Source organism: Paramormyrops kingsleyae, chromosome 7, assembly GCF_048594095.1.
Source record: "Paramormyrops kingsleyae isolate MSU_618 chromosome 7, PKINGS_0.4, whole genome shotgun sequence".
Classification (NCBI taxonomy): Eukaryota; Metazoa; Chordata; class Actinopteri; order Osteoglossiformes; family Mormyridae; genus Paramormyrops; species Paramormyrops kingsleyae.
Window position 1 is genome coordinate 11229990 of NC_132803.1, and position 111285 is coordinate 11341274.

Consider the following 111285-nt stretch of genomic DNA (forward strand, 5'->3'; position numbering starts at 1 on the left):
CAGGCACTGATGTTAGATGTGAAGGCCTGGCTCTCAATCTCCGTTCAAGTTTACCCCAAAGGTGTTTGATGGTGGTTCCACCAAGGTTAGGGCTCTTTGTCAGCCAGGGAAATTCCTCCACACCAAACTCACCCAGCCATGTCTCTATGGACCTTGCTTTGTGCACTGGGGTACAGTCATGCTGGAACAGAGAAGGGCCTTCCCCAAACTGTTCCGCCAAAATTGGAAGTGTCTTGAAAAATAACCCCATACCATTATCCCTCCTCCACCAAACTTTACAGCTGCAACAATGCAGTCACGCAGGTAACATTCTCCTGGCATCTCCCAAACCCAGGCTTGTCCTTCAGACTGCCAGATAGAGAAATGTGTTTTGTCCCTCCACAGGACATGTTTCCACTGCCCCAGAGTCCAGTGGCGGTGTGCTTTACACCACTGCATCTGATACTTGGCATTGTGCTTGGTGATGTGAGGCTTGCATGCAGCTGCTTGGCAATGGATGCTCATTCCATGAAGCTTCCAGCGCACAGTTTTTGTACTGGGGTTAATGCCAGACAGAATTTGTAACTCTGCAGGTACTGAATCAGCAGAGTGTTGGTGATTTTTGTGCACTGTGTGCCTCTGCACTTGGTGACCCCGCTCTGTAACTTTACATGGTCTGCCACTTTGTAGCTGAATTTCTGTTGATCCTAAACACTTCCATTTTGCAATAATGCCACTTACAGTTGACCGTGGAATATCTAGCAGGGAAGAAATTTCACAAACTGACTCACTGCAATAGTGGAATCTTATGATAGTACCACACTTACATTCACTGAGCTTTGCAAAATCAATGAATGAATGAATGCCTTTTATTGTCACTATACATGTATAGTGAGATTAAGAGCAACACCTTCAGTGCAAACCACGACAAACAATACACAATAAACAAGTGATAAACAATAAACAAATAGTGCAAAGTTTTGTAGTGCTATATACATTACAAATAAATAACTGAATAGACTTTTTAAATATATGAATACCAATGTGATATGTAGTGTATTACATTGTAATAATAATCATGTGGAAGATTATGTTGGAACATATTGCACAGTGTATGATATTGCACAGTTCTCTATACCATTTAGCCACTGGATATTGCGCAGTTCTCGATACCATTTAGCCACTGGATATTGTGCAGTTCTCGATACCATTTAGCCACTGGATATTGCGCAGTTCTCGATACCATTTAGCCACTGGATATTGCACAGTTGCTACTGTCCAATCAGTGCATGTGTGCGTTTAGGGTGGCTATGGCTTTTGGGAAAAAACTGTTCTTGAGTCTGATGACCCATTCCTTCATAAATGTCTGTAAACCTGACTGCCTGCCTAGGTGCTTGATTTTATACACTTGTGGTAACCTGTGATCAGAATGAAACACCTGAATTCAGTGATTAAGAGGTGTGTCCTAATAATTTTGTCCAAATAGTGTACATATAATTCACATTACAATTTATGAAACAGATCCTGGAATTATGTTTTTTGATGCACTTATAAAGTTAAAACAAAAAATTAAAATCGTCTTTTACATTGAGTTGCATCTCGGAATGGCTTGCTTAAATTGTTTGTCTAATACTGGGTTATGCAAATTACTGGTTTCTGTACAGATTAACGTTCTGAATCGACTCGTTTAAAACAATTCAATTCTACCGAAGGTTTCTGCGGTAACTAGCAATAACTGGCCTCGCTAACTACTCCGCACAGCTGCTGCACTGCTGCACAGAAAACGGTGTAGGAATGACGTGTTACTGTGTCGAGATGATGGCGCCCTCTTCTGGCGGACATCTGTACATAACATTTAGGCCCTTCTGCTTCCCCGTCCTGTCTTCTGAGGACAGCCTAGGAAGGATCAGAGGGTGCAGGCTGGCCCGTCGGCGTCCGTATGTCACACCAGCTGCTCCAGCCTGCTGTTTATTTGTTTTTCCAAATAAGTTTTTCCAAGTCATTTATTCAATGACTTCTTCCCATTTTATGTAGCTCAGTGTTTTACTGGAGTAATTCAGTTGAATACCTTGTTCACAGATAAATAGTGGTAGTTTCCCCTCTTGAAACTTGATCCACAGACTTTTCAAAGTAAAACCAGAGCTTTAACAATTTTGCTCCTGCCCTCTCACTAAGGATGAAACAGTTACTGGTTTCATGGTAAACCACGGTAAAATTCCAGTCCACTAGTATCACTATTTCAAATTGAAATCATCATTAAAACCGTGGTTGATTGCCTTGCTTTCGAAAACTCGAGTTAGGTACTGTTTCAGCAACACAAATGCAAAGGCGCAGTGAAAGGACAGTGAAAACACAGCTGAAGGCAGTGACAGCACTCCAGAGATTTTTAATGTTAATGTACATTTGATATTCTTTTTTATATGTTCACATAAATTAGTGGCTACATTATTTAATACTTATACAAACAAAAAAAGTGCATAGTGCTGCTAATTTTATTTGTCGTTTTCAATATAATACTTGGTGAAATGATTTCAGTGTGTGTATCAGTACTTTTTGAACATTTTCTGCACACATTTTAACAATACTAGGATTTTTTCCCCTGGTATTACAGTGTGTGTGACACAGATGTATGACATCAGACAAGTAGCATAAAACATACATAAAATATACATGTAAGGTGTAGTTCCATAGAACGTGCAATAATGTTATGAGGAGAGTGGGAAAAAGGAAACGACACGAAGGTGCACTGTGGCAGTGGTGTTCCGGTGGTGCTAATGCTAATGCAGGAGGCTGTGCTAATTCCCAAGTCTGTCCTTGTCTTCTGGGCTCTAAGCCTTTTGCCAGAAGGCAGGGGGTGATGAACAGGGGGAGAGATGCCCAACATTTTCTTGTCGTCTCACTTTAGGACTCTGCTATTGTTGTTGTCCTGTAGGGAGCACAGATTGCAGCCAATGATTTTTTTTCTGCAGTGCTAATCACCTTTTGCAGTCTTGCTCTTTCAGGTGAGGTGGAAGAGCTGAACTACACTGTTAAGGAGGAGGTGAGGACATGTTCGATTATCGCAGTATAAAACTGAACCAGTAAAACCTGAGCTATGCTGAATCTATTCAGCAGTTGTATAGAAAGGTTATAGAGTCCAGATATCACAGATTTCTGGATTTGATGGTACCCTGAAACTTCAGTGACTCTTAAGTGGAGACTGTAGTGTGACTGATGCTGGAGGGGGGGGGGGGGATCCATGACCATCTCTTCAGTCTACCAGGTGTTGAGCACCAGATGATTTTGACTGCATGACACTAATTGCTTGACGTGGCTTGATTCATCACCGTTAATTATGAGACAGATCACAGTACTGTCATCGGCAACTTCAGGATTCTTTCTAAAGGGTCGTTGGAGGTGCAATTGTTGGTATACAGACTGAAGAGGAGGAGTGACAAAACACAGCCTTGGGGATCAATACTGAGGGTAAGGTGTCGCATGTAGGTGTCCCAGTCATACCTGCTTACCCAGTAAAGTGTCAGAATCATGCTTGATATGATGTTATATACATGTGTTAAATATGTAATATACACTGCTCAAAAAAATTAAAGGAACACTTTTTAATCAGAATATACCATTAATATTAATCTGGTCAGTTAAATAGCAGAGGGGTTTGTTAATCAGTTTCAGCTGCTTTGGTGTTAATGAAATAAACAACAAGTGCACTAGAGGGGCAACAATGAGACGACCCCCGATACAAGAATGATTTAACAGGTGGAGGCCACTGACATCTTTTCAGACTGTTTTTTTCACTAGTTTTGCATTTATCTATGGTCAGTGTCACTACTGGTAGCATGAGGTGATACCTGGACCCTACAGAGGTCGCACAGGCAGTCCGACTCCTCCAGGATGGCGCATATTGATGTGTCATTGCCAGAAGGTTTGCTGTGTCTCCCAGCACAGTCTCAAGGGCATGGAGCAGATTCCAGGAGACAGGCAGTTACTCTAGGAGAGCTGGACAGGGCCGAAGAAAGTCCTTAACCCATCAGCAGGACCAGTATCTGCTCCTTTGTGGAAGGAGGAACAGGATGAGCACTGTCAGAGCCCTACAGAATGACCTCCAGCAGGCCACTGGTGTGAATGTCTCTGAGCAAACAATCAGAAACAGACTTCATGAGGGTGGCCTGAGGGCCCGACGCCCTCTAGTGGGCCCTGTGCTCACTGCCTGACACCGTGGAGCTCGATGGGCATTTGCCATATAATATCAGAATTTTCAGGTCCGCCACTAGCGCCCTCTGCTTTTCACAGATGGGAGCAGGTTCACCCTGAGCACATGTGACAGACGTGAAAGGGTCTGGAGAGGCCATGGAGAACGTTATGCTGCCTGTAACGTTGTTCAGCATGACCGGTTTGGTGGTGGGTCAGTGATGATCTTTGGAGGCATATCCATGGAGGGACGCACAGACCTCTACAGGCTAGACAACAGCACCTTGACTGCCATTAGGTATCGAGATGAAATCCTTGGACCCATTGTCAGACCCTACGCTGGTGCAGTGGGTCCTGGGTTCCTCCTGGTGCACGACAATGCCCAGCCTCATGTGGAGAGAGTATGCAGGCAGTTCCTGGAGGATGAAGGAATTCATACCATTGACTGGCCCCCATGCTCGCCTGACCTAAATCCAACAGAACACCTATAGACATTATGTTTCGGTCCATCCGACGCCGCCAGATTGCACCTCAGACTGTCCAGGAGCTCAGGGATGCCCTGGTCCAGATCTGGGAGGAGATCCCCCTGGACACCATCCGTCGTCTCATTAGGAGCAGCCCCAACGTTGCAGGCATGCATACAAGCGTGTGGGGGCCACACACACTACTGAGTACGATTCTGAGTTGCTGCAATGACATTTTGGCAATATGGACCATGGACTAGCCTGCTGCATCATTTTTTTCACTTTGATCACTTTTGATTGTCTTTGAATTCAGCCCTCTGTGGGTTGATAGTTTTCATTTCCATCAAACGATGTGGCATCCTTTCAATCCTAACACATTACCCAGTCAATATCAGTATAGATATCCAGCATGATTTTGTTTCTCATTGAGATCTGATGCGTTTTCAAAGCGCTCCTTTAAATTGTCTGAGCAGTGTATATGGATCACGTATGATTAACTGTTCAAATTAGCAGTACTTTTGTCTTAACCCTTCACATGAAAATTTCAGTTATTCTTGAACCATTTTAGTAGATGAATATGCATCTTTTGTCCATACGGTGGCAGCAAAACCATACAGTTCTGGCATCTGCATGTCAAAGTTGCACCTGTGCCTTTGTAGGGACCTGTCCCGGAACCTCGATAAGGGACTGGTCTCTCTCTCATGTTTTATGGCCAGATGGCACTTCTGCTCACAAACTAGGAAGCTTATCTCAGGGGAGTATTTTGTATTAGAAGATCTTGAAGAAAAGAATTCAGTCATAGAAGGTATCTAATGGGCTGCATGTTCTGTCCATCAACAACCTTTTACACAGCTGACTTTTGAGGCAGCAGAGCGAATGCTAAGCTCTAAATGCAAAAGCAGCCACTGTGCCGAGCATGATGACCTGTGTGCTAACAGGATTACACCCCCCCCCCCTCCCCCATGCTGTGTGCTCCTCCATCACGCTGATTAGATTGTCTGGATGGAGAGGATCACAGACAGAAAAATGGTGAGAATAAGGGAGAAAATGCAGATGAGAAAGGAGAATTTAAAGGTTTCTGAGTTAGGACTTTCCTGGAGAAAAACAAGACTGTAAGATATCTGTGTAGTTAGGTGGGTCTGTCACCATCTGTGCACTTTCTGGCAGGGGTGGAGGCGAGACTGCCTCATGTGGCAAGTTAGGGGAATTACAGCTGGAGTGGGTAAAACACTGGGTCAGAGAGTAGGAGCTCTGATCTGGGCAGGGGCGGATTAACGCACAGGCTAGATATGGCTTAAGCCTAGGGGCCCCACGTGTGCCTGCCTGCAAGGGGGCCCCCATTGGCGCGGAGGGGGGCGGGGTTGGGGGGCCCACAGACTACTGTAGCCTAGGGGCCTCTGTGCACCTTAATCCGCCCCTGGATCTGGGCCCCAACTGTGGTTCTGCCTGACTCATGCACATCTTCTAGAGCAAGGCTCTTTAAATCTGGACCTCGATTCCAAATCCAGGTTTTGTTTTCAGTTCTCCCAGGTAGTCAGTTTAATAATTATTGATTCTGATTGGTCAGAGGCTTCACACCTGGCTCACAGGTAAAGGAAGGCTGGAAAACCAGCAGTGCTTGGACCTCGAGGACCGTGATTTGTTATTTGAATAGCCCTGTTCTAGAGAGACAATATTTCACTTGTGACTGGACAGGAGGACACTTGAGAGATAAAAAATGTGTATTGTGGTAAAATCATAGTGAAGACAATTCCCTCTGGGCAAGAGGGCCATGGGGGCAGATTCCTGCTCTCAAATGGTCTTGAAAGCTCTTCTCACTGAATGCATGTACAGTATAAGTAGATGCTGTCATATTTGACTTACAAGGCAGTCTGGCCTGCAGTACCCCTAGAACGCTGTTTCCCAGTCTGGTCCTCGGAGACCCATAGACAGTCCACATTTCTGCTCCCTCTCAGCTCTGGTAGCAAAAACATGGAGTGTCTGGGGGTCCCCAAGGACTGGATTGAGAGAAACTACTCTAGGAAACATAAGGGAACCCCTGGAAACACCCCCCCCCCCTTCATGGATCGGATGTGAGACTGAGGCCCTGGGGGATTGGCGGCTCCTGCTTTTGTTGGCCGTCAGAAAGGGCAGAATGAGCAAGCATCACAAAACAGGAGTGTGTTTTTCCAATCTTCATTTTATTGAAAACTATATTTACCAGAGACAAATCTACTTTGCTGTGTGTGTTTTCCACTTGTACATGAAAGCCAGCTGTTACCTCAAGTAAAGAGCCATCAGCGGGAAATGTGCAAGCAGCACCTGCCAAACTCAAGTAAACAAGAAACAAGGTCAAGTCTCGGTCTCTGATCCCGTTACTCTGTGTGCGGTCAGCAAGCCCCCTGCGGTTCGTCTATGTGGCCAGTTTGTCCAGCTTTCTGGATAAAGCACAGCAAACTTACAGTAGACTTCCTCAAGTAAACCTTTATATTCTACAGTTAATTTACACGAATACCTAAATATTCTCTATATAAAAAACTCTAAAAATATATTCCCATGCTCTACAACATCTGTTAGAAAACAATGAATCAAAAAAAAAAAACCATTACAACATTGTGTAGTCGCATTTGTTAGAAGGCTCAGTTTACCTACACAATACAATACAAAAGGAAATTTAAATAGACTATCAGTGAAGAAATCCAAAAAGAAGAGAATGCAGTTAGGAAATCTGATGTTCCTTTTAGCAGTATGTCCGTGTGAAACTTCTACTCTGCTCCTCCTGCTGTGTGCTCCTTCAGGCCTCCTTCAGTCACACACTGTGAAGGAGGCCTTTCATTCCACGACGATGCGTGATAACGTATTTTCAAAAAATCATAAATCTGGACCAGATCATAAAAAAAACACAAACATAGACAGTTTTTTTTTTTCCCTAACACCATAGACACAGAAATCGGACCCCTCAAAGCTAAGTACTATAATGCCATTTTGGGATCTACGGGTCTTCCAGGGACAAAAAGCAGGGGCAGAGCAGAGACCCCCCCCCCACCCACCCACCCCACAAATGCCAATATAATCGGGGAGGTGCAGCTCTGCCCCCCTGCATCACACCCGATTCTCCTTCCACATCAGCCATCCTCGGCTTTCCAAACGAGCTAAAACTGTGAGAAGATTTATTAGTACGCGGATCTACTTTACATTCACAGGATGGTGACACGTCAAAGTGTGCAGGACCACCCAGGGCCTCCAGCACGCCTCCTCGAGTACGACGCACGCTTATTCCCTGCCGTGCGAGCACGGTGCCCACAGCGCAACCCAGGAACACGTGGGTTTGTCCTTTAGCAGAACGGACCTGTTCGGTCCGAAGGAGGCTGTGTTAATCTCTGCCCAGTCCATAGTCTATGAAACTCTCAGGCTTAACTGCTGCCTGTTTTCTGTATTACACTGAATTCTCACCAATCACATGGCTTTCCAGGTCAGGCTGATGCTCCACTCAACTGTCCAGGATTGGTAAAGTCTATTCCCATTGCCAAAGTCCCGCCCTGCTCACTCTAACCCCCTCTAACCCCTCCTACTACGTCCAACTCCGGCATTGGTTCCTACCTCGGATGAGGCCACACCCTTGCGGCTGCTTCCAGCCAATCCAGCATTTACACACAGTCACAACATGCCTAATCAGCCCCTGAGTCCCCAACCCTAACCCTAAGACCTTTTCATATTCACAACGAGGGCAAAATGTTCAATATCTTTATATTCTTTGTTTTTTTTTTTTGTTTTTTGTTTTTTACCCCTTCAGCTTTTCAAGGACTTTTAGAATTGACCAGATCTTCCCTGGAAAATGTACAGAAAGGAGACATGTCTGACAGACATCTGATACTTATTCCACTTCCGGTAAAAACACTACGTGGTCCAGCAAGAGCTTGTACAAAAAAAATAATAAAAAATAAAAATAAAAAATGAGCAGTTCAATGTGGGAGAATCCATGTACAACCTTATTCCCACTAATACTCATTTGTTCAGTTATTCTAAAAAACATGACACTTAATGAAGCAAACTTATGTATAAGCAATTTGTTTTACAGCGGATATGTGACTGTCAAACCCTGTGTAATGAACCACTGTCAAGCTGAGATACGGTCACAGATCAAGATTGTGCCTGGGGGAGCTTATGGTGTTCAGAGAAATATGTCATTCATGTTAAGGGAACAAGAACAAACATTCAAATAGTCAGACAAACAGTACACATTGTAAATTCTGGGAACAAAAAAATGAAAAAGTAACAGACAGCTGACACCTGAAGCCTTTCTGAAATCGATGCCGATGGAAAAAAGAATCAACAAGAACACAGAGGAAATAAACAAAACTCCCCCAACAAAAACGGCGGCCATTCCATGGACAGGAAGGCCCGGGACAGATGTGGTGATGTCAGCAGAAGACCTGGAGGAGGACCTACATCTTGGTCTCGCTGTCCGATGGCTTCTCGTTCTCGTACTCGTTCTCCTGGGAGATGAGCTGGTAGGGCTTCTTCATCTCGTTCTCCTCCACCACGGAGTTCCCCATCTCCGCGTCCTTGGTCTGCAGCTCGTGCCGGGACAAATGCTCCACGATGCCCGCCCCGATTGAGTCTCCCAGCACATTGGTGGTGGTACGCAAGCGGTCCCTGTAGGGGGCAAAGGTCAAGGGAGAGTCGGGGGGGCAGAGGTGGCACGTTTAAGTGAAGCTGATGGCCAACCGACGGCATTTTTGCAGAACGGTTAATCACCTAATGTGTGACGGAACACATCAGGACATCCAGCCCTGATTGTTCCCGAAGAAGAAATGGCCACAAAGCTCAGCCTGAGGGCTTCCACCTGACTTGGAGCTCAGGGTCAATATTATACTCTTCAGAAACAGGTTTTTAACAGAAATCATTAATCCAAACCAGACAACTAGCATAATCAACCACAGTGAACTGCAGAACACGAGGGCATTATTGTTATACATGTAATTGTTACATGGCATATACATATACAGTGATGCACAAAAGTCTTAGGCAGTCAAAGAAAATATTTAAGGCTATTTATCTGGGTATTAACTATATATTTGCTGAGAAAAAAAACCACAATTTAGCATTAGAACATATGCTAATTAACAACACGATAAAAAATCTTTTTTCTTTGCTCCAAAAAGTTGCTATATTGGATAGACAAACATTACACTTTGGTTCCCAAGCTTCTCCTCAGTCATTCCACGTCTTAGTCATATTTTACCACCAGCTCTCTTAATTAATTAACATAATTGGTTAAATAACTCAATGAGGTATTGATTAGCCGTACGAGGTTTGCTAGTGGTCACACAGGTATGTTGGATGGTTGCTGCAAACACTGGTGTGATTTTAGGAGATGTTTTTAAATAGCTAAGCTGACACATTGACAGACATCATATCATAGTTTTACACCAACAACGAAGATCATTTAATCATTTTCTTAGACTTTAGAATTTTGCACAGTGTTGTATTTTTAAATGCATTTGTTATACTTACAAGAACCAATCCACTGCAATGATGAGCGTGATATCGTCGGTGGGCAGTCCCACTGAGGTCAGCACAATCACCATGGTGACCAGGCCGGCCTGGGGGATGCCGGCGGCACCGATGCTGGCGGCTGTGGCTGTGATGCTGTTTGGTAACACATGCGGTAGACATTCCATTAGTGCTGGATAACAGTGATTCACTGTGAATCTGACAGCCAAAGCTGACTGCCAGAGAAATTACACTTTGTTCTACCTGATGGTGATGATCTGCCCAAAGTTCATATCCATGTTGTTGACTTGGGCGATGAAAATGGCGGCCAGAGCCTCATAGAGCGCAGTGCCGTCCATGTTTATGGTGGCGCCCACTGGCAGCACGAAGCGCGTCACACGCTTGTCTACCTTGTTGATTTCCTCCAGACACTTAAAGGTGATGGGCAGGGTGGCTGAGCTGCATGAGAGTGGAGGACACTGCGATGACTCGGCCTGAACACCGTCTCTCCTGGCCTATACACACCCCCCTTAACACCATCTGCCCTGGTCCCTACACACCCCCCTTAACACCATCTGCCCTGGTCCCTACACACCCCCCTTAACACCATCTGCCCTGATCCCTACACACCCCCCTTAACACCATCTGCCCTGGTCCCTACACACCCCCCTTAACACCATCTGCCCTGGTCCCTACACACCCCCCTTAACACCATCTGCCCTGGTCCCTACACACCCCCCTTAACACCATCTGCCCTGGTCCCTACACACCCCCCTTAACACCATCCGCCCTGGTCCCTACACACCCACCGTAACACCATCTGCCCTGGTCCCTACACACCCCCCTTAACACCATCTGCCCTGGTCCCTACACACTCCCCTTAACACCATCTGCCCTGGTCCCTACACACCCCCCTTAACACCATCTAACCTGGTCCCTAACCAGCCATCTTAACGCCATCTCCCCTGGTCCCTATACAGCCCCCTTAACATCATCTCCTCTGGTTGCTATATAGTCCTCTTAACACCATCTCCCCAGGACCCTACACAGTCATCTTAACACTATCTCTCTTGACCCCTACACAGCCTCCTTAACGCCATCTCCCCTGGTCCCTAACCAGCCATCTTAACGCCATCTCCCCTGGTCCCTACACAACCCTTCAACATCATCTCTCTTGGTCCCTACACAACTACCTTAACGCCATCCCCCGGTCCCGACACAGCCACCTCAACACCATCTCTCTCGGTCCATACACTGCAACCTTAACGTTATCTCCCCTGGTCTCTACACAGCAATCTTAACACCCTGGTCTGTACACAGACACCTTAACAGGGAGCCCAACCTCATCTTCATATTAACATCTTAACACCATCTCTTCTTAACATCCAGGTCCTACATAGGATCAGCCCTCTTTCACACAAACATAAGCCATAAGATCTCGGTGATGGACATCTGATGGACACCTACCTGGAGGATGTACCTAAAGCTGTTATGAGGGCCTGCAGAAGGCCGGCAATGAAAACAAAGGGGTTTTTGCGTGTTATGACAAAGTAGAGGGTGGGCAGCACCAGGACGGCGTGAATGAGCAGCCCGATGATGACTGTGATCGTGTACATTCCCAGTTGGCCGCCCATCTGTGTGATGTCTTCCATCTCTACAATCTTGCCTGCGATCAGGAACATGATACCAAGGGGGGCATACCTGGTGGAGCAGGCAAGGGCAGACTGATAGTTGATAGCTTGTTCTCAAATCCATCCATCCATTAGTCATCTTTCGTAGCTACTTACCAGAGATGGAAAGTTCAGGTCCAGAAAATAAAAATCCAGACCAAGATTCAAGTTTCAACCAACGAGTTGAGTATAAAGAGTCACAGTCACAGAGTACTCAACTGGTTGGTTAAAACAAAACCTTGGTCTTGATTTGTACTTTCTGCACCAGAATTTTCCACCTCTGAAAGCAATAATAGCAACACATACCTATTTACAAACATTGCACACTTACTGAGCAAGTTCTGGTTTCAGTTTGACCATCTTGTGGATGCTCACTTACACATAGACTCACTCACCACATGATGATGGCGACCAGCCTCATGATGGCCTCGTTCAGGCAGTCAAAGAAGTCCCTGAGGGCCTTGCCTTGCTGCTTCATGTTCCCGATGATCAGGCCAAAACACATGGAGAAGACCACCAAGCCCAGGGCGTTGACACCGTTGACGGTGCCTGGAACGGGAATGATCTCCTCACGGGCAATCTCCTGGGTGTTGTTGGTCAGGTTAAAGATGGTGTCGTTCACTATCACCTTCACATGCACCACCCGCTTGCCATACTGGGTCTTAAACTGAAAGGAGGAGGTTAAAGATACAGGTTGGTATTTAGGGGTAAATCAAAAACAAAGAAGACAGAGAATAGGTGAAACAGAAAATAATGAATGTGACATTGTTTTAATGGTGCTTTCACACCTTTCAGTTAGATGGTGTTTTAATGGCATTATCAAACTATACAGTGACAGTGTTTTACTGGCATTATTACATTACTACATTGTACAGTGAGACTTGGTTTTACTGGCATTATCATACTGTACAGTAAGAATTGGTTTTACTGGTTTAATCGCGCAGTACAATGACATGGTGATGTGATAGCGTTATCACACTGTACCATGACAGGATGTTTTAATGACATTAATACATTTTCACAGTTACAGTATGTTTTAGTAGCATTATGACACTGTACCGTTACGGAATGTTTTAGTAGCATTATCACACTGTACAGACGTTGTCACATTGTATACTGACAGGATGTTTTAAATCCGTTATCAGTGAGATTGTGTTTTACTGGCATTATCACAGTGTACAGTGTAACTATGTTTTAATTTAATAATATTAATACACTGTTATTTCACAGGATGTTTTAATGGCACTGCACAGTGGGACTGTTTTACTGGCATTATCACACTGTATAGTGAAACTGTGTTTTACTGGCATTATCACAGTACACAGAGTGACTGTGTTTTAATGGAGATATCACTCTGAACATTGACAGGATATTTTAATGACATACATTTTTACAGTTACAGGATATTTAATAGCATTATGACACTATACAGTTACGGGATGTTTTAGTAGCATTTTCACACTGTACAGGTGTTATCACATTGTACACTGACAGGATGTTTTAATGGTGTTATCACATTGCGCAGTGAGATTGTGTTTTACTGGAATTATCACACTGTACAGTGTAACTGTTTTAATTTAATGGCGTTATCACACTGTACAGTGACAAGATGTTTTAATGGCATTAATACATTTTTGCAGTCACAGGATGTTTTAGTATTATTATGACACTGTACAGTGACAGGTTTTAAGGGCATTATCAGACTGTACAGCAAGATGGCACCCTAATGACATTACTATAACTGTCTTGTTTCGGTTCCAAGCTGCCATGTGCTCCTCTAGCCACCCTCCACGCGAACCCACACAGACTGTACTCCTTCTTTTCTGAATATCTGAATATCTGAAACTTCCTCCTCCGCATCCAGCTGGCTCCAGTAATCGGTCGGGAGCTCAAAGATCCCCCCCCGCTGCCCCCACTGACCGTGTCCTGCCTACCATAGCTCTGTGCTGAACGGCCCCAGCAGCCCTCCAGTGGACACGGGCCTCTTTCCTGCCCGCAATGTACACTGGACTGTCCCACACCCGCTGATTCACTCTGGGCCCACCATTTCTCCTTTATGTGGCTGCTTCCTCCCACAGATCCCTCCCTTGACGTTAATTGATGTCCTTTGTGGACCGGACTCAAAGCCTTTCCCGGCCCGGCGTACAGGCGCTGTCCCCTCCAACGTGGGCCAGACCCAGCCTTGTGTTGTATCTGCTGCCAGGCCCTGCCCCTCCCTAGCAGAAATGCTTTTCAAAACTGTCCCCCGGGCTGCAGCCTGAAAGGCTGAGTGAGTGAGAGAGGACCACAAAAGGCCTGTCTGCTTCTTGGCGAGGGAATGGGGGTTCTGCTACTATGTCCCGGCGCCGCTCATGGACAGCAGGGGGTTTACATGCTTAAAACACGGGCCAGGGAGGTCCAAAGCCCAACTCAGTCCCGGAAGCCCAAGTGCCCCACAGGACGCTGGCAGGAGGGGGGTCAGCCCTGCCGATCATCTGGAAGTAGAGATGGACCCTTGTCTTGGACAGTGTGTGGGGGGGGGGGGGCGAGGGGGATGTTTCTGAAATGACTTGGAAGGAGATGTGTTTACCTGCTGGGTGCAAGCCTGTACCAGGTTGGGAGGGAACATGTTTCTGGAATTAAAGGACAATGGTCACAGTCATTGTTGCAGTCACGAACAAAGACACAAATGGCATTTGATAATATTTCAGTATTCAGCTGAATAAACCCCACGCCCAGCAGTTTGCAATGCCCCCCAGGTGACCCCAGATTCCATTCCCACACCTCCTGCCCATTCCCCCTCCCCAGGCCACCAGGGGGTCAGGAAGGCCTTCTTAAGCTTGGTAGGGCTGCATTGTGATACACACCAATTAGCAATAATCCATTTGCACTGTGAACAGCGATGCGTCTGGATTTCATTACATCAGTTGACGCCCGCCTTGTGTCTCCATGGGTAATCCGTGATAGAGGTGTCTCTTTACAGGGGAGTGTTGTAACTCAACGCCCCCACTTGCCCAGAGCTGGCAGTCCCTTTGCAGGTAGGTACCTAATGAGGTCCAGGAAGGCATCAGCGGCGCTGACTTGCTCAATCTTCTGTTGCCTGGTGAACTCATCTTTGGAGCCTTTCCCCGGGTGGACGATGAGAACCATGATGATCCCAATGAAGACAGCTATGATGGTGGTGGTCATGTAGTACACCACGGCCCGCATGCCCATCTTGCCCGATGCCCTGCTGTCCAACGCTGCCATGCCTGTATGGATGGGGAAAGCCTGTGTCAGGCTCACTCTGTGATCACCCCAACCCTACCCCCACCCCCCCCCACCCCAAAACTTGGGATGGAAGACTGTCTCTGGTGCTGCTTTGATACTTCCTGCATGAAGCTACAGGTTATACATAATGGCCTTATATTGGATTGTAAATAAAAAGAAATGTTATCTAGATGAAAACTTGGATGACTGATTCCATAAAAAGCAGCTGTTGCGGTAGAGGGCGAGTGGGAGATGGGCCGTGCCGGCACAGGGCAGGCGGCTGGTGGGGAAAGTCCTTCCCTGTGGCTCACATGTGTGTGTTCTTTAATCCTGGAACTCCTCGCTGGGCAGAAGCTCCAGCTTTGTTTCTAATGGTATCCCCTTTCAAAACACATACCTCAGGTTCACACACGAACAATCCTGCCCTCCCACAGGCAAAAACAATACCCCCACAGTTCTCTCCCACCCCAGTCTACCCACCCTCTCTCTCTTCCTTTTACTCTCTTTTGGCCCCAAATTCGGGCTCAAGTGTCCCCCCCCCACCCCCCACTCTGTCTCAAGCCCAGCCTTCAGTCCTTATCTTTTCCCCTCTTTCCCTCCCTCTCTTAGGGACACTGTCACACTGTCTCACCCCCAAACTTGGGCCCCAGCTCACCCCTAAATCCCCCCCCCCCCCCCCCTCCTCTCTGACAAGCCTGGGAAAATTGTCCGCTTGCCACGGTCCCACAACGTCGTTGTCCCAGCAACAGCAAACACAGCCTCTACAATCACATCCCCACCACCAAAGAAATGGCACATTCTCGCCAAATGGAAACGTTGAGGGGGCAACTACATGGACAAAAGAATAAATAAAATGGCCCCTCGCTCTGGGCTACTTTGTCTGTCTCTCTTATATTCTTGATGAAGGAAAAGTGTAAAGCACCGAGGCTGAGCAATGTGTGTGAACGTGTTACCAGCATGTTAGCGACGATGCTAATGTCTCATCTTAGCAGGCAAACACACGACGCAACATCTGTATGAAAGATTAGAAAACATCACTGAAAAATATACACGCTAAAGTCCTCCACAAACTCATTAGTTTCCATATTTTTGGTAGACATTCATTTTTTAAATCAAATATTTAATCATCAGCTATTTCGTGATCCAATATGGACGCCAACTGCAAACCCATATGATCAATAAGAATTCCTGTACATGTAAACAGATGTACTGGTTGCTCTGTGATAAGCCTTAATGATGCAATGGGAACTGGACTGAGGTCAGTCGTATGCCAACAAGCCCGGTAAGCTGGCTCTGCCAACGGGCTTCTCTCCATCACCCCTCCCGCTCCGTCAATCGGCCATTGTGTGCCCCCCATGGAATTCCGGGAAACAATATGGCTTTGAAGGAGGAGACGGAGGTTAATTTCTGCCCTTTATGTGTGTGAAGCAGAGCAGGATGGAGTCTCATCACAAGTCCCACATTGCAGATTAGCAACAGCTGACAGTCCTAGACCAACATAGCAGTAGTCATCTTTTTTGCTCAAGCTCCCTCGCTTGCCTGTGCTCCCAGTATAGCACAAAGAGCTGACTGTCCCCCTGCCAGAACGGGCAAGCCAAGTTGTACTGAGGAATAGGTATAGAACTATTCAGGCGACAGAGTTCCGCTGAGCCTGAGTAACCTGTGCAGCCCGAGGTCAGTTATGGGCGATGACTTTTACCCCCTTTTCCTATTGGCTGGTTTATCTGCTCATCAAGCTGAGCTGAGACCTGTGATAGAGGAGAGTCACAGGAGTGGCTTAAAATGGAACCGCCCCCACACCTCATTCCAGGTCCTCACTTCCCCACAACTAAATGGCTGATCTGAGGTCAAAACTAAAAACTGATTTCTAAATAGTATGCACATCTGTGTTTTAGTTAGCGGGGAGTAAATGCGTCTTACAACAACCACAGACCTCTCCCCCACACTGCGTCTGAAGCAATCAGCTACATCAGTCCGCCGGTTATTTACCGATTGTCACTTGATAACAGCAAAAAACAAAACAAGCAAATGTGACGATAACCAGGTGGCAGTTGGTTGAGACACAAATGCACATTTCCAATCAACACCATTCATGCGGTTTGTTCATACTGAGAACTTAAATAAATTTACACAGACAAGGGGACCATTGTTGCAGCAGACAGAAGCAAGCAATGGGTGTGAGGAGCGCTGGTTCAGTGGGAGACAGCATGTGACAGGTCTCCATTGTGACCCTAACGAGGCCCTACCGATGACGTCATCCCCTCCCGCCGGATAGCACAAGACTTAAACAATGGGCTACTGGATATAGGGCCCCTTTTCATCACGCCAGCAGTACCTGGGAATCTCACAACGACATCACTCTTACCTGGTCACACCATATTCCTTACTCCCTTTACTTTTTTAATACAATACCAATGTGCTACCAGTGGTTACCTTATGATCCATTTTATGACATGATGATCTACAGCTGCTTCTGAAAGCATTAGCCAGCTTTTGCAGGACCTGTAGGAGCTACCTATACCACTCCTGGACCTCAGGTGGACACAACAGACACACCTCTGTAAAGGCCGAAGGGCAAAGGGCACGAGAACGCCAACAACGAGGCACAATCACATGGATTCCCTAAAAGTTCAAGATAGACTCATTGACAAATGGCTAATCACTGGCAGTCTTGTGAAGGTCTACTCCAAAGAACCTGGAATCTGTAATGTACTGCAGTCCACTTAGAAGAGGGAAATTCCTCAGTGCCCTAAAAGCAGCCAGCCTCTCCAATCAGTCCACGTGGAGTCAAAGACACAGAGAGCGGCAAACGTGGCGGCCTGAGCCAGATCAAACACTCAGTTATCCATACAGGTGCGTGTCACAAGCATGCCGCGCTTGTGCCAAAGCATACAAAGACATTCATGAGAGGTCATGACACGGCCCCGAAGCGCCCCCATCTGCGGCCCTAAAAGCAGCCCGCAGTGCTGCTCCCGGGATGTAACTGAGTACACTTGAGAAAACAGTGACTTTTTGTGACAGACTGCCTGAATGGGGGGCAAATCTCTGGGGTGCTTGTGGAAATTCAACCCAGTCAAACGGAATGAAACTCACTTGACAATTGCACATGAGAGCCAATTGCGTGAACTGATTTTTTTTTTTTTCATAAAAGGAAGAACTGGTGATGTGATTACGTTTTCATTGTATTCTATAATTTGATATTCCTGAGAGATTCAACGTCTTTTGTCTGAGGTGATTTTTATCTCCCGATGACTTTTCTTAAGCCGAGACTTTCACAGAGAGTTCAGTGAGCTCTCTCCCAGTTCATCCCGGCTATTGAGGTGTCAATGTTTCAGCAAGACCTTAAAACCATTACACAGCTACACTCGGTGGTCAGATGTTAAACCACTGCTTCATGAGCGATTCTCTCATCAAGTCACAGCACAGCACGACACAGTCTTTGAGTCTTTAAGGTGAGACCGACTGCAGCAATCCTGAAATCCAGGGTACAGGCAACATTACAGCTAGACCAGCAGAGGGAGAATTCAGCCAATGAACATACCTGTAATGAGGCTGGAGACCAGCAGGGGGAGCACAAGCATCTGCAGCATCCGCATAAGCAGCTCACCAGGGAAGGAGAAGTACTTCACTTCACGGTATGACATCTTGTATGGCCGCAGGGAAAAACCCAGCATTATGCCTGAAAAGCACACCAGTCCAGTATGGACACTTTAATACTTTGGTTTCCACCAGAAACATGACACATTAAACATTTTTCCGTTCGCTTAAATTAATCGTGAACTACAGAACTTCTGTGGACAGGATTTCAGATGTGAAACGAACAGTGTGTTTATGTGACTGGTAATACTTATAGACACCTTTCAAAAATCAGCAGCCTCTCCACCTATCCCTACACGGGCCCTCTGGCTACATCCTTTTTGCATGTCGGTAAGGAATGCGTCAGTGTGTTTCCAGTCAGCTCGACACGCCTGTGCAGACATGACCGCGTTGTGCTTCAGGTGACACCGCTCAAATCCAGAAGCATTTCACAGCAGCAGCAGCCAGCCTCTGAGGCTCCAGATGGCCTTTGCAGTAAAACACTGTTTGATGACACTTCTCAGTAAATGTCTCAGTGATTTTGTATTTATTAATGCACCTAAAAGTAATTTTGTTGTGTTACACAATGACAATAAAGTGCTTGAATTGAATTGCACTTACATCTCCTGTCCAGGAGTGCCGCTAGAGATTTTGGGCCCCATGAAAGCATATCATATTAGGCCCCCAACCCAGACCAATCAAATAATGTTCCAATTGTTTTTAGGGGCCCCTGTCACTCAGGGGCCCTTGGAGACGTCCTAACTTTTCCCTCCTTTACAGCACCCATGCTCTTGTCTTCTTGTAAGTTCAGTGCCATTTAAAATACAGTGTTTTTCTCATAGTTGTCAGGAGACACCTGACTGTTAGCCAATATTACAGCTGGACTTCATGCAAAAATAAGCTTTCAAAACATGCAGCTCTTGTCTACGTTCTGTGACCTTGCAGCTCCTTTAAGTAACTCCATATAAATACGATCGTAATTAATACTGTCACATACACTGCATATGCAGCTATTGCAAACAGAATCATTTTTGTTTGTTTGAGCAGTAAAGTGCTGGCGTCAGGCCATCTGTGTCCCTCTCATTGTTCCAGTTGATTGGCTGTGACCCTTCCCTCCAAACTTCTTCGATTCCCCCATTTTTGCAGCAGTTCACATTATGGATCCAACAGCAGCCCCCCAAATTTAAAGGAATACAGGCATGTCTTAAAAGTAATTACTACTCAAGTTTTCATTCATTTGTTATTTTGCAAGCGCTTCTTTAAACATTGTTGCCTCTTGCTTTGCACAGCAAATTGCATGGTGTCCCTTAAGTCATGCTGTACATCTTGGGGAAGAACCTCAGTAGTTTCTACAGGTTTCCACCTACCGATGATGACAGCGGCGACGGTGAAGATGACAAAAGCATTCCTTCTGAGGAAGCTCTTGACATCGTCCTTGGTGATGTCCTCCACCTTCTTCTTGGCCTTCAGAGAGCGCAGGTGAATGCCCTCCCGGATCTGCTGGACCCTGCTCCGAGAGCGCGGGTTCTCCCCGTTACTCTGGGTCATGGCTGCTGCTGGTGCTGCTCACTCCCGGCCGGCCTGGTTCACCCCTCCCAGTTTCGAACAAGGGGACCTCACTGGGGAGAGTATAAGCATGGACAGGAGTCACACATGCCACCCTAGAGGGACATCAAGAGTCAGGGCAGCTATAGGATGAGAGAAGCTTTGCACAAGCAACAGAGGTGGAAACTTCAGGTCCAGAAAGTAGAAATCTGGACCAAGGTTTTGTTTCAACCAACCAGTTGAGAATAAAGAGTCACAGTCACAGAGTACTCAACTGGTTGGTTGAAACAAAATCTTGGTCCGGATTTTTACTTTCTGGACCTGAACTTTACACCTCTGACACGGAAGACAGAATCCTGGTACAAACCCAGCCATCATTTCCTATTGGAATAACCCAAGAAATTGAGCCAAAAATAAATACAAATCTAGGATTCAGGTTGTGAAAACAGACCCAGGATGGATCTGAGGAAAGGCAGAATGCAGCTGAACATGCCACAGATGGCAGGCAGCAGGGTGATGACCTCCATCCACTTCTGCATCTACCGGAAACTCAGGTGTTTTGTTTATATGTTTCAGCTCCCAAGCAAAATAAATGCTGTAGATCTGAGTCAGAGATGTTTACTGACATGGTTCATACTGCTATTTGCATCACAATATTAATTAAGGAATTATTTAGGATGCTTTACCTGTCGGTCTGGTAATTCTGGCTGATTTGTGGCCAATCAAGGCAACCTTGTGAACTAAATCCTTTTACACTCTCCGCTCCCCCACCCTCAGGTGTGGATACCAAGCTGAGGTTTAACTCAGAAAACAAATTCAAGTCTTACACTAAAAATGACTATTAAACCCAAAGAAACCAGTAGAAGATCAGCACACCTAAGAAGTCCTTTCCCTCTCAAAAGTCAGACGGCAAACTGCCTTCAACAACTTTGAGGACACGCGTCCACACGCTGCAAAGGTCTGAGTATCGCAGCCAATCCAGAAAAACTCCTCAGCAGTGCACAAGTCAGAGACCTTGCTGTCAGGGGCTCCCCGTTACGAGGATGGGCACTCAGAAAGCCACACGCACACGAGGGGAAGAGACCACAGCAGTGCGACCGGAAATTGCCATACGAGCTGGAAAGTAAGAGAAGGTGCTGACAGACCTGTAGCGTTCAAAGCGGTGCTTCTCCCAAATGTCTCCCTTTCCTGTACCGAAGGCACTTCTCTCCACAGAGGAAAAGTCCTGATGCACAGTTACGGAGTTGACTAGCCCAGCAGATAACAGAAGGGAGCAAAGCAGCCAGAGACGGACCGGTAGGCGGGGAGAGCCTCGGGAAGACTGAGGGCGCCTCTCATGCTGCAGACCCTCAGAGAAGTGGGAGGAGACTGCCAGCTCAGCTCTGGGGAGGGAAGAAAGGAGAAGCCCGCCCCTTTGGACAGAGGGGCCCGGGAAATAATGAGGGAGCCCAGCTGGGGAAAATGCGGACTTGTTCTCTCCTCAGTTCGTCTCAACCTGCTTTCACAATGTCGATTTGGCTTTATCAGAAATGCAAATCCGGGCTTCCGTGATGTACAAGATCGGGGCTGGTTCACACTGGTGTACTGGGGTGCACTAAGATAGAGACACATACAGAACTACATTTAAACTGGGTAAGAAGTGCTGGAAATGCAGCATATAGGAGTCGATGAAGAATTAAAATGATTCTGGGCAGATACCTGCTGGCAGACTGACTTGATGGGAATTGTAAGCTGATCACCCGGCTAAAGGAAAAGTTGTGAAAATGAACAAACAGGAGAAAAAGTTTGCAGTTTTTTTTGTTTGTTTCTGCCTCTGTCTCCCTTTTTCCAGCACATTGTGATCAACACTCTTATAACACAAGTAAAGTGTCATTTGGGGTGGGGTGAGCTGAAGGGGGGGGGGGTCTAAAGCAGTAATGAAAGAGTCTTTGTTGGAAAAAGAAAAAAGAAATCCACCAGTGAGAAAAAGTTTATTAAGTGTACCTCAGCTCAGGAAACGTGGGGAAAAGGCTTCGACCAAACCGTGTAAAAGTGCACTTCTCAAACTACACACAGAGACTTCATCGTAAGGTGTCAGAAGGACTGTTTTGAAGAAGTAGCGACGCCTAATGTGCCAAATTTACTGACATCTTTCAGTTTGCACGCCTGTTTACATTTGAGGACCCGTGACCTGCACATGAATGAATGGAAAGTTGAAAGTACAACTACGACACTGGGTTTGCATACCGCAAAAATATGCAATGAGCCCCCATCGCTTGCTGTGATGTCCTGGAGGAAGCACCTAAGGAAAAAAATAAAATGCACCCAGCTAAAGTTCAGCTCTTCAAGCGCAACGGCGGGCTTGCTGTTACACTTTGAGAATGAATGACGCACAGCCGGCTGGTCGAGAAAAATCTCCATGAGTAAAACAGAACCAGTTGTGCAGATCTGCCTGCTTAACAGTTTCCGGGGTTATGCCATTGAAACATGGGTGTTAATAGGCACTGCTACCTTAGATCCTCCATTAGATGAACCCATCACGCCTGTACACTATGGGACAGCGAACGGGCTATGGGAAAGGGGAACATTAACTGAGGGTATGTTCCCTCAAAGCTTATTTGAAAAACTGCACCTGGATATCAGCCATCCAGCTCACTCACCTATATGTTTGTAAAAATGCACAAACCAGTAATACCCCACAGGGTGATGTCTAGCTCAGTGGGTTAGGAGATTCTGCCTGTAATCAGAAGATTGCAGAGTCAGCAGAGTAATTTCCCCATTGGGCCCTTGAGTAAGGCCCTTAATCCCGAATTGCTCCAAACACTACCTAAGCCTGCCGTCACAAAACATGTATATTATCTCAGATAAATGCATCCACTAAATATAACGTACCCTCCATGCCTTGTCTGGCTGGTCTCCATATGTTTTTGTAGTGCATAAAGGTAGTGGACTACTTAATACAAAAGAATGACTTTTAAATGGGTCCTTCTTTCAGCAGAACACTCGAGATGAACGGAATAACTGGGGACTGGCTGAGTGACACAGATGCTCGTTTTCTCCCCAGGCCTAATAGCTCTCCGTACCCATCAGTTTAGCCTGTTGTTGCCCGGTTCCCGGGAGAAGGATGCTGATGCTTCCGTAGGGTTGCAGACCTGGGGGGTTGTTTTGAGTTCTTCCCCGTCCTGGCTCCCTGGCTGCTATGCGCAGCTAGGACGTGCCATTCTTCGGCCCATGGAATGTGCCTGGATTTTCCCAACCAAGTAAAATCACAGACATTGCCAGGCTTGAATGACTAATTTGCGCTATAGAATTTTCTTCTAATTCCTCGCCCAGCATCCCAGGCCGCTCTTACTCTCTAGCAAACATGAGGAGGACCAGCACAAAGGAGCTTTTTAAGCTTTGCTCTCGTTACTTTACGTGTGAGCAGAAGATAGTTTGTGGCAGACAAACAGCTCCTGAGTACTAATTTGCTGTGAGAATAAGCTGAGTGCGGCAGCTCCCAGCTCCGGCCTGAGAAAGTGTGGATTACTTTCAACACCTATTCAGCCAGCTAGGCATAGAGCGTGAGGGCGAAGACACACAAAAGCAGGGCCATTTAAAGACCCCCGCTCCCTCGGAAAACATCTCGGCAAATACTGTCACAAGAGATTATTCCAAGTTATATCGGAAAAACAGCAACACTTAAAGCAATCATATAAATGCATTATAGATACCCTCATCATGCATTATAATGCATTTATAAAGTATTACAAACACAGCTATAAATATTTTTAAAAAGTCATAACACATTATAGCCATGTTTATTATACATTATGAATGATCTATGAAGCTCCCATGTATAATGAACTATAGATACCTCCATAATGCATTATAATGGCTGGTATAAGCCTTAAGGATGTCATTTATAGAGCAAAATAGATTAGAGCTTCACGGAGTATTCGTAATGCACAATACACCTGGCTATAATGTGTTATCTGCTTTTAATCATACGTGCAAAGATCGAATCTTCGTCACTGGATAATTCAAGCTAGGAGTTCAGTACCTAAGGATAGATGGTTTTATTTGTGCTTATCTGCACACACCCATGCTGGATTCTCTCATCTTTTATGCCTCAGGTGTCAGGTGTGGCTCAGAGGAGCATAAAAACACACGTTGCCCCTTTACAGTGGTGGAATGTAACAAAGTATTTATACTTCGTTACTGTACTTAAGTACATTTTTATGTATCTGTACTTTACTTAAGTAAAAATAATAATGCATACTTTTTATTTTACTCCATTACATTTTGCGGCAATTATCTGTACGTTCTACTCCACTACATTTCTACAATTTATGCCGTTAGTCGTTACATTTTCTGAACGCAATTTCCTCAAAATCTTGCATGAAAAAATAGTTAGCCTATTGCGTTCTGGCGTTGTTTGCCATTTCCTACCAATCAGGTGGCTTTATTAGCTCCAATGATGGCAGAGCGCGTCAATTAGCAGCAGGAGCTGGTAGACTGGCTGGATTTCAAGAAGACGAGACACTAGTTCAACATGACGCCACCCCACCACTAGTGTTTGGTTACTGGTGTGTTTCCCTTTTACTGCTCTTAACAGATGTGTTGAATAGTTTTGCAAGTACATAAATGATTTAAAGATGTATCATGTCCTGATTGGTTTATCTTAATGGTATATTAGTGGGTAATACCTAGTAGATAACTTGTCATCCACATAATTCTAAGTTAGGGTACACACAGTATTGTAGAGTATTGCAATAAGCACACCCAACTTTCCAATACACATATACTGCGTAGTTGCTAGTAATTATTACGAGCAATGACATCGGTAGAGGCGTAAGTTAGTATATCTACTATTCTTTTACAAAATGGCACACCCGAGACGTTGAGACAAACCATTGTGTGAGTACTTTTACTTAAAAAAATACTTTAAAGTAAATTTAAAAGTAATTACTTAGTACTTTCACTTAAGTAAGATTGTTGATGTAGCACTTCTACTTTTACTTGAGTACATATTTTGCAGGATATTTGTACTTTTACTTAAGTACTAAGCTTCAGTACTTCTTCCACCACTGCCCCTTTACCATCTGACACATGTATGCCATTCACCATTGTACAGTAACAAAAATGACACTGTGGGCTCTGTTAACCTGAGGAAGACTGCAGTCAGCTTCATTGATGAAGATGATCCTGAGAGTGTTCCTTCTCATCTTCCTGCCAGGATTTTGTAAATGGAGTTTTGATCCAGACAATCTTGGAACTTCCTCTTTGGACCAATCTTCAAATAATTTTCCAAACTTTCACTAATGAAAAAACAATTCTACCAAGTCTCCATGAAGAGCTGAGCAACAACTAACGTTTTAATGCTAATATATTTAGAATATTTGACACTCTTTAAAAAGCCTAGAGTTAATATAGCAATTTCTCCATTCAAGAGATAAGATTTGGCAGGAACTGGCACAATAATTATGAAGTGAACTTTCACATTTATTGGATGAAAAGTTGAAAACAGATGCCAGGGAAATGCTGCCTATGCTGACATATTTCTCATATGTGCTGTGATTTCCTGCTGTCAGTCTTATCTTGTTTGGAAGACTCTCCTCATTAAATCGAGGCTCGTTTGCCAGCCACAGCAAGCCGAACGAAGCAGGACCGAGCGAGTCTGACGTGAAATAACGGGTCACAACCGCTGTAAACGCAGAAGCCGAGTACGAAAGGCACGCCACGTTCTTTGAAGCCGTCGCGGGCATCGGCTGGGCTGTGAGCCCTTCGGAAAGACGGGGGAAGGGAGGATCCACTGGCATCCAGAGCAGGGGAATGAGGAGAACAGAGGGGGAGCAGACCTAAAGGGCTTTAATGACCAGATGTGATGGTTAGGGGAGCGTGTGTAATGTAAGACGTCTGCTATGAAAGAGGCGCTCCCTCCGCCCATCACAGGCAAAACTGCAAGACAAACAGTAGCATGCATCAATCTTCTTATGTGCACTTATTCTCGAGCATTTGTGGGGACTCTCCAGTCCACACCCTCAGCACACCAGAAAACAGGACTAACTCATTAACGCATCACGAAAGGCGACACGAAAAGATATCTTACTGTTTAATCTGGCCCTCAACTCAATCATTACTTACGTTTTCGCAGTAAAATTCCTGAAGGTTAATACTACCATTTAAATTTTTAGTTATCATTAAAACTGTGGTTGATTAACACGCTTTAACAGTAGCAGCAGATTCCCAAACGCAAGTGCGCAGGCGTAACATGCACCTTGGGTTTGTTTTTTGTCACTAAAAGCAGTGCAGAAGGCAGTGATACAGGTACAGTCGATTTTTGGTTTTTAATCTTCCTGACAACACCCACTATATTATAATGAATGCAAAGTAACTTTTAGCTGAATATGTGATGGTGGAATGGGGGGGAAATGTCATGGTTTTTTTGTCAACTTTGCTAAAAGTTTGTCAATAATGTAAACTGAGGCTTTCAGTGTTACTGCATCTTGACACGACACGCCGTCAGTGGTGCAGTGAAGACGGCCCTTTTTTTGCCTCAGAGTTAGCTGAATGCCCATTTGCTAAGAATGAATTCTGTGTATTTATATATTCTTGAAACTGAACAGTTTAGAGCAGTTTCCTTTTTCTTTATGGGTTTTCCAGCGTAACCGCGATGTGACGGCATTATTTGTGTTTGTTTGAAGCTCAGTAGATAGTTACACCGCCGAGGAAGTGGCTCCCCGGTAAACTTGAGTTTGAGACCCTGATTCAGTCCTTGCTGAAGTTCCTCCAGTCGAGTTTCAGGAGGCCACTCAGTTACCTTTCATCACAGAATGATGAAAACTTGGCTAACCAGTCCTGTGCTGGTCTCCTCTCTTCTGCCCATCCTGCTGTACTAGTCCCTTGTTCTGTTTATGCCCCTTGCTACTGCCCTGTTGTTAGTGTTTATCTTTGGACAGATTAGTGAAGAGACTTTGGGTCTGCACAAGAGAGCTGAGATTTGGGTCAATTAGCAGTGATGATGTCATGATATGAGTGAAGAGTGGGATGGAAGTGGAAGATTAGGAGACACAACCAGAATACCATCAATCACATTTCAAAAAAAGTCACCGCTTTTGATACGAGGATGTCAGCCTCTGATTGCTGTGCGCAGAGCACCAGGTCACAGGATGTGTAATTACCCTTGAACAGGAGGCCATCCCCTTGGGACAAGGTCAGGCTCCCGTTGGGGTCTGTCCACATTGCTCATGTCTTCAGGGATTTTGTCTTCCGTGATGTGCAGCTGTTTTGTGTGACCACAGTGTAAGAAGTACCGCTCTTCATTTCCTGGCCGAAGGGGTAGCTGGGGGTCCGAGTCCCCCCCCCCCTTCGCATGACAGGTCAAATTAAGGGGTCACATATCATGGACTGCTGTTTGTCCTCAGCAGAGACCAGCAGGAATCGCATTTTAGGAAGGAGCCATCTTGCATGCAGATGTCCGAAAATGGCAGTACGTTACTCTCAAAGGAAAGTGTGAAGCTGTGCAGCGCAATTTGCACAAGTAGTCACACATGAGGGGTGGCGCCACCCCGATGAGTCTGGCTCGGAGGACTTATGGCGGACTCTGAGCAAAGTTTGACACCGCGGTTTGTCGCAATACGAGCCAGGAACTGATGTTGAAATGATGAGGTCCTCATTGTTCTCCAGAGATAAGGAGGGCGTCGTAGGGTCAGTGTGAGGTCATCAGGCTCGCATTGGACGGTATGGCATTGTAGGTATTGTGCTTGCTATTGAAATATTCCTCTTCAAGCATGGATGACTCACAGCCGCCTCTTCTGGGCCTCTGGATTAGATTGCTTCCCTTCCTTTTGTGCCTATGTTGAATTAGTTAACTCTAATTTCTTATTGTAGCTGGTCAAGGTTTCCACCCAAAGAGCCGTTAAATCAGAATAGGCCATTGGGGGCTCAGTGATTCAAGAGACTCTTGGGGGCCCAGTAAAGGGAATCTGTGGATCTGGCTGCATCAATGGCACATCTCCCGGCAACCATTCAGCCCATTAGCCGCAATTCCGGACTTTAACCATCCATTCACCGGCCCCACAGCGGCATCCTGCTTTGCGTAATGAGGCCGGCCTTCTCGCAAAATAAACAAGTGGCCACCTGAAGACCTGGTCCACGTGCGCTGAGCCTGAGCACTACGGACATGGAGGGACACGAGAAGACAGGTGCGGCTTCTGAGAGAGCCCGGTGTCTTCGGGTTCAGAAAGCTCGACTAGTGCAATAAACGCTTCCCCTCAGTCTTCCGAGCCGTAAATGCGCTGTTCAGGCACAATGGCAACTAAGCACATAAACTTTCTTTGAAACATCCCTCTAGTGAAAGCTGTTCCTGAAGTAGGGGTGCAGATGGATGCTGTTGGATAGGAAGGAGCACCGTCCACTCTGGGATGCTAAAATTAGGTTTCAGATGTGAAGTAGGGAAACCTTACGAATTTCACTCATTCTATGTCCAATCAGAGACCTTCATTCCTCTTTATCGCTCTTTTTGCCCTCAAAGTGCTTTGACTGTGTATGGATGCTGATTGGTTGGGTGTTGGAATGATCATTGTTATCAGCCAATAACACAAAGGTCAAGGGCTTAAACTGGTAGCATTCCCCTGCCAGTCCCAATAGGTGTTTGGCTTGGCTTTGGATAAAAGCATTCAGCACAGAGAGAAGTAAATGAAACAATAATGTTAATGAGAGTTTCACAATGTCGTGGCAGGCGGCCGAGTGGCTAGATGAGCCCAGCCTGAGAAACTCTCTGGACCACATCCCTGAGGGTCCGTCTCCTGTGGATTCTCAATGTGGAAGAAGAACATGGGCCAAGTCATGAGCCCCTACACAGACCCTACCCCCACGCACCGCCCCCACCCACCCCACCCCCAGCAGCACGGACACGCCTTTCAGCGATACGACAGGAATTAATCACTCTGCCTTTTCTTTCCCTGCCACTAGGCCTGAATGAGTTGTAGCTTGTATCGGCCACTTTCTCTCACTGCAGCCTTGATGTGGGAGCTGGCATTGAAAAGCCATCAGACCATGACAGTGAGGGAGGGCCGATGGAGACAGGCAGCAGAGTATGTTGTCAGGGCATGCAGAACGGCAGGAACGGGGCTGAGCAGCAGAGAGCCTACCTTTCACCTCACGGGCGTGAACGCGTACGTCTCCGGAGGCAGAGCGCCATTCTGAAGCTGATTTCTGAAGCTGATCGTGACGCAGTTCATCCAGAGGAATTCGGACTGCTCCCTGCCCACTGAGATGACACTCGCTGTGTCGATGATACAAAAGGCTGCTGTCTCGTGCAGGGTACTCCTGCATAGTCGAGCCTCTGACACAGGGAAATATGAAGAATCACGAAAGAAATACTGTTAGCATCCCTACAATGTACAGACAACATCTTCAGTAGACTCAATATCAGTATGCGGGATCAAACTGGTCCTCCCTCCATTGGGTTTCATATAAACTACTCTTGGCCTTCAGTAATACCAGACTTGGACAATGAATATTGCACTTTATTCTCATTTGAAGCCTTTTCTAATTCACACAAACCTAATCTAATTCACTACCAGTTAATTACCGGACAAACAGACAATGAGCATCGAATGTGTATGGAAGTTCTTAAGCCCTAAGGTGCCTGATCCACATCCTGCGCTGCATTCTCTCATCTGCACCGTAAATTGGGGGGGGGGGTCTGGGGCGGAGGTCAGGGGGGGTGGCTCAGGTCTTGGGGCTGGGGGACGGCCTTGTGGAACATGAATGGAGAGCACTGTGCGCGCTGAGGATGCAGCAGAGGAGAGAGAAAAGGCCGGATTGCGTTGTTTCTTTGGGGCAGAGCCGCAAACGCCACCATGACTCACAAGCAGGCCGGAGAGGAGCTGAGACAAAGGGTAGAAGCCTGCGTCACCACACAGCCGGCGAGGGCTGCGAGGAAGAGAGTCTGTCTGACGGGCATGCGGCGTGTCAAAACATTTACACGTTTCAGCAATGTATGCAAATCAAAAAGAGAGCCAATGCGTGGGCTGATTCTTCACCTGCTTTTTCTATCCTTATGAGGTCAAAAGTCGTGCGGCGCTTTGTACACGGAGCGACAAAGAGAGAAATTAGTTATGCCTATAAAAATGACAGAGGGTCCCTTTAGTCCAGAAGGTCCAAAGTCGCATGACAGTACAGAAGCGAAGGACCCTGACGCTGAGCTCCTCTTTTCAGCCACAAAATGCCCGAGTCAATTCATGAGGCAGAAGTAGTCCGTGGAAAGAAGAGTTTACTTTGAAAGAACTATTGTGTTTTTTGTCAGAGTCACTTCTGTGAACCAATCTGAACAAGGAATATTTCCTGGGGGTCACACAGAATTCCCTCAGGGGGTGGGGGCGGGCATCCATATGCATGAGAGCGGAAAGAAGAAGAAGTGAAATAAAAAGGTCTTTAAAGTGATTATTTTGGACAAGAGGCCGCTGGGTTGAGGTCATCCGATGATCTGTTAGCCCTTTGCTTCCTTGGCCAACTTTGGCTTCATCTTCAAAAATGATGTCGCTTTGTGAGGTTGTTGCTGTTTTTTTTTGTAATTTACATATGAACAAGTCCAGCTTCAGATTTATCACAGTGACCATTGCCATCAAGCTCGTCTTGTACATAGTCTTTCCTACATTATAAGTATTTATGGGAAAGACCTAAATCCAGACAACGACATATGAAAACTGCTTGGCCATCAGAGCACTGTGAATTTCATCCAGCGGTTACAATGTGATCTGTTCCCGAGCTCATTTTGAGCAACCTATGAGTTCATTTCAGGTCCCAGTAAGTTCTGCTCAAGTTCCCTCACACTTCCAATGAAACACTGAGTGAGTACTCTTCAAGTTCTAACGCTTGTGTACTGGCCTCACCTGGTCTAGCAAGTACAGAGTCACCATCAGTGCTTGTGATTTTACAGATGCCAAGTTTCCAGGCAGACAGATACGCCACTGTTGCTGGATCTAGGCCCCCAAAACTCCAGAGAGTCCTCTTTCTAGAAAGATTTCTTCACGTTGGTAATATCTATCTCTGCATGTGGCCATTTTGCTCATTTGCACAAAAAAAAAAAATCCTGGTGACATCTATCACAGATCAATGCTGCACATGAGTGCCGGACTTGTGAAGGACCAGTAAGCAAAGATCCACCTAGATCACTTTAGCAAACACATAGTTCCTCACTGCTTGCCATAGCCAATATGCAATTTTGCAGCCTATGCTTTTTCCTTCATAGCCGTAGTGTCTTCGGTGTTCTGCTTTTGAAGACTAAGCTCCAGAGTTAGATGCAGAATAAACAATGTAAGGCTGGTAGGACAGTTGCTCATGTTCCCCGCAGGCTGACCCAGTGATTCAGATGAATGAGCATGTGTGTGGTCTGCTGCACAGATTCTCCTGCCCTCCTGCTGCTATGCAGCTCAGGTCATCCTCCGCCCGACTCTCTCCGTGATGCTTGTGCAGTTCCGTTGGCTCCACCGTGTCTCTTTCCTGGTGGTTCGATTTTCTTTTCAGCCTCTGTTTGACCTCTCCTTCTCATGAATAGTCCAAACCACGTACATTAGAAACCATGGAATTTATAGCATCTAGTCTTGGTTTCAGTGAATTTCTGAGTAGATCTGGCCAACTCGTATCAGTATTCAGGCTAAACTATTAAAATCTCAGAGCACTTTGGAACTTTGACCACACCGTTTTATTTGAGACCTTCTGCCATGTTGTCTTCGAAAGGGGACAGGTACTATCTCTTTAAAACAATGTCTGAATGGGGCCAGCCTACCCTGAAGTAATAGAGATCAGCGCAGCTACAACTGGAACATGGAACAGGAGTCCAGTAAGGTGTTAGCTCATTAGCTCATGGGTGACACAACAAGCCAGTAAAACACTGCAGTACATTTTTTTCTAATACATGCAGGGTGTAAGATAATATCCCCCATGGTCTCAGAGCATGTTCTCTTTCACACGAACTATAATTAACTTTTATCCAATTCAACTCATCTGAATTTCTGTGGCCGGCCACCACAGGTCCGCCCTTCAGTCCTTCGTTGACCCGGCTCAGCTGTTACGGCCTTTCACATTTGACACAGCGCATTTTTGGAGTGGTTCTGGTTTCGTAACTGAAAATAATAACTAAGCATTGCACTGGAATTTAACTAGATAACTTTGGCTTAATGAAACTGCATGAATAGAGCAGAAAGGCTGGTGGAAATATTGAATTTTGCCCAAGCTGAGCTCGACAAAGTCATGAATGTTTTTCAGCAAGAATTAATGTTTTGTAAGAAATATCGGTTTTCAAAGCAGTAAGGCCTGAATGCAGAAAACACTCGAGCCAAACTCAGGGCTTGAAGCCGCAGACATGAGTAGCAGCTCTTCGTCCCTTGGATTTCTAAGAGCTACAAAGAACTGCTTACTAAAAATGAAAGAGTGAAAACTATGAAAGACGCATATCCTCTGCCAGTAACGTTTCCTAGATACCAGGAAAGACAAATAAAAGAACAGATATCATACGAGGACACTTATGGGCTACGGGTTTGTGCCAGGCCTGGCGATTGGCTAAACAAACAGGCCATTTTCAGGGGCTCAGTTTGGGGTGTGCGACAGGGGGCATGCTAATGCCCTGGGCTCAGTACCAACCATCTCAAGGGCGTCCCAGCAGTGAAAATGGACCCTCTTTTCTTTGAGGGACTTTGCTTTTCTTCTGATTCTTCTTCTTTTCTTCATTCCTGCAGATAAATTCAAGTTTCCTTCTGAATGCCTGTGTCCTGTTTATATGCAAAGCAGAGCTGCGCCGAGGCTGAGCAGAGCGGCATTCGCATGCAGGGCACCCGCGACGCCCTGGCACAAACGCCAACATGAGCTGAGCGCCAATTGCCCCTCTGGGGCGGACCAGCCTGGTAATCCTTTCTGTGGCACTGTCTTGACCGAAGATCTGAAGGAAAGAAAACTCAAAGACTCTCACTCTCTCTTCCTCTCTCTCACTCTCTCTTCCTCAAACCCCATCTCAAATGCGCATTGAACTTGCACTAGCAGACGTCAGTATGGACTATACAGTATAGACAGTAAAGTGTGGGAGCTGAAAGTGGAAATCACCACTGAGATGGTGCCTGAAACCGTGGGAGGTGTCCTCAAAGACCAACATTTCAGGTGCAGACTTGACAGGGTGTTACCCTATGTCGACATAACTCACATAACTGAAACTTTGGTGAACGAAGGTCATGGGAGTGTGGCAGGTGACAATCAAGTTCAATGACTCAACTAAAAATACGCAGAACAGTCCTTTACACTATGTAATAATTTCACAATTCATTTACTACTCTGGAAGTGGATAGTGAGAACAGTTATGAGGGACAGCTCATTTAATATTAATAATAATAATAATAATAATAATGATTACTCAAGGATGCCTGACAAAGACAGTAAAATCAAACAACACACAATAGCAAACAATCAGCAACATATCAAGACACAATGAAAAGACAAGACACATAGTAGCAATCAATTATTAAATCAATCACGGAACAAATGTGAAACAATAAACTTGAAAAATAAATAATGAAATGAATAAATAAAGACGTTATAAAATACCGGACAGTTAGAGTGCAGCCAAGGGGAGTGACAGGGTCAGACAGAATCAGCAACTTTGAAAAGGTACGAATTAAGACGGGATTTCAAGGTAGGATTCTGTTGTTTGGATTCTGTAATGGGAGGGCTCTCTCTACAACATCCCTCGCCTTTCAACCTGGCTTAAAAATCCATTTCAATTTTCAATTTCAGCTGTTCTGCCTATTGACCTGAGCAAACTCCACCCACCAGGGCTGCAGATAGTTCCGGAGTGTCCGGAAGGGTTGACGAAGAGGCGACCGCTGGACTGGTCTGAGAGACAAGTCACCTTCCAGCTATTCACAGTTTCTGAAAAGGGACAGATTAATGAATTCATTTTGCAAACACAAAAGCGGAGCACAAGGGGCCTTGGGTATGACGTGGTGCTATCCCATTCTTCACAGAGTTCCAAAGGCGCCATGTCCTGGAAGAAAGGTCCACATCTACCCTCCCTGTATGAGGCTCCTCATCATTAACGGCCGGGTCTGAGGTGGTCCTTCTTCATTTGTGATTCCCAAGATGATTTCCTCTCGGGGGATCGTTTTCTTTAAAGGCCGGTTTTCGTGCTATGAATGATCCGACATCCATCTTGGCATGGATGATGCCACCCAGAGTCTCGCCAGGGAAGAGAACAGACCATTTACACACGGCTTTGGCACGGAAAACGGCCCGAACACGGCCTCCAGGCTCACAAGCCGGTGCCAGGAAGGTGCTGACATGCGAGGTCTCGCCTCTGAATCCCCTCACGACCGATAAAATGTGCAAGGTCACACCGAGAGCAGGAAGCTCACCTGTTCTCATGAAGGCCACCTCTGTCTCTGAAGTCCACCTTTCTATTCCTATTCGTCACCATATCAGACGCTGACTTCAAATACTGAAATGTTCATGGTCCAGGGTGGCTTTCGTATGCAATGATGTCACTCCCTGTCCATGGCCCACAGTGCCACCGGTATATATGAACATCTGGCTTCCAGCAGCACCCCCCACGCCACCCCACCATGCTCATGTAAACCAATCCAGCCTTCATTGTCCTGCCCTGATTCCTTGGTTGGTGTGTACGGCCAGACCAGGGGTGTGTTGGAGCGCTGGGATCCGCGATGCCACTCCGGGGACCCACAGCACTGAGACTCCATTGTCCCCCCGCATCATTGTTCCCTGGGTTTCCCATGGATCAGACTTCAAAGCAGATCAGGCACCAGGCTGGAGCCTTGGGCAGGGAGCAGGTGAGCTGCCTGTTCTCACACCAAAGTGAACTTTCCCTGCTCAGCCCAGCACCTGTGGACCTGAGTCAGGACACTAGCTGTCAGTCACTGCCGGATAACTGGTCCCCTAGTAAGCGCTGTTCTACCGCATCAGACATAAATGGCCACCAGTGACAGCAGAACTAGGGGTCCTGTATTTAAGCCTAAAAAACAGAAAGAATACGAGAGCTGGCATCTGGTGGCTTAGGGGAGGCTTGGTTATCAGGAAATGCTGACTTCCCGAATATCTTAGCTATTCTCCTGCCATTTCTGGACTCAGACTAAAAATTAATTAATAAAAAAAAATCCCGAAAATATGGCTTGTACATCACATGGAAAATCCAACCGCAGTATTAATTTTTTTAAATAAACGATTTCCCAAAAGAAATTCGTGTTAATATCTTAATTAATATTATTTTTCACTGCATGCTATAATTTCAACAGATTCAGATCTTACTCAGACAATCATGGTCAATTAAAATATTTCATTTGCTTTCCGTTCACATACACAGGTCCAAATGCCTGCACTCTTATTCATGTCTAACGAAAACCTTATTCGCCGCCGTAACATCAGTGCAACGCAAGTATAGCACACTCCTGTGGTGAGAATGGGAATGTGCGTATTTAAAGCCATTCATTCACTTGTTCTTGAACGTAGGTTAAATTTAATCGCGGCTTCTTACCGTTTGTGTGTTTGATTATTTATCTATGCATCATATATTGGCGATATAAAATTACAACTAGCAAAATTAAGGACAATTACTGAATGTCACAGATTTTATAAAATGCGCAAAAGCGATGTGGGCGGAGTGGTGGCTCTGAGTTTAGGAATCTGTGCCGGTATCCAGAAGGTAACAGGTGTTATGCCGAAAAACGCATCCCTGCCGAAAGAGGCATCCCTGCCTTAGAATGCATGCCGGTGTTCCGACGAGTTGAGCTTTTAATGTTTTTTTGGGGGTCAGGGGTTTTTTAGGGGTTAGGGTTAGAGTTTTAGGGGTGTTTTGGGGGTTAGGGTTAGGGTTTTAGGGGGGTTTTGGGGGTTAGAGTTTTAGAGGTTTTTTAGGTTTTTTGGGGGTTAGGGTTAGACTTTTATGGGTTTTTGGGGGCTATTGATTAGCACTACGGTAGCCTTACTCGACAAAGTCGCTCAACTCGTTTCAGATCAGCGACCAATCGGTCATTTAGAGACAGGCATGCATTCTACGGCAGGGATGCCTTTTTCGGCATAACACCTGTTTGAATCCCTTGAATGCCAAGAGCAATTCTACTACAGAGGGCTCGTGAGCAAGACCCATTCGTTCTGGGTATGATCTTAATCTGCAAGCAGGTCTCCCAACTGTCAGGAAGTTCTTGGGGGTTACTGACAGGGTTGGCACTCCAGCCACCGGAAAAAACTTAACAATTGTTTGCGAATTTTTTAAGTAGCAGAAAAACCTTATTTAAGGACTGATTTGAGCGACGAGTTGTTAGCAGTGGTTATACAGATTTGGCTGATCTACCTTTACTTAATTATATTTTACAGACAGGGGGGGGGGGGCGGGGCGGGGAGGGCGCACACTGCCCCCGTGACAACATGCATACCCCCCTCCCTAAATACATATGTTACTTGTGTCTGATATAAATGTATTATTAGTTATATTATCATTCACATTGATATACACTCACCTAAAGGATTATTAGGAACACCATACTAATATGGTGTTTGACCCCCTTTCGCCTTCAGAACTGCCTTAATTCTACGTGGCATTGATTCAACAAGGTGCTGAAAGCATTCTTTAGAAATGTTGGCCCATATTGATAGGATAGCATCTTGCAGTTGATGGAGATTTGTGGGATGCACATCCAGGGCACGAAGCTCCCGTTCCACCACATCCCAAAGATGCTCTATTGGGTTGAGATCTGGTGACTGTTGGGGCCATTGTAGTACAGTGAACTCATTGTCATGTTCAAGAAACCAATTTGAAATGATTCGAGCTTTGTGACATGGTGCATTATCCTGCTGGAAGTAGCCATCAGAGGATGGGTACATGGTGGTCATAAAGGGATGGACATGGTCAGAAACAATGCTCAGGTAGGCCGTGGCATTTAAACGATGCCCAATTGGCACTAAGGGGCCTAAAGTGTGCCAAGAAAACATCCCCCACACCATTACACCACCACCAGCAGCCTGCACAGTGGTAACAAGGCATGATGGATCCATGTTCTCATTCTGTTTACGCCAAATTCTGACTCTACCATTTGAATGTCTCAACAGAAATCGAGACTCATCAGACCAGGCAACATTTTTCCAGTCTTCAACTGTCCAATTTTGGTGAGCTCGTGCAAATTGTAGCCTCTTTTTCCTATTTGTAGTGGAGATGAGTGGTACCCGGTGGGGTCTTCTGCTGTTGTAGCCCATCCGCCTCAAGGTTGTGCATGTTGTGGCTTCACAAATGCTTTGCTGCATACCTCGGTTGTAACGAGTGGTTATTTCAGTCAAAGTCGCTCTTCTATCAGCTTGAATCAGTCGGACCATTCTCCTCTGACCTCTAGCATCAACAAGGCATTTTCGCCCACAGGACTGCCGCATACTGGATGTTTTTCCCTTTGCACACCATTCTTTGTAAACCCTAGAAATGGTTGTGCGTGAAAATCCCAGTAACTGAGCAGATTGTGAAATACTCAGACCGGCCCGTCTGGCACCAACAACCATGCCACGCTCAAAATTGCTTAAATCACCTTTCTTTCCCATTCTGACATTCAGTTTGGAGTTCAGGAGATTGTCTTGACCAGGACCACACCCCTAAATGCATTGAAGCAACTGCCATGTGATTGATTGATTAGATAATTGCATTATTGAGAAATTGAACAGGTGTTCCTAATAATCCTTTAGGTGAGTGTATACAGCCGCGGTTGTTTCAGTCATCTCCCAATTTATGGGTGTCTGTGTATGTATGTGCTTGCAAACTCCAGCCTCGCTCTTCCCTGTTTCTCATTAATGACGGGCTTCTTCCTTGCTTTATGGGAGCCCAGTTCGAACTGTCCCAGCAGTGCACTTCACACCTGCACTTAATATTTCCTGTTCCTTTTGAAGGTCACTGGGTGTCATCCTCCGATTCATGAGGCACTGCTGGATACCTTGTCGGTCAATTCTGGCATTAGAACGTTGCTTACACCCTTTCCCTGGTCGTTACTCTGAAGCAGTTCATCGTCCAGTCGGACTCGAACCTGTACCGGAAAAGGAGTGGGGTAGGGAGACCGGGGATGGTTGTCACACTTTTTACTTAAATTTAATTTCTTTCAAAACAGTGTATGGTAAGAATTCCCTTTCTGTACACAATTAATGCTTAATGTGTCAGGTACAAATGGATAGTCCTTGCAATGGTAGAATCCATTCTCTTTAAAAGATATGGGCTGTCAAATGCACCTTGTGCAGATGTGACAACCAACCCCATCGCGGGGTAGGTTGTCACACCCTATGGGGTTGGTTGTCCCTGTGTTATTCTAATGGGAAAAAACGAAAAATGGAGACATTTTGAAAAAAGTTAAAAAAAAATTATTTTTAATGAAATATCAAACCAAACATATCTAATGTGTATAAAAACATCAAATAAGTTTTGTTGGTTGCTTTTTAGACTCTTTTGATTGAAAAATGTAAATATGAAATGCATAAATGTAAAACACCGCAGGCTATCACGCGTGACAACCAAACCCCAACTGACATTTTTAGCTCTTTTGGAGGCTAGTCCCCACATGGGTTAGCCTAGCTAAGAAAAAACCTAACTAAATTGTAGCTCTCTCTTTATACTTTAAAATGTTAATAATTATTTTACTGTCAACCCATAGTGTAATGAGTTAGAAGAAAAATACGAGAGCCTCAAAATTTACTTTTGCATATGAAAAACAAAAAAAGTTGTCTCACCCCAAAGTTATTCTGCTTTCACCTCCACTGTCAACGTAGATGACCTCTGACACTAATTACAAACATTTCTGTGTCGACGGTTTTGATCAGCGCCCTATAGTGGGTGAGATATGATGACTGTGATAACCTACCCGTGAGACAACCAACCCCGCTCTCCCCCTACACTTTACACTGGAAGACATTTAAGAAGTGTCTCCTGCTTAACATTGTTCTTGCGTTCTGCTGTCTTACAAATGTTGAACCTGGAAGCAACCTGATGTTCAGCGTAGCTTTCTGCCAGCAGAACCACGTTTAAACCCCCATTTAAAATGCAGATTTGTTTAAAAATATAGGGTGGTCTCTTGGTCTCTTATTTTTCTCCGTGGATGTATATGTGGTAACAGACCTAAGCACATTTCCTTACGGACTCTCAACGCGGGTGCGCCGGGTGGTCGATTCGCTTCAGTTGGTGAAAAGCAACGTTAATGACACACAAAAAATAAAGCTTGTGGAAGGCAGACAGTCTACACTAGGAATCAGAGTGTTACATATTTGTAAAATCTGTCAATGTAACTGCAAAGCATTGCATAAACAACTTATCAAAATTGTCTTTTGCTTCTTAATGCTGCCAATCTAGTGTAATACTTGGAGGACATTAAGGTAGAATGTAGCTGGCCGCCCTAACAGAACAACTGTACCCTGTCTGGCCCCCTAATTGAAACGATCTAGAACCGGCACTGTCTACAGACAATGTATTAGTATGTCTGCTTCATACATAGGCCTAGACCTCAGTCGAAGCTGGGCATGATTGAGCTTTATCCCTGTGGATCTCCATAATGGACGAGCTACAGTCACAGCACCATTGTAAGACTGCTGAACAACCGGAAAACCACCTAAGGACAAAACCATACAAGACTCCGGTCTTTACAGAGCAGGAATGTCTTTCCAAGCTCAAGTTCCTTTCCTGGAGATCATTATAATACATTTAACTTCCTCCATTCTTTAACATGAAGGCGTCACATAAAATAGCAAAATGCTGTCGAAGTCATTAAGACTGTGAGCGTTGCGTGAGTGGCAACCTGTCATTGGAAACCCTGCATCCGCTTTTTTGTTTCTTTTATTTCTGGCTTTTTTATTTTGTTGGACTGAAGCCAAAAGAGTCACCGAGCTTCCAATTAAACTCACAACACTTCGGCGCTTCCTCAATTTAAACCCTTTTTCGCGGTAAAACACCGCACTTTTTTTGGCACACGGACAGATATTTCCCTTTGAATGGCTCTCTTCCATGTTACCAAATAAGTACGTTTCTGCATCCTTAGAACTCCTTTCAAAAACCCGGCTTCGCAAATCCCGGAAGCAATTAACAAAAGTTTTTTTTAAGGCGGTCTGACGTGCACCTCAAATGTCGGGCTCGGTTTTATTGCCCATGTTTACTGCATTTACGTGCCCCGGTAACTTTCCTTCTACCACTGGGCTGCCTGCTTACTTTCACCAGTAGGTGGCAGAATGTCACCGGATTGATTTGCTTCAGGTTTGTTGTGGCTACAAAATCCCAGCACCATTAAAGCACCGATAGACAAGAAATAATCTAAATTTAGTTGTACATTATCTCTAATTGGCAAGTGTTTTTTTGAAGCTTGTATTTCGTTTTTGGTACTACTAGGTGATTGTAGGACGGAATGCAACTTTGCTTTGTGAATAAGGTTATATCATAGACACTAATTTGTTCAGATATTGGGAGTGGACCAGATCCCACCCTGCAGCTGATGGGTGATTGCTCACCTTTCTGGAACCACCTCTCTGGACTTTACAGGTTGCGTGTCTTCTGGTAATATCCCAACCTGCAAGTGTTCTGATAATAACTGAACATGTAATGAATCCTTACAGTAATATGCGTCTGCTGTGCTTTTAAAGGAATCACAAGCAGAACGATCCCCATGAGAACCTGTTTGTAGCACATTAGAGTTAGATGCTGTATAATGTTAACTGGGACTGTTCCCACTCAGAAATAGCATCTTTAGTTATTTCAAGGTCCACACCGAAAAGGTGCAAGCGGCAAAACCCACATGGACCTCTGCCTGGGGATATTCCGAAGCTCAGGCATTTTAATCACCTGTTTCTGGATATTTTGGTACTTTTAACAGTGTTGTGTTCGAATCCACCTTACTCTAGTCTGAGCCAAAACCGCATCTTTAACAAAATGGGTCAGAGTCAAGACCAATTCTGGGGGGGGGGGGAGTCTGAGATGAGACCGAGTCCATTACTGGAACTAGGCAGCCGAGTCCAAGTTGAATCCCAGACCATAAATCTAAATTCAAATGCTAAAAACTGATGATTGTATCTTGCTGAATACATTAAAAATTGGTTATGGATCCCGACATGATGAGGAGGTGAGTTACCTTTGTGATTGGCTGCATAGTGTGGGGAAAAAAATGAAGTTGATAAGAAGCTTGCGGGGTGGTGGGGGGGGGGGGGGGTGTGGGGGTGCAGTTAAAGGTGTAGACTAAGAAAGGCTGAGTGTTTCAGTCCGAGTAAAGACTCGACTCACCCCGAGTGCGGACAAGACCAAGCCCATTCATACGTGGTCTCGAGATCAGACTTAAGTCAGCGTATGAAATGAACATAGCAGCACCAGATATTCAAGGGATTCAAGAATGTGCCAGAAGTATGTAAAAAAGGTAATACAATGTATCTGTATAGTAAATGATAGTTTAAAATCATTGATGTTTTAAATGAAAAATGTTGTTTTATGGAAATGTATTTGGGTCTGAAGGGCTCACACACAAAGATGCACTTTGCATGCTTGCATGTGTGCACACACACACACACACACACACGCATGCACACACCCAGGCCCATACATCCTGTATTTTTACTATAAGTAAGAAGGTTTTGCCCCTGTGTGGCCACAGTGGAAAATTCCACATTCCCTCACTGAGCATGCTCCGGACTCACCCCTACTGAGCATGCTCAAACTCTAGCTCAGGGCCTCAGGCCCCTTTCAGTCTTCCAGCTGTGTGATGTCACATGACCATGCCTTGGTAGGGCGCCACATGTGGAGCATGCAGACATATATCTATAAATGATGTACATGTGTGCAGCTTAGAGAGGCATTTTCCAGAAACTACACTGTTTCAGACATTAAACTTATGTATTGTACAATGTGTCATTAATACATAATAGTGCACAATATTTTTACATATTGATTTTGTATGGTTTTCTTGGCATGAAGAATTTTGTCTGGAAGCAGACTGAAATGCAGCATATCATCAGGCTTACCATGTGATCTGGACACCAGCATGAGAAACATTGCTGTCGGCAGCCATTGAGAGGAGGGCTGGTGTCTTGTGTAGTTCTGTGCATGGAGGAATAGAAGCAGGGAATCTGATTGGGGGGTTTCAGCAAACATACAGTGCTCACAGAAAGTCTTGGGACGCTTGCTTAATTCACTAAAAATGTTACAAATTCGTTAGTTTTTTTTTTATTTACAAAAATCATTAATTTACTCATTTGTTTACAAAAACTATATTACATTAAAACCAACCAGTAGTTTTAAGTAAAACATTAATTTCGAGTAGTAATAAATTGAAACCCAAAATTATGGTTCCAAAAGAACTGTTAGTTAAAATGTTTATTGACAAGCAGTTTCACTGGGTGTTTTTTAATTAGCTTAGTAACACCTTTGCAATAACATAAAACATTAAATATTGGTGTTTAGTGCCCCGTTGGGAGCCAGTGACTACAATTGCAGTTAATAGCAAAATGGCAAGAACAGAACAGAATGAGTCAGTCAGAAAATGACAATAAAAAGAAAATGCGTGGAAAATATGTGCAGATATATCAAATATTGCTCGTTAAAGGACTTTTGTTATGAATCCAATACATTTTGCAACATTTATACAGAATTAAGCAAGCATCCCAGTACGTTCTGTGAGTACTGTACTTGCCATGCTTAATTTAGTGTTGCCACCTCGCGGTACATCTCTCATCCCGTCCATTCAGGTATTCATCCAGACTTCCTGTCCACCCCAACAATGAATGGCCCACAGACTATTCTTCCACAGTGTAATTCATCATACTCACAGGTTTGCATTGCATTGGTAGGAAAGAGCGTATGGACTGAACAAGTTATCATTCGTGGTTTAACTTTAACTTTTCACTGCCCCCCCCCCCCCGCTCAGTGAAAGTATAAAACCTGGTTTAATTCGATTTACATATGATGTTCACATGTCAAGTTCTGTTTATTTAATTCTACTTGATTCGATTAGTAGAGAGTCATTCAAAGTTATGACGAAGTTACTCCTCAAAACGTGAAGCAGCTCTGAAACGGCAGACTGATGAAATACGGAAAACGCTTTTACACAACAAATCCTTCAACTTACTGTTGAGGAGGCACTGACTGGTGCCTCTAAGCATGTGTGAGGTGTCCGTGTGCACACCCACTTATCCAAGCTGCGCTTCCAAATCGGGAAAGCATGGCACACAGTCCAGTTTTTACCCATTCATTTCTACGTCTCCTGCCAACAGGATCGAACAGAAACATTACCGAATAATACTGGATTTACAGAATTCGTTTCAATTTATCACATTCTGGACTCAGCTTATGCTGTAGATGACGGACAGACATCGTCTACCACTAAGGATCATTCAGGATTTTCATTCACTTTCTACATTTACTTTTGACACAGTTTCTCTAATCGATCGCTCTTTTTTTGTGTGAATATGAGAGATAACGAACTTTATTCGGGCACCGACGGCGCGGTCTGCCCTAATATCGCGCTTTTAGGCTCCGCTCCGAAGCGCATAAACCCATCGGCTTCTCCTTCGATAAAGGAGTTTGTACCCAGGAGATCCTGCGGAGTCCCCGCCGCTGGGATGGATGCGGACAGGCACGTCGCCGTGTCCAGAGGTAGGGCTACAGAGCGACTTTTTCAGGTTTGCTGACCTGTCACTTGAGATCTATACAAACCGACTTGAATGGCGGTGGTGGAGTACATGACACCCAGGACAATTTAGACTAATTATACCAACCATTAGCTGTTGGATTTTTGTTCTGGACCCTGGGGTTACGGTAGAAATAAGCGCTTTTATTCTCATGGAGAATAGTTTCGTTGCATTGCTTGTAATCATAATGCGCTTTTATTTCACTGAAACTAAGGCGTTCATGCGGTTCTTGATGACGATCCTATCTGCACATGTGAACCTTTTCTTTTTTCAAAAGGTTTTTGCAACCACTGGAGTTTTATAAAATAAGTACAAGCTATAGCCGATCGCCAGGCTGGCTTTGGACAAGGGAAGCTGTTTGGTTGCAATGTGAAGATCGGAGATTTGAGTTACGTGTCCTGCTGTTTCTACGTCTATTAAGGCGAACTGCGAGGCAGCTTTTTGTTTCTGGGCGTTATGTGTCCTATGTGAGGCTCAGCAGTTTAATCAGTTATGTATATTTGGTGTAAATATGCTTTTCAATGCCTGCTTGAGAATCAGCTCTTTTAGCACCATTAAATGTGCAGAACAGAGACTGTAAGCCATCCAGACTGCTCATCTGCCTGGGCTTCTGGAGAGACGGCTTGGAGTGACTTCCCCTCCCAAATTCTCTGGAATGGAAACGCCACAATGCATTTTGATCAAGTGGACCACTGAAGTTTGATAGTAGTGTTCCCCACTATTCCTTAGCCAGAACCTGACCCACGCTTGTCAGCCCTTGTAGAGTCACATTCCACAGATTCCTCTGTCCTTACAGTGTCATCTGGCATCGAGCGGTGACAGTGACAGACAATCATGTGAGGCCTCACCAACTGTAACTGACCCACTTAGGAGAAGGGGAGGGGGGCCTCACTGACTATATTTGACCCACATCTGAGGAGGGGTCTCAGCTGGTCTGAACAGGAGACAGAGTGAGTGACAGACCCCAGTGGGGGGGGGGAGGGGGGCGACACAATGGTGGGGGGAGTAGACTGTAAGTCAGCGCTTCTTACAGACACCCCTGGGTGCCAGGTGTGTGGCCAGTAAACAGTAAACATCCCCCTTCCTGTAGATGTGTAAAGGTTTAGGCTCTGAGGTTTTCTGTAGGACTTCTGTATTGTTCAGTTAGGTGATTTTGCCTGTTTTACTGCCTTGTAGTTGTGTGGGATGTGGGGGAGGCCTTCTATGAAGAGCTCTTAGGGTGTGTGATCTCCCAAACAGGTATATTACTGGTCTGTCTGGGGAGGGGGCTCCCCTAAGGGGGAGTGAACGGATGCCCCGCCCCCTTCACTCCTCCAGCACTGCACACTCTACAGTGATTCGGTTGCATCCGGTGCAGCCCGGTCTCATCCTGCCTGGCCTGTCAGTCAGAAGCAGGAGGGTGAATGAAACCCGGCAGAGAAGTCCACACTCTCACCGGGCCTCTGGATCCTAAAGAGTCAGGTAGAAGAATCCATGCCAGATGGAAAATCAAACTTTAAATGGAAACTAGGCATGTTATAGAAGTCATTGTAGAAGCAGAAGTAAGCTGGATAGCACCAGTCTTGAGTAAAAGTGGCATACAACCCAGGCTCATTATGTGCGGACGCATTGCGCCACCTAGTGGTACCAGGCTGAGGGCTGCGCGCCAGGGCTGGAGTGGCCAGCTTGCTCCGGTTCCCAGGCCCCTGTGTGATGTCACCGTGCCACATGCAAAACACGGTTGTATTGCCCCGCCTCCTTGTCTGTGGGCCATAAAGAGCATTACATCATAAGCACACAATGTCAGCTGCCCCTCCGCTAGTACGGTCCGGTTCTGAGCAGTTCTGATCATAGCCCCCCCTTGCTCAGATGTTTATAGCAAACCACCAAATCTAAATGAAATTCTGCTAAATTTTCAAGCAACTAGAGCTCTTATGCAACCAGAAGTGTGACTGGAAACCAGCTTTCTGTCATGTGACACCATGCTGCTTCAGAAAACACACATTCATGATGCACATTTTCTGTCTGCCCTTTTCTCTGTTTGTGTGTCAGTGTGTCACCTTTGAAATACCGACCATCAGGTTTTGCCAGTTTATTTTGCGCTTCCTTCTTCCACCTTCCCTGTGCCTGTGACACGTTACTGGGAGATATAACTGTCCTTCGCTGGCACATGTGAGACCCCCGCAAAGGTCAGGGTCCCCCTTCGAAGGCATCATGGCATCCCGCCCGGCTGAGAGCCAACCCAACGCTACACCTCCTCCTATCTGGAGATGGGTGCCAGACTTTCATTGACAAGGTTTCTGGGACGAAGAGTTGATTTCTGTCATGTGGGGACTATATGCATAGATTATGGGGGAATGGGGAGGTTCGAACCCCCCAATAATGAAAACCAGCCAATATAACCCCCTGGACCCCCTTAAATGGGTGGTGAACCCCCCCAATGCTTAACCCAAAGTAATGCCCTTGATGGGGACTATGGTGTTGGCAGCCAGCAGAGGTTGGCATGACGCTGGGTCTAACTCTAAACTTGCCCCCTCCATCGTGAAGACACAGCCCCCTGAGTCCTGACTGCAGAGTCAGAGTGATCTCACTGAAATAGTGTTTTTCCACTCTCCAGACAAACCTGTGATTGCACCAGCTGTCTTCGTCTTTCAGAAGACCCCCCCCACCCAGAAGGTAATTCCCGTTAATGCTAATGGCTCTCGGCGTCTGCCAGAGCTTTGTTTTTTCAAGAACGTTTGAGATAAAAAGGTGTAACACCTAGTGCTGAAGATCTGAAGAAAATATTATAGGGTAGTTTGCCATAAAACCCCCAGACAGCGTAAAGCACATTAGATGTCACTGAGCATCGACCGAATGACTCGCCAGTCATGTGCTTATGTTCTCTTTCTGCCGATATAGAGGTGGGCTGAAGACGGTGAAGAAGGAGCAGGTAAGACCATCGACCACCACCATGTGAGTGGGCTGTGATGGTATTGCGGAGTGCATAGAGTGACATCCCATTTCATTTTGTTTTTCCAGATTTGGGGGCCGTTGCATCCAAGAGGAGGCGATCCTTAACGTTCCCGTCCGTGAGGCCCAGGTGCAGAAAAGGTGAGAAATGCAGCAGGCCACGCCCACCAAACACAGCCAGTCATGGGTTATGGGTCAGCCAGTCTCATCTGGTCAGATGAAAGAGTGTCCTTCTGTGCTGTTTTTCAGTGTTCTCTGGTCTTCTTCTGTAATGTTCCAAGATGTTCTGTAGTATTCAGGGTTGTTCTGTGCTGTTTTCAGGTGTTCCATAGCATTGTTCTGTGATCTTTTGGGATTTTCTGCACTGTTCTTGGGTGTTCCAGGATGTTCCATAGTGTTCTTTAATGTTCCTCTGCTATATTCTATAGAGTTATTCCATGGTGTGCTTTTCTCAAGTGTTCTAGGATGTTCTGCAGTGTTCTGTGATGTTCTGTAGAGTTAATGCATGGCATGATGTTCTCAGGTGTTCTTCTGGGGAGTTCTGAAATGATCCATGTTGTTCCCGGGTGTTCTGTGGTGTTTTGTAATGTTCTGTAGAGCTATCCTGTGATCTTCTGGGATGTTCTCGGCTGTTCTCCGGTGTTCTTCCATGGTTGTCTTGGATCCCCTGCCTGTAGAATTGAGTAACACACACACTGACAAGCCCAAGCCGCTCCATCATGCTGTTTTTACATGGAAGCTCATAAACCGCAGCATGTCCAGACATGCAGGCGTCTCTGCCCTAACTGCTTACAACTGCTGTCCTTGTGACCCAACACAACACACAGACACTTTTGTACAGAATTTCTTGCCTCTGCTCCTGTGAGGTAATGCCATAATTACAGAAAGATAGGGAAAAAGAAAACAGGAACCATGAAGCAGTGCTTCCATCAGTTGTGCACTTCATTCTCAGAGTATCTCATGCTCCCTGATTTTATTTTTCTGGCTTGTGTGGTTTGTATGGTTCTAGACACATCATTTTTCTGGCTTGTGTGTTTTGTATGGTTCTAGACACATCTTTGATAGATGCTTAGTGTTTTAGATGGAGGTGCAGCAGTGTTACATTGGGTAGGGGGTTAGGGTGTGGGAGGGGGTTGTTATGATTACATCCGATCAATCCTGCCTTCCCCACAAAGAGCTTCTTGGAAGCCATGTTGACTGATTATGCAACACCAACACACACTCAACACAGCTGCTTTCCTGTGTTTGCCTTTGGCAGGCTATGAAAGACGAACTCGGACCAGTTCCATTTCCTTTCCTACTCCTGCCTCAGGTGAGCTCTCCACCCTCCCTTCTCCTTCCCTGCTGCTAAGCGATCTCCTGGCTCAGCACTCACCTAAGCTCTGCCTCTAGGTTTCCCTCCAGTCCAGCAAAGGATGCTTTTGAGACCCACTACTCTCCCAGCACCACAGCCATGGAGCTCCCCTTACCAGCCGTCACTGCCTGAGGTGAGGCCCCCTCTGACCCAGATACAAGCCTGATCTACATATCGGCAAAAGTTCAGGGCTGAATGCAGAGATGCAGGGTCTGTGGAGAAACAATGGAAGGACTGAGGCCAAAGTCAGACCAATCAGGTTCTAGAACTGGTTTGAGTCAGTTCTGGCGGTGGTCAGTTCTCTTGCTGCGGCCAGGACTTTTCTCACTCGCGTGTCTTTATCCAGCTTCCATCATGTTTACACTGCAGAGAGGCTGGCCACGCCCACTCTGGCCCAGAGCCGCCTGCAGAACAAGCCTGTACGTTGTTCTCTGTTCCCACAGATGGGCCTGGGGCCCAGCGAACAGGCTGTGGTAGAAATGGGCTGGGACAGTTCTGCAAGGACTGTGCCGCTGATGCCGTGTGATCCACGGTGAGCATTACAGTGGTGGGGTAAGATGTGAGGGGTCGTCCATCCTGAACACTGACCTGCATGGCCTTCGGGAATCAAACACAGGGTGTATGTTGCTTCGTGTAGCTAACCTGCCCTGGCTTTCATCTTTGCAGAATTCTCCGTGACAAAATCCCGTTTGTGTTTGGGGAAAATATGAGTGAACGAGTCCTGGTGAGCATGTTCCACATCTTTCTACGACACAGGGCTAATTTACTGACAGATTGGATGGATTTAGCCTGGATTTAGGATTTAGTCTGAGCTGCACAGAGGAGTCAGTGTGTCTTCTGTCTTCCAGAGTCCATCCAAGTGCAGTGAGGACTCCTCTGTCTCCAGCTCGGACTGCTCTGACTCCGAACTATCTGATGAAAATCCCTCATACCCAAGTAAATTTAACAACCTGAAATTCTCCTCCTACTTAATTTTGGGAAGTGGGCTGCATATAGGGCGACCAGATAATTCATGTCAGAGGGGACACTATGAGCTACTTCAGGTTTAACAAACTTCTTTATAACTGAAAGGCTTAAACCCATGCTCAGCTAAATTGTTTGGTTTGTCTTGTACTTTCACTGCTTTGTTTCCTTAGTTAAGATTGATTCAGCTGTTTCACATTAACATTAGTGACACATGCATGATTGACCAATCAGCACGCAGACTGACCAATCAACACACAGCAAGACCTCAGTGCTTAAGTGAAATCTGGATCTTTTTAATTGAAATGGTTGAAATAGTAGTTTACAAATCCTTTCCTAGCAGCTCAAATTGTACCCCCCCCCCCCCCCCCCCGACATTAGGAGGTGACCCTAGCTGCATAATATAATAAACACAGCAAAACAGACACAGATAAAGATTAGTGTGTTTTTAAGACTCCAGCCCGAGGCAGAACCAAGTAGCCCATCATTAAGTGTTTGCCATGGTTTAATTATTATATATATTTTTTTAAATAAAGTAAAATATAAAAAAAATCACAGCACCACACTGCCACCTTATGGATATACGTAGCAAGCACATTATGGTCTATGGTGTGTGCACAGTGTCTGAGGGGAGAACACTTTTGGAATCTGCTGCAGCCTACACTGCGGCCCATAGGGGGCGATGTCTGCTCAAGCACATTCAGGTGGTCACTGGGGAAGAGCAGGAGAGCAACGTTGTACAGGTACAGAGCACCAGCAAACTGTCACATGCTGTTTCTACTGCAGTGTCATAAAAATTACATTTAACGGAAAAGGTTGATAATCTTGAGCCCAAGTGGAGCATTTCTGTTGAGCCATGAGGAGACCTGTGTAAATTTTTGTAGCAAAAGGCTGCCTGTAATACATTATACTAAAGCCTGTCTCTGGTGGAGTTAATCCAGTCATACCTGTGGAGTCAATGTACTGACTATGGCTTAACCACTATCCCAACCCAGCTGACCTGTAAGCTGTTTGTGCTGGAGAGGAGGACACAGTCATGGAGCGAGAGGGGGAGGGGGATCCTTCGGCTGAACGACATGGTGACAGGTTCCCAAGGCCGTCTGCAGTCGCGCTTAGGTAACAACACGTTCCAGACGCTCATGGGAAACATGTCTGCCCCCAGGAAAGGGATCCGTGTCTAGAGAGTTTTTTCATGACTCCATGGAAATTCATTTGTCTATTCTTTTATAATAGATGTTTGTTGTCTTTTATCCATGAGAATAATTTCAGAATAAGATCATGAAATATCTATTTGTGTGACTTAATGACCTGTAATGGCCCTGTTGACTACCAAACGTAGGACAGTAATTGCAGTAATTAGACTGGACACCTCCTACGATGCTGTGCCTGTTTTTGTGGAGACAGTTCGCCCGTGACAGTCTGTTGTGGCACCCGTAGGGCCTGGGAGCCGACTGGGGATTAGCCTGCTACATTACACTGGTTCTCATTGAGGTTTTGGTGGTTTCTCAGTAATTATACTGCTGTCGCTGTAGAAGCAGCCTTTGGGTTACTCTGCAGATCTCTGACTGGGCCCAGCTCAAGGCTCCCACTGCCTAGTTACCCCCCGTCAGTGATGCTGGTTTAATCATGTCTCATCCTGACAATTCCTGACTTTTTCTTACAGATGTTTCTTTGATGTGTCCCCCCCCCCCCCCCCTTACCCCCACCCCACTCCCGCAGTGATGAGACACCAGGGCACTCTCAAGCTTATCCTCAATTCCAGGCTGTGGCCGCACACTCAGGTCCGCCGCGCCGCCCGCCGCAGCCTGCAGGTGACGGCCAGCGACCTGGAAAGCCACACCCTCCGCGTCTTCCTGGTCCAGGCCAGCGCCAGGGACGCTGCACGGCTGTACGTGGCCATCCATCACCGACTTGTCGCCCTGCGCTCCCAGCACCGCGACGTGGAGGATGACGATGGAGAGGACGCCACGAAGCCAGGGCAGGCAGAGAAGCAGGAGGAGGACGTGACCCGAGTCCCACAGAGTGTTGGCCTTCATCTCCGCCCCACATTAACTGAGCTGCCATCCATTAATGAAGCAGTGGTTCAGTAGTTGAGGATCTGGAAGGTCGCCACTTTGAATCCCATGGCTGGCAGGGAAATCATATCACCATTGGGGCCATGAGTGAGACCCTTAACCCCAAGAACTTCCCCAAAAAGTTTCACTGTTGTGTCGTGTTATGGCAAATATGAAAACCATATGTACCTATACCTGTGCTTGTACAAATTCAGCATGGTTGTCATTCAGGATGAAGCAGTGTAACTGTACAGTGTGGCATCTGTTACCCAGAATCCTTGAAATGGCCATATGGATTCCACAGGTGGGTGTGACAGGAAGTGCAATGGTCCCTCTAAGTGATCCTGGTGTTGTCATCAGGGGTGTAATCTCAGTGATGTCATCACAGGCCTGGGGTGATCCCTGCGGGGACTGTGCTGCCCCCTTCTGCAGGCCTTCCAGAGTTAGCACCTGCTAACGGGACATTAGCTAACAGCTGATGCTTGTATTTAAGTACTTGTGTATACAGATTTTTTTAATTCTAATATCTCCTGCTACCTAGTATGATCCATTGTAGCATCGTGCCTGTATGCCATGTGCTTATAGGAAACTGTCCTGTACAATAATAATTTTGGGGAGTAGTGATTTGAACACATTTGTACTTTTTTATATAAATTAATGCCATTCATACCAACTGAAAGCATGTAAAAACATGCTAAAATAATATAAGCAAATTATTATCTGTACATATTTGAAGTGAATGAGTAATCTCAGTTGAATTTATTTGTATTCATTTTTCGCAAGTTATGAATGTGTGGCTTCAGGAACAACCAGCCTTTGTTCAGTGGCCTTCAGTGTTCAAAATCATTGTTACTGTCTGGATTCCGGATTCTTTTAGTACCTCCTATCTACATGATTTATATTCATAAGCAGCTTGTTTTCCAGTCCAGTCTGGGTCACTGATATTTATTTGTAACTTCCGTATTTTGAATTCTTCGTGTTCCTCTGTGTAAAATTTACTGTAACTCGAAATAGGTTTTTTGTTTCATTGTTAAGGGCTGTTATCGTCTTTCATCTGGCGTTTTTTAAGTCTCAGTTTTTATTTACGAGTTTGTTGCAATAAGAAGGAATTTAATTATATAAACTTTTCTCCATATTTGCAGTCGTTGTATTGTTGCATTCGATCTGGCTGTTTATTTTGTTAAAATGCGTTAAAATGCCGTCTTCCGTTCATTTGCTCCATTATTAAATGATTATATTTTATTTACTTCAGCGTGTTTTTGGTGTTATCCCATATATGTAACGTTGTACATGTCCACCCCTTAATAGGAAACTTGTTTTATTACCATCTATGGCTTGGACTGCTGTCATTTAAAATATATTTTATATCTGAAATTTTGTTCGAACTGCTATAATACACTATATTTCGATACTTCACCATCATTGGTGAAGTACCGAAAAGCACCAAAAAGCAGCGGTCACCAAAAAAGCCCACCAACGACTTCACTTCCTCAGACGCCTAAAGAAGGCTGGGGTTTCCACCTCTGTCCTCACCAGCTTTTACAGGTGCGCTGTGGAGTCCATCCTCACAGGGAGTGTTGCGTCTTGGTATGGCAGCTGCACTGCTCAGGACAAGAAAGCTCTGCAGAGGGTGGTGAAAACAGCTCAGAGGATCACAGGCACACCACTCCCTGCAATAACGGACATTTATAACACAGCGCTGTCTCAGGAAAACTAAGAGCATCCTGAAAGACCCCAGCCACCCTGCACTGGCACTTTTTACTTTCCTGCCATCAGGCAAGAGACTCAGGACAATTCACTCACGCACAACTCGATTCAGGAACAGTTTTTACCCCAGTGCCACCAGGCTATTCAACACACAGTAACTGTGGTACTGCATTGTCACTTTACACTATACTATGCAGCTTACTCCACACTATGCACTGACACTTTACATTATGCACATTCTCATTATGCAACTTAGCCTATTTATTATTTATTGCTGCTGCACTACTTTGTCTTCTATGTCTTCTGTGTATTATGTCCTGTGTTTTGTCTGTGAGGGAGGGGTTGTCAAGTAAGAATTTCATTGTGCTCTGTACGCTGTCCTTTGTACATATGACAATAAACTTCAAACTTCATTGCTACACACATAAAACAAAATTATGCACAGTTATGCACAATTATTCACAGCTTATGCAGTCATGAGACTGACACAAGATTTGGGTATGGACAGTAAGGACTCATCCCTACCAAATATTGTGAGAGTGCTGTGTGTTTTTAGGAGGAATTATTTTGTCCCTACCAATGTTGAAACCAAACCTATGCCGTTGGACTGAATCGTCGGTTCTGTAAATGATTTTAAATAAAACGTGGGAGTACCAGCAGCACAGCTTCAGCCGAATAATTGGTATTTCTATAGTGTGACACTTCTGTTTTTCTCCTTATAAAAAGTATCCACACCAAAACCACCCGAATGCCAGCTAACAATATCACGTGGTCATTGGCAATCTAGGAGGTCCGGAGCCCCGCCCCCGAGCCACACCGACTACGCATGCGTACGGGGCGCCTGGAAGATGGCGATAGGCAACTGCATGGTGATTCCCATTCCCGACGGCAATAATTAGCCGCCTGGCTGCTGCTGCTACCAGGGGCTGACGGTGACGGTTTTCGGGGGGGGAGCGAGGGAGGATGTGACGTGTTTGTGTTTTCATCTCGGCACACGGTTTCTCAGGTCTTTCCGGTTAAGATCTGCCGCGGACTAGAGGAAAGGACAGCTGAACTGCACCCAGGCATGTTCAAGCGGTCAAGGACTTCCAGCTGACAGGCAAACCCCGGTACAGCCTGGAATGAGAAATCGAGGTTTTAATAAACCCCCCGAGGAGATATAGTTCTGCAAATCCATTTTGATCCATCGCGTTCAGAATCAGAAATAGACTGCAGCTTTCATCTCTGCCCCCTCTCTGCAATCTGTTTCGTCTGATATGCGAGGCGATGCGCTTTTAGTTTTGTTTCTGCACAAGTGAACTGCACCTGTTCTCACAACATCCAGATATGGCCAGGTGGGGCGACGGCGATCGGCAGAGGTGTGACCCGTAGGAAGCAGAGCCGGAGGAGGGACGCCTCCCGGCAGCCTGTCCTGGAGATGGCATACCGCGCCTTGCTGAAGCCCCTGCGCCCCGGCACGCGGGTCGCTTCCCTCTGGGGGACCAGAGCGCTTTCGGAACACAGGTTTAAGCCCGAGAAGGTGGCCGTAGTCACCAAAACAACAAGATATGAGTTTGAGCTGCAGAGATACCGATATGCGGGACTTTCTGAGGATGATCTAAAGCAACTGGTAAGTAATATAAGTATGATAAATACGATTTTAGTATCTATTAATTAACTTTTTTTTTTTATTAGCTGGTTGCCATCTAAAACACCAATAGTCATATAATTAGTTTTTCATTCTACTTTTTTGGCCCTGTTGGAGAATTGTTGAGCTGTTCCTAGACTGTAGTGCCGATCCTCTGACAGCCTACTTCAAACGCAACTCAGAAAAGGTGCTGAGTTCCATGGTTTATTGTGGTTAAACCTTAAAACCTCCATATCCATATAGATCTTGTGGCAGCCTTTCTTTGGGAGGTTGCCACAAGGAAGTTGATCTTGGTTTCTGCCATGTCAGCCACCCCCTAAACTCGTGTCTTTACGGTCGGAACTTCTTTTGTGTGACTAAATGCCGGTGAGGTGTGTTCATGGATGTCGGTTGCCTGGCTCTTCTGATAATTAGTCGCGGTTTCCTTTCACTAAGCACCCTTCTGTGTTTTTCCCTCCTTGGTTCCTCCACCGTAGCTTGCCATGAAAGGCTCCAGCTACAGTGGGCTGTTGGAAAGGCATAACGTGCACACTGACCACGTGGAGCACATCGTGGACAGCCTACAGTAAGTCCTGGGCATGGCTGGGCTGGGTTGGCGTTTTGGTTACCCTCCTGTGGGCGGTCAGCACGGTGCTATTCTGAGAAACCCTGCAAGTAACTAATTAAAGCCACCAGAACAGGCAGCCACCTTCACTAAGGTGATTAAACAGTCATTGCCCCTCCAGCTCCAGCTACTAGCAAGCTGAAACAGACACAATGTACACAAACATGACTCTAAACAGCAAGTTTAATGCTTTTGGTTGTGGAAAAGAGAACAGGTTACATACCAAGGTAAGGAATTACATTTAATTAATCTTAATTTTTTGGTAGTTGATAGTGGTTATGATGGGGTGGCATGGTGGTGCAGTGGTTAGCACTGTTGCCTCACACCTCTGGGACCTGGGTTCGAGTCTCCGCTTGTGTGTGGAGTTTGCATGTTCTCCCCATGTCGTCGTGGGGTTTCCTCCGGATACTCCGGTTTCCCCCCACAGTCCAAAGACATGCTGAGGCTAATTGGCGTTGCTAAATTGCCCTTAGGTGTGCTTGTGTGAGTGAATGGTGTGTGAGTGTGCCCTACGATGGGCTGGCCCCCTGTCCAGGGTTGTTCCCTGCCTCATGCCCATTGCTTCTGGGATAGGCTCCAGACCCCCCGCGACCCAGTAGGATAAGCGGGTTGGACAATGAATGGATGGATGGATAGTGGTTATGGTGTATTCAGATAAGGATAAACACATGTAAAAGTGTGTTTATCTCACTGTGAAAGAGAGAGGGGTCATTTTGGTAGAAGGTTAAGGGGCTGGGTGGAGGAGGCCTGATTGAAGAGTTGGGTGGAGGACGTGGGTGGAGGAGGCCCGATGGAGGAGCTGGGTTTCCCGCAGCGGTGCCCACAGCTGTCTGTTTCTCCCCCCCAGGAGGGAAGGCATGCAGGTGCGAGTCCTGCGCAGGCGGGAGTATGACGAAGAGGCCGTGCGATGGGCAGACGCCATCGTGTCGGCTGGAGGTACAGCCACACCCTCATTAATGATCACCAGTAACAGCCACATTGTTTTTCATGCACGTAGTCTGGTGACGGATAATTCTGGTCCGTCAGCTTCCAAGATTGGAAACTTTTCATATGGGTTGGAAATTCCAGATGAGACCACTTAATGGGCAGGTAGACCTGGTTTTAGACATCAGGTGTGTGCAAGTCCTTAAGCTCTTGGGTTGCTCTGTGACTTTGATACTAATCTAGGTGTGTGTGAGAGAGGCCTGACTTAACCCCATAGTGATTGGCTTGGTGGGTACGTCCTGAATTATACACCCCCCACAGGCAGTGCGGCTGTGCATTCTGGGACCTACATTAAAATGTGAGAAGTTTCATCTACATAGCCGTTGGTGAACCTATCATGAAGGTCACAGTTTATCTTTTCACCAGATTATAGAAAATGATACTAAGCACTACTCTATCAGAATATTAAAATGTGATCCACTTGCCCTTGCTTTTGTTAATGGCGTATTAATAAAGTGACACCTTGCTTTCAGATTTAAATCTGTTTTGTAATTTATATTGTGTTATAAATATTTTCCGAATGAGCTCATTTTTTTTATCGGAGATGTGGGCCGTGATGCTGGTCAGATTCGCAGTTACGGGCTCCACCTGATCGTTTGCGGACTTCACGGGCTGCAGCGGGAGCTTGACTGACGGTTGCTCTGACGCCGCCCTATTGGCAGGTGATGGTACCATGCTGTTGGCGGCCAGTAAGGTTTTCGATAAGGACAAACCCGTCCTGGGCGTGAACACGGACCCGGAGAGGTAAGGAAGACTCCTGTACCTTCTTTTTAACACCTAATGGGATTCCGGCCCTGATTTAAAGTTCGCTCTTTTTCCTACTGCGGTGGTCTAAAGATCCGAGGGTCATCTCTGCCTGCCAGTTAGCTACACGCACGCCTTCCCCGAGGCGCTGAGGAAACTGCGGAAGGGTGAGTTCAGGTAGGTGTCTGCGCCTCAGGACCTGCATTGGGAGAATCTCTCAACCTAAGAGTCAAACTCCAATATTCTCTAGTATTCTGATGGAGTAGAACTTGCAAAGATTAGTTCTTTTCCTTCACTAAGATTTGTTCATTTTTACTCCCATTTCATTCAGGTGGCAATGGCGCCATAGACTCCGTCTGCACCTGGAAGGGACGGGGATCAACCCAACCCCAGTGGACCTGCATGAGCAACAGCTGAGCCTCGATGAGCACAACCTGGCCCATAGAATTTCCACTGAGGCCCAAAACCGTATGGCCCGTTTCTGCCCTGCCCATTCTGCCCCACTGTGCATACATCACAAAAACAGATGACACTCCTTCAGAAGCAGATGATGCCTTCAGGTGACTGTTTTTTTTGGGACAGGTAGAGAGGATGGTGCTGTCTCCTGTCCTCACCTTCTTCCCGTTCGAGGACTCAATGAAGTCTTTATTGGGGAGTCTCTCTCTTCCAGGTACCGGTGTAACCAGCACAGGTCGTCATGTTGTACAATCATTGTTGTGGAATCCTTACACATTGGTTTTTATGGTCGTGAATTTTTTTTGGGCATGTTGTCATGAATCCACCCCTCCCCTGCCCCTCCCACACTGTTTCTTCCCTCCCTGACTTCCAGATCTCTCCGTCACAGGGGAAAACCGTTGAAACCTCATCTCACCCTCTCGCTTCATAGGGCCTCGTACTATGAGATCTCCATAGATGACGGACCCTGGGAGAAGCAGAAGAGTTCTGGGCTCAGCATCTGCACCGGCACTGGATCCAAAGCCTGGTACGTAGCATGTCTCCAGCATCGGGTTTTGAGGGAGGGGGGGCTGACACTCAGATGTGGGCGGGACCTTCAGAGTGTCTGCCAGGGTCATGTTCAGCCCATCACTGTTTCCTGTACTCAGGTCCTACAATATAAACAAGCTCTTTGAGGAGACGGTGAAGGACGTGTTGGCCATTGGTATGTTAGTGCATTCTCACTGGGTGCGTTTCCACATTGCTGAAATGGCTGAAGGTCACACCTTTAATATCCTCTGCTGTTTACAGGCCAAACACAAGCAGGTCTGGATGTCCCACTAACGCAGGACTTTGTAGAAACGGGTGAGCGTTTTCATCTCAGGGTTTCTAAGTACTTGTGGAAGCTAGGGTATAAAATCAGGGTTTTGCTGAATTATTGATTTAAAAAAAATATTAATAATTTTTTTTATTGTGATAATTGTTCGTGTTAGTCACTAAGGAGTACAACGAATCCTTGATGTTCGGCCCAGAGGAGAACCGGCTGTTCTTCAGCATCCGAGAGCCCATCGTGAACAGGGTCTATTCTACTAGCCGGCAAAGGGGCTTTGCCAGCAGGTGGGTCGAATCCCCGAGTCTGGGCTCAGCCGGTGCCGCATGCATGTGTGAGTAACCCCGCCCTCTCCCCCGTGTCCTCGGCAGGGTGTGCGTGCGGTCGCGATGCTGGGATGCCTGCATGGTGGTCGACGGCGGAACGTCTTTCGAATTTAACGACGGAGCCATAGCGACCATCAGCCTGAATGAAGAAGACCAGCTCCGCACGATCCTGCTGAAAGACTGAGCCGCTGTTTGCTGCGAGGCCTCTGCGTGCTGTAGACAGGGTGGGTGGGGTCAGGGTGTCAACCTAAAAAGGTGCTCAGAGTGCATCAGGGTTGCCCATCTGTGTGTGTTGCCCATCTGTGTGTGTTGCCTTAGTTTTAGTTTTATTTAGTTGGGGGAAATCAGTTCTCTGCTTTTCCTTTTTTGATCAGCTCATTGTTTCGGTGGTTTATTTCCTGTTACTCTTGTTGGAGGTGGACCCCCCATGACCAGAACCATCATCTGGGGTTTAGGCTGCCAGGCTAAATGGCAATTAACCTTTTAACAGAGTCAGAATCCAGGTCTTGTGGCCAATCCAGGGAGGTTAAGTAAATGTATCCCATCTCCGTGTTGAAGTTCAACAGCCTAAAACAACCTACAAGTAGTTGGACACTCCTGACCAAGACGTCATTTCCGGCTGCTCAGGTGAATTTGGTCTTGGTCCCACCTTGTCCAACTCAGAGGTGCTGCCTCCAACCTGGGCCAAGCTGAACCCCAGCCAATAGCGAACACTCCTTTTGCTCCAGCTTGAGGTACAGATGACTGTTCTGTCTCAATGCCATATCAGGACTTTAGAGTGGATGTCTTCCGGGTCCCAGTCCCTTACCTCTCTGGTCTTGTACAGCATGTGACCATTTCTGTGCTCGCAAGCGAATTAGAGGTCTGCTGTAGATGATTCTGGAGAACATGTGGTGGAGTGAGGAGGATCTGCTGTGGCCGTGAAGCCATTTGTATTTCGGGGACGTCAAATTCTGTACCAGACATTGCAAAATCAGGGTGGAGGGCAGGTGGTGAAATACTCACTTGGTGGTGGGGGGGGGGGTATCATTCCTTTCCTGTCATTTTTATAATATTTATGAAGCTTTTGAAAGTTTGCAATGCCAAATCGCTGCTGCAAAGTGTCACAAAGCAGGTCAGCAGCACAAAGGGAGGACTATTCAAACACAAAGTATTTACTGGGTGACATGCATTTCAAATGCACTTTAACCTCTAACCGCCATCCTGGCAGTGTTACCTGCTCGCTGGGGAAAAGTGTGCTAGTTTCTGGAGCAGTGGAAAGATTGTGTGGGGTTTTTGTGTATGTGCATGCGCACGTGTGCGTGGGGGGCTCGTATAAAATGCGTTTGGGAAGATCGGAGCTGAGACCATTCAGTGTTTTTTCCCTGATGTGACAATGATGGCCCTGCTTGTGTGCAAATATTTTGTGATTGGTTAATAAACAGCATGAACACAGCCGTTTTTACTCAGGAGAACAACAGACCGAAAGCACGCAGGTTCACTTTTAAAAACCTAGTTTATTTACATGCTTGAATTCACGGAACATCATGTTAATGTCACAGACAAGTAAATGCAAAATTTCATAATCCAGTTTAAAAACTACATCTGAGGAAACGCAGCCCTGTCTGAGCAATAAGGCAGCAGAGACGACGAGAAGCCAGACTGGGTGGTGATGCCGCCCCATCATGGGTCGGCAGGACCAAGGCATCAGCTGCCCTATGACACCGTTCTCACTGGGAGGAGCCCGATCACAAGCCACGCCCACTCTGCACTGGAAAGCAGTTCAGAAGAGCCCTGGTAGTTCAGGGATCCGGTAAGGCCTTCACCACTCGTCCTGCGACAAACTTGCAGGAGTCTGGATTCGGGTAGTCAAAGATGGAGAGCTGCAGCTGTCGAGTTTATGAGGACGACTCCCTTCTTTCAGTCCTGTTAATCTTCCATTTTCTTTTAACCAGCTCACTCCATCTTTTCACACCCCCCTCACAACGTGAGCTTTTCGGGAGCGCCGTCAGGACCTGTAGGAGAGCCGGCAGCGCACCCCCCACATGGCACCGTCCCTGCAGTCGGCCGGCGTGGGCCGGGCCACGGCGGAGAACCAGCGCGTGTTAATAAGCAGCCGGGGCAGTGCCTTACTCAGGACCGGCAGGTAGCTCTCCTGCACCAGGCCAAACGCCTCCAGCGTCCGCAGTGCCGGAAGCTTTTCCAGCTCCCTACGAGGACACAAAGCAAAGCCACGTCGGCATGAGCGAGCTTTTAGACGGCTGCTTGCAGCAGGGTTTGGGCTGGTCGGCAACTCACGTCAAAGCCGCTGGGTGGATCTGGTAGCAGCGGCTGAGCCCAAGATGGCGCAGGGAGGCCAGGCTGTGGAGGAACTGGAAGCTTTCGGGTGTCACCAGCACGCTGTCACTGCGAAGATGCATTTGGCGGGGGTCAGAGGCCACACCAGTCAAACTCCCACCCACACCCACAGACATTTTAAACTCACCTTAAATCCAGGTGTGTGAGCTTGGGACATCGTTCCACCAGAACCTTCACATCTGACAGGGGAGGAGAATCAGAGGGGCGGGGTCAGTCAGGGATGGCACGTGAGATGGCCCCACCCCCTCCCAAGTCCAGTTGACACCCACCTTCCATGGTTAAGTTCTGCCGGTAGCCGCTGACATCGAGCTGTGTGACGTCCGAGGGAATGTTACCGATGACTGACTTCACGTGCTCACTACTGAAGTCACACCAGGACACATTCAGCTCCTCCAGCCTACAGACCGAGGCAGAGGAAGGGGTTTGTCACGGTCACTGAACCACACGCAGCTAGCAGAGGGTCTCGACGGGCTGGGATCCTAGTGAAGGATGATCCAGGCAGGTTCTACCTGGTGCAGGCCCGGAGCATGTCCCCCAGCGGCTGCGGGGAGACGCCAGAGCAGCCCGACAGGTTGAGACGGACCAGGTCCCGATTCTGAGCCAGGGACCTGCTTAGCAGACAGAAAGGAGGCTGAGCTTGGCTACCGGCCACACAGACCAGAGAAGCACCACATTAGTACCACAGAGACTCACAGCAGGATGCCGTCAGACAGCTCCAAGCCCTCCAGACTGAGATCCTGCAAATGGCAGCAGCGGGACATGATGTCCCCGAGGACAGATGGGGAGACGATGCAGCTGGATAGGTCCATGCGCTGCACACGCAAGCTCCTGAAGAGGGAGATGCGCACGGTGAAGGGCAGCTGCACGTACAGCGCTGATATTGCCATCGCCGATGAGACTCACGGTGCCCGAGCAAGGTGAGGCTCCCCGATGCAGGAGCGGGGGCAGCGCAGAGTAAGGACACCTGCTGGCAGAACCTGGGACAGCGCTGCGTCCAGGCGGACCACCCCCAACAGGTCCACGCTGCTCCACAGGGACTCGTCAAACCTGTCAGCACCCAGCCACACACACACATACAAAAAGGTGTCACTTCCTTTGGTGTGAATCTGTGCTGAATTATTTATTTGCAGCGACTCAAGCACGAGTGCCACCTGTCCGCCACAAACCCGGAAACGTAACAAAGCCCAGCCAACTGACATGCCGGGCAAACATCTCCGGACTGCCGGCCAGCAAGGAAGCAGCTGCGATGCTTACGCCAGACGGCACCATCGACGGCAGACCCGAGCCACGTCCAGGAGGTCACGCAGGGGCAGGCAGTAGAAGATTCCCAGAAGGAGCTCATCAGGAAGCTGGTCCCAGGATAGCCCTGGGAGGGACGAGATGTGAGCCCAGTGGGAAGGAGAAGCCTTAGTTACCCATGATGACGGTATTAAAACCTACAAGCATGACGGATGGAAAAGTTCTCCTCAAAACACTCCATTTCAGTTAATTTGCTCAAGAGTTTCCACACTGGGTTCACATTTTGTGTGACACAGCTAAATATAGACAATAATAATCTGGCACATGCATGCTCTCTCTCACGCACACACACCAGCAGGCTCTTTCCGCCGCCGAGGCCTCCTGCCCAGCACAAACTCGTTCTCCTTCCCCCGCGTTGAGATGCGGGGCAGTTTGTGGGGGGGTGACCAGCACTGGATGAGTTCCTGGGGGGTATTCTCTTTGTCCAGCATTTTCATTGGTTTGTGTTGAGAAAGCATGGATCCGTCCAACTGCTCATTCAGACAGGGGAGCTGCTGCAAGGGTCTGCCAACACAACACGGACACGCACACTGAAGGCCTTCAATTTGGATTCTCCCCACCCCCAATAAACTTCACAACTTTTTAAATGAACAATAGGGGACAACCCATCACATTAGTTAAAGGTTCATAAGCAGTTTCTGCTGACAGCGTTTGCTCAGTTATAAACTCATAACGGACCGGGTTGATTAAATGTCGGCCATAGAACGCGCCATAGAAATGACCAACCCCCAACCCGGCTGGCCGCCATATGCAGCTGCGCGGACGCGCCAAATAGATCACTTTGCAAAGAGAGTTAAAATTGCAAAGTGCAGAGTAAAGGCTGGTAGGTTCACGGTATTAGTGCGGCTGTGCGCAGATCCACAAATCATTTCAGATTATAGTACACTGCCTTATAAATGGCAATATAAGGCATTCATGCCCTGGAAATGGCCACGGTCACATAAAGCATTAATTCGTACCACATGCGTGCGGTACTATCCGCTATATGAAGAAATATGGCACAACGTCCATCGTTATTTCATATGCATTGCCATCACTGTCACCTCCTCCAAATGGTTCGAGTTGAATGCGATTGAACATAATCAGCTTTTTTTTTTTTTTTTAATAAGAGCTGCGGTTATTATCAGAAACCGAGTCATAAATCAGCCACACACTACATAACTTTATCAGTAACTAGTTAGCTACAGTCCTTACCGTTCCCGTGACATCTCCATTTGGTTTTACAAGGCGCGATGTATTGTAATAGTTATTTAAGCTTGGCCCAAGTGTGGTCGTTTAAACCTCCCGCTAGTTCGCCCGCCCGGGTTAATGCGAAATGCGCTTGAGCCCGCCCACTTCCGCGTGCTCCTGCGAAAGCCGGAAGTGGATTTCCTACACCGGTCCTGCCGGGTATTATGCAGTCATTTAACAGACGATTTACTACAATGTCCATGTTTCTGTATCAGACATACGTCAGACATTAGTCACGGGCTGACAGAACTTTCATTTATAGTAATTAATAACTTAAGCATTAATCATTAAAGGTATGTTGTATCACGCATGCACCACCTCTGATCCTATTCTGCACGTACATGGCTGGTTGTTTTCAAATGTATTTTATGGGAGCTCTTCGACCATGCGTAATGTCACGTTTTAATATTATTATTTTCATTTAGCAGATAAGCTAAATACCCACGCCGTGACTACATTTCCTGAAATGCTCACCGGAAGTAATCTTTCGTACGCGTAACAGGAAGTGATACGGATATGACGCGACCTCACTATGTTATACAAATTTCACGGGGATTCGGAGTAGCGATACCCTGATTCTCGGATTTTTCGGGAAGCTTAAGAAAAGAGCTCTGTTAGGGTCGGAATTATCTGTGTCACACCGTAGGTAAGACACGAGTGCCGCTGCTATTGAAGAGTTTCGATAACTGAATATCTTAGGCTGACGTATAAAGGAGGTGGAGCGATGATAATAATAATAATTATTGATAATAGTACCTAAACTTATTTGTGTTGTCGTTGATATGCTGTGTGCGCCGGTGCGACTCTTGCGATCGCGTTTTACGGATTGTAACATCTTTTAAAGCGCCCTTCCCCGATGGCGCTTGTCTACTTCCCACCTTTGGGGCTAATGACGGAGACCGGTGTAAGTGCTCTGTCTGGGTGGGGTGAACCAGAGAAGGTTGCCTTTAATTTTAAATGTCACCTCCATCCTTATCCCGGTAAACCTGCCTGCAACAAGACTAAAGGAAGCGCAGTCTCCTTTAAAACATGCGTAAAACCCACTCTGAGGAGGCGCTGGGTGGTTATACGGTGTTGGTTGGGTTGGGTTGGTGTATATTTTAAGTGGATATTTCAGAATGCCTCAGTACTGTCTTTCACCGTTTCTCAGTATGAGCAACAACTGGGCCGGGTACCACAATTGCCTGTTTGCTGAAAAGATTATACAGATCAGGAATGCACATCAATCATAAAGGCAGGACACACTTTGAGATATACATGAAAACACTAGCGTGCTCTTAGGGTCCTGAGAGGGTTTTCCCTTTTGGTAGACAAACCAGCTTCTTGCTAACTATGCTGGTAAACAGCCCATCATCCACTTTTTGCTGGAGTCTGAGTAGACTCATTCTGACCGGTATTTCCTGATCACTCTTCTGAATGTTTAATAATGTTCTCCCTGCATTTTCAGAAATAGACTGGGTTTGTAAATAGACTCAACTTTGAAAGCTGTATGAGCAGTTTTATATTTATGCACTGGTGCTGAATACAGACATTCAGAGGTAAAGCGTTGATGCCGGCACTGGGACTGAGAGGCGGCCCTGGTGCCGCCTTGGATTCTGTGTTCCTCAGTTTATCAGGGGATAAGGGGGTCCTTTTCAGAGATCCAAAGGTCAGTGTTGACTTTCTGTGGGGAGTTAACGTGACTTGGGCACCCGCCAAACTCAGTAGCCTCTAATGCAGCAGCCTTCGGGACCGCAAATGGCTCAAGGTTCAGCTACGTGGTCCATGCATCCCTATCTGCGTAAAACATGGCCGTCCTGGCAGGAAGACTTTCCTGATGCACATGTGGTTGCTGCTATGTGTTTGAGATCTTTACTCTCCATGATTTGTAGTAAAAAAGTCAGTAATGTAACTATATCAATGTCCTGCTTCTTAGTCACCATGAGTTACGTCATATTAATTTCACCTTTATTTTTCTGCTTTGGGTGCTTATCAGACTACCAGCTTATCAGGCCACCAGCTCACAGTCCTTGGCCTGTAAGTTTAAGTAGCTGAAGACTTGCTGTTCTTTAATCACTGTGCTCCATGCTGACTCTGCCCCCTGTGCTCACAGCTCAGTGTTCTCCTGCTGACTGCCATAACTACTTCCGGCCGAGGGCTCTGAGCGAGGCAAGATGAGCGGCGCGGCGCTGGCCATCGAGATCGTGGTGGTCTTCTTCCTCGCTCTCTTCCTCCTGCACCGCTATGGCGACTTTCGCAAGCAGCAGCGCATGGTTCTGTTCTGCACGCTGCTGGCCTGGTACCTCTGCTTCCTCATCGTCTTCATCCTCCCACTGGATGTCAGCACGGTGGGTACCCTCCCTTCCTCTTCCCATAATGCCTTGGATCTTTATCATGGGCTCCTGTCATCAGTAGTAACTCAAATTAAGTGTTTTGGGTGCCCAGCACTATTCTGCTAATAGCAGATATGCACGCTGTGAGTTGGCCGGCCTGCCTATCTGTTCTCGTGTTTCCTCACTTGTTAGTTTTCTCTGTGTGCGTTCACACATCCTTTCTCCCATCCAGACTATTTACAACCAGTGCCAGAAAGACAATAATGAACATGCAGCCATGGTGACAGTTACCGTGGCGTTTTCCAACCGGACGACCGCCAACTCCTCCGTGTCGCCCACCCGAAGGTCAGAATGCTCTTAAACTTAACCCTGAGTGGACCAGAAGCCTTGCTGTAAAGTCAGACTGAAATCCTCCATTTGTAGATGGTCTGTAGGGGTTTAACCCTTGAGTTTGAGGTTGAGGGTACTTGTAAACAATGTAGACTGCTAAGTTAGCCGTGTTTGGTGTGAGTGCAATTTGGGGGGAGTTTAAATGGCTTGGGACCTGCCAGTGGTGGCATAAGCAGCTGTTAGCAACGGCGAGTGCTAAAGACGGCGTTAAGTCAGAGGGGAGCTTCAGAGTCTTCAGGCGTGTGGGTCTTCAGGCGTGTGGGTCTTCAGGCGTGTGGGTCTTCCTTCACAGCCTCCCCAAGACGTGCTATAAACCCTGGAGCTACATCCCAATGAGAATCATGCCTGTGTTCTGGCGAGTGGTGTACTGGACCTCACAGTGTCTGACCTGGTAAGTGTGTGCGCGCCCTATGTGTGCTCAGTGCCTTGTCAACTTTGCCTGAGAGATGCTTGAGGGTGTCATGGTCTGCCTCTGCCCGTCTTCCAGGCTCCTGTTGCCCTTCATGCAGTCTTACGCCCGTTCGGGAGGATTCTCCATCACCGGGAAGATCAAAACGGCACTCATCGAAAACGCAATCTACTACGGCACCTACCTGCTCATCTTTGGCTCACTGCTCATATACGTGGCTATACACCCTCAATGGCGCCTATCATGGTAAGGCCTGCTTCCCACCCTGCCCCCGTTTCCCCAACGTATCTCCCACGCTGACCTCCCTTCCTCCCAGGTACGAGCTCCAGACAATTGGCATCACAGCTGCCAACACGTGGGGGCTGTTCCTGCTGGTGCTTCTGTTGGGTTACGGCCTGGTGGAGATCCCCCGCTCCTACTGGAATGCCTCCCGCCGCGGCCACCTGCTCCTGAAGACCTACTTCAAGGCGGCCAAGCTGATGAGCGAGAAGGCAGACGCTGAGGAGAGCTTGGAGGACATCATGGAGGTGGGGAGCAGTGACCAGGAGGCAAGAATTACCTCCAGGAGATCATTACATTTACCTGCGTATGTCCATGTTTCAAATAGGAGGTGAGGAAGGTCAGTGAATCTATTAAGTACAACCACCCCCTGAGGAAGTACATCGACACAATTCTGAGGAAGGTGAGATGTCTCTCTCTCTCTCTCTCTCTCTCTCTCTCTGAGTGTTGTGTGAACTTTGCGATGATCAAAGTCTAGTATTGAAGGTATGATGTGCATGGCGAATTTGTGGACTGATAATTTTTGTTTTTTTATGTTATTTGTTTTTCCTTCTATTACTCATCTATCTTTTTGAGCAAGGCTTAATTGTGCATTTGTGTTAATAAAGAGGTTTTTAAAAGTCAAAAGTCTCTCTCTGTCTATGTAGAGTAATCTAACCCTCACCCCTCTCTTCTAGTGTCCCGTGGAGTACCAGGAGAAGATGGGCAGGAACATGGATGACTATGAGGACTTTGATGACAAGCAGAACACTTACCCCTCTGAGAAGAGTCTGGTGAAGCTGCACAAGCAGGTGAGTGGTCCAGCGCAGTTCCGTCGGGTCACTCTTCCAGTCCGGCCAGCAGCTGGGGATCATGGAGCACTGTCGTGTCATCATGCTCATGTGATGTCTGCAGGTGATTTACGCAGTCCAACGGCACAATCGAACCCGGGTCCAGTGGCAGATCCTTTTAGAGCAAGCACTCCACCTAGAGGACGTGGCCAAGAATGAGACCAGCTCAACGCGGCAGTTTGTTCACAGCTTTGCCCCAACAGAAACAGAGGGTTGGGTCAACCGGTACCTGTACACCCCCACTGTCGGTGAGTCGGGTTCTGGGGTGGGGGGGCATATTTACACTGATCTCCCATTGTCTTTATGGTGGTTACTATCTGTTTAAGCAATGTTTTGTTCATTATGAATGAGGCTTGCATATCAGATGGGAAGATATTTTATCTACTGCTCGATGGACAGTTGTCCCGGAAACCAGCATCAATCCCTACAGCAGACCTGCTCTGTCCCCTTTTTATTACACCTACATGTATGGTGGGTTACAGCAACCAACAGAACCTTAAATGGTTACAAAATGGACTGAAGGAGCTGCATTGATATGAGTAATGGTGGCTGATGGGCCGTGGGCGGGTGTGGCCCTGTGGAGCAGCACCTGTCAGCAGCATACCTTACCTTAGGTTAACCATGGCTGAAAAAGGAGATCAGATTTCAGAGAGCAGGCTGATGGCCTTCGTTTGCTGTCCCCCCCCAGAGTGGTACTGGGAGTGTCTCCTGAAACACTGGTTCTACCGCCTGCTGGCCGTGGTGCTGTCCCTCTTCTCAGTGGCCGTGGTCTGGTCAGAGTGCACCTTCTTCAGCACCCAGCCCGTGCTCTCCCTCTTTGCGGTCTTCATCCAGCTGGCCGAGAGGGACTACAACTACCTGTACATAGAGGTGAGGGGCTGGGTGGATCCCATCCAGAGGTGGAGCTGGGCTGGGTGGAGGGAAGCTTCACTGAGCACCATTCCGCGAGAGAAGTGCTGGGATTTCCTTTAGCGCACGGTGTGCTCTCGTCCACTAGATGGCGTGCTTCATCACCATCTTCTTCTTGTGCACCTGCGTGTATTCCACCGTCTTCCGCATCCGTGTCTTCAACTACTACTACCTGGCTACACATCACCAGACTGATGCCTACAGTCTTCAGTTCAGCGGCATGTATGTTGATGATCGGGGGGGGGGACCGCTACCCATAACCTATTTTATCTCCTTAAAAAAACTCCTGAAGGGGCTAACAGATGCCTTCTGTCAGGTCGGGCTTGGAGAGTTTGCCTGGCAACACCTACAAGCTCCTGTGTGTCCAGAAAAGGGTGGCCTCCCATTCTCAGGTTGTTCTGTAAGCCATCATCTCCCCACAGGCTGTTCTGTCGTCTGACTCCTCCCCTTTGCCTCAACTTCCTGGGTTTGATCCACATGGACTCTGCCATCTCCCACCAGCAGAAGGAGCAGACTGCTTACACATCTGTGAGTCCGCGGACACTGTGAGAAATGTCAACGCTGGGAAGGGGGTTACAGCGAGACTGGCTGAACCATAACTCAGGGCTTGACGTCCTGTTCCTGTGTTTGGGTGCTGCTGCCGTGTGTGGGTAGTAGTTGATGATCCCTCCACCCCACATATTAGGCACATCGGGCCTGCTATTTGTGCTGTTTGTATCTGGGGATTGTGCCGATGGCATCTAGTGTAAGTAGTGATGGGGATCTTTCCTGATCAGATCATCTCCTCCCCCCAGATCATGGGATCTATGAGAGTTCTGTCTTTCATCGCCAATGGCTTCTACATCTACTACCCCATGCTAATTGTTATCCTCTGCATCGCCACTTATTTCAGGTCAGTCCACAGTCCATGCTGGTGTCTAAGTGAGGAGTAATGTTCCCTCCAGGCTGTTCCTGTCATGTGTACAGTAATGTAAGTCTGGCCTCTGCCCCACAACCCCTCTTTCTCCAGCCTTGGAACCCGGTGTCTCAACCTTCTGGGCTTCCAGCAGTTTATGGGCGAAAGCGACATGACCTCTGACCTCATCGACGAGGGCAAAGAACTCATTCGACGCGGTGACTGACCTGTCCGCTTCATTGTTTTGACACCCTTCATATTTAAAAAAAATAATAATAATTTGAAATTGATTGTTTTGGTTTGTCTGTTACCCAGAAAAGAGGAAACGGCAAAGAGTGGAAGATGGAGAGAACAGACGTAGAGTATGTGATCGCCATTTTGTGTGTCCCTGCTCTTCCTGCCCTTCTCTTTACAACATCCTTTCATATCTGCTCTCTCTCGCTTGCACATTTTTTCCAACTTTCACAGTGTTGTGGGTCCACACACTCGGTATGTAGGGATCACCGTTCAAAGGCAGATTTGGACTCTCGGATGTTGGCCTGCCTTTCAGGAATGGAAGGAGCGCTATGGAGGTCAGCGGGACGACTACACGGCCAGGAACAGGAGCAGCCACGCCGAGCTGAAGGAGACCAGCTACAGCGACGTTTCCAATGCCACCACCAGCAGCAGCGGCGGCGGTGGCAGCAGGCGTGAGGCTCCGGCGCCGATCCAACACGAGCTCCCATGAGAGGCCGTCCGTACCTCACAGATATCCTGTTCCTTTAACAGAGGCGAAGTACACGCGGCCCAGCGGCCGGCCTGAGAGGGACCGCATCGAGCTTCTGCAGGACGCCGAGCCGTTGGATTTCAATGCCGACATGCTGTCCGATGACCCGCTGGAGTCCGAGTCCGGGAGGTGCGGCCTGCACGTCGTTGTCCTCTTTGCCTTACGTCTCGGTCTGCAATGCTGCGGGCCAGTTTCTCTTTCCGGATGTATTTGCCATAATCCGTCTGTCCTTCCCCACAGGCACTCCGGGGGGCGCTATCTCTCCATGTCGTCGTCACGAAGCCGCATCTTTGACGACGTGTGAGGATGGAGCCGTGGGCTGGGGGGGACGGACCGAGGGGGAAGCCGAAGCCAGGGGGCAGGAAACCCTGAAGTTTGACCCCTGACCTCCAGCGAACATACCTCCCCAGTCCACAGGTGGCATGCTGTGTCTGGACCTCTCTCCGTTCGGCCATTCTATCACCCCTTCGCTTCTGCTCTCTCGAACACCTACATTCTCTCAACATAAACCCTGGGCTCCCCCGCAGCCCTCGAAGCACGGTAACTGTGACCTCGGCTAGGGAGCCACACCGGTGAAGCCTGTTAGTATAAATGGTGGGATTATTCCATGGAGACATAGTAACCGACGCCTTGAAAATGTTACTCCACCGTCCGGTTTGGCATCTGCTGCAAGCTGGCCCTCGGGAGCGGCGTGGGCCCAGGGTTCCTTTCCCCAATCGCCTTGTCCTCCTGGTCCTCCTGGTGAAGTTGCACATGTTCCTGTAGGCCCTCGCTGTGCTTCTCAATGAGGTGGCTTTCGTGCTGAGCCTGTTGATGAAGGATGCCTGCTGCCTCAGGTCTGCTTCCTCTGGCCCTGAATGTAAGCGAGTCCCTAGCATGGACATCAGTCAGTCAAACGACGAGTGTTGGCACCCGGTCCTGCGCCGTCTCGTCGTGCTTCACATCTGCCCCTGCCTGTCTGATCCATCTTGGTGTGGCTGCCCCTTTGCATGTTAGGAGTTCTCTCTCATCTGCAGTGAAGGTGTATATGAAGAGAACGGTGACTGAACAAGGCAGGGCCGCTATGGTACCAGGCAGTCAAGGTAGTACTGGGACATGGACTTGGCCGAGTCCGGCCTTGGGTCAGCCCCATGCTTTCTACCTGATATTTGTATTTCTCCTAAATGGGGTTATTAAATAAACTGATTGTAGCAATGTAACATGCCCTGATGGTCAGTTCCCAGGTTTTTGAAGAATTCTGAATGATCCATGTCTGAATAATGAGCGTTATTACCCATAATTACTCACAGCTGTTAAGTAATGGGAGTTCTTGGGGATTCTGCCTTGTCCTGAGTATCTGAATAGTTTGTGGTATGCTTGATCTTCCTCTGGGATTTCTTAACACTCGCACTGTAACTTCACTAAGTCATCTTCAACCCACGCCGCAGTAGTGAGTGACTGTTTTGGTAAACCTGAAGGATTTTTCTGGACGAATGCAGTATCGTAGTAAATTGAGCCAGTGAGAGCCACAGGAGAGGCATAGATGTGAATACTGATCCCAGAACAGGGTGATGAAGGTAAATGCTACAGCAGACACACTGTTCTGGTCTGCAAGCTGATTCCATGTGTCTCAGTGAACATGAGCTTCTTCTTAAAGCCACCGATTTGTTCTGCCGGTGGTCGTACAGGTTGGAAATGCCGCATTGAGTTTTACTGTAACGGCCTTGAGGACCACTCTAAGTATAGATGGCCAGTGAACATGGTTCTCATGTTGCCCGCCTGATTCTCTCAAGCTGCAGTGCATCACAAGGATTAAGGGCCTTAAGGAGGAAGAGGTTTCCTGAGTTAGGGTGCAGGACTAGGCTGTGGTCTGTACAGTTAAAGGCAGAAAATGCTCATGTGACATAAGTGTACAGATTCCTTTGTATGGGTATTATTTAACCAACTACAAACCTGTTAGTATAGTGGTAGAGAATGCTCTTAAAGTCATTGTGTTTTTGAAATGTTGCACTTTGTGGACTTTTAACACAGGATTTTTTTCCTCCACCTTCCTGTGGCACTTAAACACTGCAGGGCTGCAGAATTAAGATGCGGACTAACAGCTGACTTTTAACCTGTTAAGATGCACTTTTAGGTGTGGGAACAGCATTTGCTTTCACCGGTCTGGAACTGCTTGTGATGATGATTTGGGTGGAAATCACAGGTGCCGCTGAGATGGCGGGGGGGCGCCAGAGCTCCAGCTGCAGCCCGCGCCGTGCTGTCGCCATGGCGCCCGCTGTATGCACTACAGCTGCGGTATTTATACCAAGACAAACTTCTCTTACTCTTTACACAGCATGAACTTGTATGACCATAAAGAGATGGCAGGTTCCCACATGGGTGTGTGTGTATGCACGTGTGCATGCACGTGTGCACACTCACTATGATTCACTAATGGGGAGGGGGGCTTTAAGAAAGGCTGGAATATTTCTACTAGTCAGTCGCTGAAAAAACCACGATTACTGTTGGAAAATGTCTCGTGCAATGTCACAGTTATTGCCACCTTGACAATCCTTTTTCTTTTTATTTGATTAATTTATTAAATGTATATCTCAACTTCCATTTAACTATGACTGGTAGGTACTCATTCTAACACGAGTGACTGTTTGCCAGTGATTGTTAATATATAGATGATTTAAAAATGTGCATACTGTTATTTGATGTTTCTGTTTTGGTGCTGGAATCCTGTGATTAACTTATTGCCCTTGGTATGATATGTATCTGAAATATACATAAAAAAAATAAATGTGATGTACCAGAATAAAGTGCTGCATTACATCGAGTCCGTTTAGTGTGGATGTATACCTTTGAATTATACTGTGAAGTATTCGATTGAGCATTTATTGTCATATGTACAGTAGAAAAGTGCATTTCTCTGTGTAATGAAATTCTTACTTTGCTGTCCACACAAAAATGCCAAGATACATTATAATAGAAAAATAAATACTAATAAGTATAATGTGCAAAAGAGCTTAATGTGCAAAAAATTACAGTATGAGGTAGTGTGGTATGGTAGTATGGTATGGTAGTATGGTATGGCATGGTAGTATGATGTCCATTAATCATACTCCTGTCGGCCGTTAAGGAGTCTGATGGCACTGGGGAAGAAGGAGTTAAGTCAGGAGGTTCTAGATATCACACTTCTGTCCTCCGTCCTGAGAGCAGAAGTGTGAACAGTCCGTGTTGGGGGGTGTGTGGGGTCTTTGAGGATGGAGGCAGCTCTCTTCTGGACTCTGTGGTGATAGCTGCTCTGCAAAGAGGGCAGCGGAGTCCTGATGACGTTCTCCACAGTCTTCACCACTCTCTACGGGCGTTTGCAGTCCATAGCTGTAGTGCTGCCGTACCACGCTGTGATGCAGGTCAGCATGTTTTACAAACCCAGAGTGAACTCGATAGAGCGGGCTTAACCAACCCTGATTGGTCAGTCAGCATTAGCTGGTATCAGGATACTGAATGTAATACTTTGTAAGATCTTTTTAAACTCACTTTTAGGATTCTAATGCCATTCTGAGCTTTGACTTGTTACAAAATGGGGGTCTATCCTGGGGCGTTAGAAGGGCATAGATACCCCAGACAGGCACTTCAGAACCATTACACCAAGGTAGGACCCCTTGTATTTCATATTTCTTCAGATTGAAAATGGCAGCCCCAGAGGAGGGGCCCCACATGTCGTTTTGTCAAGGGCCCCTGAATTTGTAGCTACGTCCCCTGTACCCAGCTGTTGGCAGCTGTATCATTACTTTTGTCATCGTTGTCCACCATGATGTGAATGAGCATGAGGGGAACACTACAAAGTGAGTTTAATGATTAATGAGGTTTCTATCCACTAGCTTCCCCAGTAATATTCTTCATGAGTGATACTGATTTCTATCAGAGGGAATTCTCTATATTTGTCAGCTGCTGGAACTGCACTTCTTTAATGCTACTCGATGAAGTAGTGCCCCAACTGTGGGCATTTTATCAGTAACAAGAATTCAAGGATTATACTTGTGGTCTTGGCAAAACTAGTCTTTCTAACTTGCCTCCCAAGAATGAACTTGGGGCTCAATGAATCATGGGATTGGTCCAGTTTAGCGGGGATGCATGGGTGTCCTCAGTCAGCCCCCAGCCCCCAGCCCACTCCCAAGCCCCGATACGTCATTCCCAGAGACACGAAGACTTAACACCGGGATCCGTTTTTTTACGTTTTTCTACTTCGCCAGTCATTCTTTACCCGTGTGAGGTCTGACTTAATAATTTATAAATTAATGATTACACCCTAATGTACATGTGTCAAACAGCTCTCCTAACTACAGACAACACGTCTTTGCCTTAAAGTGTGTGTCAGTAGTTGTAGGTCATATTAATCAATTCTGTCCACCCTTTTATTCTGTCGATATGACCACACTTTTCTAAACTAACCAACTAAAAATAAATCTAAATTCTAAACTGACTAGTAAATAAGTGTTGCACGGGGTCTGGTGCAGCCTCCAGTAAGTCCAGTATCTTTTTTGTACAGAAACACGTAATTTCCTTTTCTAAAGGTATGATGTTAGCTTTTTTCACACTAACAAGCTCAAAATCAACAGGTTAACGTGCACATTTTTTACGTGTTAACACAAACAAAATGTTCATGTCAACATGTTAATTTTAAGCTTATTGTGGAAAAAAAACAATACGTTTTGACCCTTCTGGCATTCCATAAAATAGCCTCTTACGGAATGACGTTTTGGGGCTTGGGAGTGGGCTGGGGGCTGACAGAGGACACGCGCCCTCAGGCCCCTCCTGCAGCCAGATGCCTCTCAGCGCAACTGATGTATCCTTGCCAATTGGGGCGAGGCAAGAACTGGAACTTGTCTTCGGCAATGGAAGATGGTGTAAAATGGGTACACGATAACACAAGTACAGTCAAGTACACATATTGAGAAATTGTGTATTGCATTGCACTTTTTTCCCAGCGGAACTCACTTGCATTCAGTAGGTGATGCAGAAAAATGAATCTAGAGTACTGTGCCGTGTGCTTCACAAAGTGGTACTTGTGCTAATTCAATTACCGGATGTATTTGATTCCCAGGTCATTTTTCTATGCTAAGAATAAAAAGGCTTTTATGCCATTTCTGGAACCTTAGAGGCTATTGAAACTTCACTAAGCTATTCAATGTAATGACATATGCAGTTACATATGGTGGATAAATTCTTTCTATAGAATTCCCAAGGGTGATTGGTGCAATCACTGCAGCTTTGGGAGAACTGAAAGGGGATTTCACAAAGTTGTTCACAAAGAAGTTATGTAATGACTGCTCTGTGCATCATAACTTTGGAATCACCCACCTGTAACTAGTAATACGTAGCTACCACTAATAAATGTAAGTTGTTTTAATAATTCAGCAATGGCCAACAGTATCTCTGCAGATGATTTGTGACCATCAGCTAACAGGCTGACCATCAGCTAACAGGCCCACTCCCAAGCCCCATATGCAAAACGGCCTGGCTCCGTATCCAACACGCAATTTTTTGTGAGTCTACATCGCAGCAGCATTTCATCAAGGTAAAGAAACATAATACACATTCTGTGCATGAATTACTGTGACACTATTGATTATTCCTGTTCTTCATTCACAGGGCAATTTGATGGCCTTCTTGTGGGTGACTGAGGCTACCCTTGCCTGAATTTCCCAATGACACCCTATCCTGACCCACAGCCCAGGGCGAAATAGAAATTTAACACGACCCTCAGCAAAGCGAGGGACAGGACAGAGACGACCATTGGGGTCGTCAAATCGCGGTTTGCCTGACTCACATATACAGGATGAGAATGGCGTATGTGGTACTGCACAACACTGACACTATCAGAAAGGAGCGAACCCCCCCTGACCAGCCACTGCCCCCCAATGTTGTGGGCCCAATGACTGTAGACCACCCCACTGGCAGGGCAGCAAGTTCTATGACCTGCACCAACAAATCACAGACATCAGTCCTCATGAGTGGTTTATTTCTTCATTCTGTCCTTGGGGTAGAAATATAAAGGTTATAAAAATGACATTTTTCTAGGGGAAAAATAAAAAGGCTAAACTTGCCTTCTTCTCATGTTCCAGTTGTTCAATCTCAAGTTTTAGTTTTTTAATTTCAAGGGTTTTCTTTTCACAGTCCAGTTCCAGCATCCGTTTGTTCAGGGTCCTCACAGTGTCAGCTCCAGCCTGCAAGGGTCACCTCAATGATTATGGAAGACACCATTAGTGTTGTCATGTCATTGTAGTACAGCCAAGGGCACCCGCAGTATTCTCGTTCACGGTACCACGCACCAGTGATGCGCGGCTGGATGGGTCCGCTGTTACAAGTCAAACAAATATTTCAATGATATTTGAGTAATTTGTAGGCAGGTCAGTTTAAATAATTTAAGCATATAAAGTGGATGGGGCATCATTTTGTGTTTATTAATATTAACATTTGAGTTGCATTAAATTATAAATATGCTTTTTACATTTAGATGTATGACAGCATTTTAGGGCATTGATAAAAAGTAAATAATCTAATAAGCTAATTGATTTCAAGAATAAAGTCGTAATATTTTGGTTATAGGCTAATGTGGAAATATTTCAGGATTTTAACTCAAAATAATTTGAGAATAAATGGTTCATGGTTGTGGTTTTTGTGGGGTTTAAAATTTCACAGAAAAACAAGCTCAAAGTCATTTATAATCAGACTTGGCACGTTTTACGTACGTTATGCTGACGTCTTAATTTTACGTACCGTAATTATTTTTACTTTTTCAACGCAGCAGCGTTTATATACATGAATATATCCTTTGTCGATAGCTGTATTTAGCTTGCATGCATTACCTTTGAAATAATTAAATCAAAAATAAAATAAAAGCAAGCAATCGTGGTACATAGTCACAGTTTTGCAGCTAAGACATACGGACTCTTATAGCCACCTCTATAATTTGCGTATGTTGATTTTAAAACAACACGCAGAATAGTTATTTCCAATCATAGCTCCCGAGACAACACTAAGAAATACAAACGGTTGGACGGAACAGAAAGTGTACAAACTGCTGTCTTGAAAAAAAATCAAATAATTACGGTACGTAAAATGCGCAGAGGGCTCCTGCAGGTGCGTTCATTCTCAATGACATGTGAAACGGCGCCCCTGTACCAGTGTTGCCAACATATAACGACTTTGTCGCTATAATTAGCGAGTTTTTAGATCCTTTTAGCGACTCGTTTTCAAAAAAGCGACTAGCGACAAATCTAGAGACTTTATCTGGTATTATTGGAGACTTTTGGAGACTCTGACGTGAAAGAACATATCGTTCATACTCTTCTCACGGAGCAGCGGGTCACAGGCGGACAGTTCTCGCGCAGCAGCACCGCCCAGCTGCAGTCAGAGCAGAAGATGTTCACCCCTCCGCGTCCAGACTGCAAATGAATCGCGCATGCGCCAAGCTGCCGCTGGCTGATCCTGCCTTGATCCTGGAATGACAACTTTTGATCTGATTTGTGCTTTAGTATTTACTGAGTTACTACAAAGTATTTGCGCCCCCTCAAAGTGTCACTGATAACTTTTACGTTAGTAAAATGTTGGTGCGGTATTTGGACTTCTACTTAGGTATGAACATTAAGTAGGCCTACTTTTCCACCATTTATGGAAAAGAGAAAAAAAACAGCCTTGTGACAGTCTCATCGGTGTTATTATTTAGATGGGGGACTAGTTCCCTAATATTCACAGCACAAGGTTCTGCTTTTCTTGTCACCGTGACAGAATACATAGGGCGGAGTTTCCAACTTTGGTCAGCTGGCTGCAGTGAGACTTTCAATTTCAGACAAGTCTACACACATACCCACGCATTTACATGTATGTAACGGTTTTATTAACTTGTAAATAGTCGGTAGGGTTTGCAAACCACCCCAATGCTTCTGATATAGCTAATTTTAGATTTATAATGGAATAATAAAGATTTGCCATAAGATTTCTTGTGTGAGTGTGAGTCAGAAAGAGTGAGTGTCACGCCAGATGTGTGAGAGTTGGCAACCCTGACTTAGGTCGCACTCAATAATTATTTCCTGAAATATTAATGTCATCTATTCCCATGATAACAAAGCATACATAGAGCTCAGGTGTTCGTTGAGCTCAGCGGGCAGCAGGTCACACAGAGGTCACGTTATTCATCAAACTGCTTCTGTTAAAGTGCGCCTTTAGTAAGGATAGCCCCAGCGGCGCTTCAGCGATGATAAATCTGACCAATAGAAGTACAGAGCTGAGGGTTCCTATGGAAACGGACGCAGGCGTCGGTGCTGCGCCATATTGGCTAAAAAGTCACTAATCGCTTCTGACATCAGGTAAGAAAGTAAATGGTAAAAGTAGAAATTAGTCATATTAGTCGTCGGTAGTACAGGGCAACGTTTATTTACCGCTGGTGATAGCTCAATATGAAGACGGTTGGTGGATGTTTAACTAGAAGGACGCCAGATCAAGCAGTTCACATAGGTTCCGTCATCGTTACACATATTACGGTGCTTATTACCACATATTAGCGAAGCATTTTCTTAATAATAAATAGATATCAAACGACAAAATATATATACATATATGTATATATTTATATATGTGTACGTGTATATGCGTTGGGATACTCCCGTAAAATCAGTAAATGAAAAGCAGATACCGGTTTAAATGATGTCCACCCATCAAACTGGTTTTTCCCTTTACAACCTTTCAGGAAAGCATATTGAAACATGACTATTTTAACCAGCAGTCCACATTGCTTGCATTTCTTGGCTCAGAATTTTTCTAGAAGCAGTCTTGTGATTTTCGAAATGTACAGTTTCTCTTTCTTTTCCTGACTGTTTTATAGCTGATACATGACTGTATAGACCATGGCTGGAACTTCGCGGCACGATCGGGCGATGACCATGGATGCTAAACGACAGCTGCTTACCGTGTCAGACCCTCTGGAACGCCTGCGGCTGCAGTGTCTAGCACGCGGGTCTGCAGGCATCAAGGGACTGGGCAGGTACTGGGCGCGTGGCGGATACACAGGGCCAGTGAAGCTCTCTTCGTGTGGTACATGTGTCTAATGAGTGAGAATCCTCTTCCAAACACTGAGCCCCTGCTCACATGGTGGGTCTGGCCAGTGTGAGTCCTGTTACACTATGAATTTCAATGATGAAAATGTATTCATTTGGAAAGGATTTTACCCTCTTCAAGATAAATCCCGAATGTGGCATTTTTTAAACACCTGGTTTGACTGTCAAGCCATGCACTTCAGGTGCTGGAGATCTTTGCTTAGCTGTGTTCATGCTAATCCAGTTTGAGGAGAATTTATCATACTGGCAGTACATTTGGTATTGAAAACAGTGCTTAACATAGTTGCCCTGAGGACACTGCCCAAATGGTATTTATCAGTCATTTGGTAACTTGTTTTGGAGATCGTAAAACATAAATATTTATTTCCACAGGACCTTCAAGATAATGGATGATGACAACAGCCGTACCCTAGACACGAAAGAGTTCCTCAAGGGCTTAAATGACTATGGTGTGAACATCGAAAAAGATGAGGCCCTAAAGCTGTTCCAGCTCTTTGACAGGGATGGCAGTGGACTCATTGACTTTGATGAATTTCTCATCATGCTCAGGGTCAGCAAACTGATATCCAACTGCTGCAGTCAAAGCGCTTATTCATATGTCCACTAGGGGGAAGCATTGGGTGGATTTATTCTCATATATTTCCCAGATAGGGGGTTGAGATTGTTTTTATGGTTACAGCCGCCCATGTCTAATGCCAGGAAAGAAGTGATCATGGAGGCTTTCCGAAAGCTGGATAAGACCGGCGATGGGATCATCACCATTGAAGACTTAAAGGGAGTGTATAACGCGAAGAACCACCCGAAATATCAAAACGGAGAGTTAACCGAGGAGCAGGTCTTCCGTCAGTTCCTGGATAACTTTGACTCACCCTATGACAAGGACGGGAAGGTAGGTGACATCACACACTTCCTTTCAGTAATGGCAGTTGTCCATGCTGTGTTCTGCGTCTATGAAGAACCTACTAAAATCTGAAAGAAGATCAATAACTCTGGGACTCACTGAGCACAGCAAACTAATCATTTTACTGTGCATCTATGTGCTTGATGTACAGTACATGCTATACTGTATGTGCTAAGCGTTTAATCAGTCTCCCTCTGTCCCTAATCCATCACCCCTCCTCCCAAATACGCACGGCTTCTCTGGCTTGTAATAGTGAAACTACTGAAACTGTAATAACCTGCAGGCCAGAAAAGCTGACAATGCTTTGGAGTTTACCGAGGTGAAGAGGGAGAGCATCACAATGGTTCACACAGGAAGCCTGTCTTATCTTTAACCTCTGTAATGAAATCAACACAAACTGAGAGATGTGAGCTAAATGAAAAACGCTTGTTGGTTATTAAAGGCTGTGCTTTCTGGCAGTCAAACAGGGTACTGGGGACAGTACCATTGCTGAAAGGTAGAGGAAAAGGGCACGTCATTGTGGTACTCAAGATGATGGTGCCATCTTGGACCGGGTGCATGCAGCTGAAATAACACAAAGGGTGAAAGATGACTGAAATCCAGCAGTCTGTTGAAAATCTTGAGAAGCTCTTCCTTTATTTCCAGTGACCCTTGGGAGCCTGCACATCACCAGGAGACATTCAGTGTTTCACCAAACAACAACTATACCCATGCTCACACTCACGTGAGACTCCTTACATGGCTCACGGGAGTGTAGTTTGCGCTACATGCATGCAGTGCGTTTTATGTCAGTGTTGGTTATTCTCTTGTTCTGCTGTGATAGGTGACCCAGGAAGAGTTTATGAATTACTACGCAGGTGTGAGTGCTTCCATCGACACAGATGTCTACTTTATCGTTATGATGCGGAATGCCTGGAAATTAAACTAACAGCTCGATCTACAATCCCTAGGGTAACAAGCCTTGACCCCGACCTGTGGGATGTGGATTGCAGAGCAGGCTTTTCTGCGATGCCGCCTTTGTAGAGTCTTTCATTCCCCTATAGGGAGTCAGTCTGCTCTGCTTCCTGCCTTTTCTTTGGGGTAGCAACAAGCAAACATCTTTCTTACCTGTATCTCTCTCTATTTGTAGCTTGATTCCTGAGAATGAATCCTCAGACACACCCTAGGGGCTGTTCCACAAAGCAGGATTTCTTGCTTATCCGGATAACTTGTCGGATTTAAGGTAGTCTGGGCTAAATGAAAGGGAATGAAAATAAAGTCCATTTAGCCCAGACTACCTTAAATCCAATCTACCTTATCTGGCTAAGCAAGAAATCCTCCTTCATGGAATACCCCCCTGGAAATGATAACGTTTTACACTATGGTACAGTCCACTGATCTGTGCAGACTGAACCGTAAGGCTGTTCAGTGCCCCTGTGTGGTCACTCATTCTTAGAGTCTGTGGTCTGATCAAAACCACATTTAGCTGATAGCATAGTTGTTTCTGGGTTATCAGTCGCTTTGCATCAGAAGTGGCCGCTGTCCTCTGTAGGTGTTAGCGTGCTAATGCACTGTGCATAATGGATGTTCTTCTCTCCATACGGGCTGCCGCCTCTGTTTGAGCTTCCCCGTGTTTTCATCCTGTTTGTGTCAGAAGACCGATCCGAGTCTGAAGGCTGCTGAACACCGTGGGCTGAGGCGTAACTTTGGGTGCCTGACATCTGTCCTCTGCATCTCCTGCAGGTGACCAAGGAGGAGTTCTTAAACTATTACTCCGGAGTCAGTGCCTCCATCGACAGCGACGTATACTTTATTCTGATGATGAGGAGTGCATGGAGACTCTGATTTTCTATTACTGTTGTTATTATTTTGACTTTTTACTGGATCCTGGGACCTTTTCTGTGGATGTTTTTTGTATATGCACTTGTATGTATAAAACTAATATCATACACATAAATTAAATAAATATGTCATTCTATGCATCAAAATGCTTTCAGATTCTGTAATACAGTAGAAAAGAGAGCAATAATGGTGGATGATCAAATTGTGGCTGGTGATTGCTGTTAATCTTCAGAGTTGGATAATTCAGGTCAAAAGAGTAAACGTCCGGGATTTTGTTTCAACCAACCAGTTGAGCATAAGAGTCACAGTCACAGAGTACTCAACTGGTTGGTTGAAACAAAATCCCGGTCTGGACTTTTACTCTCTAGACCTGAATTACCAAACTCTGTTAACGTTTGACATAAATGCAGGTTTTGAAAGACACATTAACATTGTGAGTTGACGATGATTCAGGGTGTCCTCAGCTTTCATGTTTAATGGAACAGAATCCAGGCGCACTGTAAATCTATAGTGGATAAGCAGTTCTGAAGATGGAGAGATGGTGATTTTCAGTTGCTGTGTAAATGTAATTATGCCATATCAAAACACATGTGATTTTATCCTCTATTATATTGTTTCCCAACACAGGCCCTGGGGGCCCCAGATCATCCACGTTTTTGCTCCCTCTCAAATGGTCCACATTTTTGCTCCCACCCAGAGGAAGCAAAAATGTGGACTGTCTGGGGGGGGGGGGGGGTCCTCGAGGATCAGACTGGGAAACACTGATCTGAAAGCAGTCCATCCATCTTTTAAATGCTTAAGTTGTGGTCAGGGATATTATGAGGGCCTGGAATCTACCCCTGACAGCATGGACCACTTGAATGGGATGCTGGCCCATCACAGGACACACACATACATGCACTCAGGGGAGTTTACAGACACCAGTTATCACAACTGTGTGTCTTAGACTGTGCAAGAAACCCATTCGACACATGTGTCGATGCAGGGGTCTGTAGTGGCAGCTGCAGGGAAGGGGGTAAGACCAGGTGGGCCCCCACAAAGATTGTGGAGCCCCCTGCCAATATGATGTTTGTCAATCATCTCTTTTACTGTTTGCTGCCTCGGCTGAACATAACGGTGGCGTGACCATCTCCATTCAGTTTTTTTAAATACCCAGGTGTGAACTTTTGGTGAACTTAGGCGAATCCCTTCCTTCATTAGCAAACCTTGGCAGCTTCTGCTTGTTGCAGCTTGTCTGGCTAGGTGGTTAATAAGATATTTGTCCTTCTACATAGTGATAAGCTGCAGCACTAATAAATTACATATTCATACACTAAAGGCTAACAAAATGGCTAACAGATACGGAAACTTCTAAGCCAACACAAGGTGCTCATTCATACTTGTTTTTTGTCACATTGTGCACAGCAATAATTGGTCTGCATTCTCTAAAGGTTACAAAGTCACTCTCTACACGGTTTACATCAGCTTCTTATAGAGTCCTAATGATTACATTCTCTATGCGTTATGAAGTACTAAATAATATTTCATATATGCACTTGACACATTTTGTAGTATACGGGTAAAGAGTAACGTACAAGGAAGGTTAAATTGCATTTATGAATTTTCAAGACTGGCTCAAACAGGTTTAGTTGCACGTGCATTTCTCCTTAAGGAAGACGATGGAGTTCTGCTGAGAGCTCATCCCTGTAAGGGGACCTTCGACGCTTCTTCCCGGCATGACCATGTTGTCACTACCGAAAATGTTACACCTACCGAAAATGTAACTTCCGCTACTACGCATGCGCACGCTTGCGACTTCTGGAAGGAGGCGTGCTATTTTTACGGCATAATTTTTTACGATTTCATCGTCTGTTGTTTTTTGATGAGAATGTCGACAGCGAGAGGAAAGAGAAGATTTAACCGGATAATGATGGAGTCCTTCGACTTTAAAAGATTTTATTTCGCATAGGCCTTTAATGCCCAATGTGCTTCAGAAGGAGCGACGTAAAATACAGGGTATGGCCATCAATTTTAGTCAAAGGTGACATTAATTTAATGTTACCATTATGTACTACTCCCAGTTCGATGTGCTGTGAAGTTACTTAAATTAAGCCTGCTTTTTTCTCCTTAGTCATTTCTTTTCTTAATTGTATCAGTGTAATTACCACACACTCGTGTCAGTTAAGGCAGCTGTGTCTTGTGGTGTTAAATGAAGCAAATTATATTTGTTTCTGACAGACGACCGATTGTTTTATCTTGGGCCAAACCGCACAACATGAACATTGTTTATGTTGTGCAAATAAAAGTTCTTAACTATTATTTTTGTGTGATTTTTTTTTTTAGAAAATGCTGTACATATATCAAAGCCCCTTGATAAGCAATATGGGTACACACGATTGATATACACACCAATTTTATTATATTTTCTAAAGAAAAGGCATATATTCAGCAATACCATTGGGAAAAACCTTAAGTAAGATTACTGTCAGGCACTAAAAGCAACGCGCACACAGATGCAAATATTACAATCGGCAAAGCAATATGGTTTGTTTTTTTTGTTTTTTGAAGAAATCAGTGTAGATTTAGATGGAAAAAACCACACGTTTTATGCAAATTATGCCCACCTGGTTTGAAAAAACAAGTCAGTCACATCTGCATCGAATTTGAAACGACACATCGAGTTAAAGTATCAAAGCAGTTTTAGGGAATACCTTCATCTTAATGATGAGCACAAAAAAATCATTAACAAAGTATGACTATGAAAAAATAACCACAAAGTTCACTGTTAGCATAACATGACACGATTAGCGGTAAGATCGATTCTCAACCTCAGAATTGGTTTTTAATGTAACAATCTTTTTAATGAAACTCATGTCTGATTGTTCAGTGGTAAATGACAGATAGGAGAAAATCTAAGAAGGTTCAGATAGAAAGACGTTGTATTGAAAATATTAATAAAAAAAAAACGAACGAACATGAACTAGTTCATTTTTATTTGAATGAACTGAACTTTGAACTAGTTCTTTTTCAGTGTGAACTGGCACAACACTGAAAAGCAGTGTGAGAAATTTGATCACAAAAAATGAAGGACCAGTTTTAGGATTAGTGGGGGAAGTAGTTCTGGGCTGTGCAAGTCCCAGTCAGAGCAGTTCGTACATGTTGATGCCATGTGAGGGAGGTAGATTAACCTTTTCGTTATTGCCATAGAACCGGGGAAGAGAACCTGATCCATGGAGAGCCGGAGTGGGTGTGGATTTTTGGGATGACCACCCAATCAGCTGATTGGAGTCCAGAAGCACTGCTTGTTATTGGCTTGTTAGTGGAAGCTAACAGGTGGACCCTGTGACCAGAGCACGAGGAGATAAGCAATACTAGCACTTGCAGCTGAAGGTTCTCTTCAGGATAACTTGAGGGTCTGTGAATTAATTCTCCTTGTCATTGAGTATTACGGCAGATGCTAACTTGTTGAGGGATGGATTGTGTGAAAACACCAGCATTGCTTCTTCAAATGCAAAGTATAAAACTATTAGGAAAAAACGTCTGGGAAAAAGTATCAAGATTTGATCGTGGTTGTTACCTTGTTAGGCTTGTAGCCTTGAACCAAAGTGTGTTTGGGGTTTGGAATAATCGGCCAAATGATTAATTTTTATACTCTAAATAAAGAAACAGAGCACATATGCTTTTTAGACAGAAACAGGATGAGTTCCAATATCTTAAATTTCTTATCTTCCTGTCAGGACATTGCATAACATTACCCCAAATTGACAAAAACAATAAACAGTGTATGAGCCTTCCTTCTTTGACTATCTCATCTGTAGATTTAATCGTGTCTCTTTAACACAAGGGCTGATTTACACGCAGCACGAGTCATATGTGTTATCATGTTTCTATATAATCAGGTGTTCGGACAACACTGTCCCCCCCTGATCAGACAACCTTGCCGACTAAGGGAAGGAGTCATGGGCAGGATGCCTAAGAGGAAGCACTTTTCATAAGAATTTATGACAATACAGACTGATGCCTTTGTATGTGACTTTGCTGTATTAATGAGCTCGGGGAACAACCATCCAGCTGCCACCCTCGTAGTAATGTTCCAAAGATTTTCTGGTCAACATAACCTTTATAGGGGTACATTCACAGTTCGCGGCCCCTCCTCTGAACCAGATCAAACAGATTAGGGCAGGGGGTGCACTTTGTAACACACATATGCCTTATGCAGATTGCACCTTTCAAACATGTATACTTCACGTGATCAGCATGCTGCAGGCCTGGGGCACGTGAGGGGGCGTCTATGCTTCTGCATGGCCTCTGTCTTTGTGGTGTTCCTGCCATGTCTGCTGCATGCGCTCGATGCTCAGCCTTTGTCCCCCAGTCTGCATTTCTTGTCAATTCTAACAAGTACTATGCTCCAAAACATGAGTGCAACACTTAGGCTAAAAAAGTATTGAGGTTTAAGCGTGACTGTCAGCTGTCTGTCACCCAGGCATTCTTGCAATAATGTATAAAAAAAAAAGTTCCAAAAGCAGTTTATCTAAAAGCTGTTCATTTTTCTGTCACACTTACGCCTTGTACCAACACCAAACCATTACTGCAGCAATCATTAGCAAGAGGAGCAGTGCACCTATGACTATGTAGATTGTATGCAGCTGATCTGCCTGATGTTCTACACAAAGTGGGGAAAAAAGGGTTTGGAGTCACTGGGATGAGTAAATCAATGGGTTAGTTCATTAATGTCCATCATTGGTTATTTCTGCTTACCCTTTGGGGTCTGGAACTTGCTCCAGTGGCTCCAATCACTCCAGTAGCCATCAAAATAATGGCCGTTTGGTTTGCATCTGACCTTCACACAGTACTGTGTATTCTCTCTGAGGACATCTCTGGACTCAATGTGTAACTCATCTTGCTCTACAACATAAGTCTAGCGCAAAAAAAAGATTTCAATCAAACAGGCCTTTAGATATTTAAAAAGCACAGTCTCCCAATTACCCACAAAAAGCACCTTTAGCATCTCACCCTGTTGTGGCCTTTGATCTTGACTTCCCGCATTAGAACAGTCTCGAGGATATCACCCTTATAACCTGTTTCGATGGATACTACTGCTTTCCATTCCTTGGCCACAAAGGTTGTACTGACCATTGGTGCATTTGGTTTTACTGCAAGAAGCCGAATTTGTAATTACATGTTTAAGATGTATGTAGTTTCTTGTATAGTTAAAAAGCATGTTAAAAAGATTTACTTACTTATTTTCTTCAGTTCATATGTTTTACTGAATGGTTCCCTTGTCTGGAACAGAATTTTGAGACGGTATTTGGAGAGCGGGGAGAGATTAGGGAATGTAATGTTGTCATCTCTTGTCATAATTGTTTTACAGTCCTGGATCATGACTGGTTCCCTTGGGGACTCAGTGCTACAGAGAGAAATACATTTTAACTCGTTTATTACTTAACATTTTAATTTTCACCCTCTACACTTCAGCAGTAAATCCTTGTGCTCCATTGCTTTGTCATTTTGAACCAGAATAATACTTATCCGTTGCTTTTACAGCGTGGCACTTGCTGTTATCTGTATATTTTACTGAATATAGCACAGCAGCATGTAATTCCCTTTTCCTTGGATTCGTATGCCACAAATCCAGTGCTTAACAGTTTTTTTGGCATTTCTACTTACCACAGAGTTGCATTTTTCAGCTCTGTAAGCAGGTCTTCATCCACTTGGCAAAATAACAGAGTGTTCTCCACAGTCACACTAGACCAGCATTGAACATATGGTTCTGTGGATGTACAACAGACCAGTCCTACTTCAGTGATGGGGTCAGAAATACAAGTCACCAACATGGTTTTGAACAGGCCCCTTGATTAATGTGAAATTCTGCATTTTAGATTTTGGATTATTCATTAAGTAGTATTGACATTAAGTATTTAACGTTGAGATGGGGTGGTGTAATGGACAGGGAATTAAAAAAAAATTGTTCTACAGCTGTAACGTACAAAGCACGGGGAAACTGGAAAGCTTGTAACTGCTGGTGCTCTGCTCTTCCAGCTTTGTGAAGGCAGCCCTGAGAGTCTGATTTCTGCTCCCGCATTATTCAGTGTCACGCGTTGGGTTAGGGGTAAGTGTGACTTTATTTCAGGAGGGTGGTGCTGTGGGGTGCGTAAATACCCCAGGGTGAAACAAAGGCGTCATTTCCCTGATGTATGTACACATCCAGCGCGCCTTCCCTCAGGGTGGTGTTGTGGACATTAGAGGAGCTGCGAAATTACAGCTTCTCGCACAAAAACCCAAACAACCCTATTCTATCTTCTTCTGGCTCCCCCCTAATCAGCAAGGGCCTTGGCCAAGGCCGCTGCTGTATTCAACAACTCCCCCAGAAGACCAAGGCGGTGAGACTCTCTTGCATTCCTTTACCCAAACCACAAAGGACACCCTCCCCCAATCCAACGCCTTCGCCGCTTCATACCCCCAGAGTGGACAGGCGGGTCTGTTGACTGGCGCTGACTTCGTTGACTGGCGCCGGTCAGGATGGCTGTTGTCTATGCTGGACTACCTCCAACTCCCCATTCCCCACCCCTGTTGCAAGTCACGAGTCTGTTCTTAGGTGTGGTGACCATGTGCTTATGTTGCTGAGGTGTTTTTTTCTGTTCCTACATTATACTCCCTATTGAAGTACAGTAGGGGGGCTGTTTTTTTTTTTATTCGCCTCGCGTTTCCTAATGTAATTCTGTTTCTCTGTTTTTCTATATCCCCCGTCTACCTGACCTGTCTAACCCCTGTAATGTTTGTATGTGTATGGTCGGGTAGATCGGGACAAATTTCATTTCACTGCATGTTGTACCTGTACATCTGTGCATGTGACAAATAAAGCAACCTTGAACCTTGATCTGGGGTTAACAGGGTGACTGAAAGCACCGCAACACATGTGAGACACCAGAACACACCCAGAATATAGCTACACAAACCTACCCTGGGCAGAATGATGCCTCCATTCCAGGAAACGTTATACCACAATAATCACAATAATTGAGAAATTACCTGAACCGTATTCTTTTGGAGAGTGTTTCCTAACCCAGTCCTCAGGAATCCACAGACAGTCCATATTTTTGCCCCTGGTAGGGAGCTGGGAAGGAGCAAAACATGGATTGTCCGGGGGACCATGAAGACCAGGTTGGTAAACACTGTCCAAAAGAATATGGTTCAGGTACATTTCTCAATGTATTGATCTGTTGTTTTTCAGGGTATATGAACGCAGTAATGAATAGTATGTCAGTGTTACTGGGGTGAAGCACTAACATTAAGATAGGAGCAGAAATTGTGCCTAATGAGGTGTGAATCATATGAGCATATTATAGACTTGAAGCAGCTTTCGCTTTGAATCACTCATTTGAGCGAAGAGACGGCAAATCAGGCAGCAGCATGTAACCCTTTAACAAGAAGGGGGAGCGGTGGCTGGAGGTGAGAGCGGAGCAGGAGCGAAATGCAGTGATGAACCATGGAGATGTAGAGATGGCAATTTCGGCACCCAGGATCGATCCGTTCCGAAGACGGCCGAAACTTATGGTTTCGATACGGAGTGTACGAAATATTTCGAAACATCAGTCACGGGACCGCCGTGTTATTGTTCACTTCGAGAGAAAGAATCTATAAAACATCATCACATTCTGGGCCCTATGCACAAGCCGTGCCCATGTCCCCCCCCCCAAAAAAGGAAAAAAACAGCCTAATCACACAAGACTTCACTGGAATTTGGAAATTGAACACTTTTGAAACGGTGAAACGGTTTCACCGCTGCGTTGTTCATCAAATTACCATGCGAATGCGATTTCAATACGCGGCTGTTTAGAATGTGAATAGCGATCTTCACGCGAAAGCGGTACTACACGCCCCCATGCAAGTAAAACAAAGAAAAGTGACATAGTTTACATTCGATTTAACCGAATTTTAACAACTTTAAATACCTTCGACAATGGACGTTTTGGAAAGAAGACAGATTACAGATTTAGCCAGCGTTTTTTCCATGATTCTACACGAACATTTCAGCGAGATATAAACTGAAATAGACGAGAAAGATACGCGGCATCGCCGACGATGCCGTGGAACCCAGGGGGTTAGGCAAGAAAAAAAATATATACAGGTACATCTCAAAAAATTAGAATATCATGAAAAAGTTCAATATTTCTTGACAACCCTTTCAGAAAGTGAAATTCATATACTATATAGATTCATTACACATGGAGTGAAATATGTCAAGCCTTTATTTATTGGAATTTCGATGATTATGGCTTATACATAATAAAACCCAAAATTCACTGTCTCAGAAAATTAGAATATCACATAAGATCAATTAAAAAAAAGGATATTTTAAACAGAAATGGCAGGCTTCTGAAAAGTATGTTCATTCCTATGCACTCAATACTTGGTTGGGCCTCCTTTTGCATGAATTACAGCATCAATGCAGCCTGGCATGGAGGCGATCAGCCTGTGGCACTGCTGGGGTGTAATGGAAGCCCAGGTTGCTTTGATAGCAGCCTTCAGGTCATCTGCATTGTTGGGTCTGGTGTCTCATCTTCCTCTTGAAAATACCCTATATATTCTCTATGGGGTTCAGGTCAGGCGAGTTTGCTGGCCAATCAAGCACAGTAACACCATGGTCGTTGAACCAACTTTTGGTACCTTTGGTAATGTGGGCAGGTGCCAAGCCCTGCTGGAAAATGAAATCAGCATCTCCATAAAGCTTGTCAGTAGAAGGAAGCATGAAGTGCTCCAAGATTTCCTGGTAGATGGCTGCGTTTACTGTGGACTTCAGAATGAATACTGTGGACACCAGCAGATGACATGGCACCCCAAATCATCACTGACTGTGGAAGCTTCACACTGGACTTCAAGCAACGTGGATTCTGTGTCTCTCCACTCTTCCTCCAGACTCTGGGACCTTGATTTCCAAATGATTTGCAAATTTTACTTTCATCTGAAAAGAGGACTTTGGACCACTGAGCAACACTCCAGCAAGTTTTCTCCTTAGCCCAGGTAAGACGCTTCTGACGTTCTCCCTGGTTCAGGAATGGCTTGACACGAGGAATGCGACATTTGTAACCCGTGTCTTAGAATTCTTGAATGGATTTTGCTTGACAATCCTTCTCAAGGCTGCAGTTGTACCTGTTGCTGGGGCACCTTTTCCTACCACACTTTTTCCTTTCACTCAACTCTCTATGAATATGCTTGGATACAGCACTCTGTGAACAACCAGCTTCTTTGGCAATGACCTTTTGTGGCTTACCCTCCTTGTGGAGGGTGTCAATGACTGTCCTCTGGGCATCTGTCAAGTCAGCAGTCTTCCCCATGATTGTGTAGCCTCCTGACCCAGACTGAGACCATTTAAGGGCTCAGGAAACCTTTGCAGGTGATTAGCTGATTAGGGTGTGACACCATGACTTTCCAATATTGAACTTTTTCACAATATTCTAATTTTCTGAGACAATGAATTTTGGGTTTTATTATCTGTAAGCCATAATCTTTGAAATTCCAAGAAATAAAGGCTTGACATATTTCACTCTATGTGTAATGAATCTATATAATATATGAATTTCACCTTCTGAAAGGAATGTCAAGAAATATTGAACTTTTTCACGATATTCTAATTTTTTGAGATGTACCTGTATATCTAGACTGATCTAGACTACATCATATTAAGCTATGTGTAATTTCGCGATGGTATTGAAGTGTTTAATAATCACAGTTCATTTAATGTAGGTTATTTGCTTTCACATTTGGGCTCACCTTTCTTGGGAAAAAAAGTTTGTAAGCAGTTGCTTTCCCTCATTTTTTAATTTTGTTTCTTTCCTGCCTCTCTTTTCTTTTTTGAAAACCGGATTTAGCTTTGTTTGGCATCATCTTCCAGCACGGATTTAGCTGTTTCAGCAGAATGACCGCTAAATTAAAATGCGCCTAGTTAAAAAGCCCGGTAAAGACTAAACCATTGCAAGGGGTGAGGGTGCTTGTCCTCAGGCACAGTAAGCTAGGACACAATTCAATCCGTCAACCGATTTTCCCACAAAAATTACATTTACATTACTTAGCAACATTTATTGTGATCTTTGAATAATATTAATATATTTAAAGGAAAATAAAATTCCCAGATTCCTTAGGGGCCCTCCCCCCACATGGGGCCCTGGTAACTCAGTCCCCTATTCCCCCCCCCCACTACGACGCCCCTGTCCAATTGTATTAGTGAAACAGCTTAGCAGTTAATGTGATTTAGGCATAAGTATAGTGAAGGACATATAGTTATAGTAGGTGTAATATCAAGGTTTTGCTTGTTTGGAAACAAATCAAAAGCATAGACATAGATTACATATACATATATTTCAGACTGTTGTCTGAAACTGCGTTTTTGCACTGTTCCTTTCTGTACAAATTAATTAAAACTAAACCATTCCTATATAACCAGCTCAACATACACAAACCTAGATAGGATGAGTATTGTAACCTGACTAGCTAATTAATTACCATGCGCACTCAATACTCAGATGGTATGTAAATACAGAAATTTTAACAATACACAACCATGGGAACAAATACTCTCTATAAATGATATAAGACCCAATTTAGGTTTTGATTGACTGTATTGACTGGGGGAAATTCTGGTTCATACAAACATGCAAATAATGCAGATAATGCCAAACAGACAAGGTACAAAGACTGTACACATGGTGCGAGCAAAGAAACATACTGCAGCAGATTTAAAAAGTACACGTCTGGAGAAGGTTTGGTGTCGGTCACCAGTTGTCTGACGGCTTCGGGCAGCGATAATCCCCGGTAGCATTTTTAGCACAGCATCATGGAATGAGCCGGTGGCTAAATATGCTCCATTATAGAGGCCACTGAAGTGGACGACCAGACTTGTTCACAATGGCGGAACAACTGCACACAAGGTCCCGGGGCAAAACACAGATCGGGCCCCCCTGCGCACGCACACACACACATGCACGCACACTCACCTAAAGGATTATTAGGAACACCATACTAATACGGTGTTTGACCCCCTTTCGCCTTCAGAACTGCCTTAATTCTACGTGGCATTGATTCAACAAGGTGCTGAAAGCATTCTTTAGAAATGTTGGCCCATATTGATAGGATAGCATCTTGCAGTTGATGGAGATTTGTGGGATGCACATCCAGGGCACGAAGCTCCCGTTCCACCACATCCCAAAGATGCTCTATTGGGTTGAGATCTGGTGACTGTGGGGGCCATTTTAGTACAGTGAACTCATTGTCATGTTCAAGAAACCAATTTGAAATGATTCGAGCTTTGTGACATGGTGCATTATCCTGCTGGAAGTAGCCATCAGAGGATGGGTACATTGTGGTCATAAAGGGATGGACATGGTCAGAAACAATGCTCAGGTAGGCCGTGGCATTTAAACGATGCCCAATTGGCACTAAGGGGCCTAAAGTGTGCCCAGAAAACATCCCCCACACCATTACACCACCACCACCAGCCTGCACAGTGGTAACAAGGCATGATGGATCCATGTTCTCATTCTGTTTATGCCAAATTCTGACTCTACCATTTGAATGTCTCAACAGAAATCGAGACTCATCAGACCAGGCAACATTTTTCCAGTCTTCAACTGTCCAATTTTGGTGAGCTCGTGCAAATTGTAGCCTCTTTTTCCTATTTGTAGTGGAGATGAGTGGTACCCAGTGAGGTCTTCTGCTGTTGTAGCCCATCCACCTCAAGGTTGTGCATGTTGTGGCTTCACAAATGCTTTGCTGCATACCTCGGTTGTAACGAGTGGTTATTTCAGTCAAAGTTGCTCTTCTCAGACCGGCCTGTCTGGCACCAACAACCATGCCACGCTCAAAATTGCTTAAATCACCTTTCTTTCCCATTCTGACATTCAGTTTGGAGTTCAGGAGATTGTCTTGACCAGGACCACACCCCTAAATGCATTGAAGCAACTGCCATGTGGTTGGTTGATTAGATAATTGCATTAATGAGAAATTGAACAGGTGTTCCTAATAATCCTTTAGGTGAGTGTATATCGTGGCGCTGACACGAGTTTTACAGTATGGGTACAAGAAGACAAAAAAGCTTAATGAGAGAATTCAACTGTCCCTCACAAAAACTGTAAAGTTTTAGTGGCTAAATTGCGTTTTCTGCGCCTTTTCAGACAGGAGGAGATTTGTTTGGCTATGTCTAGAAAACAACGTTGTCATCAGTGTGGAGACCGTCAGAGTTTTACCAAGGACAAAAATTCCACCTCCAGCTGCCTGCCCATCTCATCCATTTCTGTTGCAAGAATTACAGTGTATTGTCCAAGTGAATAGGGTATAGGTTAATTAGTGTGCACACACCGTCTTTCTCATTCTCATAATGCGTCCATGCCTCCGGGTATAGCCCATTCAAATGTCATGTAGCCTAACTTTTTATACAATTTAAACAGCAGAGAATCATTAACCTACTTTAACGCATTTATTTATACAACCACATATTTCCCACATTTTGACATTAGTGATACAGTGAAGACGTCAACCCTGCCCATTAATCCGGGCTTGGGACGGGTGTTCTGTCATAAAATACTACCTATCGAGACGTGCTATCGAGCCTTTCTGCGCATGTGCAGTTCCACCGTCTTGGGATTAGGGTTAGGTTTTAGGGGTTAGGGTTAGGGTTAAGGTAAGGGTTTTAGGGGTTTTTGGGGGTTAGGGGTAGGGTAAGAGTTAGGGTAGGGCTATCGATTAGTACTACGGTAGCACTTTTCGACAAGGCAGCATATATCGACAGAACCCCGGCACCTAGTTGAGCTGGCTATAGATGTATGTCCTCAGACGGATGAGGACGTGCCCATCATGCACTGCAGTTTTTTTTGCAAATTCCTCAAACGGAAAACCTTTAAATACAAAAGGAACAGCTTAGCTTGACTTCAAAACATTACTATGTATTATATTCTAAGTTTGTTGTAGGGATTTTCCATACACCCACCATAATAAGAATGTATACCAAAAATGACATATATAAGATCACAAGTCACAGTTAATCTGCAAATAATGTATTCTAGCTGTCAAGAACTTGGGAGAAATTATAACACTATAACTTTGTCTGTATTTAGTGTGGGAGGGACTTCTTATGGCTGGGCGGAGGGCCCAGGCCCTGCTTGTTCGTAATATTGGTAACACCCTCTTCTCCGCGTAAGAGAGGTTTCGCAACCACCAGAGACATTAACAATGTAAAGTTTTTATTATTCATACTAGTTGAATTACGGTTGGAAAAAAGTTATCACACGCTAATTGCAAATATAGGATCCCTAAGACAGAATATAAAAGTCATCAAAAAGAAATTGTATTGTATTATACAATATTTTTGAAAGTTCGAGCTTCGTTACATTCGAAACTTGCAGCAATAGGTTTTTATTCTGCCCTATTTCATATAGCTGCAGTTCCGGTATTTGTCAGCAGGCTGTGCAGAACTAGTATTTCGAAACTTTTCGATCCGTTTCGGAACATTGTTTGTTTCGAATGTTTCGAAATTGTTTTCATGATTCGAAATTGCCATCTCTATGGAGATAGTCTTACCTTCATAGGCGCTGCCACTCTGGGCTTGAACCAACAGCGGGAAGATTAAGAGCGCCGCCCAGCACGACTGAGCCATGCTCCCTACTCAGAACACAGAACGCAGCAGAGGTGCAGTTCGGAGAAGGTGATCCTACAACTCAGAGAGGTTGTCTTCCCATATAAGGCCACTTAAAATTAATAAATTGTTTTACATGGCCGCCCGCCTCAATTTTTTGGTGCCGCCTCGATTTTTTTAATATTTTATATTTTTCAAAAAATCCGTTTTTTTCACCTCAAAAACTGTCAGAGATCGTCAATGTGCCAAATCCTGATATCCTGTGCACTGTGAGCAAGTAGTCTCTTGTAGGGTGGTCCAATAATAGTGACCCTCATTGAGGTCAAACAACAGCACTTCTATTGTTTGAAACAATGGAAGTGCTGTTGTTTTGCTATTGTCAGGAGGACGCTTTTATTGGGCCCTTCTGTGGCAAGACCATTAAACACTTAGACTAGGCATTTGTTTTGAAGGTTTCTCTTTTCTTGTAATTGATTGAACTGTTGAGAGTTTAAAATGTTGAGATACTGACAAATTAAAGTTTAATTTTCTAGTTTTAATATATCTCTGTTGCCGTTCGTCTTTTCGCTAAAAAATATAAAATATAAAATCCCCTACTCACCAATATTTTAGAAGTTTGAGTCATGTAAAACAATTTATTAATTTTAAGTGGCCTAAGCATGAGAGAAGATCGGAGGAAGATGGCAGAGGAAGTGAGAGGGCGGAGAGCAGCGGATTTGGTTTATGGTTCTGTGGATAACGGGAAGTCGTTCTTCTGTTTTTCCAGTGTGCACACTGCTGTCCGAGTGTCAGGATCGTTTCTCAGACGATTAGGAAAAACGTGTCAAGATTTACAATGAAATACTGAACACTGGTTCTTCGGTTTTCATTTAGTTTTATCTTTGGAATAATATGTACATTCTATTTCCTAATCAAATTATGATTTATAAAAATATGACTGTTGTGTAATTATGTGCAAATTCTGCTCCCAGTGTCACGCCCTGCTCGTTCGATCCCCCCGTGTGCCACGCCCCCCTCGTTAACCTCGTGTGAAATCCCGATGTTACCAGCTGTTTCCTGTTATTTCCAATTAATCCTGTGTATTTCAGTCCGCGTTCGAGTTTATTTCCCTAATCCTGTCATTAACCATGGGAGGTATTACTAACAGCCTAACGTCAGTTAGTCGCTAGGCTGACGGAGAAAATTGTAGTTTTAGAGGGACGTATCCGGACATTACGGGACATTCAGGAGAATGAGAGTTTTATTGATTCAGTGTTCGCGGCTCCGGATATGTCCGCCTTGGCTATTCAGTCTCCCCACCCGCTCCGGCAGCAGAGCCTTCCCAGACAGCAAAGGGTAACTGTGGCAGATCTGGGGCCAGACATTGGATAGAATTTGGTGCAGATCCGCAAAACGGGTTTGCGCCGGGGTCTTTCTTTCCAACGGCCCAATACCGGCACGGATTTGGATTGGGGATCAGGAACAGACCATGGCCAGTACTGGCCCGATACAGTTATTAATGCTATGATATTTGGTGTGGATCTGGCTCAGATCCGTGACTCAAACTTTACATCTGGGGCTCATTTGGCCCTGGTCTGTGATTGGTGATTAATTTTTTCAGCTACACCTGGGCCAGACATGGCCCAAATAAATCCCCACACATTTCTCATCTTCAAAACAGTTTATTTTTATTTATTTTACATTTCTGAATCTCAATCTCATCCAGAGAACACATAACATTTTTTGTCATTACAAAAACTCCAGTCAAATGAAAAATGTAAAAAATATATTCAAAAACATTGTGACAAGCTTGCGTGGAATAAATTGTTCAATTCAATATCAATTGTATTTATAAAAAAAATAATGCATCATGCAATAATAATAAAAAAAAAAAAAACGAATTTACGTGTGTGCGGAGACCAAGTGTCAAAAAGCAAGACATTGAAAATAACAGTCAACTTACATGATAGTTTGGATGGTTAAAGGAAAACAGGTGATCAGCAAAAGTTGGAGCCAGTGGAACCGGGTACAGGTCTGAACATAAAAAAAGTACATTTATTTTACTAATCTCTGAATATACTTTGATCTCTGTTTGTTTGTGTGTGGTGGTATCTTACTTGGTCTGTCACTGAAGAGTAGGAAGTAGCACGTCTGAAAGTAAACTGGGAATACAGTTTTCAGACTTTATTCAGGAGGAAAGGAATTCAACATTTGTGCTGGATGATATTGGTGGTGCCTATAGAGCAGGGGTCTCCAACTCCGGTCCTGGAGAGCTACTATCCAGTAGGTTTTCTATCCTACCCGGCTTCTGATGAGCCACACCTGTTCTCGGGTAATAACAGGGCCAGGTGTGGCTCATCAGAAGCCAAGTGGGACAGAAAACCTACTGGATAGTAGCTCTCCAGGACTGGAGTTGGAGACCCCTGCTATAGAGTGTCATTTCTAAATCTTAATGTGTTATTCGACAGGGCATCAGGTAAGTAAGTAAGTTTAATTTATATAGCACATTTAAACAGTGAAAACTGACCAAAGTGCTGTACAATGTCAAACTAAAACTACAACTAAATTTAAATAAAGACAGCAAGCATAAAATGCTAAAAGCATTACAGTAAACACAAACGAGAACTACCTGCATAGAAAGACGTGGACACAGTGCAACATGATAGCATGACACAATAAAAAAAAAAAAAAAAAAATTACATACATAAAAAGCAAAAGCAAGATGAAAAATAAAAATAAAAAAAACTAAGAAGCAAAGGCCAAAAGAGTACAAATAAGTCTTTAGTCTGGATTTAAAAATTGTGATCGTGGGTGCAGATCTAATATCTGGAGGCAAACCATTCCAAAGACGTGGAGCTGCCACGGCAAAAGCACGGTCCCCTTTGTTTTTGTGGCGGGACCAAGCAACATGAAGGAAACCTTTATCGACAGATCTGAGGGACCTGGGTGGAAATAAAGGTGGAAATAAAGATCAAGCAACAAATTTCAAAATCAAGGTACAGGTGCATTATGTGTCTCAAAATGTGACTGTATGTATGTGATATAGCTGGTTACCTGCAAGAGATGATGGGCAGCTTGACCTCAACTTGACTAGCATCAGCAGATGGAATGGAACAAAACATATGGAGCACAGTTCAAAGAAATAGGAGATATTTAGCTACTCAAAAAAAACTCTAACACTGCTGCAAAAATGAGAATCTGAATTTGAAATGAACAAGTAAGAAACTGAAAAAAGGGGGAAAAATACACTTAATGTTTCACCTAATAGATAAAATACAATTCAAATCTAAATAAACATATTTGTTCAAACACTATCAAAATTAAATCTGAAAAAGATTTTATGCTAACACTAGCAATAAACGTTATGCAAACATTTAACTAAACGAAGTTTGCTGATTTATCCAAAAACCGTGTAAACAGGGTCCCATCAACTGGGCCTACTAAGTTTGAGCAACTTTAAGTAACGTTTGCATGCTAACCAGATAAATGAACTGGAAGACACAAACAGGCTGGAAATGAGCTTAGATAATATTTACTGCCAAGTTGGTGACACTGAACCCAAAATTAGAATTTTACGCAGACGTACAAAAATATTGCCCGCATCTCATTGCACATAACATCCACTCGAACGGAGATATTCACCAATTTTGAGAACAGGCTTTCACCACAATCGCCAATTCTTACTTTAAGCCTACTTTCGCATTAGTTATGTTTTTTAATCGCATGGATGGAACTATCACCTATATGTCAATCTTAATATAGTTTTATAATGCACTTACCAAGAACCACAAGCAGGTCTTCACTGGTTGTTGTGTGACTCTTCAGTTACCTCTTACTGAGGCACGTACACGCGCATCTGCGAGATTTAAAAAAGCGCGGGTCCGGTCTGCGCTGCTGCTCCGGATCAGATACGGACCTTTCTGACGGACTGTCAGTCAGAGCTTGCGGACAAATATGCTGCAAAGCTGGCGCAGAGGTGCATAGTGAGTGTGACTGCTACGCGAATCTAGTGATTCGAAAACGGAACAGGTGTTACACCATATTCTGTGACCATCATATATTGTGACCATAGGAGGCGCAAACTCCCGCGTGCACGCGCTTGGTACGCAAGTTACCTAAGTCTGCGGTTGAAAAGCGCTGTCGCTGGACGCGACTCGTTTTTATGCAGACGAACCCACCAGAGTTTTAACTTTCATGACGGATACATTGTACAGCATAGTTTATGAACATGCCTTATAATGTTTAAAGTCTCATGGATAATGCGTATAATCCATGAATAGAGTAAAGTTAAATTGCGTAGTCGGTGTGCATTCTAAATCTAATTTTTACGACGGTAATCTGATTTTACACGCCAATACAGTGGCTAATTAAAATAAAGCGAGAGTTTCAACAATGGGACACATATAGGTCGTACGTTGAGTATTACCACTAAAATGTCAACTAGCAAAGATGTGCGTGTGTACATATATTTATTTAAAAAAAAAATGTATATTATACATTTATAATATTCATAATATAAATACATGCTCTATTACAGAAATGGTGAACCCAGAGTTAGGCTAGGGTCACATAATATGATAGCAGCCATCACAAATGGTGACCCGTATGCCAGGGACTGCCTGCTGATTAGAACCTTAAAAATTCTTCAGATTATGAAATGTTCATGCTCAAAGTCGTCACCTGAAAAAGATTTGCTTGATCCAATATGTTTTTGCATGATTTATGCCAGGGTCACATAATATGATAGCAGCCATCACAAATGGTGACCCGTATGCCAGGGACTGCCTGCTGATTTCAACCTTAAAAATTATTCAGATTATGAAATGTTCATGCTCAAAGTCGTCACCTGAAAAAGATTTGCTTGATCCAATATGTTTTTGCATGATTTATTTTATATATATATATATATATATATATATAATCCACAGCACAATCCAACGAATTTGCCAGAAATTAAAACCAGAAGAAAAAATCCAAAACCAGGAGACAAATACACTGAATCAATAAGACCTTGTGAATGAAAAGAAGTCTACGCAACGAGCACTGTCTGGATCTGAATCCTGGTTGTATTTAGACTCCAGCTCCAGGTTCTGCGTTGCTTTACCTAGATGTCACAATCAGAGTTAGAGTCAGGTAAAATAACAGGGTCAATTTTACTGTTTACGCGACAGTTGTATGCTAATCACGTCAAGGTGAAATACAGTTATACCTCACCCTACGTCAGTAATTGGTTCCAGAAGGCACAACTTCGACAAACGACTTGATACGAAAAACCCCTATTGGCTCGAAACACCAATTAAAAAAAGACAATACTTTTACATTTATAAGCTTTTATTTGATTGCAAACATTAAAATATATTAGTTTACATATTTTAGCATTCCCTGGCTGACGTAAGGTTGAAACCGAAAGAAGACGATTTGTATTTTTCTGTATTTTTTGCAAAAAAAGTCGAGTTCGACGTAACGCGAATGACGTATGACGACGTATGACGTAATACCGTAGGCCTATCGCTGTTTCGAAATCATGGATCCCCAATTAGTCAAAGAAATATTTGACTTATTAATTAAAGGAGAATATCCGAAAAATTTCAGCAAGCATCAGAGATACAGCTTACGAAGAAGATCTTCTAATTTCTCCATAATCGGTAAGTTATTTTTTGCAAGAAACATCTAATAAACATGACTTCCAGACATTAGGCCACTTAAAATTAATAAATTGTTTTACATGACTCAAACTTCTAAAATATTGGTGAGTAGGGGATTTTCTATTTTCTATTTTATATTTTTAGCGAAAAGACGAACGGCAACAGAGATATACTAAAACTAGAAAAGTTCTTTTTAATACCGTGGGCCCACACACAATCTGACAAACGATAAAAACCATTGTCCGAGAAGCGTCAAATTGAAAAATCCGAGGCTGACATAAAAGATTTTTCACCCACAGTTTTTGAGGTAAAAAAAACCGATTTTTTGAAAAATATAAAATATTAAAAAAATCGAGCCGTCACCAAAAAAATTGAGGCGTTCGGCCATGTAAAACAATTTATTAATTTTAAGTGGCCTTAATACATGTGAAGTAAATGTAAATAGTACAACAGTAAATACAGCAGTCTTCATATGTTTATTAATATACGTATAATTCCGAATGTATTTTAGATGGAGACTTGTACTACACCAGAAACAAGGGCTCTGACGAAGAAGTCAGGGCCAAAGTTGTTCGTGGCGCAGAAGAGGCTGATGAACTTTTCATACAGTTCCACAGCAGTGGCATTGGAGCACACTGTGGGCAATTAAAAACTAGGGATGCCATATCCCAGCGTTTTTACTGGCCTGGAATGTCCAGAGACATTGAACGATGGGTATGTTATTATTTATGTTTTTCTTATACAGCTATTTGAAGTTCGTAAAGACGTGTTTCCACATTGAAAAAAATTCTGTATGTTGTCACAGGTGTCACAGTGTACAGTTTGCCAGAAAAACAAAGGCACACTAAAAACTGAAACGCAATACACACCAATCAAGGTAAGTTTTGGACCTATATATATGACTGTTTATAATGTTTATAATATTGTTTTGCACTATATGCAGACGTGTGTCAACAATTGACAACTGATCACTTTCATATGTCTTTCATATGTCTGTCCTCACATTGCATTTATATAGTACAGCTTAAAATCCTATGCATTAATTTAGAGCAGAGCATGTGAGCGGAGCGTGAGCGAGGGGCGGAGCGGGCGGAATTCGGTCAGAGCGCGGAGTGGTTTTTTTTATCATGGCTGGAGCGGTCGCTCTGTCTCGCTCCAGTTTCGCTCCGATACCGCTCTTTCCACGAGCCTGATGCTTGCCCAGATCTACCCAGAATTCATCTGTACAATTATAAAGACTGTTACACAAATTAGTCGAGATGTTCGCGAAATATTTCACAAAGGTTTAAGGCGACAGTTGTTAGGTATGCCGATTATTACGAGGAAGAAGTTGGCTCCTTATTCGCAATAGCAGTTCCTTATTTGCAAAATCCGTTCCACCTTAAATAGGCATTATGTGTGATCTGCCATATTCACAGCAATTTACCTGGTAAACATCAAAACGTCCGTTCAAAACACTAACACCACCTAAAAGAGCAATTATTACACGTACTATATCATGCGTTTAAAGGTATTTTACTGTAGAGTTTTATAAATAATGCCCTGTGAAATATGCATTGTTTCCCATTAAGACCCATTGGAAATCAATGTGTGATCTGTCATAAACCTTAACGCCATCAGATAGAGTAATTATCATACTTATTATATACAGAGTTTGATGACATTTTACTGTAGAGTTTTAAAAATAATGCCCTTTGAATGCTCATTATCATGGAATGCAAGTAATACCCTTATTAGCAGACATAAATTTATAAAAATAATAACAAACAGTAGAAATTTCTCATACCGTTATTGTCATACCATTTCTCATACCATTATTCTGCAAAACTTGCAGAATAATAAAACAACGAAATACATATAATTGTTATTAATTTTCATTTCATTATAATTAGAATAATAGCCTCATACATTTGGGGCAACGGAGGTCTTCAATGTATTGTTAGGCTGGTCAAAGTCAAGTGTGGCTCCATGTTCACTCCACTGTTTCAAGAAAGATGCCACCTAAAAAAAAACCACAGGTTGCATAGAAGACAAAGATTTTATTATTAGGCCTACTTAGATATTTAGCTTGCATGGATGAAAAAGCTGGCCTATCATTCTAACAATAGATAGATTGAATGGATAGGAGCAGTTTGGAAAATTTCCCCATAAAAGACTGTGAAAAATTTGATGGAAAGAGGAATGAAAAAGAGAGATATAGGTGGAATTTAAAAAAGAAATATACAAGTACATTTGTTCTTGATGTGGTGTGAATTTAGATTTTCTAGATTGTGTTGTGTCTGTCATATGTACTACTGACTTTAATTTATGAAAGCATTTATAGTTTCCAATTTAGCTTAATTTCTAATTAACTTTGATTTTACTTTAACAGACAAAGGTTCCATTTGAACTTGTTGGCATGGACCTAATTGGGAAGCTGGTCATGACAGAAGAAAAGAATCAGTATACATGTGTGATGATTGATTATTGCACAAGATGGACACAAGCTTATGCCTTAAAGTCAAAGACCGCAAAGGAAGTGACAGAGTGCATACTAAAATTTGTTTACCAATTTGAAGTGCCCAAACGCATCCTCACAGACCAGGGCAAAGAGTTTGTCAACACTGTAAGTTTTTTTTTTTTTAATACAATACATTTTGAAATGTTATTGTATTTTACAAATGTTGCCGAATATGTACTGTAAGCATTGTCAGGCTATGTATTTGCTATTCAGCAGAGGTATGAACATTCAGCAGTGGTATGAACTTATATATGTTTATACAGCGTCAATTCAGGCACAAATGAGAAAGAGGTTTTCTTACATTCCCTGTAGATAAACACAGAGGTATGCCAAGCCTTGGGAATCAAGAGGAGCCTTTGTGCCCCATACCACCCCCAAACAAATGGGCTGGTTGAGAGGTGTAATGGTACCATACAGAGGTAAAATATGATTACATCTTTTCACCATTACTTTTCTAGTCTTACACTTACACTTGTTTCACTGGGCTTTTGATTGTTGGCCTGATTCCAGTCCCCTGTTTCCAGTCTTCACACACCACTACATAAGCCAAACCAGCTTACTCACTCATTGTACCTTCCATGTATTCACTGAGCCTTCATATCTAACATTATATTCTTGTTTGTGTTTGGGAAGCTCCCCCATTGATTTCTTTGTTTATTAAAGTTTTATTCAGATCACTGTATAAGGGTGACTGCAAAAACAATGTAACTGTTACAATCCTATGGAGAATATGGAATTCAAACCAAAAAGTTATGGATGTATCTATTTCATTTGTAGGGCTCTTGCCAAGCTGGTGGACGATAAGCCCAACACCTGGGACAGATATCTAGATGCAGTGATGTTTGGTCTTCGCACCAAAAAGCAACTGACAACACGCTTCTCACCATATTTCCTGATGTTTGGTAGAGAAGCACGCTACCCATTTGAAGTGCCTGAACAGTATCAGGTTAGACAGGTTTTTAATATAAATGTTAATGCATATATTCTTTGACTACTGAAGACAAGTTAAATAATATCTTAAAAACGTTATTTAATTTTCTACAGATTGATCACTCCATTGAGGACAAATATTTAGAAGAGGAGGTCACCTTTGACATTGAGAGGCAGGAAAAACTCCTCAAAATAGTACAGGACAATGTTGAAAGGGTGCAGGAGAAGACCAGAAGGCACCTGCGATCAAAGACATTTGGCCAAAGGCTTCAGGTTGGTGACATGGTGTGGAGGAAGAATGTTCGCAGTCAGCAACGGAAGGGAGGAAAATTGGAGCCCGAGTTCTTGGGGCCTTTCACAGTGACAAGAATAGAGGGGAAAAGTGTTGACCTTGTAGATGGTTTTGGGAAAGCCACCTTAAGGGTTAACATTGACCACTTAAAGCTGCACACTGAAGAGGTCCCTAGAATTCCCAGCAAATTAAAAGAGAAGGCTAAAGCCAGAGTGCCCACCTCCCCTTCAGCAAAACCACCTTCACCCCCTACTCAAACTACCTCCCCTGCAGCAGAACCACCTTCACCACCTACTCCAACTACCTCTCCTGCAGCAAAACCACCTTCACCCCCTACTCCAACTAACTCTCCTGCAGCAAAACCAGCTTCTCCTCCTACTCCAGCTACCTCTTCTGCAGCAAAACCAGCTTCTCCTCCTACTCCAGCTACCTCTCCTGCAGCAAAACCAGCTTCTCCTCCTACTCCAGCTACCTCTTCTGCAGCAGAATCGTCTTCTCCACCTACTCCAACTACCTCTGCATATCCATCCTCATCTCTACCAACAGCTGTGTCCACCACTCCTCTGCTGGCATCAGCCACTGTATCTACCTCTCCACCAGCCGTCTCACTGCTGTCTTGTATGTACTCAGTCATAATATTCATATACAAATGTGAACTACTTTTATATTCTGCAGAATGCCATTTATATTAAAAATATCACTCAAATCATTATAAAGATTCAATATTCAAGTAGTTTGTCATATGCACAGTAAAAAAGAAAATGGTTCACAACCATGCAATGAAATTCTTTGCCAATCTACCTTTACACAACAATAACAGTAGCATTACAATGACAATAATAGCAATAAGATTACATAAATAATTAAGGTTAAAAACAGTTAAACAATAATAAATAAAAATACAAAGTGCTCTGTGCCTTTGTGCTACAGATTGGATAACAGTCAGATGGAGAGGGTGGGGCAGTGTTGAATGTGCTGTAGAATGTATATTGTTAGAAACTACACTAAGAGAAGATTTTTAGTTAGATTTCTAATTTTGTTTTGTTTTACAGGTGTGAACGAGGCCTGGGAAGGGAAAAATGTCCATGTACTGCTTTCAAGAATTGGGCCTTACAAAATTTTTTACTGGGACATCACAAGAACAGCTCCTGATCAGGAACTTGAGAGTGAGGTGTGTTGGGATATGTTTTTTTTTCTATAGCACTTTATATGTGTGTGTATGTATATTCTATATATACTGGCAGATGTATGAAAATTAATATTTTGGTTCTCAGGTGATAAATGCCTACCTGCTGCGTTTGGTGCAGCATCACAATCAGAGAAATGAAGACAACCAGGCCCTTTTCATTGATTCCTATGAAATGACTAGCATTTGGCAGAAGAAGACGTCAAGGTTAAAGGTAATGAAAAGTGATGCTGTGACAGTGTACCATCACCACCAGTGTGAAGCCACATACGGTGACTGACTTGGTATATGAATGTCCTATTTTGTTCCTACTTTCTAAATGTTATTAATTTTATCATAAGAAGAGGGTATGGTGCTGGTACTAGTCCTCGTCTAGGTATTATATTTACATTACATTTATTCATTTGACTGACAGTATTATCCAAAGCGACTTCGAGCATAGATAGAAGTGTGAAGGGAACATAAGAACTACAACTATATTGCCTACATATATTGGAAGAGTTGCAACTCCAAAGTGCATACATTGTATAACAAAACTACAAACGATAAAACTACAAAACAACCATCACAGTCATAGCTATAGATATCTGGTATAGTGGTGCAAAATGAAAGATCGAGGCATTCTTGGTATGGTATGCGTATGTATACATATTTTTAATAAAAAAAATAATGATTTATTTTGTAATAATTATGATTAGTCTGTCTGTTTAACAACAATTTGGAAGTGGTGATTTTGCAACATTAACTGAGTTTAGTGTGTATGTAATTTTGGTTGAACTGAGTCATTTTTTCTCTGGCTGCTTTTTTTCTTTTGCGCCAAGGCAAGTGTTTTTGTTTGTTACATGTTTTTTTTTATTTGTCATTGTGGTGGCACTGCTCTAACACAAAACATTCATTTGTCCCTTTGATTTTGAATAATTTCTAGAGCACAAGTTGTATTACAAGAGAAATGAACCCAGACAAAAACTGGTCTTATGATAGTGATTTTTTTCTCATAGTGGTATGCTCTGAGGTGTGGTGTTACCTTCTAATCCTTTATTTGAAATTACCTTTTAGTGCAACCCAGGGAACTTTAACGTAATACTGGGAGCAGTACATGAACCTGGCCACTGGATACTGACAGTAAGAACAACCTTTTTTTTATTATGTATGGAGTCTCACTTCTTATTGTTTATAGTGTATGCTGCATATTAATTTTATTGTCATATAGGCAATGTTTCCCAAACTGTTGAAGAGCTTGGTGCTGGACTCTCTAGGACACGCATCCTCAAAACTAAAAACATGCTTGGAGTCCACAAGGTACTGCAACTTCATTGAAGACTGCTGCTAAGACCAGTGTATTCTATAAAGCAGCAAGGAACTTAACTAATGTTGCTTTTGTCTACTTTTGAGGGCATTTATGAGGAAGCATGGGTGTCAGGTGTCCCGATGGAAGGCAGAAACAATGCCACATTCATTACAACCCGATGGCAGTTCATGTGGCATATTTGTTTTGAAAGTGAGATTTTTATCTATTTTTCATTTCTTGCTTTTACAAATTCATTGTGTCCTTTGTTTTTTGTGTCTCCTAAACCCAAATATTTGCAGTTCATTTGATGTATTACAAATGTCATTTATTTATCTTAGTGACTATGTTGCATTCTAGTATGCTGAGAAAATCCTGGCAGAGGAGCCTCTAATCTTCTCAACCACAAGATCAGCAGTTTGCAAATATAGAAAGAAAGTAGCTGTCAAACTGCTGAAGCAGACAGGTAAGTTTTTACTTTTACTTAGCATTATTATCATATCATTGAATTCTTTGATTCAACTTATAAAACATGAATTTATTATAATTGAAATAAGTTATGATCTTAATAATGATCTTATTCTGATCAGATGATCTTCGTGAGCTTTGCCACTATTGTGGAGAAAAAATTTCAAAAGTAGACTCCGACGATCCACAAAATGAAAAACACACAGACTGGGTATGTGTTTACCTAAAACCAACATTAAACCAAAGTTATGCCTAATTCCTCTGCTAAGGGAAATGTGTTTCCAAGAAACCTCAGAAGCCATCACCTATTTAGAACTTTTTTGCAAGAATTAACAAGATGGAAGGAGGAGGGAGAATGGAGTGCATTTTTATTGTAAAGAATATACAAAACACAGAAAAGCATTCATATAAAACAATTATGTATATAACAAACCTGAAAAACCAAAGTATATGACAACAATGAGTACAGATGAAACATTAATGCATGCCAAAGAAAATACTACAACGACTGAACATATTACTATCTTGCAGTATCAATGACACAATCTTCATAGGATTTTTTAGGTAAGAAAAACAAAACAGACTTACCTTAAGAAGTATTCTGAAATAAAGACAACATATGTTTTGCTAAATAATGCATGATCTGTTTATTAAGAGCACACATAATGTGTGGGAATTATTTGTACAGAAAAAATGAAATAATGAAGAAATGAAATAAACCCTACTCAATACATGCTTTATGCTTACAGATCCAGTGTGATGCATGTGGAAGGTGGTACCACCTGACCTGTGTTGGGACAACAGATACTTCAAAAGAGTACTGCTGTCTGGCATGTTAATAAATTTTGATTTTCTTTTGATTTAAGTTGTAAATACCTTGTTCATATTTTAAATTCAGTTTGTTGATAATTCAAGTTCAGAATAAAGTTTATTTTTGGATGAATGTTGCTGTTCTGAAATTTATTAACAATTATATGTGTTTTATTCTTAATTCTAGTAATGCTAGTACATATAGATGTAACAGTGTATTGTTCTGTAAAATAGCTCCAACAACTATGCCTATTTTTCTGTAATAATAGCAATCAGATATCCATAAACACGTCTCCAGACTTAGTAAACAGATACAAAAAGGTACAATAACAAAGCAAGATGAAAGCCCACCTTTTCTACCTGTTAACTGTGATTACTAACTGGGACTTGGGAGAGGGTGTCACTCTGCTGTAAATCTTAAAAAACTTGTGATGCACAGAATACTTAAGTGGAGATTTTATGTACTGGTATTTAAGACAGATTTTGTGGCTGGAATTAATTGGCAACCCCTGAGAGTGTGGTCTCCTGCTATCATATTATGTGACCCTAGCAAAAATATGATGGGACAATCAAACCTTTGTCATACATTTCATAATCAGGAGACTTTTTAAGGTTCTAATCAGCAGGCAGTCCCTGGCATACGGGTCACCATTTGTGATGGCTGCTATCATATTATGTGACCCTGGCATAAATCATGCAAAAACATATTGGATCAAGCAAATCTTTTTCAGGTGACGACTTTGAGCATGAACATTTCATAATCTGAATAATTTTTAAGGTTGAAATCAGCAGGCAGTCCCTGGCATACGGGTCACCATTTGTGATGGCTGCTATCATATTATGTGACCCTGGCATAAATCATGCAAAAACATATTGGATCAAGCAAATCTTTTTCAGGTGACGACTTTGAGCATGAACATTTCATAATCAGGAGACTTTTTAAGGTTCTAATCAGCAGGCAGTCCCTGGCATACAGGTCACCATTTGTGATGGCTGCTATCATATTATGTGACCCTGGCATAAATCATGCAAAAACATATTGGATCAACGAAATCTTTTTCAGGTGATGACTTTGAGCATGAACATTTCATAATCTGAAGACTTTTTAAGGTTCTAATCAGCAGGCAGTCCCTGGCATACAGGTCACCATTTGTGATGGCTGCTATCATATTATGTGACCCTGGCATAAATCATGCAAAAACATATTGGATCAAGCAAATCTTTTTCAGGTGACGACTTTGAGCATGAACATTTCATAATCTGAAGACTTTTTAAGGTTCTAATCAGCAGGCAGTCCCTGGCATACAGGTCACCATTTGTGATGGCTGCTATCATATTATGTGACCCTGGCATAAATCATGCAAAAACATATTGGATCAACCAAATCTTTTTCAGGTGATGACTTTGAGCATGAACATTTCATAATCTGAAGACTTTTTAAGGTTCTAATCAGCAGGCAGTCCCTGGCATACAGGTCACCATTTGTGATGGCTGCTATCATATTATGTGACCCTGGCATAAATCATGCAAAAACATATTGGATCAAGCAAATCTTTTTCAGGTGATGACTTTGAGCATGAACATTTCATAATCTGAAGACTTTTTAAGGTTCTAATCAGCAGGCAGTCCCTGGCATACAGGTCACCATTTGTGATGGCTGCTATCATATTATGTGACCCTGGCATAAATCATGCAAAAACATATTGGATCAAGCAAATCTTTTTCAGGTGACGACTTTGAGCATGAACATTTCATAATCAGGAGACTTTTTAAGGTTCTAATCAGCAGGCAGTCCCTGGCATACAGGTCACCATTTGTGATGGCTGCTATCATATTATGTGACCCTGGCATAAATCATGCAAAAACATATTGGATCAACGAAATCTTTTTCAGGTGATGACTTTGAGCATGAACATTTCATAATCTGAAGACTTTTTAAGGTTCTAATCAGCAGGCAGTCCCTGGCATACAGGTCACCATTTGTGATGGCTGCTATCATATTATGTGACCCTGGCATAAATCATGCAAAAACATATTGGATCAAGCAAATCTTTTTCAGGTGACGACTTTGAGCATGAACATTTCATAATCTGAAGACTTTTTAAGGTTCTAATCAGCAGGCAGTCCCTGGCATACAGGTCACCATTTGTGATGGCTGCTATCATATTATGTGACCCTGGCATAAATCATGCAAAAACATATTGGATCAACCAAATCTTTTTCAGGTGATGACTTTGAGCATGAACATTTCATAATCTGAAGACTTTTTAAGGTTCTAATCAGCAGGCAGTCCCTGGCATACAGGTCACCATTTGTGATGGCTGCTATCATATTATGTGACCCTGGCATAAATCATGCAAAAACATATTGGATCAAGCAAATCTTTTTCAGGTGATGACTTTGAGCATGAACATTTCATAATCTGAAGACTTTTTAAGGTTCTAATCAGCAGGCAGTCCCTGGCATACAGGTCACCATTTGTGATGGCTGCTATCATATTATGTGACCCTGGCATAAATCATGCAAAAACATATTGGATCAACCAAATCTTTTTCAGGTGATGACTTTGAGCATGAACATTTCATAATCTGAAGACTTTTTAAGGTTCTAATCAGCAGGCAGTCCCTGGCATACAGGTCACCATTTGTGATGGCTGCTATCATATTATGTGACCCTGGCATAAATCATGCAAAAACATATTGGATCAAGCAAATCTTTTTCAGGTGATGACTTTGAGCATGAACATTTCATAATCTGAAGACTTTTTAAGGTTCTAATCAGCAGGCAGTCCCTGGCATACAGGTCA

General features: G+C 44.5%; 8 protein-coding genes across 16 annotated transcripts; 5 read left to right on the forward strand and 3 right to left on the reverse strand.

The window, feature by feature from the left end:
* Positions 1–8034: 8034 nt before the first annotated feature.
* Positions 8035–21529, reverse strand: LOC111842168 (excitatory amino acid transporter 1). The gene is made up of 10 exons (XM_072714266.1): positions 21268–21529; positions 19945–20196; positions 18543–18680; positions 14799–15003; positions 14343–14385; positions 12169–12440; positions 11571–11804; positions 10368–10562; positions 10125–10259; positions 8035–9263 (listed from the first exon to the last, which is right to left on the reverse strand). The coding sequence occupies exons 2-10, from the start codon at positions 20123–20125 to the stop codon at positions 9053–9055; spliced, it is 1614 nt and encodes a 537-aa protein (XP_072570367.1). The 5' UTR covers positions 20126–20196; positions 21268–21529; the 3' UTR covers positions 8035–9052.
* Positions 21530–43152: 21623 nt separating this feature from the next.
* On the forward strand, positions 43153–52310 carry LOC111842254 (ran-binding protein 3-like). Of its 2 annotated transcripts, none has more exons than XM_023808673.2 (12): positions 43153–43727; positions 46359–46417; positions 46643–46673; positions 46763–46834; positions 47952–48005; positions 48086–48180; positions 48491–48579; positions 48714–48771; positions 48896–48983; positions 49668–49753; positions 50006–50126; positions 50730–52310. In XM_023808673.2, exons 1-12 carry the CDS (start codon positions 43541–43543, stop codon positions 51098–51100), a joined length of 1311 nt encoding a protein of 436 aa, XP_023664441.1. In that variant the 5' UTR covers positions 43153–43540; the 3' UTR covers positions 51101–52310. The 2 variants fall into 2 exon arrangements, with proteins under 2 accessions (XP_023664441.1, XP_023664440.1); XM_023808672.2 differs by having other exon boundaries at positions 43154–43727; positions 49632–49753.
* A 1284-nt stretch (positions 52311–53594) lies between these two features.
* Positions 53595–59754, forward strand: nadk2 (NAD kinase 2, mitochondrial). 3 transcript variants are annotated; one of them, XM_023808207.2, is made up of 13 exons: positions 53595–53880; positions 54096–54380; positions 54875–54963; positions 55850–55938; positions 56649–56730; positions 56824–56907; positions 57062–57198; positions 57313–57400; positions 57560–57712; positions 57834–57889; positions 57976–58029; positions 58158–58281; positions 58366–59754. In XM_023808207.2, exons 2-13 carry the CDS (start codon positions 54189–54191, stop codon positions 58502–58504), a joined length of 1287 nt encoding a protein of 428 aa, XP_023663975.1. In that variant the 5' UTR covers positions 53595–53880; positions 54096–54188; the 3' UTR covers positions 58505–59754. The 3 variants fall into 3 exon arrangements, with proteins under 3 accessions (XP_023663975.1, XP_023663974.1, XP_023663976.1); XM_023808206.2 differs by having other exon boundaries at positions 53595–54380; XM_023808208.2 differs by having other exon boundaries at positions 53595–54380; positions 57617–57712.
* A 42-nt stretch (positions 59755–59796) lies between these two features.
* On the reverse strand, positions 59797–63436 carry skp2 (S-phase kinase-associated protein 2, E3 ubiquitin protein ligase). Its single transcript, XM_023808511.2, has 10 exons — positions 63151–63436; positions 62249–62460; positions 61912–62023; positions 61561–61704; positions 61351–61485; positions 61167–61265; positions 60927–61054; positions 60785–60836; positions 60598–60705; positions 59797–60509 (listed from the first exon to the last, which is right to left on the reverse strand). Exons 1-10 carry the CDS (start codon positions 63168–63170, stop codon positions 60308–60310), a joined length of 1212 nt encoding a protein of 403 aa, XP_023664279.1. The 5' UTR covers positions 63171–63436; the 3' UTR covers positions 59797–60307.
* Positions 63437–63684: 248 nt separating this feature from the next.
* On the forward strand, positions 63685–72776 carry lmbrd2b (LMBR1 domain containing 2b). Of its 2 annotated transcripts, XM_023808509.2 has the most exons (19): positions 63689–63832; positions 65162–65202; positions 65279–65513; positions 65731–65843; positions 66181–66279; positions 66376–66543; positions 66614–66824; positions 66905–66979; positions 67254–67367; positions 67471–67654; positions 68095–68276; positions 68404–68537; positions 68738–68843; positions 69110–69207; positions 69325–69428; positions 69526–69572; positions 69761–69899; positions 69979–70105; positions 70217–72776. In XM_023808509.2, the coding sequence occupies exons 3-19, from the start codon at positions 65340–65342 to the stop codon at positions 70278–70280; spliced, it is 2139 nt and encodes a 712-aa protein (XP_023664277.1). In that variant the 5' UTR covers positions 63689–63832; positions 65162–65202; positions 65279–65339; the 3' UTR covers positions 70281–72776. The 2 variants fall into 2 exon arrangements, with proteins under 2 accessions (XP_023664276.1, XP_023664277.1); XM_023808508.2 differs by lacking the exon at positions 65162–65202 and having other exon boundaries at positions 63685–63832.
* A 5478-nt stretch (positions 72777–78254) lies between these two features.
* On the forward strand, positions 78255–81927 carry capslb (calcyphosine-like b). 2 transcript variants are annotated; one of them, XM_023808547.2, is made up of 6 exons: positions 78255–78312; positions 78828–78986; positions 79432–79609; positions 79739–79948; positions 80784–80911; positions 81683–81927. In XM_023808547.2, the coding sequence occupies exons 2-5, from the start codon at positions 78850–78852 to the stop codon at positions 80886–80888; spliced, it is 630 nt and encodes a 209-aa protein (XP_023664315.2). In that variant the 5' UTR covers positions 78255–78312; positions 78828–78849; the 3' UTR covers positions 80889–80911; positions 81683–81927. The 2 variants fall into 2 exon arrangements, with proteins under 2 accessions (XP_023664315.2, XP_023664317.2); XM_023808549.2 differs by lacking the exon at positions 80784–80911.
* A 2229-nt stretch (positions 81928–84156) lies between these two features.
* LOC111842188 (uncharacterized) lies at positions 84157–95774 on the reverse strand. Its single transcript, XM_072714268.1, has 6 exons — positions 95330–95774; positions 87428–87530; positions 87001–87167; positions 86774–86913; positions 86519–86678; positions 84157–86423 (listed from the first exon to the last, which is right to left on the reverse strand). Exons 1-6 carry the CDS (start codon positions 95403–95405, stop codon positions 86320–86322), a joined length of 750 nt encoding a protein of 249 aa, XP_072570369.1. The 5' UTR covers positions 95406–95774; the 3' UTR covers positions 84157–86319.
* Positions 95775–100401: 4627 nt separating this feature from the next.
* LOC140592085 (uncharacterized) lies at positions 100402–108612 on the forward strand. Of its 4 annotated transcripts, none has more exons than XM_072714271.1 (16): positions 100402–101008; positions 101520–101722; positions 101814–101885; positions 103380–103613; positions 103821–103927; positions 104286–104454; positions 104553–105348; positions 105783–105901; positions 106005–106130; positions 106973–107038; positions 107127–107215; positions 107309–107414; positions 107562–107667; positions 107792–107880; positions 108201–108233; positions 108419–108612. In XM_072714271.1, exons 1-15 carry the CDS (start codon positions 100888–100890, stop codon positions 108207–108209), a joined length of 2412 nt encoding a protein of 803 aa, XP_072570372.1. In that variant the 5' UTR covers positions 100402–100887; the 3' UTR covers positions 108210–108233; positions 108419–108612. The 4 variants fall into 4 exon arrangements, 3 of the variants coding, with proteins under 3 accessions (XP_072570372.1, XP_072570370.1, XP_072570371.1); XM_072714270.1 differs by lacking the exon at positions 108201–108233 and having other exon boundaries at positions 100422–100496; positions 100934–101008; XR_011992348.1 differs by having other exon boundaries at positions 107792–108233.
* Positions 108613–111285: the final 2673 nt, after the last annotated feature.

Bases quoted from the DNA above. Each gene is read 5' to 3' on its own strand.
- LOC111842168 (XM_072714266.1), bottom strand. From the start codon at position 20,125: ATGACCCAGAGTAACGGGGAGAACCCGCGCTCTCGGAGCAGGGTCCAG. The intron at 18,681-19,944 runs GTAGGTGGAAAC...TGTGCTTTTCAG, and splicing joins CGTCGCCGCTGTCATCATCG to GCATAATGCTGGGTTTTTCC. The intron at 10,563-11,570 runs GTAGGTGTCCAT...ACTCTCATGCAG, and splicing joins GCTTTAGGTACATCCTCCAG to CTCAGCCACCCTGCCCATCA.
- LOC111842254 (XM_023808672.2), top strand. From the start codon at position 43,541: ATGAGAGATAACGAACTTTATTCGGGCACCGACGGCGCGGTCTGCCCT. The intron at 48,006-48,085 runs GTGAGCTCTCCA...CTCTGCCTCTAG, and splicing joins CTTTCCTACTCCTGCCTCAG to GTTTCCCTCCAGTCCAGCAA. The intron at 48,580-48,713 runs GTGAGCATTACA...TCATCTTTGCAG, and splicing joins CTGATGCCGTGTGATCCACG to AATTCTCCGTGACAAAATCC.
- nadk2 (XM_023808206.2), top strand. From the start codon at position 54,189: ATGGCATACCGCGCCTTGCTGAAGCCCCTGCGCCCCGGCACGCGGGTC. The intron at 56,908-57,061 runs GTAGGTGTCTGC...CATTTCATTCAG, and splicing joins CTGCGGAAGGGTGAGTTCAG to GTGGCAATGGCGCCATAGAC. The intron at 58,030-58,157 runs GTGAGCGTTTTC...TGTTCGTGTTAG, and splicing joins GCAGGACTTTGTAGAAACGG to TCACTAAGGAGTACAACGAA.
- skp2 (XM_023808511.2), bottom strand. From the start codon at position 63,170: ATGGAGATGTCACGGGAACG. The intron at 61,266-61,350 runs GTGAGTCTCTGT...TCTGCTAAGCAG, and splicing joins CTGTCTGACGGCATCCTGCT to GTCCCTGGCTCAGAATCGGG. The intron at 60,837-60,926 runs GTGGGTGTCAAC...CTCCCCTGTCAG, and splicing joins GCAGAACTTAACCATGGAAG to ATGTGAAGGTTCTGGTGGAA.
- lmbrd2b (XM_023808508.2), top strand. From the start codon at position 65,340: ATGAGCGGCGCGGCGCTGGCCATCGAGATCGTGGTGGTCTTCTTCCTC. The intron at 67,368-67,470 runs GTGAGTGGTCCA...TGATGTCTGCAG, and splicing joins TGGTGAAGCTGCACAAGCAG to GTGATTTACGCAGTCCAACG. The intron at 69,429-69,525 runs GTGACTGACCTG...TCTGTTACCCAG, and splicing joins CAAAGAACTCATTCGACGCG to AAAAGAGGAAACGGCAAAGA.
- capslb (XM_023808547.2), top strand. From the start codon at position 78,850: ATGGCTGGAACTTCGCGGCACGATCGGGCGATGACCATGGATGCTAAA. The intron at 79,610-79,738 runs GTCAGCAAACTG...TTATGGTTACAG, and splicing joins AATTTCTCATCATGCTCAGG to CCGCCCATGTCTAATGCCAG. The intron at 79,949-80,783 runs GTAGGTGACATC...CTGCTGTGATAG, and splicing joins CCTATGACAAGGACGGGAAG to GTGACCCAGGAAGAGTTTAT.
- LOC111842188 (XM_072714268.1), bottom strand. From the start codon at position 95,405: ATGGCTCAGTCGTGCTGGGCGGCGCTCTTAATCTTCCCGCTGTTGGTT. The intron at 87,531-95,329 runs GTAAGACTATCT...GTACATCCACAG, and splicing joins GAGTGGCAGCGCCTATGAAG to AACCATATGTTCAATGCTGG. The intron at 86,679-86,773 runs GTGAGATGCTAA...TTTTTGCGCTAG, and splicing joins AGATCAAAGGCCACAACAGG to ACTTATGTTGTAGAGCAAGA.
- LOC140592085 (XM_072714269.1), top strand. From the start codon at position 100,888: ATGGATCCCCAATTAGTCAAAGAAATATTTGACTTATTAATTAAAGGA. The intron at 104,455-104,552 runs GTTAGACAGGTT...AATTTTCTACAG, and splicing joins AAGTGCCTGAACAGTATCAG to ATTGATCACTCCATTGAGGA. The intron at 107,668-107,791 runs GTAAGTTTTTAC...TATTCTGATCAG, and splicing joins CAAACTGCTGAAGCAGACAG to ATGATCTTCGTGAGCTTTGC.